The following is a 121,896-nucleotide window of genomic DNA, read 5'->3' as shown; positions in this document are numbered from 1 at the left end:
ACCAGGGCTCCGTCATCCCCCCCCGACTCGGCCCGGCTTTCACTACGGCAGCTCCGTCCTTCCCGATGTCCTCGAGAACTGCCGGGCGTCCCGAGTCTCTCACGAGCCTTTCCCACCCTAGCCATCCCATCTCACACCCTTGCAGCCTGGAGTTCTAGCAGACATCCAACCTCCCCGCGACCAGAAAAGTCCAGAGGAAGCAAAGTCAAGAGCCTCGCACATGCGCAGGACCGGCGCGCCGCCAAAAGAACGGGGCGGAGCCTCCTGACCCGGAAGCCGGGCCGTCCCATTGCGCCCGCGCAGTTCCGCCCTCTCTTCTGGCCGCCAATGGGACCTCAGGCCCCGCCCCTGGAGACTCGGGCCCCGCCCCTGGAGACGCGCCGCGGCGAAGGCCTCGCCCACTAGCGGAGTCTACAGCAAGGGGGCGGCCGGGCCCGCGGCCCCGCGGCCACCATGAAGCTAACGCGAAAAATGGTCCTGTCCCGAGCCAAAGCTTCGGAGCTGCACAGCGTGCGGAAGCTCAACTGCTGGTGAGGCGGCCATGCGCGGGAGGGATGAGAGTCCCGCCTCCGGGGGCGGACGGGGGCGCGGGGGCGCCTGCTACCGCAAAGCTAGCCAGGTTACAGGTCCACCCCGGGGCCTGTGCCTCAGAGGGGGGTGTGGCCCTCGCCTGACATCTAGAATTCCCTCTGGTCTCGCCGAGGGACTTTCACCAACCCTCTGTGACTGGGTCTGGTATCTGAAAAACAAAGGTGCTTGCTTAGTGGCATGTCTACAGGGAGAGAAAACTGGGGTGTAAAGTCATGATTCCATATCACTAGATGCCAGAGAGGGTGACCCGGTTTGAGTGACAGCCCAGAACTTAGATGTTACGGGATGGATGCACTCACAGGTGCATGGTTGGATCCCACACTAAGGCTGAAAGACCAGGGCTGCTGCTTCTGAAAGACCAGGAGTTTGCATTAGTGGGGTGTGAAGAGCTACAGGTTTCTCTGGGGACTCGGGTGGGACACTGTGGCCACAGCATCTAGAAGAAGCACAGCAAGTACAGCCCCTTGCCCCTAGTGGCGTCAACACGCTCCTGGAAGGAGTGAACTTTGTTAATTAAAAGCCTTTCTCTGTCCTAGCACATCTGGTGTTGAACCACAGCCCTCTCTGTCCCGAGTTTTCAATAATGCCTTTCTTTGTTGAGCCAACATGGCAGGGCTCCTTCTCTGTGCAAGCAGAAACAGCAGCTTCATTGCAGGCCTGTGAAGTTTGCTTCCTAAGTTGCATGATCAGCCTTTGAACTTGGCCTCTCATAAAGACCCCTTTGTTCCTGTCTGTGAGAGGAAACAACTTTCTGCTCTGGGCGCCGGAGAGGAGTAGATTGTGTGTCCTGCAGACAGAGTACCCCCATGCACCAAGCGGTGTAGTGTGGTCAGAAATCTACCTAATTGTTTGTGATACCTTTCCTGTTTTCTGGGTAGCCAGCCTTTCTTACTGTGCCTTCAGATCATAGAATCTTTAGATTTATAGGCAATTGTCATTTCTCTGGGGATTTTTGATACTTTCCATTCAAGGAGATTAAAGTATGTCTGTCTTTTCTTCCCCAGGGGCAGCCAGCTCACGGATGTAAGTTCTGCCTTGATTCAACCATCTCCCAGATGCCTCTTCCCCAGAAGAATAGATAAAGTTACAGAACTGTGGCCATCAGTTCAATGCCATGACACTTGCATGTCAAAGCTCTGCTCTTGGAGGAGTCCGGGTGGTGATTTTCCTCAAAGACATCATCAAAACTCTCTGCATGGCCTCCTCTCAGTTGGCCCAGCTTCAGGATACACATACACACACACACACACACACACACACACACACACACACACACACAAATGGCAGGCAGAGACTAGACAGTAGACCAGGCTGGAACTGTGGAGCCCACAGCCCAGGTCTGATCTGCAGATATGACAGTGTGTTGTAGCCAAAACCTACTTGAAGTTCTGTCTGACTTGGACTCAACTCCATTGGCAGGGAAGGTATCTACCCTTTCCTTGTGCCTCAGGAACACCAAGAGAAAAGGTTCTCTATCGCAGCATAAGAAACCAAGATCCCCGGCCCTTTGAGGGCTTTGGATGTAATGATTTCTGTCTCTAGAACTGTCTTAAACTGTCAGGTAGAGGGCTGGAGAGATGGCTCAGCGGTTAAGAGCATGGTCTGTTCTTCCAGAGGTCCTGAGTTCAATTCCCAGCAACCTCTTCTGGCCTGCAGTCACAAATGCTGTACACATAATAAATAAATCTTAAGGACACTTTGAGGGCAAGTTGGGCCACAGAGACCAGCATAGCTGGTTCTTCTGAGTGCCCTGGTTGCACAAGGCTTCACCCCTTGGCCCCATTGGTGCAGGTGATGGGACCCAGGACAGATGTCTCCCCTGACCTGAGAAGTGACAATGGGACGCTGTTGCCCACTCACCAACCCCATTCTTCCCTCCCTAGATTTCCATATGCCGGGAGATGCCCAGCCTGGAAGTGATCACACTCAGGTACTTGACCCCTGTGTCCCTGTAGTCCTGGGGTATGGGAGCTCTGGGGAGCTACGTGTCCTTTCTGTGGGGCCCAGGGAAAACGGGAAAGCTGGAGACTCCCAGCGCAGTCTAAGAAGGCAGCTTCTGGTGACGAACGGATTGGGGAACAGGACTCCAAGAGCCTGGCTCTCCTGCCACTCATTCCTGCTTTCTCGGGGACCTGCCTGGGCCTCCTAAGGGCTCCGCTCTGCCTGCCCTCTCACGTCCACCCCAGGAGATAATCTGTGCACTTGGGGCAGTGTTCACACTTGGGGCAGTGTTCAGTCGGGCCTCCTAATAATGAGCAGTAGTCCACCCAGGCCAGTCCTCCTTGTGGCCACGTCTGTCCCCCGAGACCCTCCCAGTGCCCTACCTCCTCCGCCTTCCTGACTCCATCACTTCTAGGAGATCCTCCATCCCTGAATTCTCCCCTGACCATTCTGGGACCCAAGATAGGGATGACACTTACGGCCCCTGATGCCTGCCAGGTGCTGGCGTGGGAACTTTCTACATGTCAACATGGTGCTGGTGTCCTTCCCCAGAGCATGTTAACATACCAGAGCAGCCTTGCAGGAAGGGGCATGGGTGGGGTTAGCTCAACAGGCCAGGCTCTGGCTACTGTTGAGCGGAACATAGACTGTAAAGATTTGGGGTGTTGGTAGCGACTTTGGGAGTTCCTGAATACTGTTTTTTTTCCCTTCCTGTGTTGCGATCCCTTTCCTACAGGATGGGGGGATCACCCTCAAATCCTGTTTGTCAGAGCTTATTTATGTGTGATGTATGTAGAGCTTGTGGGCATTGATGCTGGGTTTTAGCCAGTTTCTGCTGTAGAGCTAAGTGTGTCCCTTGGGGGCACAAAGGAGGGTGAAGCACCCTGTCTGCCAGAGTGATTCCACGTGAATGCAGAGCTCCACGCCAAGGCGCTGCCCACGTGGTTCTCCAGTTAAAGGGCTCCTCCTAACGCTGCCTCTTCCCCAACCCCGACTTACTTGGTCTCGACCCATGTCTAAGGCTGAGACCTTTTGCTGCAACTCATGGCTGAGGCGGACCCACGGCTAGAGGCCCCTGGCCCGTGGAGGTCCCAGACTGTATGGGTCCCTGACAGCGTGCTGGTCCCACAGCGTCAACAGCGTCTCCACCCTGGAACCTGTACGTGCCTGCCGACGCCTGAGTGAGCTGTACCTGAGGCGGAACCGTATCCCCAGTCTAAATGAGCTGTTCTACCTAAAGGATCTACCACACCTCAGGGTGCTGTGGCTGGCCGAGAACCCGTGCTGCGGCACCAGCCCGCACCTTTACCGCATGACGGTGCTGCGCAACCTACCCCACCTGCAGAAGCTCGACAACCAAGGTAGAGTCCACCTACTGGCAGCTGAGGAGGTCCCCATGGAGGGCCTTCCCAGGCACCCCTCCTCCCTGGCTTCTGCAACTCCTCGCTTGAGGAAATGGGCTTCTGCCCATCACATGGCATCATCAGGAGAGCAAGCCCCTGTGAATGTCCCCATGCAGATACGCCATTGCAGCATGGAGTACCCACAGGGCTCCTGTCTGCTAAGCCCACCTGGACCTGTGCGCCTCGACACTCTCTCCTCCTTTGGCCTCCCTCCGGGAGGAGAATCCATCTGCCGTGGTGAGGGTTTGCAGTGTGGTGACTGGGCAGCATGTGGTGGGCTCAGCTGCGCTGGCAGCCAGGCCTCTGGAGCCACATGGAGGACACCCCCGCTGCCCCTCACACCATGCCCACCTGTGCTGTGCCTGCATGCCCCTCTGTCATGGTGGAGAGCCCTGCTCCAGGTTCTCGGCAGGGTCCAGCTTGCTGACACGAGAGGTTTGTGCTCTCAGCAGCCGGTTTCTGATTCTCATCAGTTGCATGTAATTGTTTTCTCGAAGACACTTACTAAACGGGAGTGAGTGAAGTAAATATGTAAAGCCATTCCTTTTAAAATTTGTCTTAGGGACTGGAAATGTAGTCTCATGGCAGAGAGCCTGGGAGCATATGCAAGCCCAGGCTCAACCCCGGCACCACACAGACTTATCTGAATTTGGGGGTTTGCTCTTAGAAGCCGCTGGGCTTGAGGTTCACAAGCACCCCTTGCTCTTCTACCAAGTGTCATACACATTGTGAGATTGGGGATCAGAAGGGGCGGGACTGACGGTCCCCAGGTACGGCCCGCGTACGCACAGCAGCAGGCATGCTGAATCCCCGAGGAGGCCGGGGCTACGTGGAACTGACAGGCCCCTGACACCCTTACCTTTTCTGTCCCCCCTAAGCTGTGACCGAGGAAGAGTTGACTCGCGCACTGATGGAGGGAGATGAGATCACTGCTGCCCCAGGCAGAGAGGCCGCAGGCAATGGCTGTCCCAAGCCCTCCTGCACCCTCAGCTCTGCCAGCTCTACAACTGAGACCAGCCAGGGCCTGCTGAGCTACACGGAGAATACAGAGTGAGCCTGCAGGGGAGCCAGACCCACTGTCCCAGGGGCATCCTCAGGCCGTGAGAGGGAGGCTTCCTGTCTCCTTCTGGGAGGGGTGTGAGCTCAAGTAACCTGTGCACACAGTGCTGGGCAGCGGGGGAAGGGTGATGCAGAGGCTTCTAGAAGCAGCACGTGACCTGTCGTGCTCCTCCAGTGGCCTTGAATGTGGGCATTCTGCTGCTTGTTGTGACCGCACTTGGCTAGGAAGGGTGTGGGCTCTTTAGAGGGGCCACAGCTGAGTTCCACATGGTGGCTGCAGCCTGCTCTCTCCCGTCTGTGGACAGCCCTGCAGATGAACTTTGTGGGAAGGCCCACAGGCCACTCCTCTGCTCTGACGTCCTCCGGGGCCACTTCTGTGACAGTGCCCTCCCTGAGGCCCTGGGTAGAAAGCATTGCAGGTGGGGAGCCCTGGGCACAGAGAAGTCGCTCCCGATAGCTCTGGGCCCCTACTCTGCGCACTGGGCTCCTGTGCCATTTTTATAAAGTGCCTAGATTGAGGGTGCCTGCCTTCCGTCTCCCGCGGTGGGCTGGGACCGCTTGCCGGTGTGGCTTGGTGTCTTGGTGGGATCTGACATGCAGAAGGAGGTGCCCAGAGCCCTCTGACTGCCGCTCCCTCACCGTCTGCCTCTCCCCAAGAGTCCAGGGCCAGACTGCTGGAGACCAGTCTTCTTCCTTCTCACAGAGGGATGCGTTGAGGAGTCACAAAAATAGGGTGAGTGACCACGGCCCCCTCCCTCCAGACAGCAGAAGGCAGACGCCAGGCGGGTGAAGATAACGGGCCAGGTCTAGGCTCTTAGGAAGAGGGGGGTACATGAGGCTCACTTCCGCTTCCCACTCCAGCATGTTGGAGCCCCCTCAGGATTCCTTCCCTCCACTTGCCGTTGTCCCCCTATCAAATTCAATTCCAAGAGCAGGTCTGTGCCCGCAGACTCCCTTCCTTCCCTCGCCAGGTCCTCCTTTGCTCCCCAGAGAACTGCCCCAGGCATTTGTCTACTGGTGCCCACCAGGCATCCTCCGGCCTGAGCTAGAAGAGGCACACCCACCCCGGAGACAGGCCCACCTCCTGGCTGGTTGCCCTGGGGCCGGCCTCTGTAGAACCAGGACATGCCGGGCGGTGGTGGCGCACGCCTTTAATCCCAGCACTCGGGAGGCAGAGGCAGGCGGATCTCTGTGAGTTCGAGGCCAGCCTGGGCTACCAAGTGAGTCCCAGGAAAGGCGCAAAACTACACAGAGAAACCCTGTCTCGGAAAAAAAAAAAAAAAAAAAAAAAAAGAACCAGGACACAAACCGAGAGGTTTGCAGAAGCCTGGTGTGCTGCAGAGGTCAGGGGTCAGAAGCTGAAGTGACTTATTCACTTCTGGCTTGTTCTCAATGGGCCACAGGTGCTGCCCCTCAGCCATCCGGGTCCTCTTGTCTTTGGTTGGAAACACTCTTTCTCACCGCTTTGTATGAGAGGGTACCACTCTGAGCCGTCCTTGGCCCCCAGCCTCTATGCCCAGTTTCTCCCTCTGAAGCTGGGGCACAGACCCCAGGCTGGCTGGAACTGCGTAGGGAAACCGTGCACCGGTGTCTCTGCCGCGACCTCCCCACGTTGCTGCCTTGGAAGGCCCCACCCTGAGACTGTTCACCCTATAAAGGATGCCACCGGCCAGGCTCTAGGTCATCCTCTCTGTCCACAGAACATCCTGACTGCCATCTTGCTGCTGCTGCGGGAGCTGGACACGGAGGGGCTCGAGGCTGTCCAGCAGACTGTGGGCAGCCGGCTACAGGCGCTGCACAGGCTGGAGCCCCAGGAGGACATGGAGTGACTTCCTGTGCCCCAGTATCTGGACCCTGTTATATCCTGTGGAATCACCGCTCCACCTGGAAAGCCTCCCTCTGGGTTCCCGACACCAGCCCAGTGCAGGAGCAGTGGCCGCCAGCTGGGCAGACCCCTCTCCGGTGCCTAGGGCTGGCAGAGCTGCTGCCCACCAGCATGGTCCCTGAGACTTACCAGCTGAGGCCTGGAGGGTCTGGGCACTACCTGACCCTTCCTCAGGGGAAGACTGTACGAGCCATACCCTCCAATAAAGCACTTTGTTTGGGCTGGAAGCCAGCATCTCTGACAGGCAGGGCCTTGACCACAAGGTCCATGCTGTTTCTCAGCCGCTAGGGGGAGCCCTGGTGTCTCTGTCAGGCCTACTCGTCAGAGGTGCCTGGAATGATGTCTTACAAGGCACCATGTCCCAGGTGTCTTTAGACACCATAGCCTAGGAGAATGGATTTCTCTCAGGACAAGGATGGGCAGGACACTGTCCTTTTTATTTCTTCTTTAGGAGAAGGATGGCACCTAGTTAGAGTAACTGTTGGGGACATCCAGAGTTGCTCATTATTCTGAGGTGCCAGATGCCATCAATAAAGCTGTTTTAAGTCAGGTGGTAGTGGCGCAAGCCTTTAATCCCAGCACTCAGGAGGCAGGGCCAGGCGGATCTCTGTGAGTTCGAGGCCAGCCTGGTCTACAGAGCGAGATCCAGGAAAGGCGCCAAAGCTATACAGAGAAACCCTGTCTCAAAAAACCAAAAAATAAAAAAAAAATAAAGCTGTCTTGTTAGAACAGTTGGGATAGGGTTTATAATTTACCCACCAGGCAGGGGTGCCTTAGGGTAGGCTTATACCTGCCATGAGAAAATAGAGCCAAGAAAGGCATCAAGATTAGCATGTGTAAAACAATGAGCCAAAGTCTGGAACCACCACCACCATGGGACAAATAGACATGGCCCAAGAAGCCTGCATGCAATAGCTAGCCCTGTAGGTAACCTGTATGGGTCTTAATGCTGAGGCTTCAGGGCCACTGGGCCCTTGACCTTGCTCCACCTCTGGTCCACTTCCAATCTTGGGAGTACTTTCTTAATAAACTGTTTCTATCAGTACCTGTGTCCCTGGTCCAATTCCTTGTTCCAGGACATAAGAATCTGGAAATGCTAGCAGGTGTCCTCTGGACCACACCCCATGCCTGTAACATCCTGGCTTTCCTTCCTCCTGTGGCACGGTCATGCATACCTCAGGGATGGACAAACTGTACCAGTTGTGATAAGACCACAATCCCTAAACCCCACCTCTCTGCCCAGACTGGGGACACACTACAGCACCGCCTGTAGCCCTACCTGGAGCTGAGCAAGGGGACCTTGAACCCCTGCTCTGAGTCTTCCGGGTGTAGCCCCTTGAGCAAGACAGGAATTGGCATGGTGATGGGGCACCCTCCCATCCAACTCACAGCACGGAGAGCTGGGGCCAGAGGTGTCCCCCGCCCCCAGAAGGGTGGATGCAGTACAAGAAAGAGCACTCAGAAAGAGGTGGCCGCTCTGTATCCTGGGTGTCACCTAAAGCCATTGCTGTCACCAGACCCAAAGTTGCCACGTAGCTGAACAGATAAACATCGAATCTAGCAGAAGTTCCATACTGAGAGAGAGCTGAGTCCCATCTGATGGAACCAGGGCACAGGACAATGACCTGACCCCACCTGGCAGTGGCCAGAATGAGCCACACAGGTCCTGGGTCTGGATCTCCCACCCTTGATGCCCCTCCATTGCAGAGCCCCCCTGTGTGGCGGATGCCCAGACTGAGCAAGGGACCTAGTGGGTGCTGCTCTGACCTTCAGGTGACCTTCAGCCTGCTGTTGTCCCCAGACCCTGAGCTGCTTTGGATGGAGAACACACTGAACAGCTGTGGATATTCGTGGTGACTCTGGAACCGGCACATGCGTCCCCAGCCTGACCCGGGACGTCTGAGCCTGTCAGGTGAGGAGCTGGAGGACCAGTGAGAGGCCATTTCCAGGATGCCATTACCTCCCGGATGGCATTACCCCTAGCAGGCAGCCCAGATACAAAGTGGTCCACGTAAAAGGGCAATGCTGCCTGCCAGCCCTTCTTGCTGTCACCATCCTCTGCTGACATCAGAATCCAAAAATCTACTTTTCCACCTTCCAATGTGGACTGAAGACCAGAGGCCTCCAAGCACTCAGCACCAGGATCAGGGGACTACTGAGACATGCAGACATGGATTTAGCAGCTACCAGGCTCTCAGCCTCTCCCAAATGCAGATGGTCATTATTGGGCTACCCAGCCCATTGTGTAAACCAGTCTGGCTAATCCACTTTTAAAGTATATATACATCCCACTGGTTCTGTTCCTCTAGAGCCCTAACACAGCCTTGTTGCCATGTGCTCAAGACAAACCCTCCAGGGTCCTGCAATAACACCTTTCACTCCAGGACCCCTCTCCCAGCAGCCTTGAGGACACGGGCTGGTGGAAGCAGTTGGAATGCTGCCTGGGAGAGAGATGGAGGCCCACAGCAGCTTTGCAGTGACCCCTGAGGCTGGCCCTTGGCATCTCAGCTGAGTGCTTGCCCAGCAGCCCCTACATTCATACAGCACTCCTGAGCAGAGCAACATGCCATCCTAGACATCCTGTAAGTTCTCCATATTTGTTGGAAAGTCTGTGAAGTGCACCCCTGAGTTCTGTGGCCAGGCCTGGTCTCAGATGTTCCGTGGAAGGTCCGCTGTTTTTCTGTACTTGAGCCAGCCCATACAACGGCTGCAAAAAAAAAGCACCACCCATTAGGAAGAAAGATCAATCCTTTGCACACAGCAGCAGCTAGGCAGAGCGGGCAGCCATGGACCTTACTTACTTAGCCTTGGGGAAGATGAAGCCCTTACAAATGCTGCCCCCTCCTGGGCCGGGCAAGCTGGTGGGGTTGGAAAGGACCTGCCTGTCTCACCCAAGCCATCGATGTAGCATGCTCCCTTGACCCTGACCCTGTTCAGTCTTCACAAGAGTCAGGGATGGTCTGCTCTGCTCTGTCCCCAAGTACCCCGTCAGACACCCCAATAGGTAGAATCACCCAGTTTATGTGGTGGCTAGACGGCATCAGGATACGAGGCCACGGGACGGTGGGGACGCTGATGGCGGCTGGGGCAATGGCTTAGATGTTTCCTGTGTCCCCCATTTATGCTCCCGAGGGAAGAGTGGCAAGGTGATTTCCTGTTCCTCCTCATGTTGGGTTGTGAGTCCACCTGTGCGGACCAGCGTGACATGATGGTGACTTGGGAACTCTGTGACCTGCCACCAAGCACTGCTGTAGAGGGCTGGTGTCGTCGGGTAAGCCTGCTCATCAGTCATGCTTTGGGAGATGCTTCCCAGGGTTCCCTTATCACCCTAAGATTTATTCAGGGGTCTCAAGATCCAGAAAGCACTAAAACAGTCACACACACACACACACACACACACACACACACACACACACACACACACACACCATGCTTGGAAACAGCCTTCCTTCTGACTGAGCCGAACACAGGGACAACAGGACAGGCCATTGCTGTCCCCAGTATACTGGGCACCAGAGTGAGGGCCGCCCTGCTCCACTGCGGTCTGTCCTCGGCAGGACAATGGCTTCCCAGATCTGTCTCCTGGGGGCCAAGACATGGGAAACAGCGGCATGGGGACCAGAGGCTGAGAAGCAGCGGCCATTTGTACGTCAATGCTCATCCTTGTCTTGGCCTCATTAATTCAGCCAGACCTACTGCCCTTTAGGTTGGGACTAAGGCAGCCAAGGGGAAGCCCTGGCAAGTCACCTGGTCCCTAAAGCCTCAGAAAAGTCCAGGCCCATAGGGAGACCCCTACCCAGGGCAACCACTGCCCCCATGTGGCCAACAGGCCCACAAAGCCAAAACCACAACCCTTGACCTCCATACACTCAGACAGGAAACAGCCTCCGTCTATTGTAAATATCTAGCCATTGCAGGGAATGGACCCAGCAGTGGCTAATGCAGAAACCCTGAGCAGTGGATTGGAGCAAGACCTGGATTGGGGGTAGCCGGGGCTCTGACCTCCACAGACTTCTCTTACATTTTTTTGGTTGTGAGCCTAGCCTTTAACGGCTGAGCCATCTCTCCAGCCCCCACAGACTTCTCTGATGAGCCAGCCTGTAGGCCCCAAGAACTGCCTGGGGGTCAGCAACCAGCCAGGACCACTATCCTGACAGTGTGACAAGTCTCCCCTCCAGACCCAGGGCCCACTGCCCACAGGTTGAGACCCCAGCTATTCAGGGGGCAAGTGTGGGGCCCCGCACCAGGCTCAGGAGCACTCCTCAGGCAGACTGAGGACGCAGGTCTTCCTAATGCCCCCCAGGGTGGGTTTCCCTACCATCTGGTCTTGCAGAATAGCTAAGGGTAAGACTTGTACATGAGTCCTGAAAACCCTCTCCCTGGACTCCTCAGCTCATGCTGTCCAGGTAACCATGCTCCAGTCAGGTGACTTTATTTCTAAAAAAAGGTAAGGCTCTTTTCCGCCATGTGGTGAGGCAGCCAGCTGGCCAGCGAGGGAGAGGCAATGTGGGTCTGCCCAGCCAGGGCCGGAAGGTGAGGTCTCCCCAGGTGCTCCGTCCTGGAGGTGGCTAGGGGAAGAAAGCCCCAGAGCAGCACACTAGACACCCCACCCTCCAGCCATAGGCTCCGAGTTCCATGTGAGTTCCCCTCCATGCTGGGATCTGTGGCTGGCACTGGAAGGGAGAGAGTCCAGGAAAGCTGGAAGGGCGGTGATGGCGGCCTAGAAACCTTTGTCTATGCTCAAGGTGCGGCGTGTGACGTGCTCCAGCTCCCCTGACACGTAGTCTGCCATGCTGATGCGGTAGTGTGCCAGCATCTTCAACATCAGCCGGAGATTCAGCCACCACTGTTCCCGTGGCATGCGGTGCCTGAGTAGATCAAGGTTGGGTAGTTACAGAGGCCGAATCCCGCAGTCCCTTAAACCCCGAATACCTAGCTGTTATTGTGACCCGGTTGATATATGGAGCACATCTGGGCGCCCCATTCCTTTGGCTGCTGCTGAGGTTAATCAGCCTGCTCATTACAAATCTCCCCAGACTGCCCTGTGTTGGCCTTAGAACACCCAGATAAGACCCCTGCTCTTTAAAGCCTGATGAGGACCCTGTCCAGGGACATTCTGGGCCTCCCAGGGTCCTCCCATCTCCATGCAGCCCCAAAAGGACTTACTCAAAATCAGTATCTTTCTTGAGTTCCATGACTGGACTGAAGGCCACCACCTTCTTCCGCAGGCCGATCACACAGGCGGAATCGGGAGCATTGGCGAACACCCGCCCTATGGAGACGGACATGTGCTGGGCAAGGCCAGGCCCCAGAGACCTTCAGAGGGCCAGATTGGGCCAGCTCACCCCACCTACCTTTGCGATAGACATCGCGCAGCTTCTCTGACATCCACAGCATGGCCTTCACCCCCAGTTTGGTCCCATAGTTCCGGTCGAAGGGGGTTGGAGCCCCTCCCTGGATGGAAACACAGGTGAGACCTCATCCCTGGAGCTCGACAAGCCCCAAAGGAGACTAGACACAGGGGTCCTAAGCCAGCACATGAGCCAGGACTGCCTCCTTGTGTCCTTGCAGTAAGCATGACCACTTCGCCACTCCTGACCTCTTGTCATCCCAGCCTCTTCCTATAAGCTGGAGGGCCTCAAAGTGCAGCCTAGAACCATTCCAGAGGTCAGGAATGGCCCCTGCGCCTCAGGATCCATTGGCAGTAGCCCCACCCCAGGCCTCCTGAAAGCCACCATGAGGCAATAGGGTCTAGTTAGTAGGTGAGGGACTAGGCAGAGAGGACATAGCCACAGGATGGCAAGGGCTTGGGCTGCCTCCCAGAAAATGAGGGCTCAGTCCAGGGCCCAAGTGCCAGGTTTGGGTCTCAGCCCCACGGGCGATGGGAACATTCACCACCCGAGTGCTGGAGAATTAAACAGCTTGGCAAGCACCTTCTCGGGGCATGCACGAAGGAGAGTCTCTCCCTCAAGGGTCTTCCTGGGGAAGAAAATGGGGGTGGAGATGGGAGCCCTGGCAAGTTAATACTGCTGGGGCCGGGGAACCACCCTCAGAATAGTACCTGCTGCAGGTGGCCCAGCACGTTGGTCCTGCAGTCGAACACACCCTTGCCTTCCGAGGAGTACAGATTGTACAGGAACTCCGTGGTGTAATGCTCATGGCATTTCTCGTTTCTGTGGAGACACACAAGGCAGTCGAGGCTGCCCCAAGTCTGGGCCCCCCAGGCCAGGCACAGGTAGAGTGGGACAGGAGAGGAGGGGGGCCGCTCCCAGGCCCTGTGCCCTCCCTGCCCAGCACCCGCAGCAGCCTCACCGGAGCACCAGGCCCCTCTGGATGTCGGTCTTCATCTTCTCTGTCATATGCTCCACATTGGCCTGGGAAGAAGAGGAGGTGCGTTAAGAGGTGAGGGAGAAAGCAGGGCAGGTGGGACCCAGCAGCCTCAGTAGGGAGGCGGGGCAAGGATGCTAAGACACCGCACGACTTGAAGAAGGAGACTTGCTGTCCCTCAGGAAGCGACTCCCATCCCGAGCCTTCTGCCTCTGTATGTCTCAGGAGGGGCCTGTCAGATTCGCAGGCAGCTGGACAGCTCAAGATGGAGGCCGGGCTCACCTTTAAGTCGTGGATGTTGAAAGGGTCCTCAAAGACGTAGGCGGCATCGGCACCCACGGCAATGCCTGTCACAGTGGCTAGGTAGCCGCAGTAGCCCCCCATGGTCTCCACGATGAACACACGACGTTTCGTCCCCGAGGCTGACTGCTTGATGCGGTCACAGCTCTGGAGGGATCAAGGGGACGGTCAGAGCCCAGCATGGCAGCTCACTACTATAATCCCAGTAGTCGGGAGGTTTAGGTAGAACTACTGCATGTTCAAGGCCAGCCTGAGCTAGATAGTGAGTTCTAATCTAGCCTAGGCTACAGAATGAGACCCTTTTGCGAAAATAAATGGGCAGGGAGGACAGTTAGAATCCTCTAAGTCCATTCCTCTCACCACCCATGGACCATGGGGACACTGGTACACAGGATCATAAGGCCGCAACAATTGTACCCAGAACCAAGGGCTCCCACAATACCCGTGACCGCTGGGGAGGACAGAGCTTGGGCCACCTCCACTGGGTGTGTGCACAGATCCAGGGGCTCACAGTTGGAGGTGCCTGCCCCCTGGAGGTACAGACCTATCATCCCATCGGCAGGGCCTAGGAGACCCACGAAGCCACCCACACGTGGGCTGCCAGCCCTCCCCAGGACACCTCACCTCCATTGCCGCATTGACGGCGGTGTCTGAGCCCAGGCTGAAGTCAGTGCCGGGCACATTGTTGCTGATGGTGGCTGGAATAACACACATGACAATGCAGAGCTCCTCATAGCGGCCCCGTGCCTCCACCAGCTGCAGCACACCCTCGTAGGCCTGCGGGCCAGAAAGGGAAGGGAGCCAGGAGGGGGTGGGATGAGGCAAGGTTCCACCAGGGCTAGGGAGCCATCGTGCCCTGCCCCTGAAGATGGCTGCGTCTGATACTGGGTTGACATAATCTACTCTCACCCTAGAGCTGTCTAAAGACACTAGTCCTTCCAGAAAATCAGGATCCTAATGAGGACTGGGGGGCTCCAGCTGAGCTCCTAAGTTCGGAGCCACCCGAATGTTCATGTTTATCATTTGGCAAGGACTCACCAAGCACCAGGGCATGGTGTCAGTGCGCCTCGCAGACCTCATTACTCCTCTGCCCTCTACCTCCTTTTTGAGGCCCTCTGTTCCCCTCCTCCCTTTTGATTTCCTAACACCAGGCTAGCTGTACTCTAAGATACTCAGAGGGTTAAGAACCCCAGCCCAAGCCCACACTTGACAGCTCTGACCCTTTGGCTGCCCCAGCCCAAGGTCCGTGTTTGAGGCCACACTTCCAGCTCCGGGGTACAGCAGCACCCACAGTGACCCAAGATGAGAAGCCTCACCTCAAAGCCACCAATAACCAACAGGGCGTGAATGTTGTAGGTACGGAGGTTCTCCACGATGGCCTCCAGGTGGAGCTTGGGCAGCGTCCTGTGGTTGGAGACAGATCAGCCTGGAGAGGGAGCATGCAGCTCACAAAACAAGAGTGCATCTCACCTCAGAAATATGTGACTTGGCCTTTCCCAAAGCCAGAGATCAGTCACCAAAGGGACCCTCAGGGAGGCTCCGTGTGGGTTAGAGATATGGGGGCCAGCATGTGAGAGGCCTGGGTGCTTACTCAACAACCTCACTGGGCATTGGCTAGCAATGGCCAAGCCTCTGCCTGACAGCCTGCCACTCTGGGTGTCCCTTCTGGCTGAGGTGGTAACAGGAAGGGGCACTTTCTCCAGCTTTTGCAGCTCCACAGACTTGGACAGGACAACATCCCACCATCACACAAAGTGACTATCTCACCCCATGACAACTCTGTGGGGGAATCTTGAACCCATCGTAAGACCACCAGGCCTTGAGGTAAAAACCACAGCCACGGGGCTGGAGAGATGGCTCAGAGGTTAAGAGCACTGGCTGCTCTTCCAGAGGTCCTGAGTTCAATTCCCAGCAACCACATGGTGGCTCACAGCCATCTGTAATGAGATCTGGTGCCCTCTTCTGGCCTGTAGTCATACATGCTGTATACATAATAAATAAAAATAAATCTTAAAAAAAAAAAAAAAAAACCCACAGCCACAACCAGAAGGAATAGCCCGTCTCTCATGAGGGACACCTCTGCTCCGGCTGCCTGCCACCGAGTGTCCCCACACTGCAGGGCAGGCATGAGACACTGAGCAGCACCCTCTCTGCCTGGCTCACCCAGGAGTCCAAGGGGCCGGCCCTGGACTTCAGGACTAGTCACTATCTGTCCCATCAGCTAGGCTGTGCACATCCAGCCACCAGCTACTCACCTCTTGGTCCCCAGCATTGAACCACCTCGCCCCAGCCAGCCTGCCACATCATGCCAGCCCACTTCTTGCACCTGCCAGGAAGAACATGGCTTCAGGAAGGTGGCCCAAGGTCTCACCAGTGTGATTCCTCAGGCAAGGGACAGAGACTCTGTCAGTGCTGGCTATCACCCCAAAGCAGGGGCCTGGGTCTCAGGGCTGATTAAGAGGACAGAGTCCCCCAGCCTGGCGGCGGTGGAGCAAGCCTTTAATCCCAGCACTCGGGAGGCAGAGGCAGGTGGATCTCTGTGAGTTCGGGGCCAGCCTGGTCTACAGAGCGAGATCCAGGAAAGGCACCAAAAACTACACAGAGAAACCCTGTTTTGAAAAAAAAAAAAAAAAAGAACAGAGTCCCAGTTTCCACTCCCAGGGCAGCCAGCCCCTCCCCATGGGCTATCACATTTCTTCATGTCCCTGAACAGGACTATTGTGTTTACACATCCAGCACCCTTCAGATCTTTGAATGTAAGGGGTTGAGCTCCCAACCCCAGCCACCGCCTGCATCATCGCCGCGGCACCTACCTGACCCTTGGCCAGGCCTTCGAAACCATCATGCACAACGTACACTGTGTGTCCCTCGGAGATGCCGGTACGCACTGCGGAGCGCACAGCGGCGTTCATGCCGGCGGCGGGGGCTCCCACATTCAGGATGGCCAGGGAGAAATTGGACTTCAGAAAAAAAAGGAGAAGCGACAGAAATATAAGCCACGGGGGCCAGATGGATCCCTAGCCAGCCCGAATGCTATCCAGCATGGGAGTAATATATCTGTCCTATTCATTCCAGAAAGTTCTGGGAAAGACCAAATGAGAGAGAGAGCACAAGTCCTGCGTACATCACAAGGTCACCTGGCATGCTCAGTGGACACCACCTGAGAGCAGGCTCACAGGCACAGCCTGATAGGCTGGGTAAACAGCTGCTTCAAAGCCCTCAGGCATCGGCCATGCTCAGACAGAGGTGGTACAGCCATGGGGGGAGGGGCCACCCAGTCTCACAGCAGCTAACGTTGTACCAAGAACTGGCTTGGTGCTATGTTGATATAAAGTGATAGACCCATAAGCTGTATGATCCAGTGTGCCAGCTCAGAGTATCTGAGTGGGGCCCTGTCCTGGTCCCTGGAGTAGCAGGAACCAGCCCTTACGTTGCTCTTGCCCTGGAGATACCTTCCCCAGGGTCTCAGCTGTCCCCATAGCTCAATGCACTGTCACCTTCCACCAAGTCCCATCAGGGCCACGTTCTTCAACAGTCCTTGAGAAGCCCTAGACTGGGCCCTGTGGCCACAAAGCAAAGCTGAGTCCAGTCCTCAGGGCATGGCTAAGACCTCGGGCAGGAAGGAGGAGTTGCGGCCAGCCACACCCAAGCCCCAAACTCGGAGCTCAGCTCTCCATGAGACAGCAGTGAGGCGGGAGGAAGGGGAAGATGGCAGAACCGTTGCAGCCATGGTCTCTGCCCTCCTCTTTACCTTCTCCTTAGAGATCTTCTGGTGGGCAAGGAGCTTGTAGATTTTCCAGTTGTTCTCGAAGCTCCTGGAAAGGAAGAAGATGGTGAAGCTCACAGCCCCACCTCACCCCTGCAGCCACAGACAGCCGTGAACTCAGGGAGGCAGAGTGACGGCCGCTCAAAAGCCAGAGAAGTGCATGAGCACATGGGACTCTGAAGCTCAGGGCATGCTCAGCACAGGGCCAGAACTCAGATCCCAAGGAGCCAGACCCCCGTGCGGTCAGCTTGTCTTGTGGCTACATCCCACGCAAACATCTTCAACAGACCCCTGAGATCCAACGGGACACAAGCCCATGGCCTGGGCATCCAGCCAGAATATACTAGTCAGGCCTACAGGGCCAGGTGCCTGCAGGAGGTGGCACCCCATGCCACCAAGGGCTAGAGTCCACATACCCGCTGGCCCTCCCTGTCCTTCAGTAGGGCATTACAAAGCTGGCCATGACCTCTGTCCATCCCGCAGCACCACTACCCCCCCACGCACCCTATAGGTCCCTCCCTGGCACGGCAGCCCCACACCTCACAGTTGGCATTGGCATCACAGGGGCTACCTCCCCTCAGCTCCTATAACAGTGGGTACTAGCCCAGAGTGCGGGGGGGGGGGGGGAGTGGGGCCCAGGGCCTGCAGAGCACCGTCAGCGAATGCCGGTCCATGCTCACCCCTTCCTCCCCACTGCCCTAAAGGCTGGCTACCCTTACATGCCACGGAGCTGGATGGCCTCGTCGAACCTCTTCTCATCCATGGCCTTCTGCACCTCCTTTGTCTTAAAGAGAAAAAGAGAGCCGGGTGGTCAAGGAGGCCTCACAGACCCAGCCTCAAGAAGGGACTCTGAGCCAACACCTTCATGTCCTGAGCCCAGTCAGTTTTCAGACATGAGTCCTCCTTTATCTAGGGACAAATCAGCCCTGTGCTTCACATGTTTCACTGTGTCTCAAACCCCCTCAGAGCCTGACCAGAGCCTTGGGAATGGGAGGGCCCCCCCCCCCATCCCTCACCCACATACCTGAAGCAGGGCCTGGGCTGACATTAGTAGATTCCCTAAGGGGGTCAGGACCAAGCCTTCCTCCTGCCTCCAACATTCTGTCTACCCCAGCCACGGAGCATCCTCACCACCACCACACCCTGAGCCAAAGCCAGCAGCTCCTTGCTTGGCCTCACAGCCCTTTTGCCCTCAACTGTACTCCATCCTAGCGCCCCTGCTCTGGCTACCCTAATGACCGCCCCCATACACCTGCCAGAGCCGTACCCAGTAATTCCATCCTTCACCCCAATCCCAAATACCCAGTCACCTACCCAATGCCACGGCCCCCAGGAAGCCGAGACCTTGCTCTCCCAGCTCCCCGACTACACGTGTCCACCTCCAAACTTCCCTCTGGCCAGTTTCTCCCGGCTTTCCGAAGCCCGGGAAGCCCCTTCCTCTCCTACGGCAACCCTCGTTCCCCCACCCAGAAGCCGAGGACTTAAGAGGAAGCTAGGGGGGCGACACCCACCACTTGCACGCACTCCATGAGAGGCAGCCGCACAGACTGATTCCCGGAGAGGCTGACCACGCAGGCCGGTGTGTCGGGCGTGGCCTCCAGCAAGGCCATCACAGCCTCCATGCCCATCTTGCTGCTCTGCACAGGAGAGGGGACAGCGCGGCTCAGGCTGGTACAGCCCACCCCACCGCTCTGCAAACCAACACAGCCCCTCTGCAGACATATGCACACACGCCAGCTTCCTAAGCCTCCTCCACACGGGTCCAGGCTCAGATCACGGTGCCTTGGCACGATCGATCAACAGTCAAAACGGCCAGTCAGGCCCCATTTCCCATCAGAGTCCCCACAGCCCGGCTAGTGGGCCTGGTGAGGACTTGCTCAGGGTCTCTGGGACTGAAAGTGGCAGGGAAGGAAGACAGCCAGGGCCCCAGGGCCCCTTCCACAACACGCTTCTTGGAGCCTCACACGTCACCCTCTCCTGATAGAGAGGAGTGATAAACATGGGCTGACAGGCTGGGACACCTAAAACGCTAAGAACTGTGCTACAGGGGACGGACCACAGCTGTAGGCTCTGGCGCAGCAGAGAGAACAGACAGGCAGACAGACGAAAATGAAGGACTCATGGAAGATCTCCTCGAGCAGGTGTCCCCTGGCATCACCCAGGAGACATTTGGGCTCAGAACTGGCATAAAAATGCTGGCACTCTGGTGACAAACTGCAGTAAGCTGTCCCTTTGTCCTCTGCCTCTGCCTAGGCAGCTTGCACTCCCACCAGCACCCAGGGCATTGGCTGGGCATGGTGATCTCAGGACATTTTAGATCTTGGTGGGGTGGTATTAGCCTTGTGTCCAAGTCTCAAACTCCCCTGGCCTCTTTATAGACTTAAGTTTCACGTAGGGTGTAGAAGAGGCCTAGAAGAGCCAGTGAGGTCCCTTCCATGGGTCTGTCTGTGCCCAGTTCTTCCATAGGGCCAAGGGAGATGGCACACTGGAGTTCTGGGCTCAGCAAAGTGGATGTGGTGGTACACAGGAGCCAAGCCAGCACCATCCGGTCTCACATCTACATAGTCCTGTCTGTCAGGCGGCCTCTGGCCCGGCTCTTCATAGAGTACCAGTCCTCACATACAGAATCTTTGACATGCATGGGCCTTCGTGGCCAAGAATCTGTTCCTTTTGGCTCAGACATGATGTGTATTCTGTAGTGGTCTCAGAAGGGATCTGGGGCAGCCGAGAGACAGCCAGCCCAGCCCCTCAATGCGCACGCGTGCGTTCTCTCTCTCTCTCTCTCTCTCTCTCTCTCTCTCTCTCTCTCACACACACACACACACACACACACACACACACACACACACACACACACACACACAAAGTCCCTGCAGAAGCTTGTACACATACCAGGACTCGGTCAAAGGCTGAGGGCGTCCCTCCTCGCTGCACGTGGCCCAGCACGGTCACTCGTGTGTCAAAGCCCAGCCTCTGAACCACCAGCTATGTGTCAAAAGAGTAGAGGATAAGTAAGGCGGTGTAGTGCACGCCTTTAATCCCAGCACTCAAGAGGCAGAGGCAGGCGGATCTCTGTGAGTTCAAGGCTAGCCTGGTCTACAGAGCGAGTTCTAGGACAGCCAGGGCTACACGGAGAAACCCTGCCTTGTGGGGAGCAAAGAGCAGAGGGTCTGTAGGTTCCTGCACTAGCTGCTGCCCAGCTGTCCCTAGGCCCAGTCTCCGTGGTCCACCCGTGTAGCCTTAAGAAACATGCTCTAGCATCTGAGTGTGGAGTTCATGTGAGTGTGAATACATTTGTGAAGATTGTGTGACCACGTGAGTGTGCATCGAGGGTCCATGTGTGCATTCGTAGGGCAGCATCTTTGTGCACACAGGACTGGTTGTGTTTCATGCCCTTGCAGCCCTGGCTAGTCAACACTGAACACAGTCTCTGGCCCCTCTGCTCAGTGTCCATTGGACGCCAGTGGTTCTGGGGGCCGAGGTACAGTGGGAACAGCAAATAGGTTAGAGTGCCAGCACAGAATCAGACGATATGGGGACACAGTCACTGGCAGAGGGGGTGGGGGCAAAGGCAGGGGCGCCAGGCGGGGGCTGTGTTTCCCTGGGGGATGCCCACCACCACCAGAGGCTAGAGGAGGGCCTTCAGTCCCGGGTGTTAGTTCTGTTTCGCTTTGTTTAGTTTTGAGATAAAGTTTCATTATGAAGCCAAGGCTGGCCTAGAATCTGTGTGGATGCCAGGCTGGCACAGAACTCACATTCCTTCTGCCTCATGGGATTACAGGTGTGCAACACATCTGGCAAATCCACACTGTTGCAGGTGCTGAGTCTGGAGTGGAGGATGGGCACCCCATCACTTGGGGAGCCCACAGAGCTAAGACCTAACACTGGGGTGCCGAGGGGCCCAGCCAGACACTGAATGGAGTCAGGACCCAAAAGGTTGGGGCTCGTGATATGGAGGGGCAGTGCCTGGGACCAGACCTGAGTCCTCAGCTTCTCTGGAGACCCCAGCCAGCCACCCCACAACTGACAGGGTCAGGATGAAGAAGCAAGCATCTCCTAGTGCCAACTTCAGCCCAGGGAGGGGCCAACCCAGGACCAGCAGGACCTATCTGCAGGAGACACAGATGGAGCCGGGGGACCGGAGAGGACCTGTCCTGCCCTGGGAGGCTGCTGTACTCACATCCTTCACGTAGCTGGATGAGATAGGCTTTCCATGCCGGTCAATGGCACCCTCTGCGATGATGATGATGTTTAGTCGCGATCCGCGGCTCCGAGTCTGTCAGAGACACTGGGCTCACTCTCCAGTCATGGACCACTCATGGCACGTGGCCATTAGGGACAGCAAGCCTCACTGAGGTCTAGGACATTGTATCTACAACCCACTTGAGCAAGGACAATACCTTTCCCCACCTCTCAAAGAGGAAAAGGGATCTGGAGTGCACAGTAGTGCTGAGGGCAGCCAACCAGGACCACATTGTCCTCACGGGGTGCAGGAAGCAACAGGCTGAGGAGTGGGGACACGGGATGAGCGGGTACTAGGTAGGGTGTCTGCAGGAGGCAGACCAGAAACAGCCACCATTCCCGCAGGCAGCTAACCAGGGACTTTCAGGTCCCATCTCAGGCTGTTTCTGCATCCTTCAATGGGGGACCCTTCCAATGCCAACCAATAGCCAGGGGTTCTAATACACTCTCTACCCTGGAACTAATGGGAGGGCTACAGTTAGCACAGGGGACCCATAAGACGGAACAACAGTTCTCCCTAGGTTATGTGCCATACGCTAATCTAACCATCACAGAGCACTCTCCCTCCTTGGCTTTTTCCTTCAGTGATCCGACAGACGACAGACCTTCATGAGGTTTGCTGTGTGATACGCAAGTCTACAAGGCTGCAGTGACACCCAGAGCCTCCGTAAGGACAGGGTGGGAGCAGCTCATGAGACAGTCTCATTACACAGCCCAGGCTGGCCGAGAATTTGGATGGAGCGCAGGCTGGCCAAGAACTCTTGCTCCTCCTGCGTCAGGAAGCTGGAAGCAGCTTGTGAGTGGCCTGGGTGTTCGTAGAGGGCATTAGCTTCACAGAGGAGGTGACTCTGGCGAGGAACCAGACCTCCAGGCTAAGGTTGCAGGTTGAGGGTAATAGCCAGGCTCCACCCCTGCCTTGAGCTTGAAAATGGACAAGGAAGGAAACACCTGCCTCTCCAGGAAAACATGGACGCTCACAGAAGCCCATTACCTTACACAGGCAGATGAGAGCCAGGCATGTTCAGGCCCCACCTGGCCTGCAGTCTCTATTTAGGGGCAACAAAGTCTTGCCCACTTTGTTCCACTTCCATCCTGCCTGTAGCTTCAGCTGAGAAGGTTCTAGAAACTCAGGAAGCTCTACTGCCTAGATAGGATGCAGAGCCACAAGGAGGTGGTACTACTTTCCCTGGGGACCTCTGGCTCTGCCTGGGGCCTGGTCACATGGGTCTGCCTCTCCTTCAAAACACAGGCTTCCCAGGATATAGAAACTATATGTGCGTGCGTGCGTGCGTGCGTGCGTGTGTGTGTGTGTGTGTGTGTGTGTATGTATGTATGTATATGTATGTGTATGCATGTGTGTGTATGTGTATGTATGTATGTGTATGTATGTATGTATATGTATGTATGTGTGTGTGTATGTGTATGTATGTATGTGTGTGTATGTGTGTATGTATGTATATGTATGTGTATGCATGTGTGTATGTATATGTATGTGTGTATGTGTATGTATGTATGTGTGTGTATGTGTGTGTATGTATGTATGTATGTGTATGTATGTATATGTATGTATGTGTATGTATGTGTGTGTGTATGTGTATGTATGTATGTGTGTGTATGTGTGTGTGTATGTGTATGTGTGTGTATGTGTGTATGTGTGTTATGTGTGTGTGTAAGAATATACCCCCTTATGCCAGTCACCTCAGCTTCATCTAAAGAGCTATGTCCCAGATAGCCTGCTCTAGACCAAGGGACCAGCAACCTCCCCCAGCTCTTTTAGAGGGGCCTCTCCTACCAGACACCCCATTTCTCTTGCTTCAGGGGCCCCCCAGTTAGGGCCTGGTATACACCACCCACAGACACTTATTTCCTGGATTAGAACCCACCACCCTCAGGGAAGCACAGATCTGGTAGACGAGTAGCTAGCCCCAGGCCCCTCACCTACCCTTTGGGCCTTTACAGGGTTACCGCTCTTACAGGGTCATTGCTCTGGGCCCTGGTGTAAGAGGCTACCTCTCAGAGGCTGAGATCTAGCGCCAGCACTCCAGGAAACAAATTTGCCATGCTTCCTGCACTGGCCACAGAGATGAACCCAGACAGTGGCCTGAACATCTCTGTCCACTCTCTCTGCCTACAATGGGTAGGACCACAGGTGTGTCCAGCGGGCAGCACTAGACCTCACATCGGCACATGTAACAGTCAGCAATGTAGCGCCCCCCCCCCCCGCCAGACGCATCCAGCCATCAGTGCTACGGCCATCCCACACGCACATTCAGGTCAGCACCATGACCCTCACACAGGCATGAGCAATCAATAGTCAGCACCATGACCCTCCCAGCTCCCCAGAGGGTGCCGGCAGGTGCTGCTGAACCAGTGAGTGAATGAACGGAGTTCCAGGGGCACCTGCCTCTTAGATCCTCAAGTGGTCGAAGTAGAAATCCCTGCTGGCCACTCACCTCACCCAGTCTCTCACACATGAAGTTCTCCCAGCCATCCTCAGGGGGTGCTTCAGGGATAAACAGCCAATCAGCCCCTGAGGCCAGCGCAGACACCAGCGCCAGGTATCTGGAGGAGTAAAGGGGCCAAGCCTGCTCAGGACCTTCTCCCTGTCTCTCTCCCTGATGCCCGCAAGGGCTACTTCATACTCATATATAATAGTAAATGACCAGTGGGTGCCAGACACTAGGTGTCCCTACCCCACTGTCCCCCACAGCCCCCGATGCCCCACCTCTCCCTGATGACCAAGACAGTCCTCCTCACCCGCAGTGACGTCCCATCACCTCCAGCACAAAGGTCCTCTGGTGGCTGTGAAGATGAAATGGGTGGAGATATCAGTGCCAGGACTTGTAGGCCACACATCTTAACCCACCAGACTCCAAGAGGATAGGGGTACTGCCCAAGGACAGTGCCCAGCTCCTCATGCCCAGGGCTACCTGCTCCCTGGATGAGAAAACACCCACTATTATTCAAGACTGTTCTCAACCATCTTTTGTTTTTGTTTGAGACAAGGTTTCTCTGTGTAGCTTTGGAGCCTATCCTGGAACTCGCTCTGTAGCCCAGGCTGGCCTCGAACTCACAGAGACCCGCCTGCCTCTGCCTCCCAAGTGCTGGTATTAAAGGCATATGCCGCCGCCGCCGCCGCCGCCACCGCCGCCGCCGCCGCCGCCGCCGCCGCCACCACCACCACCACCACCACCACCACCTGGCTAGTTCTCAACTGTCTTGAGAGCTTGGTACTAATCCAAACCTGGTGATCTGTGGTTGGGAGCCCAAGAACCCCCTTCAGGAGCACCACCAGCCTAGAATGCAGTAAGCCTCTGGTGGCTGGGGTGCACTGCCCATGTCCCACCGACACCTGGAAGGTTGGAAGCTGACCCCAGCATTTCCTTCGGCAGAAGGCACTAGCCTAGAAGCCACCAGTTGAACACACAGCTAAAGTCCACCGGCTACCGGCTACTGCGGCAGCTTGCATAAGGCCAGCTTCACTACCACGAGGGGACAGAGGCTCCCAAGTCAGCCTAGTTAGCATGGGACCCCACTTACCTCTGGGCAGTGGTGGTGATGGCATCGATGACCTCCATAATGCGATGCAGGGCCGAGTCTGTGCCGATGGTCATGTCGGTGCCGCAGAAGTCGTTATCGATGGAGCCCACCAGCCCAGCAATGCTCAGGTGTGCATGTTTCTGAGCCGTGGACTCCGAGATCTTACCTGTGCCAGAGAACCAAAGGCTTGGTGAGGGCCACGACCTGGCCAGCTGCTTTGGCCACCATACCTTTTTCTCCCTCGTTCACCATCGATAAGAAGGGGTATATCCCAGCAGGGCTCCAGGCCTAGCTCAGCCCTTCTCAAATGCCTCATCAGCCAGTAGGCAGCCTCCAGGGGACCACGGGAAGCACAGAATGGCTGATGTCACCTTCCAAGCAGCAACCTTGGGACTTCTAATGTCTAATGTCACCTAAACCATAGCTACACCTCTGCAAACTGAGTGTGTGTCCCACATCAGACTCTTAGGAATCAGTTACAAGCAAGGCCATCACGCAGCGCGCGTGCAGGGGTGGGGGGCAGGGGATGGGAGAAGTAGGGGGGTGGGGGGATAGGGATATGCTATCCTGGAACACGGGGCACCACCCGTGACCTCAAGGAGCTTGGGCTCATGCTGACCTCGCCACCTGCACACCACCCCACTTCAGAAGCTGTCCTGGAGGAGATGACTTCCAGCCATTTCCAGAGTCAGGTAAGAGCCAGCTCTGCACAGACCCACCTTCCTTCACCAGCTCCTCCAGGAGGCTGCCCCACTCATTGCGGAAGATGTTGGCACCCGTGAGGCTGCCGTCTCCACCAATGACACACAGGTTGGTGATGCCGTGTTGGAGTAGATTGTAGGCTGCTGCCCGGCGTCCTTCTCTCGTAGTGAAGGCCTTGCAGCGGGCACTGCCAATAATGGTGCCACCCTGCATGGAAGAGGCAGGAGCCTTTAGGTGGGGTGGCAGAAGATGCCACTGCTGGACGAGGTGGACCCCACAGAATTGGAGCGGGAAGTCTCTAGAACCTTGTGTGGTTCCCTCCACTCTCTGGCCTTTCTCGTTGAGTCCAAAGCCTTGGGCTTGGGGAGTTCCCTCAAGTCTTAGAATGAGAAAGCACACACACACACACACACACACACACACACACACACACACACACAAGACACACAAACACACCACCCACCAGCCAGAAGAGAACCATCTCTGTCTCCACCCACAGCCTCCCTGGTCTAGACTACAGCCTCTTGGTGCGTGTACGTCTGTCTGTCTGTCATTTGGCATGTCTCGATGTGTCTGTGCACCCAGGAGATCTCTGTGTCTGAGGGCCTCTATGTGTGTGCACACCCACACATGCTCACACACTGCCGGGGTGGGGAAGGAGCATCTGTCTTCAAGCCTCACCAGCTGGATGATGTTGGAGACACTGAGCCAGTTGGCTGGCTTGATGTTCTCACCTCCTTCCACGAGGCCCTCGTAGCCCTGAAAGCAAAGACGGACGGATGAGACACCAGCCCGACTGTAGCCAGCAGCACTGTGATCACCGGCAGGGAGCTTGCTCAGGGGGCCCGGCTGCAAGGACTCCTATCTGCAGGCCCAGCAGCCTGTGTGGGACTCCGAGCATGCTCTACACGCCCAGGAGTTTGTTTCACAGAGGAAAACACGCAGTGCATGCTTGTGGTGCCAGCACTCACCTGAGGCCTGTCCCCAAGCTGAGCTCATGTCTTTGCACCCAAACCAGAGGGACAAGGCCAGGACCCCAAAGCCCCTAGGGAAGCCCGATGTCCTTCAGAAGAGATCTGCCCAGTGTGAGTGGTGGAAATGACCTGGCTGTGGTCTGAGGGGACTCTAAGTGCTTCCCGCCATGTGACAACAGAGCGTGACACCCTCCCCTACCCACGGATATATTTAACTAACACCTAGTTTCAAAGGCAGAAGTCAGGGTGCCAGGGACACACACTACACAAGTCTCCCCATGGGAACACGCGTGCATTTTGGGTGGGAAGGCCCGTACCTAAGGGAGGATTCACAAGTCCCATAGATGTGTGGGCAACCACAGAAGACAATGTCCCATGTGTCCCCAGGTACTTGTGGCCAATTCTTCACCCCAGAGCAAAGGGGTGGGAGTACAGGGCAGTGCACCCCACAGTACTAGACAGTACCTATCTTTCACCCTGGATGTTATGGACTGGACCCTCATGGGGATTCAGCATGGCTTCTTCGCTGACCTCTGCTATTGTTCATCAGACAACAAGAACCAAGTACCTCTACCACACAGTAGATCTAGATCTGTCTGTGGGTTTTATACACGATGAACATGGGATAGGGGTGTTTTGCAAATGGATAAGACAAGATGGACAGCCTCTATCGTGCAGCTCCAAACTCCTCAGAGGGCACCACTGGCCTTCCAGCACCAAGGAAAAGTGGGCATGCCATGCTTGGCCCGGGATGTCCAGCTCAGCTCTGGGCTGTGCTCCTCCCTAGCCAAGGGGTAAGGCCCCAGAGAGTGGTCAGTGAACACCACAGTGAAGGGTCAGCTCAGGCCACAGCAGCCACACAAACAACTCTGCTTTCACCCCTGAAGGTTCTCAGGAGCCACAGGTGGACGAGGCACCCCAGTCTGAGGAGTGTAAGTAGCTTTTCCTAGTTCAAGCCAGGTTAACTGTACCTCCTCTGGGCACTCAAGACCTCTGGCCATGAAAGGAAAAGTAAGACCATTAATGTACAAGTTGGAAGACTTCAGACACCACTGGTAAAACAAAATCACCTACTAAGTGTCAAGGATTCCCGAAAAGACACTGTATGTGCAGAGACCGATTGGTTAGAGCTGCAGGGATATGGGCGGTTGCTGGTCCCGAGACTAATCACCATATCTGGCTTTGCCCATCCCGGTGTCAGAACTAACATCCTGCGTCTAGTAGATAAAAACCTTTTAGAATCTATTAGCTTGGCAGACCACCAGCTTCCACCGACCCAAAAGCTAAGACCGTCATCAGAGAGCACCTGAGCCCCGGAGAAAAGCTTCCCTGATATGCTGGACCCGCCTCTCTGATGTCCCCACCAACGTATTTTAAACATGCCTTGATTTACGACCTTCTTTGTTCTGTAAAACAGTTCATGAAACTGCTTCCACATCAGCACATGGAATTTGGGGTAGTTTAAATCCATGTTTCCAGGCCATGATCCCTACATTTAGTTTTTTTTTTTTTTTTAACTCAACAGGATTCAAAACACGTCTGTTGCCTATGAATGTCTCAAAGATGTCAAGGACAGCCGATCAACTGTGCTCACTTAGGGCCAGGATGCTCTACAGCCCTGGGCTTCCAACACCCGCCTCTCATGCCTAACCTCAAACAACATCCCTCATGAACCTCACAGCTTTGTTGAAAGAAGAACACTATTCCACCTTCAAACCTTGTGCATCTCACCCTCAGCGCTGTGACTTGGAAGGGCCCACACAGCCACCGTATTAAAAAAAAAAAAAAAAAAAAAGCCCTTGAGAAGCCCTCATCCATCCTCTCCCATACTCTTGGGGGTGCTTTGTTATGTATAAAATGTCTCTTTATGCCAGGCGGTGGTGGCGCATGCCTTCAATCCCAGCATTCGGGAGGCAGAGGCAGGCAGATCTCTGTGAGTTCGAGGCCAGCAAGTGCGTTCCAGGAAAGGCGCCAAAGCTACACAAAGAAATCCTGTCTCAAAAAACAAAACAAACAAAAGTCTCTTTATAACCCTACCCGCTTCACACTGGCTCTCTCTGAAATCCCTCTCTACTTGGAAGTAAGGAATATTAGTGGTGTCTGTGTGGAGGTCTCTGAGGAGGAAGGCACTCTGCAGGGCCCTGCAGTAGATGGAGAGGAGCATCCTCTCTGTCCTTCCCTTTCTACTGCCGCTGACCACCGTAAAGTCCAGGCACCTCCTTCTCTGCGACTCCAAGCCCAAAGGTCCAAGAGAACAAAGCAGTCCGCACTTACTTGCAGTCATTAGAAGACACCACCCACATGGACACACGGGAGAGCTCATATTCCCTTTCATATTTATTTATTTGGCTATGTAGATCAGGCTGGTCTCTTAACTCGGAGATCCTCCTGCCTCTGGAGCTCCAGTGCTGAGTTTAAAGGCACACACCACCTGGCCCTCTGTATTCCCTCTTAACAGGAGAGGCTAGGATGCTGAGGAAAGAGGCCTTACATATGGCTTGAACCCGGCTCTCCCCATCTGGAGGTCCTATACAGATACACCTGCCAGGCTCCTGTGCCTCAGATCTCTGACACTCCACAGCAGGGTGTGCAGGGATCCCCCATCATCCAAGCCTGAAGCCAGCACTCAGAGAGAGAGCTGCCTGTGTCTTCTACACTGGGGCCCCCCACTATCTCTCCCTCTCCCACATCTGTAGAGCAGAAGACTGGGTATGGCCCTGCCATAACCTGGGGCCAGGGCAAGGGACAAGGACATACCCAGGGGTGAGAGGGAGGGGCAGAGGCCCTATGAAGAGGCAGAGCTGGGGTTGGATACATTGTGTTTAAGAAGTTAAAACAAGATAACCACAAGATATGACAAGGGAATTCGGGAGCCTGTGGGAGAAAGAAGACAAGACACCCAGGGAGTGGGTGGGGAGACTCACAGACTGCTGTGCCCACCTGAAGCAACATCAGGGAGCCCCTCACTCCCACCTGGCCTCCTACGGGCCACAGTGACAGAGCAAACCAGGACAGACAGTGTGGCCCTGGGGGAGGGGGACCCTCTGTCCCTGGGGCTCTAGACTGACAAAGACCTGAGCAGATGGATTGTGCTACTGGCCAGCGAGAGACAAAGCAGGGTTGACGTAGGTAGGGCCTGGACCCTCCCCCACTGGTCCTGTCCTGGCTGGTCTCCTGGTGACCTTCCATCCATCATCTAGGCCTCCAGGACTGAACAATGTCCCGTGGTGGCTATGGAACAAGTATTAGCGGGCACCAACCCCACAATATGTCTCGCTCTATAGATGTCTTGGCTCAACCCCTTTCCCCCAGACAATATACATCCCGTCAGTCCAGGCCCAGGCACCTGAAAGCTTCCAAGGTGACCAGAACAGAAAAATGTATTCCCTGTAGGTTACCTCGGCATAGGCTACCGCCACCACACCCCCACCACACCCCGCTTACCTCGTAGATGAGGAAGACTTTGGCCCCCACATATATGCCCATACGGGTCACAGCCCTGACAGCAGCATTCATACCTGTGAGAGAGTCGGGACACGCCATCAGTCCAGGCAGGGATATTCTCTGGATATTCCCACAGCACCCCCACCCCAGTGGGCTCCGAGCCAGGAAATTAGAGTCTGGCATTCAACTGCTCCCCGGAACACTTAGAAAGAGGTGGAGGGGAGCGGCAGCTGCTCTTGAGTGGCCTGGCTTCCTTCCATGCCTAGTCTCTGGCCTCGGCTGCCCTAGCCACGGCAACAGGAAGGCTCCGGACTCGGTCAGCACAGCCCCCATTCTCTCAGGCCCACAGAATCAGGTGCTAACCACGGGGCCTAGGCATGGAATATAGGGACAGTGGAGCCTAGGGAACGGGGTCCAGACCTCTGCCACAGACTAACATAGTCTATGGGAACGAAGGTGACATGGGCACGGAAGACCTTGTTATCGCCTCTGGCCATACCCCACCCCCTGGGCCTCAGTGCCAAGCACAAAGGGTCACACGATGTACCTAGCTGAGAGGGGTGCCTCCCCCTGTCCTCCAACCCCAGACTGGAAATGCTGGTTCTGCTCCGCCTCACACCTTCCCAGGACCCACAGCAGGAAAGAGCATTGGTCCCGGAAGTAGCAAATGCCTCCCATCCCCTAAACAGATGGAAGTATTATTGCCGAGACGTGGGAGGGAGCCGGGAACATCCCACACACCCAGGGAGCCGAGCACCAAAGCCTAGGAAGTCTGAGGTCCCCACAGCAGAGGCTGGGTATGGGCTGCTGGCTCCCCCTGCTCACTCCTGAGTGGGAACGGTAAGGGAGATCAGCTTAGTCAGTCTACAGCGGCCACCACCATGCTTCCTTCCTGCCCTGAGCCCACGTCAGCAGGCCCAGCAAAGGGGTCCTGGACCCTGGTAGGTAGGAGAGAAGGCCCAACATCTGGGATGGAGTTTGGTGATGTCAGAGGCCAGGGACCCAGAGTGCAGCCCCTGGTCACCTGTGGCTCCAGGGGAAGGCCAGTCTCAGTTGACGAGGCCATCTCATCAAGCTGCTGGGTGGGGGGACAGCTCAGGACTATGTTACATAACAGATACAGTGTAGCCCTGCCTTGTAAATGACTTCAAGACGCTGTCAAAGAAAACCTACATTGAGCCCTAGAAACCACACAGGTGCTAAACCAAGCATCCATGGAGACTGCCCTTCATGTTGGAACATGGCCCTTGAGACGGGATCTGGGAGAGCAGATGATGCCCCTAAGGACCACAAGGAAGCTGCCTTTGCAAAAGGTTTCTATTACTGGTTTTTATTCATTCATTCATTCATTTTATTTATTTGCTTATTTATTTTTGAAGCAGGGTTTCTCTGTGTAGCCTTGGCTGTCCTGGAACTCAGAGATCCTCCTGCTTCTGCCTCCCAAGAGCTGGGATTAAAGGTGTGCACCCACCACAGCCCAGCCGGTTCCTATTATTGTTGAACCACTCTGAAGAGTGCCAATCACTGTGCTGAGGGCCTGGGAGTCTGGGGTTGGAGGACAGGGAGACCCCTAAGCTTGGGCACCCAATGATCCTTTGTGCTATGCACTGAAGCCCGGGGGGCAGGGTATGGCCTGAGGGGACAGCATAATCCTGGGCACCTATATCACCTTCCTGCTCTATATTCTAGACTGTGGCAAAGGTCTGGGCCCCACCCTCTGTGTTCCACTGTCCCCACAATTCATTTTATAGCCCAGGCTAGCCCAGAACTCATAATAAATTCTCCTGCCACAGCCTCCCAATTACTGGGATTACAGGCCTGAGGCACCACACCCAACTAAAAGGCCTTTTCAACTGTCCTTTCATTTGCTTTTCCTTCTCAAAATAAACTGGGCAAAGACCAGGCCCAGTCAGAGAGCCCTCAGCAGAGGGCGGGCAATTGTCTGTCCGCTGGCATTCATAGTGCCTTGTGCAGAGCCAAAGCCTGCTTATGCATTTGCTGCAAAACTGAACCCCAGAGACATAACCTCTGGGAAAACAAGGTATTTTTCAGGCACCAAGAGACGATCCTGGGCCTTCCAGAGTATGGCTTCTAAGCTAACAGGCCTGTGTCCATTCCCACACCCAGCAATGCAGGCACCTCACAACACAAACAGGAAATGAGTGTCTACGCTGACCACAGGGAAGGCAGGGCCCCTGAGTTGTTTAGGTACAGGGAGCCAGAGAACTGAAGTGCCTAGGCTGGGATGTGACTGAGGCCGGGCTGGCTTGTTGGAGCTGTAGTTTGGTTGAGGGATTTTGTTTCCTTTTTTTTTTCTACCTGTAATTACTTTTAAAGAAATTACTCTGGTCACACAGACATTGATGAACACAACAGCCCTCCTCAGCTCCCCAACATGACTCTTGGCCCACAGGAAGGGAGAGACTTGGCCTGAAAAGGATAGGTCTTCCTGCCTGGCTAGGAGGAAAAAAGAAACCTTTTCCTAGGCCAGAGGCAGTGCTTGGGTCAGGCCAAAGGAGCTGGTCACATCTCTAGCCAGGCCAGGACTCCGGGTCTGGGCCCGGGTGGCCTCCACTAGTGAGGAGGCCTGGCGTTCACATGTTCAATGCGTGCAGATGGGGCTCTGTAGGGGCGCACCTCGAGGTGTCCATTCTCCAGCTGTTGTTAGCCAACGCCACCAAGGGCCCATGAGGGCACTGAGGGCACACAGAAGGCACGAGGCACCCAGCAGCTGACTAGCCTAGGGAACACACCCGAAGGCAGCTTCCAGAATTTAGGCAACAGACGGCGACACTCTGCCGTGATGCCAGCTGCTGCTGCCGCTTGCCCACTGATACTGGCCCTACCCAGAGAGGACTCCATGAAGCCTGTGGAGAACATGCCCTGGGGCCCAAGTGAAAATGTAAACAGGTTCTGCCTACCGGGTCACCTACCCAGGAAGGGCCTCCTGCCTCTAGCCCCCTCCACCAGCCTCCAAAAGTACATGTCTGTCACCCTGGTGGCCCTGGCCTGGCAGCTTGAACTTTACACCCACAGAGGCAGCAGGAACTTTACACCCACAGAGACCATTCAGTATTACCATCCCTCAGACACTGGAGCCTCCCTTGCTCAGACAGGAGCCTGGGATGGGTAGCATATGGCTGCCAGAGCCAGGAGCCCTGCAAATGGGATTCAGGACTCCGATGGCCTCACTGAAGTGCCTATCTAATGGGTGAGGTGGGCCCAGCCAGGGCCTCTCTTGTGATCCCTACCATAAATGATTCTTCCTCAGGTCCCCGCCCAATCTCAGTCCCACCACTGAGCTATATTCTCTTGAAGAAGGGTATGCTGACTGGCAGCCATAGCCAGGACCAGGGGACTCAGCAGGGATCTGAGATTTCCAACAGGCCGGGAGTCAGGTGACCTTTTCTGCCTTCCCGGGCTTGCAACCATGCTTGTAAGATGCGTCCATCATCTTCGTTATCCCCCACCTCTCTCTTAGGTAAGGGCTGGGCGGTCAGGAGCCTGCACTGAGGGGCATATGTGTATCTGCATTTCCTGAACTCTCTGGAAGGAAACAGGCAAGCCCAGCTGCAGGGCTCAGGGTAGTGAAGTCCCTCCAAGCCCCACGTGTCTTCCTCAGCCTCTCTTCCCCCTGAGGGTCAACTGGATGGTATCGCTCTTCAGCTGTGCCCAACTGGAGTTAGAGGCTATGGACTTCGGCAATCAGCACGAAACCGGGCCACCAAGTGAGGGGCCGAGAGGAGGCAGTTCCTCCCAAGCTAGGCTGTTCTCTAGCCTTACCAAGCCAGGCAGAGGGTGTGTGGACCCCGCGCAAACAACCACGTGCTGCCTGCCCTGTTACAGGAGTGAGACCAGGACTTCGCTAGGAAATACCCACAAAGTGCCCCCGCCCCCGAAATCCCGCTCCATGTACTCTGTTCTCCACCTAGGCCTCCAGCCAAGGGACAGGAAAAAGCCCAGGCGAAGGCTTGTGGGCAAGCCTGCCCTACCCTCACCCCACCCAGGGCAGACAGGATGGGAATCGAAGGCTGAATGGGGAGGGTACAGGGTCTCTGGTCCTTTCAAATTCCTGGGCTGCAGGATTCGGCCAGGACCATCTCGGTGAGGTCCTGACACGTGTGACCCAGAAAGGAGAAGCGGAGTGCCCTAGGTCTGCGTGCTGCGCGGACACACCCCCAAGTCGGGCGGACTTAGGAAGCGCGAGGGCGGGGCGTGCCAAGGCCCGTGGCCTGCAGCACGTACGCTAGTGACCCGGGGGCGGAGTCTAGGGACAGGGACCTGGAGCCGCGTTGCCCCCGAAGGAGACTGGCGGGACTCGTATCCCCAGGTCCCCCAGGGCGAGGGACGGCGATCGCGCCGAAGGAGCCCGACGACAGGCAGAAACCCTGCCCATCCATAAACACGCCTTCGCGCCCCATCACCTTGCGCATCGCCGCCGCTGGTCAGCACTCCGATGGCCTTGCCAGCCCCCGACATCCGCAACTTCTCCAGGTCCACGGTGGCCATGGTGGCAGCGGAGACCGGGAGCCAGAGCTCCTCTTCCCCGCTCTGCGTTCCGCGCCGCGGTTGCCTGTCCCCGCCCTTTGCCGCCGCCAGTGCGCCCGGTTCGTCCCGCCCCGCTCCGGCTCCGCCCCCAGTGCAACGCTTGACTGACAGGCTCCGGGAACCTAGTCGCCCCTCTGGTGGCTGCCGGGGAGAATGACGCGCTACAGCCCTTAGAAGGGCGGAGCGCACTCCAGTCTCCAGGTAGCAGTTCCCGAACCATTGGTCCCCAGGCACCCAGCAGCTAGGATCAACGTCCCCACCAAGGGAATCCACCACCTGTGCCTGACTGAAGCTTCTGAGCATGTGGAGTTCCTGGTACAGCAAGCTGGTTTGATAACTGTTCAGGTGCTGTTAAAGAAAACCTGGAGCCAAGTCCCACAGGCATTTTCAATCCCACTTGGCCAGGATCCTGGGCCTGCCCGGGGGTGCAGGTGTGGTTCAGGTGAACATTCCTCAGCAGCACCCGGACTCCGAGTTAGGCTTGCCACGTTCTCCTTCGAGCTCAAAACAAAACTGTAGGGCCCTGGGCCCCCCATTCTGGGTAGCTGTTGCCTGCTTGCCCACCTTGACCAGATGGAGGGGAAACCACGTGACATCGCCTCATCCTTACTTCAGAGGGATTTGCTGAACTTGTCTGCCACCCTTAACCCTGGCAGCCCATAGAGAGCTCCTGGTTTGGGGTGTGACCTTTGCCTGGGGCATTGAATAGGGCATCAGTTCCCCAAGATTGGTTAGAGGGATTCAAAGCTGATAGGGGACTGGCCAGATCCAGGACTCTAAGGAAAAGCACCCACAGTCCAGAGCCCTGGATCTGGGGTGTCATGGATAGGAGTGGCCTATGGGTCACTGTGAAGGCACCTGAGGGCATGGGGCATCTATGAAAGTGCCACCATCTGATCCTCATGGTTTATGCTTTTTGCCTGCTTTTGCTGTGTTTGGTTTTGGTTTTTCAAAACAGAGTTTCTCTGTGTTATAATTCTGGCTGTCCTAGAACTCACTTTGTAGACCAGACTGACCTCGAACTCACCGAGATCCGCCTGCCTCTGCCTCTGTGTGCTAGGACTAAAGGTGTGCACTACCACTGCCTGGCTTTGTTTGTTTCTTGTTTTTGTTTTTTTAATTAATTTATTTATTTATTGTGCATTAGTGTTTTGCCTGTGTAAGGGTGTCGGTTCCCTGGAACTGGAGTTACAGGCAGTCATGAGCTGCCATGTGGGTGCTGGGAATTGAACCCGGGCCCTCTGGAAGAACAGTCAGTGCTCTTAACCACTAGGCCATCACTCCAGCCCCCTGTTTTTGTTTTTTTTAAGATTTATTTTTATTACAGGATTGTGGTGGCCCACAACTTTGATCTCAGCATTGAGATGGCAGAGGCAGGCAAATCTCTGAGTTCAAGGCTAACTTGGTCCACAGAGTGAGTTCCAGGACAGCCAGGGCTACACAAAGAAACCTAAGGGCATAAAAGGAAAGAAGGAAGGAAGAGGTGGGCCACTTAACTCAAGTTCTAAGAACACAGCAGGGCCTTTGTGCAGGACGGGGTTGGGGGTGAGGTGGGGGCGTGGTTTACTGGGGTGGAGGGATAAATGTTTCCATAATAGTCATATAAGGTGGGGGAGAGAAAAAGGCGTTAATTCCTTGTTGTAAACCCAAGTTTTACAGTATTTGGTTGAAAACACTAATATTTAGTGTTGCTTGTAATGGGCTAGAAACATCAGGAAAGGAGCATAAAAGATACATATGTTAAGTTTCAAACCCCAGACAAACGGCTGAGGTGCCCTATTTAACACATCAAAGCGGACCTGGCCACTCAGTTCTCCCAGCGTCCCTCAGTCCCCACCTGTGACAGGGTATGGCTGGCACACCCCACCCTCTACCCTGAACTCTCCAGCCCAGGGGCTGGGCTGCCCTTCCCCCAGAAGCTCTTCCCTATGTAATCCAGACATTTTGGTTACCTCCCCGCTTTTGGACCTTTGACCTCCTGGCTTCTGCACCTGGTTTCCTCCCCTCCCCTCCCTTCTCCCCTCCCCTTCTCCCTACAAGGTCCAGCTCAGTCTGGTCATGTTATGTCCACTCTGGACTCGCCCTGTGCCTGCCTCCACCTATGCTTGCCCATATAGCTATAATAAACGTTCTCTTCCACCGTACCTAGAAGCAATCATGTTCTTTCCTTTCCTTTTTATTTCTTTTCTTTCCTTCTTCTTCTTCTTCTTCTTCTTCTTCTTCTTCTTATTATTATTATTATTATTATTATTATTATTATTCAATATGCAAGTTAAAGAGCCCTCACAGTAGCCCCTGGACTGACATTTTTGGTCATTATTTTTTTGTAATCTTAGCACCTACGTGTATATACATGTGTGCCCTTCTGATCTCTTTGTTTTTGAGGCAGAATTTCTCTATGTAGCCTTGGCTGACCTGGAATTCACTATCTATGCCAGGCTGACTTTGAACTCACAGAGAGCCACCTACCTCTGCAAAGGCTAGTGCCACCACTCCTGGCTCCCACTCGTATTCTTAAAAAAAAAAAAATGAGATTCCACACCACACTCATTAGGACAGTCACTAGGTCGTTATTAATCTATAAATGACAAGGACTGACCAGGGATGGTGTAATTGGAGCCCTGAGGCATCGATGACAGAAAGTGAATGGCCTGATGGGTCCTCAAAACCTAAACATAGACTTACCATCTGATTAGGTCTACTGCAGGTCTTGCTCCCTGTTTCCATGCTAGTGGGGCCCCTGCTATCAGACCGTGCCCTGTGAAGCATGTCTGGAGCCCCAGCTGCCCCCATGAGGGCCAGAATCTGCTGGGTTTTACTTGGGGCTTGTGTGTTCTGTCTCACGAACTTGAGAATCAGTAAAACCTGCAGCCCAAAGTTCAAGGGACTAGAGATTGAGCCTCCTATGATTCAGTTGGCACATCGACGCCCATGCTATCCAGAAGGCAGTGGGTGGCCTCCTGGGATTTAGTAATCAGCCAACTTTCCAGCATTCGGGAGCAAGTTACTAAACTCACAAGGGAAAAGAGATCAACTCTGCCTCTTGGAGAGCCCAGAGTGTATGGTCCTGTTTCAAAACCACCAGCAGACCCTTCTGGGGCAGGGACATGCCAGGGCTGCTTAGATCCTAGGACTCAAGCCAAGGTCAAAGGAGCAGGTCCTTACTAAATCCTGGACTGGTCTGCGGGAAGGGAGGGGATGGGGGTGAAGGCAGGGCGTAGTAAAGATGAGGATAGGGTTGAAGTGTGGACAAGGCTTCTGGTGTTTAGTGTTGAGAATCCCTAGAGTCAAGCCTGCTTGTGGTCAGGAAAGCAGTCAGCCTCCTTCTCAACACTAGAAGAATCATCCAACTGTCAGGTCTTGCTCTGAGTAACGCCCACATCCTCACTTCTCAGCAGCACAGGGGCCAAGGAAGAGGAATTTCCTCAGATAATTTTACTCAGGGCAAGTCAGAGACAGATTATTTTCTCAAGTGGACCTGGCCTCAAGGAAGAAAGGGGGCTGAGAGAGGTCTCAATGGTTAAGAGCACTGGCTCTTCTTGCAGAGGACTGGGGCTTGGTTCTCAGCATTCACATGGAGGTTCCCAACCACCTATAACTCCAGTTCCAGGGGATCTGACACCCTCTTCTGACCTCTGAGGGCACCAGGCACACATGTGGTACACAGACGTACATACAGGCAAACACTCACACACGTAAAATAAATTCCTAGAGGAGGAGGAGGGCATGGAACAATGGTGGACCTCAAGCCACCCTCACTGAGAAAGTACCATGCCATAAATGATGGACTGTAACCTGGAATCGGAAGCCAAATAGACCCTAAGTGCTTTTCATCAGGATCTTTTTATTATTATTTCTTTTTTTCATAAGCCAGGCACAATGGCACACACCTTTAATCCCAGCCCTCAGGAGGCAGAGGCAGGTGGATCTCTGTGAGTTTGAGGCTTGAAAGCACTCTGTCAGGGGCAGTCATTCTATTGCTGTTTCTTCAGCAGAATAATATTAGGTTTTCCCTAGGCCGTGACCTAGTAGTCTTAGGTTCTTGGCCACTTTAGCAGTGTCAGGTATGGATTCCATCTCATGGAATAGACCTTAAATCCAATCAAAAAGTAGTTGAAAAAAAAAGAGGCTATGAATTTGAAGGAGAGTGGGGAAGGGGTATATGGAAGGTCTTGGAGAGAAGAAAGGTAAAGGAGAATTTTTTTCCATTTATTTATTTATCTATTTATTTAATTTATTTACTATGTATACAGCATGTATGACTGCAGGCCAGAAGAGGGCACCAGATCTCATTACAGATGGTTGTGAGCCACCATGTGGGTGCTGGGAATTGAACTCAGGACCTCTGGAAGAGCGGGCAGTGCTCTTAACCTCTGAGCCATCTCTCCAGCCCGAGAAATGTTTTTATGAATCATAATCTCAAAAGATTTTGTTGACGTGTTTGGTTACTCCTGTAACAGGTGCACCGCTGTCGCACCAGGATATTTTGCAGGCAGATGGATGTTGGAGAGGGCAGGGTCTGTAGCTGGGCTGAAAATTACCTTTCTCCTCTAGTAGTGTGCAGAGTGCCTTAGTACCATGAATGCTAGACAGGAGGAATAAAACTTCCAGTCAGACTTGATCAGAATCTTACCCACTTTTCCCACAGATCCCTCTCTCTTTCCTGTCCTAGTTTGGGCTCCACGTACCCTCGGCAGTGTTCTGAGGTGAAGTGTTCTCCTGAGACCCTAAAGTGTCTGCCTGGATGCTCCATAGAAACATCCCACGCAGACTTGAGGGCTAAAGCCATTTGCCCACAAGGGTGGGAAGGCTTATCCAAAAACTTCTTGCTCTCAGCCTTGCTGGGAAGTAATTGGTCAGTCATTCTAACCCTGTACCTTTGGCAAACAACAGAAGACTTCCTTTCTAAAAGTTGTAGAATGTCTTCTCCCAGATGTTGAAAACCACACTGGAAGAGGCTGGCAGCGTGGGTCTGCTTCCCACACTCTCCCTGAGCACACAGGCCTTCCGGGTTTCCTTTCCTTCTTAACTGGTAACTTCTCACTTCTGCGCCTTTCCATCTTGTAGTTCTGCCTTGGATTGCCTTGGTCAAGGTTTGACATTTCTTAACATTCTCTCCTATTTCCTAATTCCCTGTTGCTCTACGGTCAGAGAATGTTCCTTACAAGACGTTCTAACCTTGCATAATGGTCTCCCTGTCTGTCATCAAGGCTTTACTGGCTGGAGCTATTTCTGTTACTCTATGAATGATCCTTTTTATTTGGGGAGGAGGAGCTGTGTAGCCCAGACTGGCCTTGAACTCACTATGACTCCCAAGCTGGCCTTGATTTTGTACCCTCCTGCCTCAACCTCCTCAGTGCTAGAATTAGGCCTTAGACAGCACCTGTATCTGGTTTAATTACTCACCCTCCAGTCCCTTGAGACTGGCTGGTCAGGGAGGACCAGGCTCATTCACAGAGGACTCAGGGAATGTGTCCTGGGGATGCATGCTTGGTGGGAGTCTGGAGAGGGCAGGTTAGCTTGTGAATGTGTGGGGAGACCTTCTTGTGTGCTCTTGCCCAATTGGATCATCCGCTTGACTGCAGAAACATCCCAGCTCCCCATCTATCACCCACACATTGTCCACAAAGACCCTTACTTACACTCCCAGCAGAAGCCTGTCTCCACGCTCCTGGCTCAAGACGTGGTTCAGAGTCACCGGGAAACACAGACTCTCCGATGCCAGTGCAGAGCCCAGTGGGGGCAAGGCTCTGCTCAGAAGGCAGGCAGGCACGGTGACCCAGGAGCGCTCTGTCTCCACAGCACAGAAGTCGTGCCTGCCACCAGCCACATCAGGGAGACTTTGACCTTGCCTTGCAATGTGGGCCACCTTTGAGATCACCTAGGTTTGGTTTAGTTCTCACCTGTCTTCCATTTTGCTCTGGGAAATTCAAGCACGGTTATCAGAGCCAGTGGGAAGACAACTTGTGCCCTTCGAGAAGCAACTCTGGGAGCAAGGAGAGGAGCATGGGTGGGTGGGGGTTAGAGGCAGGGTAGCTCGGGTGAAGCGACTGGAGGCTGAGAGGTGTTGCGTGGGCAGTGGTGGTCACTTCAGGAAGCGACAGTGGAGATAAAGAGAAGACAACTGATGTATAAGACATGTAAGAGGGCTATCCGGGGATCAGGGATGCATAAGGGCAGGGTGGCAGATTCACACCATCAAGGACAGCCAGCGCCAGGGCTGGAGGTTTTTACCCCTGGATGCCTGTCACTCAAACGGGGCTGCTCTCTCCAATGCTTTCCAGGCATCTCTAGCCCCTCTGGAGGACAATGAGTCTAGAGACTGTGACAAGAACAGGAGAGTCCGGACTGCCTGCTACCTCCTCACAAAAGGCGATGCTCAGGCCATTCACCAGGCAGAGGTGTGCTGAGGCTGCCCTGTGCTGGACAGGTGGACACATGAGTCTCCAGGCTCAAGCGCAGCCTGGTGGGCATCGCCCGACCCATGTGCAGCAGATAAAGCACTGGTCACAGACCTGGTCATCATTTTTCTATAATCGTATTGTTAAGAGTTGGAGAGATGGTTCCACAGTTAAGAGCACTGCCTGCTCTTGCAGAGAACTCGGGATTAGTGCCCCCCCCCCATGTGGTGGCTCACAACCATCTGGAACTCCAGTTCCAGGGGATCAGATACTCTCTTCTGAATTCCAAGAGCACCAGGCATGAATATGGTACATAGAAAGACTTATACTCAGGCAAAATACTTGTACACATAAAATAAAATGGAATTTTTTAAACTTTAAAACTATTTTTTTTTAATTTTTTATTTATTTATTTTTTGGTTTTTCGAGACAGGGTTTCTCTGTGTAGCTTTGCGTCTTTCCTGGAACTCACTTTGGAGATTAGGCTGGCCTCGAACTCACAGAGATCTGCCTGGCTCTGCCTCCTGAGTGCTGGGATTAAGGGCATGTGCCACCAATTCCCAGCTTACACACACATTTTTATGAGCTTAAAAGTTTCAAGCCTTACCTAGGGTTTCTATTGCTGTGATAAAACACCATGACTAAAAACAAATCGGGGAGGAAAGAGTTAATTTCATCTCACAGGTTACACACTCCATCATTGAAGAAGTCAGAGCAGGAACTGAAGCAGAGGCCATGGAGGAGTGCTGCTTACTGGCTTGCTACAACCTGGGACTACCTGCCCAGAGCTGACACCACCCACAGTGTGCTGGGCCCTTCTACATCGATCATTAAACAAGAAAATGTCCTGCAGACGAGCCCACAGGCCAATCAGGTAGGGGCATTTTCTCAATCGAGGTTCCCACTTCCCAAATGACTCTAGCTTATGTCAAGTTGAGATAAAACCAGCCAGAACACGGGGAAAATGCCCATACACATAACATAAAAATAAATAAATCGTCAACAAAACTCCGTTCCTTTCTGTTTTCCCTACCAAGCTCATGCTTACTTTGTTTTTATTATCTGGATAATGCCGCGGTTTGCGCCCCCTGGTGGCGCTGTGCTCTCACTGCGATCGCTGCAGCCGCACGGCGTGAGCCGACCTTGAACGCTGTTTCCCCAACCCCCAAGCCCAGGCAAAAATAAGGCGCTTACTCCGCGGCTTTCCCCTGTAGTCACTTCTTTGGTAGTGAGGCCAAGGGCGGCTCTCAGCTGGGCTGAATTACTCACACTCAGGGAGCGGCGACTCTGCCACCCTGAGCGAGCTTGGGAAGCTGGGCGTTTGTAGGAAAGCGACAGGTGGGAACCAAGTGTCTGGGGTACTAGGAGGCCGGGACCCAGCTCCCCCTGAAGTGCCCATTATTCCAGGGGACCCTTCAAGTCCTCAAACCGCTGACAATTTCCAAACAGCCTAAGACAGGATCTGGGCACTGCAGTCACAAGGTGGGGACCCTGGCCAGCTGTACTTTTCACCCAGGGACAATTCAGGGGCCAGGTCTACAAGCCCCACTGTGCACCCTGTTTGTGTGTGTGTGGGGGGGACGGTTTCCAGAAGCTTTCACCGAGGTAAGGTTGGCTCAACATCCTCTAGATCCTTTCATCTGCTTCCCCAGTGACCCTCACCTAGACTTGGGGTCCCACACAGATACCTCAGAGGGGACCAGAATTGCTCAGAGCTATTATTAATTCCCAGTCCTGGACAGGCCAGCATAAAGCTTAGTGCAGGGCTTGTTTCCCCACCCCCCTACCCCCCACCCCACCTCCGCACCCACCCACAGAGAGAGAGAGAGAGAGAGAGAGAGAGAGAGAGAGAGAGAGAGAGAAAGAGAGAGAGTCACAGAGAGAGAGAGAGAGAGATCAGACTCCAGGATGAGGACGTTTCAAACTGACTCAGCAGGTTTCTTGCTCAAACTAGTCAGGCAGTGGTGGTGCACGCCTTTAGTTCTCGCACTTGAGAGGCTGAGTCAGGTGTGAGTTTGAGGCCAGCCCGGTCTACAAAGCAAGTTCCAAAACAGCCAGGGCTGTACAGATAAACCTTGTTTCGAAAAAACAAATAAGACTGAGTGGAACAGGGACAGAGGTCAGTCAGGGCTGAAGGCAAAATCTAGAACCAGAGCCTGACTGGAGTTTGGGGAAATCTGTACCCTAAACAAATGAGTGGAAGTCCTAATCTCAACATGGTTGCATTCGGAGACAGTTGTTACTTTGTTGTTTGTTTCTGAGACATTGTCTCCTGTAGCCAAAGTTACCCTTGAAGTCGGAGCCTCCTGTTTCCACCTCCCAAGTGGTAGCTTGTGGTGATACATTGTGTGCCCTAATAAAATTTGCCTGAAGATCAGAGGACAGATTAAAACACTAAATTAAACATAGCGGCCAGTGGACTCTAAACATAGAGGACTCAGGTTAGGTTCCCAGCACCCAGATGGCGTTACAGGCAGTGGTGGCACACACCTTTAATCCTAGCACTCGAGAGGCAGAGATCTGTCTGGATCTCTGTGAGTTCAAAGCCATCCTGAATTACATGAGATTGATCCAGTCTAGGACAGAAACAGCCAGGCAGTGGTGGCACACACCTTTAACCCCAGTACTCGGGAATCACACGCTTTTAATGCCAGCACTAGGAAGTGAGTATGGCTGGGCGGAGAAAGGTATATAAGGCGTGAGGAGACGGGAACTAAAGCCCTTTTTGACTGAAGCCCTTTGGACTAGAGAGCTTTCTGGGTTGTGGACTCAGAGGCTTTCAAACAGAGGATTCGTGGAGTTGGCGAGATGAGACGGGGCAGTGGCTTATTCCTTTGTCTCTCTGACCTTTCAGCATTTACCCCAATATCTGGCTCCGGGTTTTTATTATAAGACCACTTAAGATTCGTTACAGGCATGCATCATCACCCAGCTTAGAGATGAAAGCCTTTTAAACAGTTTACAGTCTAACACATGAGCAGAAAGTCTGCACACATTGTCACTTACAGCAACCTTACATGATACAGTAACTGGTCTTTTTTTTTAAGATTTATTTATTTATTATGTACACAGAAGAAGGCATTAGATCTCATTATAGATGGTTGTGAGCCACCATGTGGTCGCTGGGAATTGAACTCGGGACCTCTGGAAAAGCAGTCAGTGCTCTTAACCTCTGAGCCATCTCTCCAGCCCCAAAATTAACATGCTTTTCTTTTTCTTTTCTTTCTTTCTTTCTTTCTTGTTTGTTTTTTGAGACAGTTTCTCTGTGTAGCTTTGAGCCTTTCCTGGAACTCACTCTGTAGCCCAGGCTGGCCTCGAACTCACAGAGATCCGCCTGCCTCAGTCTCCTGAGTGCTGGGATTAAAGGCGTGCACCACCACCTCCCTTTTTTTTAATGTCTTAAGACCCTCTGCCACCCCAGCTCTCAGAGTGTGACAGACTGACTGTATAAAATGCATTGACATAACAGCTCAGTTAATTCCTAGACCAGAGCATTGCATGAGGGAGAAAAAACCCTACCCTGACATATTAACCAAAGGACAGAGAATAAGTCTACAGACCGACCGCAGGAGCTATGTGACGAGGAGTACTTTGTCAATCACCAGGAAAGAAAAGGAGAGGGCGACTCCGAAGCTAAGAGCACCTGCTGCTCTTGCACGGGACTCAGGTTAGGTTCCCAGAACCCAGATGGCATTACAGTCATCTGTAACTTCAGTTCTGGGGGGCCTGATGCCCTCTCTCGACCTCTGTGGATACCAAACATGCATGTGGTATGCAGACACATATACATGCAGTCAAAACACTCATGTAGCCGGAAGTTTCTCTGGTCTGGCCCTACAGATGCTCATAAATAATTACTCAGAGGGTTAATATTAATTACAAATTGTATGGCCTATGGCTCGGGCTCATTATTAACTAGCTCCTATAACTTAATTCAATTCATTTCTATTAATCTATGTATCGCCACACATTCTGTGGCTTTACATGTGTCCCATTACATGTTGTTCCTTGGACGGTGGTTTAGTGTCTTATTCTATTCTCCTTTCTCCTCTCACTAGCTCTTTTGGATTTTCCCACCTGGCTCCATCCTGTCCTTTATTATTTATTATTATTTATTATCCAATGGGAGCCACACATATTCACAGCATACAGAAAGACATCCCACAGCACACTCATACACATAAAAAAAAAATCAGTATGTTTAAAAACTTTTTTTTCAAGACAGGGTTCCTCTGTGTAGTTTTGGTGCTTGTCCTGGATCTTGCTCTGTAGACCAGGCTGGCCTCGAACTCACAGAGATTCGCCTGCCTCTGCCTCCTGAGTGCTGGGATTAAAGGCGTGCGCCACCACTGCCCAGCTAAAAACATGTTTAAAAGAAATCTGACTCTAGATTGGTCCTGTGAGCATGTGGTTAAACCATGTCAACCCAGTTAACAAGTGGCAGCTGGAAGCCTCAGGTTCTTGTGGAGGGTCTGGAAGCAGTTAAGCAGTGAAGGGTTACAGAGGGTGAAGTTCAATCTCCCCTGGGCTGAGCTCCATTTATAACATAACATACGTGAAACACACTATTCGCAAAATTAAGGCAAGAATAGTAATTCATCAAGAGACCTACCTGTGCAAGAGCAAGACTCAGGACTCCCTGGCTAGTCTCCAGAGCCTAGCAGAGGCAGCTGTTTCTCGGGGTGGCCACCAGGTGGCATATAAGTCATGGACAAGAAGGCTCTCAATGATTCCAGTCTCTCTCTTCCCTCACTTGACAGTGTGTGTGTGTGTGTGTGTGTGTGTGTGTGTGTGTGTGTGTGTGTGTGTGTGTGACTGGCAATGTGGTGACAAGCCAGCATTCACATCAGCATCCTAGGAGCTAGCCTGGGACTCGAGGCTGCTTTCTGTAAATTCTGTCTGTCTGTCTGAAGCCTGCAAATTGTTCTTGAAGATGGCCTCCTCCTAAAACTGGAGGATCTCAGGGACGTAGAGCAGTCTTTTGGAACCTGATTTGCTGCTCCCAAGACCAGCTGGCTGCACTATTTCAATGTGTTGAGAGTCTTGGGATGTCAGCCTGGTGCCCTTGGCAATAACGCTCCTCCCGTCTTATTGGCTCCCCCCTTCCCATTAGACTGCTTCCCTGTCTCTACAGCAACCGTGCTATGGACATCCTTGAATGGGAACACGCCATATTATTGTTTTGGTTCTCCTCTATTCTTGCCATCATTTTGCTAACATTGGCCCTCACTTTGTCTTCTTCACCAGTGCTTGTCCAGGCTGGACATCTAGAATGGACTTAGAGCATCTTGGGGGCAATAAAGCTCTTAGCTTTGGGGTCAGTGGCCAGGTACTCATTCACTTGCCTGTGTCCTCAAGTCTCCTTCCTGTCAGCTCTGTGTGTGTGTCTAAGGATCCATCTGGAAGGGACTGATGGCAGGTCATTGTGGCAAAAGCCATGCCAATGATGGTGGGGGCTCACTCAGTCTTTAGTAAAACAGGAGATTGGGTCCAGAGGCACTGCCTGTAACCTCAGCATTCACGATGCTAAGGCAAGAGGATGGAGAGCTAGCGGCTAGCCTGGGCTACATAGTAAGACCCTGTCTCCAACAATATCAGGAGCAAAAGGTGATCCGGACACATACACGTGGGAGGCGCAGGGAGATGCCACCGCTAAGCCATGGGGAGTAACCACCTGCCCAAACCTTGATCTCCTCCTAGCCACCAGGGTCAGCAGAGCCCGTGTGCGTTACGTAAGCCCTGATCTGCAGTCCTCATCATAGCGGTCCCATTACACTCAGGGGAAGACCGGCTTAACAGCTCTGTAGCCTGGAGCAGCCCTCATACATCAGCTCACCCACCTGCTACTCACTCACTCCGTTAAATTCGGGACTATCGTGGGCAGCCCTTGTTTGGGTTCTGGATGAAGGAGACAAACAACAGACAGACAAGAACAAGAGCTGCCTTGATAATCCCACGGGCTGCCCGTAAGAGAGGAGCCAAAGAAAATGGGGTGAGGGGGCTGGAGAGATGGCTCAGAGATTAAGAGTACTGCTTGCTCTTCCTGAGTTCAATTCCCAGCAACCACATGGTGGCTCACAACCATCTGTAATGAGATCTGGTGCCCTCTTCTGGCCTGCAGGGATATGTGCAGACAGAACACTGTATACGAAAGAAAGAAAGAAAGAAAGAAAGAAAGAAAGAAAGAAAGAAAGAAAGAAAGAAAGAAAGAAGGAAGGAAGGAAGGAAGGAAGGAAGGAAGGAAGGAAGGAAGAAAGAAAGAAAATGGGGTGAGGGTTACAGGGACCAGGATCTACCCCCACCTAAGGTCAGAAAGCCATGTTTCATTACTTTCAAAATACCAGCTAAATGCCGGGTGTGGTGATGCATGCCTTTAATCCCAGCACTTGGGAGGCAGAGGCAGGTGGATCTCTGTGAGTTCGAGGTCAGCCTGGTCTACAGAGTGAGATCTAGGACAGCCAGGGCAACACAGAAAAACCCTGTCTCAAAACAAAAAAACCAAAAAGCTAGACTCACTGACGAAGTGAAGCAGGCATTTCATGGGTAGCGGAGGGCTGACGACACACAGGAAGTCCAAGAGGACGGACAGACGACGGAAGGAAGGAAGGGGTGGCTGGAGACTGTCCTGCTGCACTTCCCTCCCCCACATGAGTCAAAACAGAAGCTTCTGTTTCCTCATCGAACCTGTCTCTGGGTGGCTTCATGGGGCCAGGACCCAGGTAGGAGCAAGCTGAAGGAATAGGGCTCAGTTTCATGGAGGTCCATGGTCCCTGTAAAAGGGGGGTGAACCTAAATTCGGGTCCTTTTTGGACCTGTCCAGAAAAGCGTTCTGGTGATGCTGGACTCTTTATTGTCCTCCAGGATCCCCGAGCTGAGAAACAGGGTACCACTGCTGCCCTATGAGGAGAGACCAGTCCATGGCTGGGAAGGGCTGGAGTTGGTTGCTCCCTCCACTTTTGGGGAGGGGTCATTTGAAGAGGACTCTATGGAACCATGTCAGCATGACCATGGCGGTGTTTGGGATACCCTGGGCAGCTTCTGGGCAAATCCCAGTCCCCACCACCACCACCACCACCACCACCACCAAGGGTGGTAGACCCTAGGGGCTTTAGCTCTTCACTTTGCTGGTGACCTCCCCGACCAGAACATCTCACAAGGACAGCAGCAGCTGTGTGCTGCAGTCCCACCTTCTGGGAATCCCCCTCCCCCACCGTGGTAAACAGGGTGCCCACAGACAGGCACACACATGCTCACACCCACTCAGGCAGAGCCCTGCTCCATGTGTCCAAGTGTCACAATGTACAGTTCTGAGCCGATGCTTCTGAGCCCTCCCTCCTGCACCCACCCCCCACACTGAGACGTCAAGTGTGTCTGTGGCACTCATTCTCCAAGTTAGGATGTTCAGAGTGCGCCTGTGGCACTCAGCTTCTTCGAGAAGTCAAGTGCACCGGTGGTACTCGGCTTTATTAGAAAAGTATACCTGTGACACTCAATCGCCAAGTTAAGTTCAAGTGCATCTGTGACAGTTTCCATGCTGAGTTCAAGTGCAACTGGGTGTAGTGGCGCACACCTTTAATCCCAGCACTTGGGAGGCAGAGGCTGGTGGGTCTCTGTGAGTTTGAGGCCAACCTGGTCTACGTAGTAAGAACGTACAAGTGCATCCATGGGACTGAGACCCCTCCGCCCCCTGCTGTCCCCTGCCTCTGACCCTACATGGCACAAACAGCTGCTCACCCATGTATGTGACAACAGTGTGGACAATGGTCAGGTGCCAGCTACCCTAGGGGCTGCCTTCACGCTCACCTGTAGCCTTTAGGAGTGCTGAGCTGCACTCACCAGGGTGCCCAGGACTAGGCATCATGGTCATTACCTCTAGCTATCCCTACAGGACACACATAGGGACACACAAGCCATATGTCTTAGCTAAGGACACTGGTCTAGCTCTGACCCCCATGCCTGGTGATATCTGCAGCCACCACCTGGCACTTGGGATATTTCAATATGCCATAAAGTTCCCATGGGGGTGGGGGGGCATCTGAGGGCACTATCTGGAGATGAGGGCAGGAGAGAGCTGAAGACTGGGCTTAGCCGTACATCTGGGGAGGGGCTGACAGTCTAGGGAAAGGGTCAGAGAGCCAATCTCTCTGACAACCCAAAACCCCTGCCCTCACTGTGACTGGCCGGGTACCAACCCCATGCCCAGTGTCTGTGCTACAGGAAGGTCAGGTCTTCCCCTCTGCACACAGGCTCCCTGCCCTCCTCCAGGGTCCCAAGCCGTTGCCCAGCACACCGGTCCCCTCTGATCCCTGCGGTTTCCGGCTTCACAGTCATTGCTTTGTCCAAGGTCACACTGTTTGCAGGATCTGCCCCTCCCACAGGGATGTCCCTCTGGAACCTGCCTGGGACGATGCTCAGCAATAGAAGACACACAGCAGAGATTGAATTAAAAAAAAAAAATGAGTAAATGCAGTGACACTGGAGGTGACTGAGGTCTCAAGGATGAGAAGCCAGTTACATGGCATGGCAAGGACAGGGAATTCCGAGTGTCGAGGGCCTGGATAGGACTGGATGACGGAGAAGGGGCTGGCTTGCACAGGGGGACTGATGCAGGGGTAGAGATGGGACAAAGCCCGTCAGCGCCTTGGAGACCATGACAAGGCTTTGCTCCAAGGGCACAGAGTGCTGTTCGCGCCTCCTTGTGCTTCTTCCTCAAGGCATTACTCTTCCAGAACAGTGAACACACCTTCCACTCGGCCACAGCGTCAAGCACCAGGGGTATGGATACCCCCCAAACAAACACCCACTACAGAGCACCTCAAAGCCCACAGAAAAGACTTTTTTTTTTTTAAGATTTTATTTTTTTATTATGTATACAGCATATATGACAGCCGGCCAGAAGAGGGCACCAGATCTCATTACAGATGGTTGGGAGCCACCATGTGGTTGCTGGGAATTGAACTCAGGACCTCTGGAAGAGCAGTCAGTGCTCTTAACCGCTGAGCCATCTCTCCAGCCCCCCAGAAGTGACTTTTAATATTAGGACACAGGATGGCCTTGTGTCCCCACAAGGGACCAGGACCATCTGCAGGCTGAGAGTACTGACAGCTGGAACCTGCCAGCTCTTGGTCCTAACCAGCCCGGCTGCTGGGGGGACAGAGCATGTCCTCTCGGAACAGAGTGGCTGCAGGTGTAAGGCAACTCCGTTTCATCCGATGATGTGGAGTGGGGGCCAGCGCTGTGCTGCCCACCCTCCTGGGCCACCTGGGGTCAGGAGGAGAAGGGTGGTGTCTCGGCCAGCGGCCGTGACATGCTCTGGATGGCCCACTGCAGGATGCCGTCGAAGGAGTGCTGGGAGAGAGAGGCATAGAAGTTCAGACCAGCTGGACCTCCTCGGAGCTGGTGCCCACTCCGCCATGTCTATGGAACTGTGACCATCCGGACATGAAGGTGTCACCCGACCTGACCCTCTAATGCATGGTGCAGGACTGAGACCCGAGGCCCCATGGGACATGCCAGTAAAGGGAGGGCGCCTCATCGGGTGCTTTTCTAGAGCAACATATAATCCCTGGGCTTGGCCCCCAGGCTGCCCCTTCCTCTCTGCTCAGGAGTCAGACATCCTATCAGGACTAGGAAGTCATGGGGGGCGGGTGGTCCTCATGTTTTCAAATGCCCATCCATGCTAGGTGACCCATCTGTCTCTTGCACCTCCATAGATCTGCCTGTGCACGGTGGCCCGCCGCATAGGGCGGTCCCCTGACCAGCTGAGCCTCCCAAAGTGCCAGTGGCTGCCTATAGAGGAGAGCAAGAGGGCCACCCGGGATGTGGGAATGACCGAAGGAGTTTGTGCCCTTACAATAGATGGAGCCCTAAAAAGGTCTGGCTTCTCAGTAATTCTCCCTCCCCCTCCCCTTCCCTTTTAGTTTTTAGAAGAAATGCATTCCTGCTATTTCTAAATGTGTGTATGTGGGGGGGGGGGCAGGTGCCTGAGTAGGCCAGAGGCATTAGATTCCCTGGAATCGAATTATAAACAGCTATAAGCCACTGGACCCTGCTGCTGGGAACCAAACATGGTCCTCTGCAAGAGCAATGAACACTCTTAACCACTGGGCCATTTCTCTAGCCCCTCAGGTTTTGGAGATAGGGTTTCATCATGTAGTCCAGATTAGCATCCACCTCATGTTCTTCCTCCATCTGCCTCCCAAGCGCTGGGAATCAAAGACCTGGGCCACCACACCTGACCCGACCCGTCCATCTTATGGTGCAGGAACCTGAGTTGGGAGAGGTAAGAGAGGGGTCTCTGAAAGACCACCCTACGATCTCTCTCTCAATAGTCAAGGGCTTAAGTCCTCCTGGTTCTGAGGTCCTGAGGACAATAGGACTCCCAGGTGCTGGGCTCTTGGGAGGAGGAGGAAGGCTACAGGTAGGAGGCAGCCAGCTTATCTCACGTAGGGCTGTGCACCCTGGGGCTCCTGCATGGAAATGGTGATACACTGTTCCGGGAAGAGCAGCTTTGGGGGCGGGGTGGCCGGGGACTGCTAAGTGCTGCCTAGCTTGAGGCAGTAAAAGGGTTGAGAGCCCAGCCCAGGCCCGGCGACGTATTACCTCATTCAGGAGGGACTCCAGATCATCCCTTTGCAGAACAGACTCGTGACCAGCGGAGTCGTCCCCCACCTAGAACCAAAGAGTTAACAGTCAACCCAACCTAGCACAGGCTGGGATCCGGAAGCAAGGCTCCAGCTGGCAGAAGCAGCAGCCTGTACCCCACCACAGAACAAACTGACAGGGAGATCCTCATGCTGGTGGTGCAGATAGGTGGGGGAAATCGACCTGTCCTATATACTGCCTGTGGCCTTCAGGGCCCCCCAGAGAGACACAGTGGCCAGGACCCAGCCAGTGTCTCTCTTTGCCTGTCACCAGCTCTCAGTGGTCACATGAGCTGTACTTAGACCCGTGCTCCTAGCCATAGCGACACAGCTCCCAGAGTGCAGGCTCCTATCAGGAGCTCACAGCAAAGCCAGTGGGATGGCCCAGCTGCCCAATCTTCCTTGTTCTAGAAGTGACTTTCACTTGCCCATCTTCTCTGCTTGTGTCTAGACTCTAGAGCAGAGTGGTTCTCAACCTTCCTGATGCTTTAATACAGTTCCTCATGTTGTGATGACCTCCAACCATAAAATTATTTTCATTGCTACTTTATAACTGTAACTTGGTTACTGTTAAGAATCGTAAGTATCTGCCGGGTGGTGGTGGCACAGGCCTTTAATCCCAGCACTTGGGAGGCAGAGACAGGCGGACCTCTGTGAGTTCGAGGCCAGCCTGGGCTACCTAGTGAGTTCCAGGAAAGGCGCAAAGCTACACAGAGAAACCCTGTCTCAAAAAAAAAAAAAAAAGAAAGAAAAGAAAAAAGAATCGTAAGTATCTGGTGTTTCCAATGGTCTTAAGCACCCTCTGTGAATGGTGGTTCAACTCACATATTGAGAAACTACGGCTCTAGATGCTCAGCAAAGCTTGTCCCATGACTTCCTGGTTCCTCCACCACTGGCAGAATCCTAGTATCTGTAGGTTCCTATGCAGCCCCCAGATGTTTCTCAGTCACACAGGGCCAGCCTGCGGCCAGGGGCCTAGATGTACCATGGAGATCTGGAATCTAGCACTGAGTTGTGCATGCACTCTGCAGTCTTGCATAGTACATCTTCCCAAGATCTCTCCCTCCCACTCATGAGCCCGAGGGACAGCTAGGGGCCCGAGCTTGGGGCCCATGTCTGCCTGGACAGTACTATAGAGTGGCAGCTGGTTAGAGGTGGACCCTGCTCTTCCCTCCCTGGGCCTCAGATCTCCAGCCCGAGCTCAGTCCCTGCCGGGCCAGTGAAAATAGGGGTGAAGTGGAGATCCACCCGGGTGAGGACTTGGGCAGGTGGCTCTTGGGGTCGGCAATAGCTAGCAGGCTGTCCTCTCCAACTGGAGTCTCCTCTCTCTCTCCTCCCCCCACCCAGGGCAGTAGTTGGTCATCCCGGAGGTCCAGCCCTTCTAATTCCTATTTTCCAACTTCCGCAGATGATCTGGCCTCTAGATGTCTACTAGCTGTCTTGTTTTGGGTTAAGCCAACTGCTCTGTAGGTCCAGAGCTCCCTAAATACAGCACCAAAGCCCACGGACTCCCAGGTCCATAGGAACCCAGTACCAACAGTGAGTTCAGGGGTATTAAGGGTGTTTCCCTTTAAAATACTTTACTTATTTATTTACTTATTTAGCTTTGCTGAGTTTTGTTTAGAAAGGGTTTCATTGTGTAGCCCTAGCTGACCTGGAACTCACTCTGTAGACCAGGCTGGACTTGAACTTACAGAGAAACCAACTTGTCTCTACTTCTAAGTGCTTGGGGTTAAAGTTCTGATCCACCACACCCAGCCTTTGCCTTTTAAATAGATTCAACTTATCAAAATACTATCTATTTATAGAAAAACACTTTATAAAACTAATGGGGATTGGCTAGGTGGTAGTGATACACGCCTGTAATCCCAGCACCCAGGCAGAGGCAGGCAGATCTCTTTGAGTTCGAGGCCAGCCTAGACTACAGAGTAAGTACCAGGACAGCCACGGCTACACAGAGAAATCCTGTCTTGAAGTAATAGGGAGCTGGGTATGGTGATGCACACCTTTGATCCCAGCACTAATCTTTAAAAAAAAAAAAAAAATGTAGTGGTACACGCCTTTGATTCCAGCATTTGAGAGGCACAGGCAGGATACCTCTGCGAGTTTGAGGCCAGCCTGGTCTATATAGTGAGTTCCAAGACAGCCAGAGATCTGTAGTGATACCCTGCCTCAAAAAGATACAAACAAAAAAATCAATGGGACACAAGGTTAGTGGGTACGGCTTTAAATTCTCCACGCCCACAGGATCCCGCTTCAACTGGCCACACACTGACCTTGGCAAGCCCAGGGGCCGGGCGCGCAGAAGTCGGCCCTGCCTCACCAGGAGTGGGAGCCGGATCTGCAGAGCAGGACTTGCAGCGGGCGTTCGTCCTAGAGGAGTGGGGAAAAGCTTGCTGGGGGGTCCGAGAACCTTCAGGTGGGTGGGGACGTTGGCTGCTCTCCCGCCCACGCCACCTCACTCACCCTGGCCGGGCTTCGGTCATCGGGAAGTGGCAGCGCCAATGGAAGGCCGCAGCACAGTGGGCGCACCGCAGCGTGTCCACGCCATCCCCGCACACACCACACCGTGCGCCGGGTGCCGTACTCTGCAGGAGCATGGTTGAGCAATGTGGACGGCAACTCAGCCTGTGCCATGCCCACCATAAGCCCCGTCAACCCTGGTTAACCGGAAACCTCACGGTTGCAAGTCACGTGAGCGGGACTGTAAGTTCTGATGCCTTGGTGACCCTAGCAACTGTCAGAAAGCGCCTTCAGGGCCAGGGTCAGTCCATCCAGCCATGCTCCTGCCAACCCTGGGCTCCAGAAGAGCTTGTAGGAATGTGGCCGCTGGAAGTGGGCAGGGTTTGGGGGATTCTAATTCTATTGGAGACAGCAAGGAGATTCTGCCTTTGCTGTCCTGCCTCAAGGTGGTGGTGGTGGTGGTGGTGGTTGTGGTGGTGGTGGTGGTGGTGGTGGTGGTGGATTTATTGCCCAGATAACCAAGCTAGGCCTTTCTTTCGTTCTTTTCCTTCCTTCCTTCCTTCCTTCCTTCCTTCCTTCCTTCCTTCCTTCCTTCCTTCCTTTTTTCCTCTCTCCCTCCCTCCCTCTCTCCCTCCTTCCCTTTCTAGTTAATTCACTATTCATCTGTGGGTGAGCATGTGGAGATCAGAGATCACTTGCAGAGTGAGTCTCTCCTTGCACCATGTGAGTCCTGGGGATTGAACTCAGGTCCTCAGGCTTGGCAGCAAGCCCTTTTACCTGCTGGGCCACCTAGAAAGCCCAGCTGGATTTGGGCACATCAGAGCTGAGTGGCGGGGCTGAGAGCTGCGCCTGAGTCCCCTGAGGGGCTCTCCTCACTGCCCCTGTGCCTGCCGGTGTACCCCCCTTCCCTTTGTCAAACAAGTTTTTCCTGGCAGACTCCTCCCTGACTCCTGGAAAGCCTTTCTAATTCCTAGCCCCCAGGGGCCACCAGCTGTTCTGACTTTACAACCACTCTGTAGGTCCAGAGCTCCCAGAAGAGAGCACCCAGGCCCCAGGGGTCCCCCTCGCTCACCTGCTGCCCCTCAGTCCCAGCACTTAGCAGAGGGCGTAGTGCTGAAGGTTCCAGCAGAGGCAGGGGGGCTGCAGAAGGGGGGGCCAGCAGGTTCACGTATGTGATGGCTGCCTCTGAGCTGGCTGGGAGCTCCCTGGACAGGCCCCTGGTCCCCTCTGAAGCTGACCTCAGTCCCAGGAGGATCTGGAATGCAAGGGTCAACGCTCAGGGGCCACAGGGCACTGCTCAGTACCACCGGGGAGTCAGGGCTGGGCTGCTGTGGTGGGTTTGAGGTTGAAAAGGCTTGGTACAGCCCGGAGGGATGGCTCAGTGGTTAAAAGAAGGGCATGGGTTCAATTCCCAGCATCCACATGGCGGCTCACAATTGTCTGTACTTCGAGTTCCAGGAGGTCTGACACCCTCACACGGACATGGATGCAGGCAAAACACCAATGCAAATAAAATACATTTTAAGATAAAGAAAAGAAGATCTGGGTGTGTGGCTCCATGGCTCTCAGCAAATGCTTCCATCCTTGCCATTTTAGACCTGGTGACAGTGGCCTCAGGGCCTGCCACAGCAAACTAGGTTTCGAACAGGATGTAGGGCATAACACAACAGAAAGCTACCAAGGCTTTTTGGAGAATTTTAGTAGCGGTGAGGGTGTACCCCGGGTCGGGTCCACAGAGCAGGAGGAATGGAGCCATTGTAAGAACAAGCACCCGAGGGCCCTCAACCCAGCAGGGAATTCACCAGGAAGGTTGTCCAGGCTGGAATAGAACACGGCACTCCAGCAAGGGCAAGTAGAACTCACAGGAAAAGCCAGGAGGTAGGACTGTAGAGGGAGAGAAGTAGTGGGTGACCCAGCATGGGCATACCGGGGTCTCTGCAGGTGGCTCCAGGGGCCTGGACTCCTCAGGCTGGGACAGGTTCTTCTGGACTCTGCCCTGGAGGCAGCAGGAGCATCTCCAGAGGCCACTATACATGAGGCCACCAGTCACAGGCATGCAGGACAAAGCAGAGACCATAGACACCCCCCTCCAACTGCATGGTGGAGGTGCATGCAGGACAAAGCAGAGACCATAGACACCCCCCCCCCAACTGCATGGTGGGGGCGGCTTGGGGACACTCCCTGTCACCATGCTCGTTCACAGATGGGAAACCAAACCCAGGAACGGTGGAGAAGGTTGCCACAAGGGAAGTTCAGTAAGGTGCAGGTTATTTACCCTGGAGGGTGGCCCTGGCCAGAGCGTCAGAGTCCCTAGACTGTTTCTCAGCTAATCGGTAAGAATTCCCCATGCTTAGTAACCTCAGCGTCTGTGCCTATAGGTCTGGCCCAGGGGTACATTGTTACATTGTTTCCATCCTCAGAACACCCACATTCCCCTAGGGATGGGGGTGGGGCCTCAAGGACAGAATGGGGAGGATTGATGGAAGAGGACCAGAGAGACCTGTGAAACAAGGGGCAGAGCCAAGGCTAGACCCCCACAGGCCGCTGCACTCCCCAGAACAAAGGCCTGTGCAGTCAGTGATGGGGGTAGAGAGCGTAGCTTTGTGGTTTCTGTGTCGTCCTCCCAACCTTACCTGGGAGTGAGATTTAGGGGGGCCTTGGGAAAAGGCCTGTGCCCAAGAGAGTTTGGGCTAGGAATCTAGGGTGGAAAGCATAATATAGCCACCTTTGCCTTGGGGCATCGTGCTGTGGTTACCTTTAGGCCTGTTGGCCTGAGCGAGCCATGGGGCAGGGACGGGGAAAGGTGGCATGGAAGGAAAATCCAACCATGCCCATAGCCAGTGCCCTAAAGCGTGGCTCTTCCTGAAGGACCCTTACTATCCATCTGTGGGGTCAGCAGATAAGGACAGTGATGGGTCAGGGTGGCCGGGGGGCACAAGTGGCAAGCCACAATGGGGAGCTCTGCTCACCTGGGGATCTCCCGCAGAGGTGGGGACAAGCAAGCCAGGTGGAAGGCCCTGGGGCAGCCATCACAGCAGATGAGCTCACCTCCGTCGTGGCACACGGCACATTCGTCCTCGTTCTTCTGACCAGGCGAGAGGGGGCCCCATGCAGACCCAGAAGGGAGCACAGTGCCCGCCTGAGAGACCCACCCTGGAGGGGCGTCTCCTGCAATGCTCACCCCCGGGGGACCAGTTCCCAGGTCCCCCCCCCCTGCTCGCTTGTGGGCCCCTGGCTGACCTCTGCGCTGCCCAGTGTCTTTGCAGTACTAGTTCTTGAACAGGCCTAGGGGATGTTCCTCTCGGGAAGAAATGCAAATGCTAGGTACCAGGCAGTCCCCTAGGTGGACCCCAACTACCTAGTAGGACAGCAGGCGGATGGGTCTGTGGGGTTTCCTGTCAGCCCTGGGTACCTACTGTCACTCCGCTAGTTCCCTACCTTATGCTTGTCAGGATAGAGGTACTTTTGAGTCTGGACACCACCTCCTCAAGAAGCTCCCAGATGCCAGGCTATGCTGGCCCTGCCCAGTGACCATTACATCCATTGGAATGCTTCCACAGGGCCCCAGTACCCAAGGCACTTTTGTGCAGTGGGGCAGAACTGGACCTTTCAACCTTTGATGTCTGGGGCCCGCAGAGTGCCTGGCTCTGAGCTGTTGGGACCTATAATCAATCAATGGTGGCAGGTACAACCAGCCAGTGGTGCTGGAGAGGATGAGCTTCGTGTCCCCAGGAAACCCGCATACTCTATAATAGCAGCATCTCTAACCCCGACCCCAGCTAAGATGCTTTTTGTAGTCTGGAGTGAATGTGTGGTTTTATTTTAATATATATAGTTTTGTTTTTCAAGAAAGGGTTTCTCCGTGTAGTCCTGGCTGTCCTGGAACTCACTTTGTAGAACATCCTCAAACTCAGAGATCCACCTGCCTCCTGCCTCTGCCTTCTGAGTGCTGGGATTAAAGGCATAAACCACATCTGCTCTGACTAATTTGAAATCTCCCAATGTGCATCATTGGAAAGAACACTTCCAAGAAAGAGCAGAGGGGGAGGGGGAGGGAAAGAGGAGGAAGGGAGGAGCCCCTCATGAGTCAGAGCTCAGACCTCTGTGTTCCAGGCAGCCAAATGCCCAGGACTAGGGACAGAAGATCTGGTTGAATGCTGGTGGGGAAGCCAGGCTCTCCTGTTCCTGGGGCTTACCTGGTGAACCTGGGGCTCACTGGGAAGGGCTGGAAGGGCAGGGACCCCACACTGCTGGCCCATTCTCTGATCATCTCTACCCTATGAGAGACACAGGATCAGAATGATGCAGGCAGGGCCAGGGAAGATCCATGTGGCCACCAGAACTAGGTGCCTCTGGGAAGCAACTCCCAACCCCCAGGAAGAACTCCTGGCTGTTTTGTGGGGGCGGGAGGCTATCCAAGGCCCAGCTCCCCAGAGATGGACAAGTTGGGTCATACTTACAGCAATAGTGACCTGGGCTCCCTTGGCTCGGACCACCGGCTTTAGGCTGCTACCACCACGGGTCTTATTCTTTGCATTGCTACTGGGATCTTCAAACTTGCTGGGAGTGTAAAACTCGCCCCCAACCTGGATGCACTTCTTGGATCCTCCTGGGAGGAGAGGCAAACGGCCTGAGCTCACACTAGGCATCTGGCAGAACCATCCCTTCCCACCCCCTAACCACAGCCGAGTCTGAGGCCTGGGTTCTGGGTACAGCGAGGGATTCTTTGCTGGAATTTACTGAGATAAATAGTGTCCACTCATAAGCTCAGAATGGGACCTTCTTGGAAACGGGGGCTTTGGAGATATAATTGGTTAAGATGATGTCATACTAGACCCTAACTATATCCAATGTTCTAACAAGGAAAGGGGAAAACAGAGACACACAGTCAGACTAGAGAGACATTGCCATGGCCCAGAAGCAAGCATCACGACAGCGCTCGGGGGGCTGGAGGTTTGGCTCAGTGGTTAAGAGCACCGACTGCTCTTCCAGAGGTCCTGAGTTCAATTCCCAGCACCTACACGGTGGCTCACAACCATCTGTAATGAGATCTGGCACTCTCTTCTGTATATATAATAAATAAATAAATATTAAAAAAAAGAAAGAAAAACAACAGCACTCGGTGCTAGAGACAGAGAAGGGACCCTCCCTAGCCTCCAGCGGGATGGGTGCCTGCCTATACTTCGACTTTGGAATCTGTTGTGATAAGCCTGGAACTTTTTATTATGATATCCCCAGAACAGTTGGACAAGATTCTTGGGGCTGCTCTGATGGAGATGGACCAGGACTGGCATCAGCCCCCAGGCCATTCTGGCTATCCACAGCATCCAAGTCCAGTGTCCAGGACGGAGGAGATGCTGTGGAGCAGATACTGCAATGGTGAGTGACTCTGCCCCCAGCTCTGTCCTGTCCAGATGACATGGGTAGCTGTATAAGGTGACCTGCTAGCCTACCCAGTAGGTAGGCCATTGTGGGAGGAGCCTGGGTAAATATTGAGAGGACTGGACAGGGCATACATGCCTGAGGCAAGGGCAGTAGGGTGTGGTGGGCTGTCCTCAGTGGGCAGTGTGAGCACTTGAGAGAACTGGAGCACGTGGAAAACCTGTCTAAGGATGTCAGCTGTGACTCCGCAGCGCCCACTGATGAGGAGGTGGGCATTCTGTGCCTGAATGCGACAATGGACCCCTGGCCTGACAGAAGATCTCCCCAGGTAGGGGGCCTTCAGCATCATTGCCGATGCTCCAAAGCCAGCAGAACTTCATGAGGCACACTGGCTGCCTTGTCCTCAGCCTCGGCCACGGTTGCTCAAGAGCCAGCTCCTGAGGGCCTGGGTCTCCCTGGCACCCTGCTTCCCACACATTTACCTGACTCAAACACCTGCTGGATAAGGATTCCTTCCACAGCCCCTCGGGTTCCTGGGACATCCCCGGAGGACACCGTCACAGCTCTCTGGACGGAAGCCGACATGGCCTGGATTCCTGGAGAAGGTAGGCTCAAGTGGCTGCCCACGAGCATGCACAAGCACAGGTCTGTGGGACTGCCGTGTTCGCAGAGTGGAGCACAGTGATAGGTTAATAAGTATCTCATGATGTGGGGACCTCATGATGTGCTAGGGGCACAGGGTTCCTTGGCCATCTTGAGGGGTGCATGGGTCTATGGGAATCCCTGGGCTCGGTGTCGGGGTTGACGGTAACAAGGCGGGGCCCAGCTGAAAAGCAGGAATCGTTTTTGCCGTGGCTATGTTTCTGGACCGCCCGGAAGGTTGGGAGTACTAAAATGGGCAGAGATTTGGACGGAGACACCCAGGGCAGTGTGGGTGGGGTGATGACCGACAACACATTTGGAACCAAGGAGGCCCGGCTTTCTTCAGCTTGGGCATCCAGCTGAGGCCAATGGGATCAGATGCCTGCCAACCTCCACACTCAGCCCCTCGCTCTCTCGGTCTTACTCACCATTCCCCAGGGGGAGGCGCTGTGACTCCAAGCTGCCCTCTGGCTTCTTAGGGGGCTTGGTCTTTGGGTGGGAGCCTGTGAAGTGGGGTGGGGGGGAGTAGAGGCAGCCTGGAGGTATCCTCCTTTCTGGGCTGGGGTGGTGCTGGCGGGTCCCAGGGTATATATACAGTGAGGTGGGGGAGAGCACCTGGTAGGGTCAGATCAAGGGTTCCCTGACTCCCTGAGGGTTCTTAAGCTGCGCTAGGCTGCTTCCTTTTCAATGGGAAACGAAATCAAAACCACCTGCCTGCCTCACCACCCAGGAACGCAGCCTTCAGAACAGGAAGAAGCTGAGAGGCGGTGAGCCTCCTCCAGCGCTCAGAGGTGACTGTGGTTCTTAGCAGAGTGGCCCTGGGCAGGCTCCAGTGAGACAGAAACTCCCGAGAGACAGTTGGAAAGGGCCCTGCAACCTTGGCTAGCTCCTCTCCCTGAGTACCTGGGCTGGCAGAGCTCTTGGGGGTCGGGGCTGCTGGTGGGGTAGCCCGAGGCTCCTCTAGGGCTTTTCTCTTGGTGGGGGGTCTGGGTGGCAGTACTGAGACCTTGGGACCAGCAAGGGGTTTCCTTCCCTTCCGGGGCTGGCTGAGGTCCACATCTGCAGCGGGAACAAGGGCCCTCTGTCTTAGAGCCGTTTCCGCAGGGTAGGCTCTAGAACCAGGACACTCTTGAGGAAGGTGAGCCAGGCCTTTGCTCTTTGCTCTTGGTTCCGTCCCACCAGTTCTAGTGGCTCCCCGAAAACACGTTCCAACTTACACCCACAGCCTCCATGCTACCCGCTAGGCCGAGGTGGCAGGCACCATCGTCAGCACAGGCCCACCTTTTGGGAAGCCCTCCAGGATGGGATGCAGGCGGCTGTAGCGTTCCAGATTGTAGTCCTTAAAGAGAACCCTCCAGAAGTCCAGGATGGCCCCACTGTCCTGGGTCAGGAGCCAGGACAGCAGGGCATGGAAGGCCTGGGGGCAGCCCTCCTTCTCCTTCAGCCGGAGTGTCTCCTGGAGTGACAGTATCAGGCTGCCTGTGCACACCCTACCTCCAATCCCTGCTGCCTCTTTTGGAAGGGAGACCATCCTATTCCTGCCAGAACCCTGGACCCTGGGGGTGGGGGGTGGGGAGGTGGGAGTGCACAGGATGTGAGGTTAGGGGACTCACCTGAAATTTGCCCTGGAAAGGTCTCCTGAGGAGGGCTGGGGCCACCCCTAGGCTGGTGTGTGTGTGTCGGGGGTTGGGGGTTGGGGCATGGGGGTTGGGAAGGGTGGGGATGGGTAGAGCATGGGTATTGGAAGGCTTGGGAGGGATCTAGGTTGTGGGGAGAGGAGTGGGGAAACTGAGAGGCGCTGAGGGGCTAGGAGCCCACCTGGAACTTGTCCTCTGGGACCACGTCGTGGTCGGCCAGAGCGTGCAGCAGCGGAAAGGCGCTGTCTACCGCCACCGCGATCTCGGTGCGGTGCAGCCTCAGCAGGCGGCGCAGCGTCCCATCCCCGCCGGCCATCGTCCCGACACGGACTGCGCGTCAGCGCCCCCTGCTGGTCCGTGCGCGCTCGCGTCTCCTTCCCGCTACCTGGGGTGTCTTGGCGCGATCCCCGAGAGGCTCCTGTGAGCGTGTATACCTACTCCCCGGCTGGGGAAAGGCGACGCTGGCCTTGCTCCACGTCTCTGTTATACTTTCAACCAGAAAAGAGCAGAGGCTGCTGTTCACCCTGGAGCCAATCAGGGCCCGGCTTCTGCAGGCTCGGGACAGAGACTGTCCTACCGCTGGTTCATTTCTTGTGGAATCCAGCTGTCTGGGCTAGGAGTAGAGCCCTGGATTGGGGTAGAGGAAACAGGAAGAAGGAAACTGGGGTAGAGGAAACAGAGGGTCCTGTCTGTGGGTAAAAACTAGGACGGGCTGGGAAGATGGCCCAGTGGATAATTTGCCTGTCCGGCAAGCCTGAGGACCTGAGTTATCCCAGTGCTGAGGAGGCAGAGGCAGGAGCCTGGGTAGAGCTCACTGCCCAGACTGAACGGATAAGTTCCAGGTTCCATAAGAGAACCTGCCTCAAAAACTTGGGTGGAGAGTAACTGAAGAAAACACCCTATGCTCACCTCTAGTTCCATACACACAAACATGTGCAAGCATGCACACACACACACACACACACACACACACACACACACACACACACACACTGAATTAAAAAAGAAAGGGGACTGGAGAGAAGGCTCAGCACTTAAGAGCACTTGGTGCTCTTGCAGAGGACTGGGTTTGGGTCTCAGCACCCACATGATGGCTCACCACTGATTCATAAGTCCAGTTCCAAAGGATCCCGACACCCTTTTTGGCTTCTACTGGTATTACATGCATGTGCTGACCAAAAACATGTAAGCAAGACACTCATAGGCATAGAAAAAAATAACTGGGGGGAGGGGGGAGGGGAGGCAAAACTGTGCTTCTTGCCACACCCTGGCTTCCCAGATAGGCTAGTGCCTTTGAGAGCGGCCACAAGAAGAAACCTCTGCAAAGGGCTAGACAGTGGAGCTGGCTGGGAAGCCCTAGCTGTTCCAGACCTGGGGCCCGAGGAATGGAATGAAAGATTCCAGCAGGGCAGAGGAGACGGTCCATCCTGTGTGCCAATGGGTAGAAACAACACATGGCGTCTCTCCGAGCTCAGAGGTGGCCAGCACATTGAGCTGGGGGTCTGTCGGGGTACAACAGTACAACAGCAAGGGGCAAGAGAGAGCCCTCGACAAATGCCCCTGGGCCACTCCTGTCTCCTTCCCCTCACAGTCCGAGCGGCACCCTCAGGACTCACGACAGAGACCACAGGGCAGTGTAACCTGAAGGACAGGAGCCCCAAGAAAATCAGGGAGGTGTCCTGGAGGCAAATGGAATGGGATGTCAGGGTGGATGTCACTGGAAATGGTGCCCCCGGCAAAGTGAGAGCCTACAGCTGGAAGTGGCCCTTTTGGAGCAAAGTTAAATGGTCAAGTTTGTGCTGGGGCCCTAGCCACTGTGGGTGTTGATAGTTGAACAGAAGCAAATGCTAAGACCAGTTAGCACACCCCCGGGCTGGGGCTGTGTGGTTCAGCAGGAGGAGAGCCCAGGCTGTGCAGGAGACAGATGCAGTGAGTAGTGTCATCCAGCATCCTCACAAGGGTGGCCACCAGGGGGGTCTGGGCAGAAAACCATGTGTGGCTAGTGCTGGCCTTGGCCTCTGTTAGGTTCTCCTACCTCCTAACTCAGGGCCCCCCTAAGAGTTCTGCGTATGCCGAGATTGCTCTCCAGCAAGTGTGTGTGCGCGTGCGTACGTGTGTCTGTGTGCGTGCATGTGTGCGTGTCAGGAAACTAGGAAGGAAGGGAGAAGGTGGAGTATCAGTGCTGAAAGTGGGTGAGACAGTCAGCATGAGAACCAGGTGCTGGGGGAAGAGAGAGCTTCATTGTGAAGGATCAGTCACCTCAGAGCCGGGGTGTGGATGTACCCCAAGATAGGCAGAGGTGGAGAATGTCCTAGAGGCTGGGTGCAGGGAGCAGGGCCCTCTCACTGTCCATCACAAGGCTCCAAGCCGTCACCGCAGCGCCTTTGGAGGTGGCTATGGAGCTGATATCCCCTGCACTATGCCTCCCACAGGTACTGAGAAGGAAGCCTTGGGTGATGTCAAGATGGGCTTGCCCCCCCTGAGAGGCACCACCTGTCCCTCGGCCCTAGAGGAGACTGCTGCTCACAGAGCTCTCCTGCTGTCTCCTGCAAGTATGTATGTACTACAGAAACATCAGTCCCCAGGCCCCTGTCAACCCAGATGTGGTTTCTGCTGTCCAGAACACAGAGCATCCTCACTGACATGGTGGAGTGGACACAGGCCCCGGTTCCTTGCACCCTGCTCACCCCTTGCCAAGGTCTCAAGAGCACAAAGGGCAATGATGGAGATTCTGGGTCCACAAGCTCCAGAATATGCACATTAAGCCCCCTGGATCCAGAGACAGTGTGTGTACCTTTGGGTGATCAGGTGCTGATCCTATAGTAGTTCAGCCAGCCCCTTGCTTGGCAGGGTTACCATCCTCCTCATGTCATGCCTGCAGCCTGGGGGTTTCTCCCCAGCTAGGGGCTTCTCCCTATGTGGAGGCTTCTCCTCAGATGGGGATTACTCTGCCGAAGGCAACGGACAAAGAAGAACTAGAAACCGCATCATAGACCAAAGTCTACACTTTGCTATTTTTATAAAAAGCCTGAAGCTGTCCCAGAACACCCACCATTGGCTGAGCACTGACTGTTGCAGGCAGGCATCCCCCAGCCTCTTGTGGGAGCTCAACAGAAAGACTCCTGTAGAGTTTTGGACTTTCCATCACATGTGGGGGTTTCCGTGGCAGTTCACACCTGCAGGTGATCTGGAGCAGCTGAACTTAGAAGGGGTGGTCTGGGTGACCCGTCTCCACACAGGGGTCTAGTGCTTCAATAGGGCAATGCCTGGGGTCTTCAGCGGCCCCAGCATGCGGGCTGCATCCATGATCCTCAATGTCCTTATCCCAAAGAGGTTGACTACAGCATGGGGGCTAGCCCAGGGCAACTGGTCCATCCCACAGAGGTGCAGAGAACAGAGGAGAAAGGTGGCCTGGGTCAGGGCTGGAAGGCTCTGATGGTTAACAGCAAACGGATGGAAAGTACCAAGCCGTCCTTAGCAGAGGTGGGCTGGAGCCAGGTGCTGGGGATGCAGCTTGGGGTGGAGACCTGATGGGGGGCTGCTACAGGCCTGCCAGATCTGGACACCCAGTGTGCTTTGAATCCCGAAAGCCTGTGTGTTCATTTTAGGTTAAAATGGGTAACGTAATAGAAAATATTCCCAATACCAACACAAATATCAAATAGCGAGAAAAAATTTAAAAGAACTCTGCGCTTCTCAGAACTGGGGAATTTCTTGTTCATTTTTTGTTGCTGTTATTTGATTAGGTTTTTTTTTTGGGGGGGGGTCCTCAAATAGCCCAGGTTTGGAAATCACTATGTAGCCAAGAATGACCTTGAACTTCTGATCCTCCTGCCTCCATGCGCCATCACACCTGGCTTATGCAGTCCCGGCTGCCTGCTAGAGCAGGACATCTCCAGCTGAGCTGCGTCCGCAGGCCTATTGTTTCAGATGGAATCCCACTGTGTAGTCCAGGCTGGCCTGGACTCCTGAGCCCCAGCCATGACCTTGCTTCAGCTCCCTAAGTAGCTGGACTAGAGGGGCTGACCAAGAGCTTAGCCAGAACTCACAGTTCTCACATTTTCACAAAAGAAGAAAGAAATGGAAAGGCATGCCACTGTCTGGATTTAGCATCTAAACTCAGCTTCAGCTTTTGCTTCCTTCCTTCCTTTTTTTGTTTTGTTTTGTTTTTTGAGACAGGGTTTCTCTGTGTAGCCCTGGATGTCTTGGAACTTACTTTGTAGACCAGGCTGGCTTCGAACTCACAGAGATCCGCCTGCCTCTGCCTCCCACGTGCTGAAATTAAAGGCATACAAACGCCAAACACTGCTGTTTCTTAACCTAGAAGCATAAAAGGGTTGTAGTCAAATTCAGACTGAACTCTAGCCCTCTGCAAGAGCATTAAGTGCTTTTAACTGCCGAACCGTCTCTCCAGCCTTAACACAGAGTTTAAAAAAAAAAATCGTGTGTGTGTGTGTGTGTGTGTGTGTGTGTGTGTGTGTGTGTGTTCAGAGGTCAGAGGACAACAAGTGCCAGTTGGTTCTCGTCTGCCATGTGGGGTCCATGGACTGAACTCAGAACTCAGGTCCCCAGGCTTGGCGGCAAGTACCTTTCCCCACAGCGCCATCTTGCTGGACCTTTTGTTTGTCGGTCTGTTTTTCTTTTTCAGAACTTGACTTCTAGATACACCATGCCAGGCAAGGGCACATGTTCATGTGTACACACAAATAAATATAATAACTTTAGAAAGAGCAATAGGTCTGTCTTCACACAAGATGTTTCTATGTAAAATATCACAAAACACTCAAATGCATTAATGTTATTGGGTGTGGTGGCTTATGCCTGTAATCCTCATCACCCAGGAGGCAGAGGCAGGAAGATTGCCGTGAGATCAGCCTAGGCTACATAGGAAGTTAGGGGACAGCTTGGGCTACAGAGTGAGACCCAGTCTTAAAAACAAACAAGGCTGTGGGTGTGGCGGTGCATTCCTTTAATTCCAGCGCCTGGGATGCAAAGGCAGGCAGATCTCTGTGAATTCCAGGCCAGCCTGGCCTACACAATGAGAACTGTCTCAAAAGAGTGGGGGAGGGGGGTAATACAATGAATAAAATATTTCTAACATTTACAAGAGAATGTCTTAGTACCTTCAAATCAGTAAGAAAAAGACAGTGGAGAGGACTTGCCGACAACCTTTTGCAGGGTCTTTAAAAAAAAAAAATTCCAGTTTCCCAGCAGAGTCAGAGACAGGCGGATCTCCGAGTTTGAGGCCAGCCTGTTGTCTCAAATAAATAAATAAATAAATAAATAAATAAATAAATAAATATAAACAAAAAAACAAACAAAAAACCCAACGAAACAAAGCAAGCAAAGAAACAAAACTCTCAGATGTAAAAATAATGAGACAGAAGTCTGGAGAGGTTGATGGAAGCTGATTGCACAGAGCACAAAACCCTGGTCCAATCCCCGGCGCCACACCCCTGGGTGCCGCGGCCTAACTCCTAATCTCAGCAATAAAAAGGCGGAGGCAGGGAGATGAGAAAATCAAGATGGACCTTGATTACATAGTGAATTCCAGCCCAGCCTGGGATATGTGAGACTCTAACAAAAAAGAGATAAAAAGAGAAAAGTAGCAGATCAGGAAGGACCAGGGCAGAGAGATTTAACCAGTTTATTCCACAGCCTGCAGCTGCAGGTTGGCGGCCACGCTGGCTCCTCTACTGAAGATTGATCTGTGGAAATGTGTCGCTTGGGCCAAAAATCGCAACAGATGTTTTCCCCAGGCTCATAAACAGTGTTCACCAGTGTACAGTGAGTTTAGGCAGCTGTGGGGGGACAGGAGGGGCCATTTGGCAAGTTGGGCAAATGTGATGTCTCAGGGCCCCCATTCCTTAGCCCTGAGATGCAGACATGGGAACTGGCTGCTGTCCCCTATAACATGCCCGTGACACAGGACTGGTCACAGCAGTGCTGGGCTGGATCACTGGGCTGTGAGCGGCCAGGTGTCTCACTGTAGGTGACCTCCATACTGAACCCTGTCTAAGTTACCGGCCTTGCCCTTCAAAGCCTGGAGTCAGCAGCCATGTTCCCAGGGGCTCCCCACAGCTTTTGCCCTCCCTTATAACTCCTAGTAGATTAGGCCAGCCGCTGTGGTATCCTGGGAAGGGACAGGTGGCCATGAATGGATTCACTCTTTAAGCCAGGTAGGAAGAATAATCCACTAAGCACTCTGCAAAGAGGTTGGTGGGTCTTCCCTTCACATTAACCACAGGGACAGTCACAACATCACCCTTGTGGTCCTAGAAGTCCTACTCTGACTTATCCCAACCCAAGGCTCTCTACCTCCCCCTCCCCCACTCATCAACACTTTGTCATCCTTACGCCCCACCCATCCCCCCTCCACACAATCAGGAACCCTACCTCCCAGCTCCCTAACCTCAATGTGTGTGTGAGGCCTAGCACCTCCTTTCCCCCACCCCCACCCCATTCCAGCCCTGAGTCGCTCTCCTACAGTATTCCATAACCCCCTCCTCTGAACTCTTTCCCTCCCCCACCCCTACCCTGAACCCCTCTCCCATTCACAAGGTTCCCTGAGCCCCTTCAGCCCCGCCCCCACCCACCCCGCCCCACTTCTTCCTTGAATCCACCCCCCCCACGTGCTGGTCTCCTTAAGCCCCGCCCCTGAGTACCTGCCCCCACGCCCTCAACCCCACCGTCCCGGGCCCTTAATAGGCTCCATCCAGCACTTAGCTCTTATCCGTACTTGCCTTAAGGTCCCTTTTAACCTTCCCTCTCTCTTCCTCTCCATAATTCCCCACCAGACCCCAAGAGAACCCACCCGAGCACCTTACACCCCCCTCCCATCATCTCCCATTGCATTGCAGGGTTCTGACGACTCTGTTGACACACCTCCTGAAATCTCCAGCCACCCGCCATCCCTCCGACACAGATCCTTCTCGCAGACAACCTTCATGGGTTCCCAGGAGAATTCTTCTTGCCCCAAGGCTCTTGGAACCTGGGACCTGGAGACTCTGGACAGTTCTAGCCCGGACTCTGCCAGCCACCTGGAAGAGCAGTGGCCGAAACCCTGTAAGATCCTCAGGTTTCTTTCTTCCTTTCCCTCTCCCTTCTTCTTCTTCCCTTTCCTCCTCTTACTCCACAGGGTCCTTAGCAGGGACTCTGGATCTTCACTAGAAGGTGGGAATGAGTCCTGGAGGGGTCTACCAGGTACAGAGGGAGGCAGGGCCACACGGACGCTGGGGTATCCACATATATGCCCCACCTGAAAACACACGGTGGCTGGGATTGGATGGGTGAAGGGTAGCTCATAGGGGACCCACTCTCGTCTACCAAGTCCTTCAAAGCTGATGTTGCAGTTTTTCTTGTCCCTGATTCCCAGATGGGTGGGTGGATGTCACCATGGCTTGGCTGGGCAGTCTAGTGGGTCCCCGACCCCTGTATTGACTACAGGTAGCTGACTGTTTTTCCTGCATGTGTTTTGTGTCCCTATGTGGCCTCCCTGGGATGACGCTGTCTCCATCTCCAGCCCCGAGCCTGAATGATGAGGATAGCATGGATGTTGTACTGGAAGACTCCAGGGAGATACGGTCCTTAGCCTCACCTCCACCAGGCAGAGGTAAGGCCCCACCCAAGTAATGAACTTATCTCTTGGATGAGAACCTCAGGGTCAGGCAATGCACGGAATGTTCCTGTATCATTCAGGATGCCCCCACCCCAGACAAAGGCAGGCATTCAATGGGGGGGGGGATTCTTTGTGTCTCAGTCACCTCAGAAGACAAGTTTACCATGCATGTTTTAATGAAGAGCCAGAGGAAGGAGGCTACTTATTTTTTTCTCTTCCAGAGATCATCAGGTATGAAGTCACTGTGAACCGACGGAACATCGAAGGTAAGTTTGCATACTTGCTTGTGACCGGACAAAACTGGGTGTCAGCCGCACTAGAAAGGCTTGCTTCAGCCTTACTTAGCCATCCCAGAAGGTGGAGAACAATCCTCGTACCCATGGGGTGTTCTCTCCCCATCCCCCTTACCCCAGCCCCAGATTTGTTTCAAGCATGTGGTTGAAATTTTTTGTGTATCTGGGCTGGGCATGGTGGTGCACACCATTAATCCCAGCACTCAGGAGGCGGAAGCAAAAGGATCTCTGAGTCTGAGGCTAGCCTGGGCTACAGAGTGAGTTCCAGGACAGCCAGGGCCACGCAGGGAAACCCTGTCTTGAATCCCACTCCACCCTCACAAAAAAATTGTGTCTTTACATCATCCACGACTACAGTCCAATTTGAGACTATGCTGAGTTTTCAGTAGAGTGTCTACTCATCTTGCAGGAAGCCCTGGGTTCCATCAGCACCCTGTGAAATGGGTGTGGCAGCACACCCTGTAACCCAACATTCAGGAGATAAAGATGGGAGAACCAGAAATTCAAGGTCACCTTTAGTGAAGTTGAAGCCAGCTTGAGATATATGTGACCCTGTCAGAAAGAGAAAGGGGAAAAAAGGAAAATAAAAATGTGTGTGTGTCTGGGGGCCGGAGAAATGGCTCAGTGGTTAAGAGCACTGGCTGCTCTTCTAGAGGTCCTGAGTTCAATTCCCAGCACCCACGTGGTGGCTCACGACTATCTATAGTGGGCTCTGATGCCCTCTCCTGGCATAAAGGCATACATGCAGGAAGAGCACTCGTATACATAAAATAAATAATTTTTTTTAAAATGTGTATCCATTCAAAGGAACTCCAAGTTCCTCAGTCAGTGATCTATTTCTCTGGATTGGCCGATATGGGAGCCCTTGGGTCTCCACAGGCATTTTAGGACCAACAAGTCAGGTCTGCAAAAAGCCATCTGTGGTTTGGAGATGTCTGCCCTTCATTTGGGGTGTTTTGTTTTCCTATCAAGTCTTCAGATCTATAACCCCGACACACACTTCTAGGGTCTTCCCTGATCTCTCTCAGGGTCCTTGGGCCGCTTTGGTTGAGTCTTTCCCCTGATTTTCCCTCTTCGTTCTCTCTAGACATCTGCCTCTGTTGTGGAAGTCTCCAGGTGCATACGCAGCACCCCTTATTTGAGGGGGGCATATGTGCCTCGTGTAAGGTAAGCAGGGAGGCAGTGGGACGTACTTGGCACTGGAGGGGGAGATCACACACACAGCCTTTGCTCCCTGCTCAGGACACGTTCCTGGAGACCATCTTCCTGTATGATGAGGATGGGCATCAGAGCTACTGCTCCATCTGCTGCTCAGGGCACACCTTGTTCATCTGTGAGAGCCCCGACTGTACCAGGTGAGGGGGGGGCACAACCCCCCATTGCTCCTCCCAAAAGAACCACCCCCAAAATGAGAAACAGGTGCTGAAGATCTATCTCATGTGCCATGACTGGGACTGTTCAGGACACGGGTGGCACATTCACCTTCAGGTGTTGAAACACCATCCTGAGCTCCATCCATGCTCGTCCCTGCCCTGTCCTGGACATCTCCCTCTTTATATCCCTGACTTCAAGTGTCCCCTTCCCAGCCAGCTGCTCCTGTATAACGTTTTCCTCATAAAAAAAACATGTGTACAGGCTTCAGAGTTGTGGGAAGGCTTAAGGTAGTGAGGTCCGCTGTTTTGGGGATACCTACCTCACATCTTCTGTTGTTGAGTTCCCCTCCCCAGCCTGCATCCAGACTCACCCACCCAGCACTGAGAGCAACATTAGGTCCTCCTCTGATGAACCCAGAGAGAAATATATGGCTCCCTCCCGGACGACGTGCCGGCCTGTCTTGCGGTCCCCATGGCAGTATGACTCAGCTCACCGTGGTTCTCGGTTTGACTCTAGATGTTACTGTTTTGAGTGTGTGGATATCCTGGTGGGCCCCGGGACTTCAGAGCGAATCAACGCCATGGCGTGCTGGGTTTGCTTCCTGTGCCTGCCTTTCACTCGGAGCGGGCTGCTGCAGAGGCGAAAGAGGTGGCGTCACCAGCTGAAGGCCTTCCATGATCTAGAGGGGGTAAGGACCAACCAGTGCTGGATACACATACTCCATCACCGGATAAGGATTTTGCCATAATGCCGCTTCTCGGTTGGAGAGCAGGTATTGTCGCTGCTATTTTGTTGTGAGGGTCTCAGGCAGCCCAGGCTGGCCTCCAACTCACTTTGTAGCTGAGGGTGACCTTGAACTCAACGATCCTCTGCTCCTGAGTCCTGGGATTACAGGCACCACATTTACAAAGACTGAACCCAGGGCCATAGGCTCCACAAGCTCTTTACCAACTGAGCTGCATCCTTGGTCATCATTTTGTTTCTTACAAGCCTAGGGATGATTACCGGTCACAAGTAGGACAGGAGCCCCCTCCGCAGACATACTATAAGTCCATCACATTGGCTTCAATGCTTAGCCAACAGGGCATCCCGTGGGCAGCCATGGCTGCCGTCTCAAGGGTGAAGCCCAGAGGGGTCAAAACAGTCAAAGGTGCAGAAGACTGGACTGTGTGTCTTCTCTCCCTGAAACATCTGTCAAGGTCATAAACCAGGGACCTGAAAACACAACTTGATTTGGAAGGGGGGTCTTGGTGGTGTCGCTCGGCTGAGCTTGAGATAAGAGCAGTTTGGAAGGAGGTGGTCTCTGCATGTATGTAGGGGGGCCATGCTTGTAAAGAAGGGAGTTGTAGGACCTTGAGACATGCAGGAAAAATCTAGTGAGGAAGGCAGAGGCAGCACACAGCCAGTCAGAGCCACAGTGTGCTGAGCCCAGCTGCTGGGAGAGGCCTGGGATGGTTCCCTGAAGCCTCAGGCCGCCAGCGCTGGTGGCACCTGGGTTTCAGGCTGCTGGCCTATGGGAATGGTTTTGCTCTCCTCGAGTCTCGGAGCCTGAGACCTACAGACAGAGCTCTCCTCTGCTAGGATCTATTACCCTCTGACTTCAGAGAAACCATACCCTGCTTCCCAAAATGTGGGGGTCCAGGCAAGAGACCTAGACTTGGGGAGTGGGTGGAGTTGGCCTCCAGGGAGGGATGGACAGCGCTGGTCCCTCCAGGGTCACCCAGGCCTTGGCAAGTGAGTCCCAGGTAGCTCTCAGTTGAGTCCTGTCTGTCCATCCGGGGAAAGACCTACTGTAGGAGCCACTTTATAACTCACCAGCTCTCACTGAGCAACCAGCATCATCCTCTCACCTTTTTCTCTATGTTTTTTTTCAATTTCCTTTCCAGGCAAGCCCTCTGGAGATGTATAAGCCAGTGTCTGCTTGGAAGAGACAGCCAGTGCAGGTACTGAGCCTCTTTGGGAATATTGAGAAAGGTGAGTGTCCTCTCGTCAAATGACTCTCAAGAAGCCTGTCGTGCAGGAGGGTCAGGCGGAGGGGGGCGGGGACAGGAGGAGCTCAGAGTGTTCTGGGGTCCTCTGCCTGGCTGTCAGGCTACCCCTGGGCATCCGAGATGTGGAGCAGGGATTGAGAATAGAATGCCTGTCGAACTTCTTCCTCAGACACCTTGAGCTGAGAGAACTGACTATCTCAGAAAGGGTATGATATCCAAAGAAATGCCCCAACTGTGTGCCCAACCAGGAGAGAAGGTGAAAAATGGCAGAGAGCTGGAACCCAGACAAGAACCCAGTTCCCCAACAGGAGGAGGCAGCATTGAATGGGGAAGGGGCAAGCCTGCCAGGGTGGATGGGAACTACTGTTGATACTGAGGCTGGGTTCTGGCAGCCCTGTCCCAATCATGCACTGGCTCCCCAGTCTCCACACCTTCCTGTCTTCTCTTTCTGTACCTGAATCTCCCTCCCAACCTGGCTATTCTTCTCCCTGAGTCCTGTCCCTTAGACTGCTCTGACCTCCATGTGCCTAGCAAGCTCAGAGCCCGAAAGGTACTCTGTTCTCTGGCTAAATCATATCCCACTCAGGATACCAGGAGAGTGTCCAAGTGACCCCACAGTGTGTCACAAGGGCCCCGTGTGGTATACAAGGGTATAATTGTATCACTATACCTTAAGGACGCCCAGCAAGGGCTCAACTTGCCCAAGCTCTAATTCTTGGGGTCTGAAGGAAATGCACCTGCTCTGTATGTCACCACTTTGATTCAAAGAGGACATAAATGTCACAGCCCACTGGTTGTCTGAGCCAGCAAGTGAGAGCATGGTTCAGAAATGCAGAGTTTTGCAATACATTTCTTGACTTTCATAAACCAACACGCAGGACGTTTGCCCTAGGCTCTTGATAACTGGAAAAGATCAAGCTGCTGCTCCATGACAGGAAAGTTGCACTGTCATGGATCCATCCCCGACTCTGCGGGGACAGAGCCCATGTCTGCTCTCTATCCATCTTTGTCTGTCCTCCCTCCAGAGCTAGAGAGTTTGGGCTTTCTGGAAAGAGGTTCTGGTTCTGAAGGAGGAAGGCTGAAGTACTTGGAAGATGTCACGAATGTTGTGAGGAGAGATGTAAGTTGGGGGGTGGCGTGGGGCTGCCAAGGCCAGGTGTGCAAGTGGCCTTATGGGGCCTGGAGGGGGGAGGAGCAAGAATGAGGAGAGAGGGGGAATGGGAGGGAGGGGGGAGGGTGGGAGGAAGGGAGCTTTGGAGGGACAGGAAGGAGCATGCAGGGTGCGATGTCCTGCTTGGACCAGCATGGGGTTCTGGTATGGGGTTCTGGCGGGGCCAGCCCCAGGAAGGTCACCACTGTTATGCCTCACAGAGGGAGGTAGGAGTGGAATGCTTTTCTGACCTCTGCTTGGCCCTCGGCCCTGATCAGGGCCAGCAGCCAGCCGTCTGGAAAGCCACATGGCTAGTCTCTGCTGCCTATGATGGGGGATATGCATGGGTGGGGAGGTTCAACCCCACCCCACCCTCCCATTGTTACAAGTCTGGAGCTGAGCTGCAGACCACAACTGTCTGAAAACATCTTCCAAATGCAAATCTGGTGTTGTCTTGTCCCTGTGTGGGACCCTCTTCCGCTCCTCCTGGGGGCACTGGAGGGGGGAGGGGCCGGGTTGCATTTGGACCTCCTTACTGTAGACAGTTGGGGTGCTGGTCTTTAACCCAGAACCCTGACCACTCCCTCTGGCCAGATCCCAACCAGTCATTGCCCCTGTAGGATCCCAGGTAGAGAAGTTGGGGACATAGAGAACACAAGAGCCAAGAAGCTGGGGCCTAATTTAGAAGTCAGGCCACTACTGAGAGAAATTCCAAGAAAATGGGGGCCTATTCTAGATTGGGGAAATCATGCTTGGATATCTTAGGAACTCCTTTTTTTTTTTTCTTTCTTCCTTTTCTTTTTTCTTTTTAAAGATTTATTATGTTTACAGTGTTCTGTTTGCATGTGTGCCTGTACTCCAGAAGAGGGTATCAGTTCTCATTATAGATGGTTGTGAACCACCGTGTGGGTGCTGGGAATTGAACTCAGGACTTCTGGAGGAGCAGCCAGTGCTCCTAACCTCTGAGCTGTCTCTCTAAATAATTCTTCTTTTTTTGGTTTTTCAAGACAGGATTTCTCTGTAGCCCTGGCTGTCCCGGAATTTGCTCTGCACACCAGGCTGGCCTTAGAGAGACCCACCTGCCTCTCCCTCCCAAGGGCTGAGATTAAAGGGGTGCACCCCTGCCAGGCAGAACTTTTTCTTAAAAGAATACCCAGGGCTAGATAGGCAGTTGATGAAGCAGGAGTTCTCTGGGCTCTGGAGAGGGACCTTGGGCCACTTGGGTAAATGGAAGAATCCTTATTGGTCTGCACTTGGGGCAGAGTTGGGGCTGACTGTTTCATTTTCTTCCTAACTGACCAGCTAGTGACCCCATCTGCTTATTAAGTGGGAACTGTTTATGGTCATCAGATAATGTCCCCCCTGCTGCCTGCTGCTCCCAGCTACCGACCCCAGCACAATCCCGTTTCCCAGAAGGATATGGAATCTCGCAGGCTGAAATAGCATGTCTTCTCCCTCCAGGACTGCCCGCCCCCCTTTAAAGGCAACAGTTATCTGAGGAAGAATCTCAGATATGGAATGTTCTCAGGCTACCACTGTTTGGGCTTCTCCTGAGAGCCACTGGTGTCTGGGTATCTCTGCCTAAGTGGGCCCCAAGGCTTAGTTAGGAGGTCTGTTTGGGTCACCCACAAGGTACATCATTGGGGAGATGAGTGGGGTGCAGAGGCCCTAATACTGGCCACCGGTGGGAGAGCACTTAGCTTTGAGCCATCCTTATCCCATAAATAACCATGTGTGTGTTCCTTAGGTGGAGAGATGGGGCCCCTTTGACCTCGTGTATGGCTCAACACAGCCTCTAGGTCGCTCTTGTGACCGCTGCCCTGGTAAGTTTCAAGAAATGGCCTGTTTTCAGCTCCAATCACCTGAGAATCTTGTCTTCAACCCTGTCTCCTCTACCCTGTCCTCTCTTCTGTCTCCGCATCACCTCATGCCCCCTCAGCCTTCAGACAGGGCAGAAATCTCACACCCTGCATTTTAGAACTAGCTTCCCTGGGCTATAACTGACAGGTGAACTTGCACATGCTCAGTGTGCGGATGGGTGAGTTCTAGACTAAACGGACACTCATGTTCCCATCTCCACAATGGGAGAGCAGAGGTGCCCAGCATCTGCAAAGGTTTATAGTCCTGGCCCTCGCCATCTGAACTGGCCCTCCCCCTGGTTCATGACAGGCTGGTACATGTTCCAGTTCCACCGGATCCTGCAGTATGCTCGCCCACACCCAGGGAGTCAGCGGCCTTTCTTCTGGCTGTTTGTGGACAGTCTGCTGCTGACTGAGGATGACCAAGTCACCACAACCCGCTTCCTCCAGGTGAGTGCGCCTGGGGGTAGGAGCTTAGCCTGTATCCAGCTCTGGGACTCTCCCTCCTGAGGCCTCTGCTGCCCTCGTGTGTGCGGGGGCCACAAGGACATTGGGCACCTGAGACACTAGACTGCAGATTTTCAGGACACTGGCCCCTACAGGGGCAACCCCCTCCTCCTACACTACTTCTGTGCATGCAAGTCACAGCCAGATCCATGTCCCCTCCTCCCCTGCCCTCTCAGCCTGCACACATCCACTTCCACCCACCACACATGCCGCATGACATGCATGTCCACTGCATGCACTCCCATGAGTTTGTGTGCCCTCATTCTGGACAGACTGCGCCCCTTTTTACCTGAACTCTCACCCATCAGTGTGGCCACCCCGCGGGGCCCAGGGCTCAGTTCCCTTCCGAGCTGACTCGGGCCAGTGTGTCAGGGATAGCTGTGGAGGGTGAGGAGGAATGACTGATAGTCTTGAATATAGGAGATGAGAGGCAGTGAGGAAGGAAGAAGCTTGTTGTGTCCTCACCTCCCAGGAGGAGATACAACGGCAGGCTGGGGAGCTTGGCCTACTGCGGGAGTTGAGAGGGTGGGGATCCATAGGCACCAGACAATTTCCCTGGGTACTCAGACAGAAAAATCAATCAGGAATGAGAAGCTCTGCTTGTCAAGTGCTGGGATTAAAGGTGCAGCATCCTATGTTCTTTTTAATATTTGAGATGACCAGATCACCTCTCCCCACCCCCACCTCCCCACATCCATTAATGGGCTCTAGCATATGGTTAGAGCTGCTGGGAATGAACTATCCTTGCATTCCTAGGAAAATCCACTTGACCATGGTACGTTATTTTAGCCCGTGGCTGAAGCCTGCGGAAAGTGTTTTATAGGTAGGACTTTTTGAGTCGACAAGTGCGAGAGGAGGTTGGTCTGTGGTTTTCTCTTTTGTGGGATCCTTGTCAGGTTTTTGTTTCTGTGTTGAATCTGGTTCATAGAAATATTTTACGTGGTGAAAGGATTCTATGAAATTGTATTGCTCGGTACAGCTTTAAAAAACAAAACAAAACAAAATTGTGAGCTGGACGCAATGGCACATGATTTTACTTTTAATCCTATCAGAAGAGGAGGATCTCTGAATCCGAGGCCTGTCTGGTCTATATAGTAAGTGCCAGGCCAGCCAGGGCTATATGGTAAGTGAGACTCTGTCTTCACTCCTGCCTCCCTGAAAAGAAAAAAGAAAAAAAAAATGGAGAAGAGGAGGAGGAAGAAGAAAAGAAGAAGAAGAAGATCTATGAAGATTTAATTTTTTTTTATTTTTTATTTTTATTTTTGTTGTTTTGAAACTGGGTTTCTCTGTGTAGCTTTGAAGTCTGTCCTAGATCTCGCTTTGTAGACCAGGCTGGACTCGAACTCACAGAGATTCGCCTGGCACTGCCTCCCGAGTGTTGGGATTAAAGGCGTGCGCCACCACCGCCTGGCTTTTTTTTTTTAAATTTTTTGAGACAGAGTTTCTCTGTGTAGCGCTGGCTGTCCTGGAACTCACTCTGTAGATCAGGCTGGCCTTGAACTCAGAGATCCATCTGCCTCTGCCTCCCAAGAGTTGAGATTAAAGGCATGTGCTACCACTGCCCAGAGATTTTCTGTCTTTTCAGAGGTCAGTGTTTTGGAAAGTTACCCATTTCAGTGAAGCAATAGAAAGTGTTTTTTATAGAGTTGATCAAGGAGGTCTCCAGGTTTTAGTTCTCCGTAGTCTTGTAAGGAAAATTGAGTGCCCTGTGAGCAGTGCCACAGAGGAGGCATGGCCAGCCTAGATGGTCTTCTGACTATGTGTGTCCCACGGGGAGGAGACTGCATTTGTGTCACGCTGACCCACAGCCCCCTCTTCTCCCACAGATGGAGCCTGTGACCCTCCAGAATATTCGCGGCAGAGTCCTCCAGAATGCTGTGCGGGTGTGGAGCAACATCCCAGGGTTGAAGAGGTACCTCTCAGGGCAGGGGATGGTAAAGACTCAGAGGCAGAGGAAACCGTGCATTCTGGTAGAACCAGGCCTACGCAGTTCCATGCTCCAACCGGAAGTGTCTGAGCAACCTCTTGTCCACCACAACCCTGGACACAATGGGACTCAGCATGTCCCCATGCACTAAGGGACTCTCCCTTCCTCCTGATCTTGCTTCAGGACTGAACAAGAGTTCTCTCACCCTCAGGGGGAAGTCCAGACTCCTAACCATGGGCCTCAGGACACATTCTCAAACTGTGCAGGCCAGTTACCCCCACCCAGCTTTCTGAAGCTCCTGCCCTGCACACACTCATGCTCACACCCACACACTCATTCATATATACTGACGCAACCCCCTAACGCATTCAGACACCCACACACAGACACCCACTTGCTCACAGACCTGTGTGTAGATTGAGCCAGTTTGTGTCTTCCGAGACTGCTAAGTCGTGTCCTTTCCTGCCCTATAGTGAGTTTCTGGAAACTTCCCACCCACCCCTGCATCCCAGCATTCTCCTGACTCCTAGTCACTATGCCAGTCAGGTATCACCGGGTTCCCTCACCTGGATGCTTTCAGGACTTGGGTTGAGGTAGAACTGAGGAGACATAACGCTCCCAAACATTCTTTTTGGATGCTTCTAAGTAAGGTACGGTCTCCTGCCTGCCGTCCCTTCCCAATAGATACTGTGGGATAGGCCAGGAGAGGGACAGTGAATGAGCTAGACAATGGGCAAAAGGAGCCAGGCTCTACTGCTAGCTATGAGCCTGTCACACACAGACATGTCACACATCAGGTATATCACACACAGGCCTTCTATTCCCAAACAACAAACATGCTTTAGAAGTAATCCCTGGCCAGGCAGTGGTGGTGCACGCCTCTAATCCCAGCACTCGGGAGGCAGAGGCAGGTGGATCTCTGTGATTTGAGGCCAGCCTGGGCTACAGAGCGAGATCCAGGAAAGGCGCAAAGCTACACAGAGAAACCCTGTCTCAAAAAAAACCAAAAAAGAAAAGAAAAAAGTAATCACAGATAGTCCAGCCAATCCTAGTATATGTGACTTGCAAGAGAGGCACCTGGCCCCCTATGGGGTCCTGCCAGGTTTGGAGCATGGAGGGACAGCTTCTTTCTTCCTGGGCCCCCGTCCCACCTCTTTTCTGATTGAGGTACCTCCTTTCTGATTTAGGGCCCCCAAAGGAAGTTGAAGGCTGGGTGCACCTGCACCTAATACGTAGGGTCCCTTGGCTCCTGGAGGACACAGGGTGGCTTCACAGTGGGGTGAAGGATTCATGCCCACTGGAGTAGGAATTATCTGGCTAAGTTCACAGACAGCTTGTGTATTGGCTGCCTCCACATGACCACCGTCCACATGAAGACAGGGTAGGATGGAGGGAAAGAAGAGGACATGTTTACTACCATGCTCTTCATTGCTTCTGTCTGCCCCAGAAAGATGGAGATGGTCCTTAACTGTACGGGGGTGGGGTGGGGCTGGGCACACAGAAAGGGGGTGCTAGGTGTCATATATTAGGGGGACTCCGGGACGAAGCTCACATGCTCTAGGAGCCCCTGGGGCATGGGCGTCCCACTTGTGCAAGCTGGGTTTGTCTTGTCAGGCCTCCTGGGAACAGTGCCTGTGCATCCTTGAAGCGTCTCATTGATCTTTACCCTTGCTCTGTGTGCGTCACTGCCTGGGACGGCTCACATCCACTCCTGGCAGCTTCTAGGCTCCCACTTCACACCAAAAAGGGGATATGCAGGGCTGAATCAAAGGTCAGAGGTCTCAGCTGGGGTGTAGTGGGAAGTAGGACACATGCTTGCTTTTTTTTTTTTTTTGGTTTTTCAAGACAGGATTTCTCTACGTAACAGCCCTGGCTGTCCTGGAACTCACTCTGTAGACCAGGCTGGCTTTGAACTCACAGAAATCCACCGGCCTTGGCCTCCCAAGTGCTGGGATCAAAGGCGTGCGCCACCACCGCCCGGCTCATGCCTTTGCTTTTAATCCCAGCAAAAGCAGATGGATTTCACTGGTCTACATAGTAAGTTCCCAGACATCCAGAGCCACATAGTGAGATACTGTCTTGAAAGGGAGATATTAGAGGTTTGGTTTTTGAGAACCCTGCCTGTTCCCACTCCATCCATTCACTTCCTACTCTGCTTTAAGATGTGGAGACACTGGTAGGTCCTCCTGAGGGCACTCACCCTAGAGGCTACAGGCAACCTTTACCTTGTGGGGATCTTGTCTCCCCACCCCACCCCACCCCATCCCCAGCCCAGGCTGCATTTCTAACAGGTGACTCTTTCCTTGCTAGCAAACACTTGGCCCTGACGCCAAAGGAGCAACAGTCCTTGGAAGGCCAAGTCAGAACCAGAGCCAAGATGGCCTCCCAGAAAGACGACCCCCTGGTGAAGAACTGCCTTCTCCCCCTGAGAGAGTATTTCAAGTATTTTTCTCAGAACCCACTTCCTCTTTACAAATGAATCATGATACAATGAAAGAAGAGGTTTTCCTAGAACCACAGCAGCCTTCCTCCTATGGCCTTTTCTCTGGGCAGGTTGTTTTTTTCTGCTTGCTTGCCTGTTTCTCCTGTTCAGTTCCCACGATGCCTCCCACGCAGCCCACTGTGGGGATGGGAGGCTCCCACTTCTGTGGACAAGATCCTGGTGGGATAGCCCGCCATGTATCTCCAAAAAAGTGTGTGTGTGTGTACCTGTTGTGAAGTTTTTTCAAATATAGGCTTGTTACTGGTGGAGTTTTGGTGTGGTGTGTGAGAGTGAGGCCTTTATTCTGCCACAGAATAAATGTCACAGTGGTAAGACAATGCATGCCTGATGTCCTGCCGTGGTCATATAGCACCTTCATCACCTGCCATTTGCTTTGATGGCTGAAATCACTCACCCTCCTGTTGCTACCCAAAGTGACCCAAACCATCGCTTAAAGCTCACATCTAGTGAGCCAACCATTCGATTTCTGGGTCCTCCTAACACAGTGGGAACTTGCAGAAGTGGGTTCCCAACAGCTCTCGGCTGTTGGTGTTCCGATGAGGCTGAATCCACTGGGAAATGTGGACTGGCCAGTTTGTGAAATGTGTGGTGAATCCTGATTGGCTGGAACCATTCCCCCACATACCCCGGATGTAGACTTCAGACGCCGAAGAGACTCAAACTGCCTGAGCACTGCAGCTGGGCTCAGGACCCACCGGGTCCGTACTGGCACTGTCCTTGCTCTGGGCAGTGCTCTGAAAGGAGACTGGACCGGTGTTGGACGCTGAAGTAGGAGAGGAGCTGTCTTGGGTCAGTAGATAGGACATCTCCATGTCTCGGGCAATTCTGGGGCCAGTAAGGTGGTTCGGTTCAAGGATACAGATGCTTGCTCCCAAGCCTAATGACATGAGTTCGAGTCTCAAGACCCCACTCCTGTAAGTCATCTTCTGTGGCCTGTGTGTATGTGAGCACAGGTTACAGGAATTCCTGCTTAGGCCAGGGGTCTACCCACCCAGGTCACCTGATCAAGCAGTAGAAGCAGAAAGCATAAATCCATGACCACTACCAACCAGATAAATGTGGCAAGAGCTCTGGAGAGAATGTCAGCCACTCCTACCCAAGCTTACAGTACCATGGATCTCCACAAATTCATGCTTTTTTTAAATTTACTTATTATTGGATTGATTGGTTGATTTTTCGAGGCAGGGTTTCTCTGTGTAACAGTCCTAGCTATCCTGGAACTCACTCTGTAGATCAGGCTGTCCTCAAACTCACAGAGATCTGTCTGGCTCTGACTCCCAAGTGCTGGGATTAAAGGCATTTCTTTTTTTTAAAAAAAAAAAGTGAGGTGGCCGGGCAGTGGTGAACCATCTCTCTAGCTCCCAGAGCTGTTGTGTGTGTGAGTGAGAAAGAGACACAGATGATTAGCTGTAGCTGCCCCTAGGAAGTGGACAGACCCTAAGAGAAAAGAGTGACTTCCTCCAGCCAGGAATCACTCTCAGTATCCACAAATGTCTGTGATGTTAAAGGCAGTTGTTGTCGTGGTCTCCAGGGATGTGGCAAGGCCAAGCTGCCCTGCTAGAAGGTTCATTGGTCTCTGAGTACCCAGCAGACACTTGAGGCTACACACTTCCCACATTTTGTTCCATCATATTTGGAAACCTTGAGAGCCCCAAGTCTAAAGGGGTTGAGGATTTAGCTCAGTGGTAGAGTGCAAGGCCCTGGGTTTGGTCCTCAGCCATGAAATTAAAAAAAAAAAAAAAAAAAAAAAAAAAAAAAGAGAGAGAGAGCCCCAAGTCTGCATGAATATACGATGTCTACTGGAACTCACATCCGACCGCCAGCCTTCCCACATCTGCTTGCCAGGAACAGACACCTTTAAAGGCAAAGCCAAAACTATGCCCCAGCCACAGTCTCCCAGCTCTGTTTGCCTTAAAATAATGTGTGTGAGCAGGGTATGGTGGTGTATGCCTATAATCCCAGCACCAGGGAGGCAGAAGCAGGAGGACTGAGAACTGGGGGCCAGCCTGGAGTGATCCTTTCTCAAAACCAAATCAAAGCAGAAGTCTATCTGCATGGGACCCATGTAGTAGTGTCAGGGTGTGCACTAACTCAGGATTGACTACTCAGTGTCTTACAGCAGTGGTTCCCACCCTTGCTAGTGCTGTGACCCTTTAATACAGTTCCTCATGGTGTGGTGAATTTTATGTGTTGCTACTTCATAACTGTAACTTCGCTACTACTATGGATCATAATGTAAATATCTGTGTTTTCTGATGGTCTTAGGTGATCCCTGTGAAAGGATCATTTGACCCTCAAGTTGGTCGTGACCACAGCTTGAGGCCCTCTGTCTTACAGGCTCACAGTGTCCCTGTGTTGCCAGCACTAAGTAATTTACTTGATGGTGCACAACGGCCAGGAAGCAAAGGTGGGATTTGAGCCCAGCCACATACTTGCCACTGTCTCCTGCCTTGGCGTCTCGTCCCCTTCTCCCGGGGGCTCCTCCTCTGCCCAGCTCTGCCTAGTGTCCACTTCTGAGGTTCAGTTCACTTCCTTGCTCTGCTAAGATCCCTCTGCCTAGAGAACGGCATTTGGCTTTCTGAGATCCCAGATGTGGAGGGGGGCGGGGCACCCATTTCTGAAGACCTCCAGTCCCTGCCACTTTGCTAGCCATCGCATGGTCCAACTTTGCCACGAAAGCCCCTCCAACCATAGCTTCCCACTGTCTGCCAGGAAGAACTGTTGGGTATGGGGTTGAGGGTTGGTCACCCAGGTGGACACAAGACAAAGAGTGCCCTAAGTGTCAGCCAGTTGGGGGTGCTGTTCGGGTCCCAGGGCATCAGTGATGGGCCCAGAGGTTGATGTCAAGTCAGGTCTATCCAATCAGAGAGAGTCTTGAGATTAGCGACAGGGCTGTACTTCTGGAGTGGAACTGGGGAGCCTCTGGCCAGGAGAGGGCATGGTACTACCCCTCAGCAGTACCCATCCTCTTCATCTGCCCAGTGATGCCAGGGCAACTCCTCAACACCGTCTTCTGATGAAGCCTCCCTCACTCAGCTGCTGCCAACCTAGTGTGGGGAGATGGGGACACAACTCAGGCCACCAACCCAAGGCAGTACCCAGCAAGACTCCTGGATTGTCTCTCCCAGAGCCCAGGGGTCAAGTTCGGATACTTCTGTTTCTCCTAGCACAAAAAGAAGGCAGCCCCTCCCTTCAGGAGGGCCTCCAAACCTCCCTCCCAGGCTGCTTCCCTCAGCAGCTCTGGTTACCACCTCCCTTTCGCCTCTTCTGTTCCCTGGAGCTTGCCTCAGCCTGCCTGCTTGCTCCCTGATGGTGACTGCCAAGAGCCAAGGATTTCGGTCTCTTTTCCTTCTCTCTAGTTTTTTGAGACTGGGTTTCTCTGTGTAGCCCAGGTTGTCCTGGGACTCACTCTGTAGACCACGGTGGACTCGAACTCAAGAGATACCTGCCTGCCTCTGCCTCCCGTGTACTGGGATTAAAGGTGTGTGCCCTCGCCGCCGCCACCAACCAGCCGAGATCTGTGGTGCTTACCTAGGACTCTAACAGTGTCCACTAAAGCTCTGCTGACCTTACGACATCCTTCCAAGAGGCATGGAGTCAAGGGAGTATGCCTCCTGTACCTTAGGGCTTGGGTCAGATGGCTCGTTGCTCCTTCCTGATCAGTAGCTGGCGAGATAAAACGGTGACAGTGCACATCCCTCCTGCCTGGTGAGGAACACATCAGCAGACCTCAAGTGGTAAGCAGTGTGTGTGTGTGTGTGTGTGTGTGTGTGTGTGTGTGTGTGTGTGTGTTGAGGGTGGGGTGGGCTGCCATAGCATCCTCTCTATCAGTCTTGTGCCCAGGCCCTTTCCATGAGTCGGGGTGGGTGGGATTGGGAGGGAACCTGCCCCCTCCTGGCCTCCACATTCTCAACTCACTGGCAGCTGGAGCAGGGGAGAAAGCATGGAATGGAGTGATGTGGGGAGTCCTTAGACTCAGGCCTAGGGGTCGGCACCTGTGACCCCCTTAGGCCGCTCCCGGATTGAGTGCCAGGCAACATAAGGCTGGGAACAGGATTGCCAGGTCTGCCTGGCTTTTGAGGTTAAAAAACGAAACACCAACCCAGGCTCTTCAACGTCTTCCTGGGCAAATGTTTGGCTTCACCAAACCTTCGAAGACTGGGAAATAGTTGGGTGACAGGAGGGCTGGACTAGAGAGGAGCCCCTGCTTCCCCTCCCTTCCTCCCTCCCGCTGGCCCTCACTCCTCTGCCACCTGCCTGCCTTCCACTCATTAATTCCTAGTCTTTAGGTTCTCCACTTATCTCCGGTGCTTAGTCGGGGATCTGGGACTCTGAACCCAGGTTCATCCTGTGCAAGACACAGAGTTCTAGAGGAAGGATGCAGCGGCCTGACCCGGCATGTTCTGGGCAATGTCGGGGGGCCAGCAGCTGAGTGCTGTGTCTTCCCACCGGTACCCTCGGTGCCGCCCGTCCTTTGGAGCTGGACGGGATCTGCAAACCATCCTATGCCCTCACACCTGTAACTCAGGCCCTTGTCTCCTCCCCGCCGACAAGCGGGATCTGTCCCTGCCCAGTCAGAGGCTCTCGGGGAGCCTGAGCGAGTGAGACCTTCCGCTCCCGCCTCCTCCCGCCCCCTCGAGGCTGTGGCGGGAGGGACGGGCCGAGGGCGGGGATCTGGGGCTGTACCCAACCGGGCCAGACGCGTAGCGCTAGCGAGCGCAGTTACAGCGGTTCCTGCGCCCCAAGTCTCGGCAGCCCCAGATCTCCGCGCCCCGAGTCCTGGCAGTCCCAGCTCTCCGTGGCCCCCGAGGACTCCGGGACTCCGGCAGCTGCAGCTCTACGCGCCCCGAGGGTCCAGCAGCCCGGAGTCTGCGCGCGCACCATGTTGCCGAAGTGAGTCCTTTCGCGATCGTGTCCCGTGAGTGGAGTGGGGTGGTGGTGGATGGGGGAGCCGTGGGCTGGAGCCGGGGACCCACCCGGAGTCGGGGCTCAGAGCGCCCGACGGTAGCGCAGCGGCCCAATCGAGGCGCGGATGTCCCCTGTTCCCCAGTCTCACCTGGACCTGCCTGCATGAACGGCAGGGGGCGGCGCGGGGCCAACCGGCTTGTACCGCCGACCAGCCGGGGCGCGTGGGCGGGCCGCTCGCTCGTGGGAGGAGGCTGGAGAGCAAAATCCGAGGCTGAAGGTGAAGACTCACACCAGTCTCCGGCACAGGCTTACTCGCCGCCGCCCTTCTCCCTGCTGACTTCCCAGAAGGAAGGATGTGTGCTACCTCAAAGACTGGCTGATACCCACCACTTGGGGACAGGGCGCCTCCTCGCTACACTTGGCATACTTCACAGTTCCAGCTGGGCAGGGGGAAGTGGGAAGGGTGTGTGCGTGGTAGTTTTTGCACTCCGGCTTTTTGCTACAATATCCCCTCGGCACTTGTGCAAGTGGATACCCCGTTTCTCTTGGCTACTTGGTGAGACCCTCTGTCCACAGGTGTCCTACCTACAGAGTCTCCAGGGAGAGAAAAGGGAAGCACGTGCAGGCTGTGGAGTCCCTGATGGGCAGTGACTGGCTTGAGTTTGTGTGTGTGTGTGGGGGATCCCTAGGACGGAGGCACAATGGCTTGCCCGCCACTGACGAAGAAGGGGTTCTCTTGCGACAATCTCCGGAGCAGTTTCAGGACTGCTGTTGAGGGAGGGTGACATTTCAGATGTCGAAGGTGCATGGACACCCGAAAAGCGGCTATGCCGCACTGTAAGGTCTTAACTCCAAGCAGCGCCTGCATAGAGCAGACAGTCTTGCGAGACTGGGCAAGTGCTAGCTAAAGTATTCAAGGTTGCTTTAGAGTAGGGTGAGGGGCCTCCCCTTCCCCACCCCCTACTCACTCTCCCACCCCCTCATGTCCGTCCCCCCCCCCCCACACACACACTGGCAAGGCTTTCTGTGTGGCTTGTAAGAGGAGAGGACAAGGCTGAGTCTCCCAGGACACGAAGTCTCTCGAGAGTCTGGGGAGAAGCATCCCAGCCACCAAGGGTCTGAAACGTGGAATCCCACCCAGTTTGGCTTTAGATGGTTCTGCCCCTCACCTGGAGGATGCCTCCCTTGGGGCCACCAGGTGTCTCCATGTCATCATCACCTCAGATGCAGTTTCCTACAGTCTTGTGTTCCTCCTCTTCAGGAAAGTTAGGTCACGGGGAGGAGACACGGCTCAGCAGTGGTTCTCAGTGTCCTTTTTCATCACACAAATCAACTGTCTTTCAGCGTGTGGGGGCCTGTCAGGCTCTGGGGACTTGCTGTGGGTGGGGGGAAGGGAGGTGTATGGTCCTGGTTGGATTCTCTGGGGTCTCTGTGGAACACCAGCCAAGGGTCCTTCTACAGGGAGTTCACATCTCTGACAGGTGTCGCCGTTTCCTGCCCTTGGGAACCAGCCGGCCGGTTTGGAAGAAGCAGCGTCTCATTTGTCTCTCAGGAGGGTTCTTTTCCAGTCCTGGTCTGCTATTGCTGCTCTTCAGCAGCCTGCGGGCTGGTAAGTTGGGACGCTTCATGCTGGGCAAGGCATAGATGCAGGGCATTAGGGAAGCCCTCGTCACAGCCCATTGGAGAGAGCGGGGACCACACCTAGGTTGATATACAGGGTAGGAGATCATAAAGGGAAGTGCTTTTCCAAACTCTATACTTCCCATTGCATTCCTTGCTTGGGGTCAATAGAATGTCCCTTTTGGTCTCTTTGCACGGTGAACCATAAAAGCCACCTCTGGGAAGAGCTGGGGGCTTCTTGCAAAGCCTGGGAGGGACCAGCGTTGGCACTAGGTGGAAGCTTGTACCTTACACCTGAGTTGATACAAGACCCTCACCCACCCTCCTAATGAAGCTGAGTCATAAATTCCTTTCTTGCCTTGTTGGGTTGGGATAGGATTAGTGTTTGGATTGTGAGTGAGTAATAAATTGTGCTATTTTGTAATCTCTGCAGAGAGTGAAGTCGAGGAAATCCACGCGATGGTGGGCAGCGATGTGGAGCTCAGCTGTGTTTATCCCCACGGAATCCATTTCAATTTGAGTGATCTGTATGTCTATTGGCAAATCGAGAATCACCACCCCAAAACTGTGGTGACTTACTACCTGCCTAATGCGTCTACAGGGATGTATGCAGACAACCACTACAAGAACCGGGCCAATCTGTCACTGGAAAACATGAAGAAGGGTGACTTCTCTCTGTACCTGCAGAACGTCACCCCCCAGGACACCCAGGAGTTCACGTGCCAAGTGTTTAGGGAGTCTACAGAGTTAGGAAATACCTTAACAAAGATGGTCAGGCTGCATGTGGCAGGTAAGACCCTCCAAGCAGAGAACGGGCTTTACTCAGGCTGATGCTCTTGAACATTCCTGAGGAAACCCCAGGCCAGCCTGTCTCTGTGGTGGGCTTCTGTTTACCTGCACAGCTCTGATCTGAGCAGAGTCCAAAACTCAAAGACCCCCTGATTTCAGAGAACTGCCTATCTAGCCATCTCTGTCTTCAACGGCCCAACTCAGCTCAAAGTAGATACTAAAAACTGAGGTAATGGGGAGTGGGGCGATGGCTCATTCAGTAGCGTGCTTATCATACTGACCTGAGGCCCTTAGTTCAGTCCCAGCACCCATCTAAAGTCAGGCACAGTGGCATTCATTCGGTCCTAGCACCGGGGAGGCAGAGATAGGTGGATCCTTGGCTCACTGGCTAGCCAGCCTAGCCCACTGAGCTTTGGGCCAGTGAGCGCCTTTGCCCCCTGAAAAAACAAAGTAGACAGCTGCTGTGGAATAGTAGAGGCTGTCCTCCGGCTTCTACGTGCGCTCCTACATGTGTGCACCCCTACACATGTGCACATGCAGCCCCCTCACACCCCCAGCATGTTCTCAAATGTGTACCTACACAAGAAGTAAAGAGTGCTGGACATCTAAATAAGGTCGGCTTTAAGGGAAAGCCTAACTCCACCAAGGATTTGGTGGGGAGGCAGTATGTCCCCAGTGAGGAAACTAGGCCCACCTGAGGGATCAGAGGTTTGGCGTGGGAGCCGTCACAGCCCGCCACGCTCAGTGTTATTCTTCACACCCCTCCTCCCCCCACACCATGACTAGCTGCATTAATGACATTAAGTCTTGCAGCACTGTGACCAAAACGCCTGACACAGACAACAAAGGAACAGAGACATCCCATAGTTTCAGATTTCAGGCCATCCATCCTGGAGGGAGAGGCACGGAGGCAGGGCAGCGCAGGGGACGTCAGGAGCGTGTGGCAGCGGCGGCTGGCTCTTCAGCACACGGCAGACCAGGATGCAAAGAGAAGGGCAGGCTGGCTATCAGCTCTTTTTCCCCTTCTTTTCAAATGTTTATGTGAATGGGTGTTTTGTCTGCATGCGTGTCTGTGTACTATGTGCATGCCTGGTGGCCACAGAGGGGATCAGATCATGTGGGGCTGGAGTTACAGATGGGTGGTTGTGAGCGTCTGTGCAGGTGCTAGGAATCCAACCCAAGTCCTCTGGAAGAGTAGCCGGTGCTCTGGACCATCCCTTCTAGCGCCCCCTCTTCTCTTCTTATCTGTTCTCCCAGTGCATCATGGGAGTTAATTCAGTCAATCCTCTGGACCCCCTCATAGACATACCTAGGGGTTTGTCTAAGAGCAGGTGGGTTTCGTCCAGTCAAATTGGCAGCGAAGATTTAGCTGTCCGTATCTGTGGGGCATCCGGCCCCGCAGGCAGCATGAGCTTCCTTGGCTTTGCTTTGGTGATGCTTCCCCACTGGTCTGAGCCTCCCTCACCACTGCCTCCTTTTCCCTGCAGCAAACTTCAGCACACCCATCATCAGCACCTCCAGCAACCCCACCGAAGGCCAGGGACTCACCTTCACCTGCATGTCCACCAATGGCTACCCAAAGCCCAACCTGTACTGGATCAACAGGACGGACAACAGCCTGATAGACCAGGCTCTGCAGAATAACACTGTCTACGTGAATGAGCGGGGCCTATATGATGTGGTCAGCACCTTGAGGATCCCATGGCTGACCCATGTGAATGTTAGCTGCTGGGTAGAGAATGTGGTTCTCCACCAGAACCTCACCAGCATCAGCCAGGCAGGTGAGGCCTAGGCCGGGGTACAGGGATTCAGGGAGCATCCAGGTTGTGGGATAGGAGAGGCCCAGTCATGAATAGATTCCTTTCAGATGATCAGTATCGTAAATTAGCAAGGAGCGCTCTTGGTTTCTGAAGGCAGGGATAGAGATTCCTACTCAGGCTTATCACAGTAACCTGTACTCACTGTCCAGACAAATGGTTAGCGTGGCTGTCATCCACAGCAGCTGTTTCTTGGGCTCTTTAACCAGTGATGACTGAGGCTATGCAGGGCCTGGTACACCTCAGGAGCCACAGAACTTAACACTGCCTGTGGGGGAGGGGGAGGGGGGGCAGCCTCCAAGCAGCATGAGGGTATGCAAAAAAAAAAAAAAATCCATGAATGTGGCAAGGGCTAGACTTTTCTGTCTGAGGAGAAAATAAGGAAACACACACTTTCTGATGGTAACTTTCTCTTTTACTTCATCTTGAAAAATCCTCTTTCTGAAAATCTCTCTGTCTCTATATAACTACATTCTTATTCTTTTTTTTATTATTTTTTATTTTTCAAGACAAGGTTTCTCTGTGTAACAGTCCTAATTGTCCTGGAACTCGCTCTGTAGCCCAGGCTGGCCTCAGACTCACAGAGATCCACCTGCCTCTGCTTCCTGAGTGCTGGGATTAAAGGTGTGCACCACCACCTCCCGGCTTAAAGCTACATTCTTTATATACATCTGCATATCTCTCTTTATATACATACATCTCTCTCCTGCACAGCCATACATCTCTACACAGTCAAATCTCTTTTCACGGAGCTATGTCTCTCTTCTACACACATCTCTCTCTCACATGCATCTTTACATAGCTATTACTCCATCTCTCTACACAGCTCTTTCTCCTCCATAGCTACTCTGCTTCTTTCCACATCTCTCTCTTTTCCCATACCTCTCTCCTACACATATACATCTCTATCCTATAGACACACATCTCTTTTCTCTCTCCCACACACTTCTTTCTCTATGCATTCAGTCACATGTCCCACTACAGCAAAAAACTCTGGACAAATATGAATCCTATTTTCAGGGTCACACAACATTTCTTGAGTAAACAATAAGAAACAAAGCCATTCTGACCACATAGTTTCTCTCAGGCTAGGGATGTCACATTGACTGGCCAGTGAGTAACACTTGGCCATGCACATAGCCTGGGAGTCATCACAGAAAGTGACATTGAAATTCAGTACTGAAACAATAAACAGTTGGCTGAACCTTGAGGTTAGGAGTATGTGCAGAAAGTCAATTGCTGCAGGGGCTTATGTCTTTATGTTATCAGCCTGGCTTTGGTTTAACAAACAGACACCTTGTACGGTTCATCTCCATGGGCAATTAGTCTATTTTGGATTTGCTCTAAAGTCTAAAATTAGCTGTTTCCATGACTGAGAATACTGTTACTTTCCTATGTCAGTCTGAATAATAAAAAAAACCTATTATTACTTCTATTCATCAAAATTATACAGCTTAAGCAGACATCATCTTCCTGACCATCCACAGCTATATGCGTGCCCAAAAAAGATGGAATATATTCATGAGATAGGCACACAATCAATGGGGAAACTACCATAGCTGTTTTTAGGGAAGAAATGTAATGGCCCATGAGAAAAATTAGAGACAGAAGCAACAGTGTTCAGAGTCAATGGCCCCATAAGCTTTGCTTGAATGGGGTTCCTCCATCAGAGAATTATTCATCTGGTGGGCCAACACCTAAATTATTAATTGCCATCTGCTGTATTCTCCCATGTCCTCCAGAAAGGATGGAGGGCCATACCAGGGCACTCCCCAGACATTTTCTGCCTTTGAACATGTGCCCACCTCAGGGCATTCAGCTGGGCGTGGCTGCTGGCTAGGTCCTCTATGGACCACAAAGACAAGACCCTCCCCAGAGGTCATAGCTCTCCCAGTCCAGGTGAGGAACCAAACCAGGCCCCAGAAATCAGAAGGGTGATTCTGTGAATAGGAAGTGTCCCATATAGGTAGGTGGTCTACAGAAGGAGAAGGCAGGTGAGAAGAGGCCAGGAACTGGGGTGCAGTGGCATAAGGAGGGGCTACCTTCTTTGGGGTCAGTGATGCCACTGTATTGGCATACTCAGTGCTACAGAATTGCCACACAGTGGGTACCCGTGTATTGTACAAACATCAAAGAGTGTCACCCCAAGAAGAGTATATTTCTTTCATACCCTTCCCTTGCAAGCCCAGGGACTGACCGAGGCTCCAAGTTTCATAGTAGGACAGGGACCCTTGCCTGAAAGAGCACCCCTATACCAGCCTGAGATTTTAAAACTCACACAGTGATGAGAAGGAAGTTTTTTAAAAATCTGCTGTCCACTTCTTTCCATGGAAAAGACCTCCCATCAAGGTCTTTAAGTCTTGGGCATGTTCCCATTTCCTTTTTTTCTTTTTGGGGTGGAGGAATGGGGATTTGAAACAGGGTTTTTCTTTGTAGCCCTGTCTTAGAACTCGCTCTCTAGGCCAGGCTGGCCTGTGCCTCCCAGTGCTGGGATTAAAGGTGTGAGCCACCACCGCATGGCCACCTTTCTTTTCCTTAGACAGGGTCTCCTGTAGCCTAGGCTGGCCTCAAACTCACAGTGTAACCAAGGTGACCCTGAACTGATCCTCTGCCTTCACCTCTGGAGTGCTGGGATTATAGGTGTGTTTCGCCACACCCAGTTTACGTGGTGCTGGGATTGAACCCAGAGCTTAATGTAAGCTCAGCGAGCCCTGTACCCACTGAGCCACATCCCCAGCCCATTTCCCCTTTCCTGCAGAAAATTCCACTGGAAACAATGACAGGAGCACAGAGAACCCACCGGAAAACGACAAGCAGAGGAACTACGCGGTCGTTTTCAGCATCCTCGCTGTAGTACTGGTGGTGCTGGCTTTCGCCTGGGGTTACAGAAGCAGGTGTCTGCACAGACGCTATGAAGGTTCGCATGAGACTCATTGACACGTCTACTCTGTTGCTCTAAATGCTTTGGTTCTTACAGCTTCCTACACTCTTTGAGATTTCATGTAAGGGCCGCTTTTAAAAGCATAAGCATGCTCAGCAAGAGCCCGAAGCCTCCCAGAAGAGGCTTAGACCCTCTGTTTCCAATAGAGCCACTCTAGTGACAAGAAGCTCATTTCCCAGGCTCTAGGGCATGCTGGAGTCTAGATTCAGAGGTGGCATGGATGGGCTGGAGAGTACTCAGCCTTTGAAGGCTCATACTCACACTTATGTTCTAAAGGATACAAGTTCAGTTCCCAGAGAAGGGATATGCTTCATTTCTGTGGAAGCCAACTGATGCTGCTCTAAGTCATGGGCAAGACCATGTGCCTGGAGTTTTGTGTACTCCAAGGACAGGCCCAGAAAGTAGTGAAGTCACCACATCCTGCACATGGGCTACAGTGCAGAGTCTATGGCCAGGAAGTTTAGAAATATTGGAAGGACTCAGGAAGTGGATGAAGCTAAGTGGAGCCTGTGCCAGCTCACAGCCTGGCTCAGCCCCTGACGAAAACCTTCTTCCCTTCCCTACAAGCCGCCCTTATGTTCTCAGTTTGTGGCCAATACCAGCGATGTCTGAACTGCTCCCCCTGGCCCATGGCCCCACTGATCTGGCCAGACTGTGCCAGGATCCCTGAGCTGGAGACACAATGCACCACTATAGAAAAAAAAAAAAAAAAAAAAAAAATATATATATATATATATATATGTATATAAAATTTTACTTGTATGTGTGTGTGCCTGAGTATATATGTGTACTACCTATGTGCAGAAGCCCAAAGAGGTCAGAAAAGAGAATGGATCCCCTAGAACTAAAGTTATAGGTGGTTGTGAGCCACCATGTGGGTGTTGGGAGCTGAACCCAGGTCCTCTGCAAGAGCAGCATATGCTTTTTTTTAATTAAGAAATTTTTTTATTCATTTTACATTCCAACCCCAGATCCCTCTTTTCCCTCCTCCCACTCGCCCCCCCCCCCCACAGCAAGTGCTCTTAACCACTGAGCCACCTCTCCAGCCCTGACATAAAGTAACTGTAGGTGGAAGTTTTTCTGTGTTCCACAGCCACTCTCAAATACCCAACAGCTGCTTCCCAAATAATTGACTCAGAGGCTTAATATTAATTATAGATACTTGGCCAGTAGCTCAGGCTTATTACTAACTAGCTCTTACACTTAAATTAACCCATAATTCTTATCTATGTTTAACCACATGGCTTGGTACCTTTTCTCAGTGTGGCATTCTCATCTTGCTTCCTCTGCATCTGGCTGGTGACTGCTGACTCCACCCTTCCTCTTCCCAGCATTCTTAGTTTGGTTGCCCCACCTACACTTCCTGCCTGGCTCCTGGCCAGTCAGCATTTTATTAAACCAATTCAAGTGACGCATCTTTACAGTGTACAAGAGAATTTATTCCACAGCATTTCCCCCTTTTTGTCTAATTAAAAAGGAGGGTTTTAACCTTAACATAGCAAGATTATATACAACAAAACAGTTATTAAGTAAGAATTACGACAACACTATCTAACCCATTTGCATCTGGCAAAATTGGAGAAAATATCTATCTTGGTAAGTCTAAAGTTTTGTATCTAATTTATCTTTTATTATAACTAAAGAAAACTATAACTGTTCCCTGTACACTTGCTCCTTAAAATTCATCTTCCCTTAAAAGCAAGGTTGTCTGGAAAGCCCCTGTGGGAGCCCTTGCCTGCCCAGAGCAGAAGCTTTGGGGAGATGGTGGACAGTAGGGGTGACACCACGGTGAGCTTACCCTCCAACAAAGCCTGAACCTCTCTGCTTTGACCCGCAGGTCCCCGGACTGCAGAGCAGGAACTCACAGGTGAGTGTGCCTTGGGGGCAGCAGGTTGGCTGAGGTGTCGTGGCCCTTCACACCTTCAGTTGGTAGTTTTAAATAGCTGATGATTCCATAGATGTAGAAACCCTGCCCTGTGGTGGAAACTTCTGGACCCTGCACAGTAGGGTCCCCAGGGCCCCCCTGCCTCTGCTCTGTGGGACCCATCGACTCTGTGACTCTGGCAGCTCCGTCTCGCTTGGTGGAAGTGTGCTCTATAGTCTTGAGAACAGGGCAGATGGACCTTCCATAGTCTCCAGAGGTGTGGATTCATAGCCCAGTATTAGAAAGACATCCAATGAGGTGTTGGTCGACCACCACAAGATATCCCTGGCTTTTTTTTGTTTTTTTGTTTTTGTTTTGTTTTGTTTGTTTTTTCTCGAGACAGGGTTTCTCTGTGTAGTTTTGGAGCCTGTCCTGGATCTTGCTCTGTAGACTAGGCTGGCCTCGAACTCACAGAGATCCGCCTGGCTCTGCCTCCCAAGTGCTGGGGTCAAAGGCGTTTGCCACCACAGCCTGGCGATATCCCTGACTTTAAGGATTTTTGCCACCTCAAAGTGATTGTACCTCCCTGAACTTGGCTTTTCCCTCTTAGAGGTGACAGGATGTGTGGTCCCCTCAGTGTGTGTGTGGGTGTAGCGGGGAGGGCCTGTTTGCTTACCTAGGTGAGCAGGCTTCGATGGCTTACACCTCCCACTCCAGGCTGGACAAGCTAGTGTCAGGCCACTTTGGGACAAACTTGAAGAGCTCTGGGCCTCTTGATCCTAACCCAATCATGTGGCTCCTCTAGCCAGCTGCTTCTAGTTTTTAGTCCCTTTCCCTTCCCCAGTCTGCGTCCTGGGAAGAATCATTTCATTGTCTCCAAAATGAAAATATGAAGGATGGCTCAGTAGTAAATGCTTGCCTGGCAGGCATGAGTAGGCAGGGCCTGCCTTTACTTTCCTGTCTCTTCTTCCTTCAGACCATGCCTGACAGGACTCTGCCCAGGATGTAGACTGGGCTTCTGTGAGATGCCACCCGGTGCATGTTGGATACAGCTTCAGAACCGACTTCCACAGGCCTGGTGGCAGAGCGGGACAATGAGCTGTCTGCTTATGTGCTGTGGTGGAAGACAGGAGTCCCCAGCCTTGAGAGATGCAGAGGGTTAATACCGGAAACCTCGAGGGAGACCTTTCCAGTGGGTCGCAGCAACATCAGAATATGGAGCCTCCAGTGAATAGCCCCTGCCCAGCCATCGGCACAGAGAGGAGGAGCTTGTGGGGAGGTCCTTCCCCAGCAGGGGCCCGCAGGGCGAGCACGTGACTCAGTCCCAGGTTCTTTGAAAAAGGGCATTTGAGCCACTTTGAAAGCACCTACAAAATCCACTGGAGACTGTTTCCCTACAGGACTTTCAGAAGGGGAGAAAGCCTGACCTTATTTATTCTGGTCTCAACCTACTGGGGCCTGCTAGAGGGATATGTGGAGTTTTGTCTACAGAAAACCTGCTGTCGGCAATAATGGCTGGACTCAGAGGTTTGCGGTCCTTGGCTTTGCAACATCAAAGGGACATGCCTTAAGGCAAAATACAGCCCATGTGCCACCCATGGGCGCTTCTCACTCATCTTTGGAGGGTCTGATCATCCTGTGGCTATGGAAGCCTTCCTGCAAACCTCTAGGTCTTTCAGACTGAACACAAAGAACAGTTGCACTTACCCGGCCGGCCTCAGCAGCCTATGAGGACCTAGGAAGACCTCTGCCATTCTTGGAGGCACCAGACCCGCTAGGTGGCCACAGCCTCCAGGGTCTCTCTGTTGTTGGCCACACTAGAGCTAGCCATTTGGCTTCTAGATGGTTCTGCAAAGTTGGCCGCTTGGTAACTCCATCCAGGGAGATGGAGTAGGGGCGTGGGACTCCCCAGTGAGACGCAGCCTCTGACCCTACTTGTGGGCAAGCACCTTCCCTGTTTCCCACCCAGAGGCCTGAAAGTCCTGGACAGTAAGGGCCTGCTTGCTATATGGCCACTGCTCGGTGCTGACAGGCCCAGATGGAGCAGGACTGAGGAGTGAGGACCCTGGTCAGGCTCAAGGGGATCAGCATTGTGAGGACCGGTCTACTTTTCTGCTCCGACTCTTCACACGGACGTATTTATTTAATGAGTGTAAAGACGCACTTCATCCTGCAAAGCATTACGTATCTGTAAAACAGCAATTTTCATTCATTTCATTTCATTCATTTCATCGAGTTGGCAGCTACAGCAAGGAAGCACAAGGAGCCACTGGGGTGCAAGAAGCTGGGGCGCAGTGCCCCAGGAGAGGGGTTTAGGAATTAGTGCCTCCCCAAGTTCCAGGACGCAGCTATGTCCCAGGGGTCTCAGGTGGGTCTGTGGTAGCCCAGCAGGGAGATCCAGTCTACTTCCACTTTTCGGTCAGGAGGGAGTTGGGGTCAGAAAGAGGTCAACCCTGCAGCCCAGCTGCCTAGGGGCACCAAAACCACTGTTCCCACTGCTTATGTAGACAGTGGAGCCCTCATCCACCGAGCCCCGGTGGGCTCTGCCTAGACCCTGGGCTGCTTGTTCTACAGTCATATTATCGCCTGCTGATCCCAGCAGGCCCCCACCTTCCCATGGACCCCTGGGAGTCCTCCCCCCACCCCCACCCCCACCCCCACCCCTGCACATCAGCATTTTTGAGACCTGCCCTGTAACCTCTGCCCCTCCTTCAGCCCAGAATCTTGCTGTCACTCTTTATCTGGGTTGTAGACTGGGCTGGATTTCAATGTTCTCATCGCGATTCCCAGAACTCTGACAAAGGGAATAAATACAAGATGTGCTTTCTGCCTCGTGTCCGGTGGATCGTGTCAGGGTGGTGAGTCCGGCTCCATCAAGCCCAGCTGTCGCTCTTGCAGAGCTACCACTACATTCTCTATTCCTCAGGAGACATGGGCAGTCACCCTTGGGGCTTGTTTCAACCCTGGTGCAGAAGCCAGAGGTACCTCTCAGCATCCCATAGAGCCCAGAAAGGTCCCAAGGGGGAAAGGCCTGACCTCAGTGGTCACCTTCCGATAAGTGGACAGGGCAGGTGGCCCCTTGAGCTCCTCATCTCTTCATTGTGTTCTGTGGAGATGGCGTCCGTCTACTGGTCTGTCCAGTTCAGACATTCCTGATAGAGACCAGCCTGGGATGACAGATGTGGTTCTGGAATGTCCAGCCTCAAGAGAAGTTGGCTCCTCTCTGTTACTGCCTGGTCTGCTCCGAGGTGGGTCTGAGGATGCTTCAGCTTGCGGTCTTACGGAGTACACATCCTGGGTCAGCACCAGCTTGACTGATGGATCTCCCTCCCAGGCGATCTTTTAAACAGAGGCCAAGCCTGTGCAGCTAAGGGGGAGGCAGCTGCTCCTGCAATGTGGGGTGATTTCATCCAATGCAGCCCTTCGTCCCATCCACAGCTCGGGGGGAGCCAGGAGCCCAAGGAGGTATAGACTTGTGGAGGCTCTGACTAAAGCCTCCTTACCCACCCTGAGGCTCCCAAAGTTAGAAATCCCCAAAGTCCCCACCCTGTGGCTGATCATTGGTAGGAAGTCCCTCTTGCCCCAGAAAGTAGAGAAGAGGCCTTCATGCTGACCCCCTTGCTAGACAGTCCCCTCCCCAAGATCCCTGACAGTCCCTTCAGACGTTCCCACGAAGTCCTCCTGGGGACTGGTGGATTCTTGGCTCTAATCAGCACAGCCCAAGCCCAGAACAGAGCAGGCTCCTGACTTCACCACCAGCCCCCCCCCCCCTTTCCAATAGGCCTTTAGTCACATGTGGTCACCACACACTGCTTGTCCCCACCTCCCCTTGACAAACACCCGCTCCCCTGCTCTCCCTTTCCAGGCCCCTGACCTTGGAGCTCTTCCCAAGGGCTCCTCCCATCCTCTGAGGGTGTGATTCCAGCATGCTGTGTAGTCGGAGGGCCTGTTCCAAAGTAAGCTGTTGTGGGTAGGAAGCAGGCTATGGGAACTGGTTTCCCAAAGAACTAGGGACCCCCCCTCCCTCCCCCAGTGCTCTGAGGCAGCCGTTGCGTTGGGAAGCTGCAGGCTGGGATAAGGACATAACTTCACTTTTAGCAATGGGGCTGGATAGTCACTCATGCATACAGACCCCAGGGCTCTACACTCAGCATCATTCCCAGCCTCTCTCAGTGCTGTGCACAGCAAAAGCCCGGGCGCTTCGTTATCCAGCTGCCCTGTACTCAGTCCCCGGGCTTCATCTGCCCTGTGATGCCCCCTTAGCCAGTCCCTAACACTAGGAGGGAAATGTGGTCTTGAGGAACACACACAGGCTCAGACTCCTTCAAGGCGCATTCAGCAGCCCCATCTACAGATGGGCACCGCAGACATGGTCAGGTCCCCACGGCCCCCATAAAGGCGTGGCATCCGTCCTCTGGGGGAAGCCATAGGGAGAAAGACAACCCTTGATAGAGCGGGCAGACTGTGGGAGCTGTTTGCGACACCACGGTGTGACACAGAAGATGCCTGTGGCATGGGAGGAGGGACATGTTGTCATGATTTCCCAGGGCCCAGAGGGAAAATTTGCCAGCTAAGACTTTAGACACAGTGTGGGGAGCCCACAGAAGTTTCCTAGTGAGATCTGGGCTTGCTTTACCCAGCAGAGCTGCATAAGGGGATGGCTGGACCACATGCATGGTTGCTAGGTGTTTGGAAGGATCTGCACTTGGCTATGCAGTATGCTTCTGCCCAGCCCCTTGGCATCGTTATAAAAAGCCCTTTTGAAGAAACAGAAGGGGCCATTGGGTATTGACCCAGGTCCTCCTGAAGCTATCTGCTTCTGTCTGTCTTATTTCCACTATTTTTCTATCTACAAATTCCTTATTCTCCTCTCCTCCTCATAGGAACCCTGTAAAATTAGGTGGGAGGGGCCTCTCTCAACACAGACACCAAGACAATCCACCACACCACTTATAATTGAGAGGAGGAAAGTTAGTTTAAAAAGGTCACTTTGTAACCATGCTGCTGAGCCTGAGAGTTGCTAGCAACAAAGGACTAAACTAAACATCTGCGAAAGACAGTGGATGAACAGCAAGTAACAAAGTAACAGCTTTATCCCTTTGGGATGGGAGGAGCCCTAAGGCTGGGAGTGAGCAAAAGGACTCTTTCTGGGGCTTGGGTATTTTATCCCGCCCCTAGGTCCTCCTCTTTCCCCTGGTGGTTCTGTTTGGATACCTACCCCGTGCCTTCCCGCTGTTTCTAATGTCTTCTGGGAAAAAGAAGCCACCACCTCAGGCAGCCTGCTTTTGCTCTCCCTGTCTATCTATGTCCCTCTAACTTGCCTTCAGCCCCGCCCCTCCCCCCGCCCCAAGAGATAGACACCAAAGACTTTGGGGGAATGGGGAATGACCGCTCTAGCTGCTTCATGCTGAGAGGGAGCAGAGTCTAGCGCATGTCTGTCCAAGAGAGAGGGGACTCTTATGAGGTAAGCTCCTAAGGCCAGTCCAGGGGTCCACAGTCCTAGATCCTGAAGGGCATTCTAAGGTCCCCCACTGGGTCCGTTCAGAGTTTAGGCTGTGCCTTTCTCTCCCCAGCCTCATCCCAAAGTATGTGACTCAAGATTGGCATGGAGTGGCTAGAATCACACTGTGAGGTTCCCTCCCAGATAGCTTCTTGTAACTTGATGAAGTTTTCTGTCTTTTTTCATTCTTGAAAAACACCCAGACACCATGGGAGACATCAACCATCAACAGGCCTAGCTCTGACGATCGTTTGCACGTGGGCATAGCAGATGTCCTGGCAGTTGTTTGCCTGGAAGACAGTGCTGTGTGATGTCATCTTAATAAAAGAATGTTGAATCCAAACTATACACATAGTAAATTAACACTGCTTGTGTACATACTATTCAATGATGGGGCTCCATAAGTTCCTGGATAAACCGTATAGAAAACACAGACCATAGAGTAAGCTACCATAACCGTGCTTTGGGTTTTGAATGGATGTAGAAAACTCTGGTGCTGGGATTCCCCCCCACACACACACTACTTGCTTTTCTTTATATCATGAGATAAGTAACAGCCACAATGTCTTTACTCTTTGGCCACTTCCTCATTCTCCTCCTTGCTGTTGCAGAATTGGGGGCCAGCCGAACTCAGGAAAGGGGCTCACCTGAGACCCTCCCTAGCTAGACTTGGGGTGATCAACTGCTTGGAAGCCTGTAGCCACAATCCAGTTAGTGGATGCCTGCAAATGGAGGCAGACAGCCTGAAAAACCAACACTCTCTGTGTTCTGCTTTAACAAGGCGGCTCTGTGAATGTAGGTGGATCAGAATTCTCCCACCATCCCCTCCAAGGAAAACATCCCAGCGGATACTAGAGCCATGCTTCCTGACAAAAGAAAATCAGTTTGTTTGTTTTTTTTATTTAAATGTCTAAAAGTCTAATTCTGCCTAGTGTTTAAGAAAACAGCTAAGTGGTCACTTTGGAGGAATCTTGGAACCAGTTTGTTCCATCTACAATGAAATGGAGGAGGAAAGAGAGAGACTCTGGTCAGGGTTACGGTTTCTCTACCCACATTCCCTGGTCCATCTGGGGTCATCGAGTGGAGTCTGTGCTGGGATGGCTGAGACCCAGCTAGCTGCCTTTCATACTGGCCAGCCAGGTTCCAGAGCTAACACGTTAGCACTGGCCTAACATTCAGGCCACCGCCATTTGCTCACCACTCTGCCCAGTTTTCAATAGGAACTGGCTCTTCATATCCACCTGCCTTGTGGTCAGTTTTGCAACATCAATGCTAACCTCTGAGTCACCAGCAATGTATCAGTGTTGCATCAAAGCACTTCCCCATGGTGTCATTTAACCAAGAGCGGGTCCAGATTTGGATTCTCGACTCCATTCGCCCCGTGTCTCACATCCTCCGTCTGGTGTACGAGTTTGAATCTGTAGCCGTGGCCGTCTCTCCCCAAGAACTTTATTATTTATTTGTTCTGTATCTTTTAAAGATTTGTTTGTTTTATGTGCATTGATGTTTGGGCTGCATGTATGTCTGTTTGAGGGTGTTGTAACTGGAGTTATAGACAGTGGTGAGCTGCCATGTGGGTGCTGGAAATTGAATCGGGGTCCTCTGGAAGAGCAGCCAGTGCTCTTAACCGCTGAGCCATCTCTCCAGCCCCTTGCTCTGTGTTTATTAAACAGCACAGAAAGTATCACACGGGGAAGGAGTGAGGGACACTTTACAGACATCTTTAACAGAACTTTACAAGGGAAGTCACTGGCTCTAACTGACCCTGAATGACCCAGACAACAAACAGTACTACAAACATCATTCTTTTTGTGAACAAATATCCAAATGTTGTAGGCAACATCTATGGTGGATGTTGATTCTATAAAATTGTTTTCAACCTCTGTTTTTGATGCTTTCAACAAATGATTCACATGCATTGCTCTCTGGGTCAGGGGCATTGAGGGGGAACATAATACAAGATTACAGGTATGCATTAGCTTAGGTTGTAAAGGTAGATTACGTGGGAAACCCTAGGCAAGGAAGGTTGGTTGTTACATTGTTCTCTTAAAAGTTAAACCTCAGACTGAGCGCACAGTAGGAGAACCATCTTAGGTGACCTCAAGGTATACTATTAACTTTGGCTATAAAGTCCAGCAAAAAGTCCAGGCTCTTAGAATATGAGATATCAGCTGGGCGGTGGTGGAACACACCTATAATGCCAGCACTCAGGAGGCAGACACAGATGGATTTCCGAGTTTGGGGCCAGCCTGATCTACAGAGCAAGTTCCAGGACAGCTGGGCTACACAGAGAAACTCTGCCAGGGGCCATGTCAGAGGAGCAGCAGGTGGCAGCTGAGGTTCGGGAAGCTGGCCCACCAGGAAGCAAAGCTCTGGTGAGTGAATGAATCTCGGACAGGCAAGGACCCAAGAGCCTCAGCCTCAGAATGTCTCTTACAACTGCTGTGTCTGTGCATGTTTGCCTCTGCTGTTTTTCTTTGGAATCTGGCATGGTGTGAATGGGCAGGGGAGATCCCCACTGCCTGTAATGTAGTGTGATTACCTCGTGAGAACATCCCGTTCCACTGGGCATTTTTACCTGTGGATTATTATGAAGAGGACTTCCTCCCACGATGTACTGTTTAACTGAAGCAATGATACAATAATAGTGTTAGCTTAAATAGGATTTTGGTGATTGAGGGTCTTTAATAAATATAGTAAGGGATTATGATAGAGGCCAGTTTAGTGGGAGAACTAATATAGGTAAAAGCAAGCTATGGTGTTGCCCCCACCTCTGATAATGCAGATGCTGCAGAGGATAGAAAATAAGAATGAGGAAATGTCACACAGCTAGTTTCTCTTGAGGAGCTGAAGAGACTGTGGCTTAGGTTAATGATTAAGAAAAACAATTGTGTTCCGGAAGTTAAGTTAGCTCAAGTTCTTTTTTAATCTTAATGTCGAGAGATGTGTTCATGGGTTTTGGTGTACATCATAGCTAAAACAAAGCTCTAAATAGTGACTTTAGGTTAGGTGAAGATGTTTTTGTGAATGACTTGGAGGTAAAAAAAAAATCTTGGGGCACAATTTAAAGGCACACTTTTAGTAGCTGAGCAAGGGACTTGTTGAGGTCAGGGAACAAGAACAATGATAGCCTGGCTACTGCTGGCTGATGTGGCTTTCTTGCTAGGATGTGTTGGTGATCAAGGGTGATTATTAATTCCTTAGGATGTGTTGGTGATCAAGGGTGATTATTAATTCCTTAGGATGTGTTGGTGATCAAGGGTGATGATTAATTCCTTGCACCCATTTCTACCTTTAACTTCCTGATATAAAAGAACTGTTGATGAGTGGGTATGCACCCTGAGGCTTTAAAATAGAGATGACTGATTGTTTTTCATATATAAAAGTTCAGATTTGTGATTCTTCTAAGATTTCTTATAAGATTACCTTTTAAGATAAGTAATAAAGTGGTTGATCCTTTCTCTGTAACTGCAAAATGTGGCCTGCCGAGGAAAATGCTGTGCTTGCTTGTACTCTGATCATCTATAATAAGTTGCTTGGATATGAATGTATGTGAGTTCCAGGGAGAATTTGTTTTTCACCCGTAATATATAAAAATGTCTAATCATGTAACAGATATGGAAAACGTTGTTTTTTTTAAAAACTTGTATTCATTGTAATCATTCACATAACCACACTGTAATTTTTATACTGTTTGAAAGATGTTGCTGGGGTATATAAGCTGTAAGGGGAAAAAATAAAGTTAGAAGGAAGACATCAAGAGAGACAGAGGAGATACACTTGGATAGAGGTGAGAAAAGAAAGAACAGAGAAAAATGATGATGGTAAGACCCTAAAGGGGGGTGTGTGTGTTTTCCCTTTTTTGACAGCCCCAGAGAGTTAAGTTTTACTCCCTCAGATAGAAAAGTCAAGTCGAGTGATTAGTTCACTGACTCAGTGGATCCCCCTCAGCCCTGAGCTGCTGAAGGCTGCTCCTCACAGCAGCGGTAAAGCCCTATCTATCTCCAAACAAACAGACAGACAGACAGACAGACAGACAGACAGAATCTGAGATATTTTCACCAATGCAATGCCGCTCTTTCCTATTCCATCTCATCACGCAACCATGAGGTCAAGGTTTAAGGTAGAAAGCAGTCACAGAGAAGGCTCATCCTTAACAAAGCGGTCTACAGCCATCCCTAATGGGGAAGGGTATCTAATTAGGAGGAATGTTGGGTAATAGTTGCAGGTCATGAGAAATTGAGTCAGGCTATACTGAGTGATGAAGAATTGCTTAATCTTGGCTTGATCATTCAGCTCAAAAACAATATGCCGGTATCAAAAACAATTCACCCTACTCCCAGTCAAACCATAAAAGAACAGCTGTAACTTTCTGGTAGCTACCTATGTGTTGTTCAAATCTTAGTAAATAATAAAAAACCCAGAGCCAGATATCAGGGTGAAAGCTGAAAGATCAGAGAAGCAGAACAGCCAGCCACTAGTTCTGACCTCTACAAAATCCTCAGCCTAAAGAGAGAGAGTTCCTGTTTCCTCACGCCTTATATACCTTTCTCTGCCCTGCCACATTCCTTCCTAGGATTAAAGGCCTGTGTGCTTCCCAAGCAAAGGCATGAGATCTCATGTGCTGGGATTAAAGATGTGGGCCACCACCATCTGGCCCTGTTTCTCTCCTATACTGGCTCAATCTCATGTAGCCCAGGGTGGCCTTGAACACACAGATATCCAGACAGATCTCTGCCTCCTGAGTAACAGGATTAAAGGTGTGTGCCACCACTGCCTGACCTCTACGTCTAATCTAGTGGCTGGCTCTGTCCTCTGATCCTCAGGCAAGTTTATTAGGGCAAACAATGTATCACCGCACCTATATGCATATGCGTATATGTGTGTTCCTCAGTCCCCTTACAAGTGCACAGCCTTTGTTCCTCAGAAAGGCTGGGCCCCTTGCTGTTCCAATAACTGGTCTTAGCCCACTGAGCTCCAGAGCCTGTCTCCTGTGTGCCTTGCTTTCCTACAGAGATCATCAGGACAGAAGGGTCCACGGCACCAATGCTAGACATCCACAAGGACTCTCTTGGTCACTAGGGTAACAATATCCTCTGACCTATGGAGGTCTCCTGGCCATAATGGCCAAGCCAGGGGCATGCCAAGGGGGTGATATCTGAGGTCATAAAGCAATGCTGAGAATAGGGTAGCAATGATACTGAGACTCCCTGTTCACCATGGGAAGCTAGAATCTGAAGAAAGAATCACCCCTAGGTGCTCCAAACATGGCAGTCTGACTTCAGAGCCCCAGCGTGGAACCTCTTCCTGTTCTCCTGACCCTGTAGGAGTGAGTGGTTTTTGTGATATCTAATGTGCCCCTCTGTTGCTTCCAGAGGCTTCTCTGAAGGCGCTTCCTTTATTGCCAACATTTTGCAGACACTGTGAGGCGCCTAGGAAACACAAGGGGCATGCTACCGCCTCTTAAGCTTCACCCGGCAGGAAACCAGTCCATTTGGCTCTCAGCCCACACCAGGACCTGCTCAAGAATAAAGAGACATTCTATCCTGTTGTTTTTTACATACTAATATTTCCCATGCAAGGCCACTTTTTAAATCCTCCAGTTTACATTTAGGACAGGCCCGGGTACATAAGATATCAAGCGTTCCTTTCATAAGGCCTGTGGGTCGAAGAGATCCCAGTGAGTAAGGATAGAATCTAGGGGAGTCTCTGCATATGACTGCCCTTCTGTACAGCAAAAGAGATCCCAAAAGTCTTCCAGGGCTGTCTCCCTGGGAGAGCATCCTCTGGAGACTTAGTCACTTCTTTATTGACATGGGTGTGAGTGTCTGCATCCTTTCCTTCCTCATTAGCAGCCATGAAAGACAGGAAGCCTGTTTGGATTGCTTGAAGTCTCCCCTCCCCCCCAGGCAGGGTTTCTCTGTGTAGCCCGACTGTCCTGGAAGTCTCTCTGTAGACCAGGCTGGCCTCGAACTCAGATCCGCCTGCCTCTGCCTCCCAAGTGCTGGGATTAAAGGTGTGTGCCACCACTGCCCAGTGCTTGAAGCCTTTAATATCTTGTGGCAGAGGCAGGTGGATCACTGAGTTCAAGTCCAGCCTGGTCTACAGACCGAGTTCCAAAACAGCCAGGGCTACACAGAGAAACCCTGTCTTGAAAACAAAACAAAAAACCTCTGGAGTAAATGCTCCCTTTGATCCTCACCACCCCACCCACCCCGAAATCTGCTCTTTTCCCTCAACCTGTCTGTGTCACAGTGAGGGGAACGTGAAAAGAAAGGCCGTGGGGTTCTCAGAGTATGATGAGGCAGAAACAAGGGCAGGCAGGTAGGAGGTCGAGAAAATCAGGCTCGGGCTGCTGGACAGAGAGCAGGCGTGAAGACCTGCGGCGCCCTCATCTCCAGCCGCCACCATCCCAGGCTGCTCCTCTTCTGCTTCCCGTTGTTATTGGCAGCAGCTGGCTGGCCTAGCATCTGGCACAAGCTTTCCAGGTCCCCCCTTCTTAGTGCTGGAGGCACATGGGTGGAAAAAGTCTTGTCTTCTCTAGAAACCAGTAAACATCCAAACGTAGGAAGCTGCAGCTGAGAGCTCTCTCTCTCTTCTCCATGGATTGATAGTTGCCACGCTAGTAGACGGAGGGCCTAGAGCTTACACAGACCTTCCACAACTGAGCCCATGGCAGCTCCGCCCACAAACACCCCGCCCCCACCGCCCACCCTGCTCTTCCATTTTCCTCCCAAATCCCGCATCAGTTTGGGGGATTCTCCAGAACCCAGTATCTTTTCCAAGGCCAGCAGAAAGCTTTGCAGGGACACAGGGGAACCTCAGCTGGAGAAGGTGTGTGTTTGTGTGTCTGTCTGTCTGTGTGTCTGTGTGTAGGGAGCATTTTTAAGGTCAGAGCAGTCATTTGCCCTACAGCCCAGGTTCCTGCCACCTCAGCACCTCCCCCAGAGTTCACACAAGATGAGGGCATTTTGAGGCACGACATTCTTACCTCTCCTCTTGAGCACTCCAAGGTAGAGCCTCCAGCAGCCGCATGGGGTCCTGAAAAACAGCCAAAGCCCCTTGGGGGTAGGGGGGCAGCACCCAAGGAAGCTTTCCTACATGGAGACAGACATTTCCCACCTAGTATGCTCAATGTGAATATCAGGCTTGGGGTGACGTTTACTCTCATGACTACGGCAGGTTTTGCCCACGTGCTAAGAATGAAATGGCTCGGGGGCTGGAGAGGTGGCTCAGAGGTTAAGAGGACTGACTGCTCTTCCAGAGGTCCTGAGTTCAATTCCCAGCAACCACATGGTGGCTCACACCCATCTGCAATGAGATCTGGTACCCTCTTCTGGCCTGCAATCACATATGCTGTATACATACATAATAAATAAATAAATCTTAAAAAAAAAAAAAAAAAAGGGAATGGAGACCTCGATTTAAAAAAAAAAAAAGAATGAAATGGCTCAAGAAATGAGATACAGCTGACTAGGTCCTCTCACCCCCAGGTGCCCACATTTAGCTAATCAGAATTTAAGGGCCCGTGAGTGGGGGAGGGGTGAAGAGGACACAGAGCCGAGTGACCCCCTGTGCACCTTTCCCAGCAGCACTGAGTGGGAAACCTGGCCCTAACCACCTTCCTCCCCAGGAGACGATTGGTTCCCTGAGGTCCAGTTTGCCATGTCTCTTGGCTCAGCGTGTCTGTTCTGGTTCTTACGGTGATATCTCCAGCCAGCCAGCAGATCAAAGCCGCCCACTCCATCAGACCCTGCACCTCTACTCTCCTTATTCTTGGTGGGGGGTGGGTGCTGGTTGGGGGCTTCACGGTAGGAGTTTGGGGGGTCCCCTCTCTGAGAAGGGACCCCTGGAGGGCCAGAAGGTCCCAGTCACTTCTAAGTCTTTCTGCTTTTCAGTCAAGTATACAAACTTGAGTAGAAGTCATCTCAAATCCCAGATAGATGACGGTCCCCAAGAAATACAACAGGAATACTGGTGTAGATCATCTAGGGGATCTAAGGTTGTTCTCTGAGATGGAAAAGAAGTTGACCCTCTAGAAAAGACAAAATCCTAGCCTGGAGCTTGAGAAAGGAACTGCTTTATCCCCTGGGGTGGAAGGGGCCCAGGAAGCCGCTAAATGGACACTGGCTTGGGAGTTTTTATGTCCTCCCCCTTCTCCCCTCTCCCTTCTCCCCCCTCCTCCCCCTCCCCCTCCTCCTATAGGTCCTGCTTAGATGCCCACCCACCGCCATGCCTTCCTGCAGTTTCTCCTCACAATGTCTCCAGGAATAAGAAGCCGCCATCTTGGGGAGCCTGCCTTAGCTTTCCTTGCCTGCCTATGTCTCTAACTCTCCGTCAACTTCCCAGTGGCCATGTGCATTTGTTGACTCTCGAGGTCTTGAGTTTAAACAGTCCCTTCTGTGTCTTGGAAGGGAACTGGAACCAGGCTAGGAAAGTATAGCCATTGGATGTTGAGGGGCTCTGAGGGCTGTGGGCAGATGTATTGAGGCTCTTTGCTTGTTTGTTTTCTAGACAGGGTTTCTTTGCATAGCCCTGGCTGTCCTGGAACTAGCTAGCTCTGTAGAGCAGGCTAGCCCTGAACTCACAGAGATCCGCCTGCCTCTGCCTCCTGAGTGTTGGGATTAGAGGCGTGTGGCACCACTGCCTACCTGGACTGAGGCTTAAGGCAGTGCAGCCAGGAGTGAGAGCATCCCCCCCCCACACACACAGGCTTTGAGACACTTCATACACTATGAGGAACTGGGCTGAGTGTGACAGTCTCATGGGAGCCCAGATTTGATGGCACCCCTGGTATGAACTTCCAGGGTCCAACTGACACGGGTCAACTGTGATCCACCTCCCCATTCCACACCAGGGGCTGCAGCCACCTCCATGAGGCTGGACTCGAGGACTCTGGGCCTGGGCTGTGGTTCAGAAAGGCCCAGGTGGGCTGTCACATCCTTGCTGGGTGATGGCCTGAAACCAGAATCAGAGACCGGGAGGGACTTTCCGAGCTGCTGAATGGCGGAGGGACTGTGTGGCTGAAGGAACTGAGCATTTCACACTTTCAGAGAGAGTTCAGTTTAGACCTGGGTGCCTGTCCTGATCAGGATGCGTGGCTTCTGTTTCATAACTGGTTGGCTTCTCCATTCATATACTGATTTGAAAGAGAGAGAGAGAGGAAAAAACAGCTTCCTCTGAGTCAGTGTGACCTGTTCAGGAAGGGTTTATGTCACAATCTTCAGTTTTAGGGCACTTCAGAATCTGCTCTGCAGAGATCGGGAGGAAGCAGTCAGGCTGGGCTCCTGCAGGCCGGGATGGTCCCCTTAGACAGGACAAACCGGACATCAACTAGCACCCATTACACATTAAGGTCTCCAGTAAAGACAAGGGGTATATGACGCAGTAAGGGCACACTGAAGAACTGCTGTGTACAGAACACGCGCTGGGTAAGCCTCTGGCTACAGGCCGGAGAGCAGCCTCTTAGCACAGTGGAACCAGATGGCTGGAACTGTCTTCTTTGAAAACTGGGGACAAGCAATCAGAACCAGCAAGCTTGGGGTCCACGAGGCACCTCACTAGGGACCTCACTCAGAGAGGAGAGCTGGGCCTGTCACTCAGGAGTGAGCGCGGTAGATGTTGAGAGTTCCTGTCTGCTTCTAGGGCCTGAAAGAGGAAGTGGCACTTTCACCAAGCCAGGATCCGTGGAGGGCAGGATCTTTCTACAGCGTTCTCAGAGCCTGCCCAGTGTCGTTGGAGTGGGGGCAGTTTCCTGAGTTTCGTTTCCTGCAGAAGTCTGAAGGCTCTGAACACAGTGAGGAGCTAGGTATTCCAGCAGACAGGCCTTCTGTGAACAGGCAGGTGGGGCCATTTGCCTAGCTGGGGAGGGGGGTCCCTGTGAGGTTGTCTGGGAAGTGACCAAATGCTCAGTTTATGTTAGAGCACAGGGCCAGCCTGGGCTAGAAAGTTCATTCTCTGTGGGAAGTCATGAGGAAAAATCTACACATGTAGTTAGATGTTTCTTTCTTACCCACCAGTTCCCATATAACCTACTCAGAGGCTGAATATGAATTACAAATGCTTGGCCAATAGCTCAGGCTTATTACTAACTGGTTCTTACATTTTAAGTTAACCCATATTCCTATTTATGCTCTGCCACATGGTGGTGGTACCTTTATTAGCATGGCACGCTCATCTCCTGCTCCCTCTGCATCTGGCTGGCAATGCCTCTGACTCGACCCTTTTCCTTCCCAGCATTCCCAGCTTGGATTTCCTGCCTAGCTTTGTCCTTTCAATTGGCCAGTCAGCTTGTTTATTAACCAATGAGAATAATACATATTCAGGTGTACAGAAGGATTATTCCACAGCATACAGATAAGGGACCACTCCTGGATGAGAACTTCAAGTGCTTTTCCTCTGCTATATGGGCTGGAATAAGACAGCCTCCACCTTGGGCCCTGGGGCCCTAGGGAAGGTCTACAGAATAGAAATTCCCTCAGAGTCCTGGGAACGTTGGTACCTGTTGCCAGCTGGGACCAACTCCTTTCCATAGGGCTCAAGGTGAGTCTTGGAGAGGTTCTGAAAGTGTTTGGCATGTGGAGATGGATGAACATTGGTTCTTGTCATATACCATTCTTGCATCCACTGAACTGAGCCCTCAGGTGATAAAGAGGAGACAAGATGTCCAACTTGGAAATGAGAGACATGAATCAGGAAAGTACCCAGGCTTTTCCAGGCCCTCACAGATCACAGATGCTTGGAACCAAAGGCTACCTGTCCAGGGCATCCAGGGGTGCTCTGGAATAGGGGAACACACCATGCCTTAGGTGTGCCAGCATGAGTGGGCTTATCCAGGAGCAGAGCATCAGAAGGCTTATACTCACTCTGTTCCCCGGCAGCTACAGGAGGTCTTGGGAGGGACCAGGCATTAGAATGAAGGTTCTCATGAGTACGGGCCAGATATCCTCCCAGGAACCCAAATCCCAGGAAACCACACTATACTGGATCCTGCAGGATCCCAAGGACAGTGACAGCACAGACTGGCTTTTCCTGAGTGGTCCCACCTTGATGTGACAGAGAAGGGAGGAAGTTGTTCTGACCAAATTCATAATCACCAACGGTTACCCAGGCAGAAGTCAGCAGGGCTGGATGTAGGGGAACCTTGACCTTAGCACTTGACCCCAATGCAGATACACCTGTTCTTAGAGGATGCAATGGCAGCCACTGCCCAGGACCAAGTCACAGTGCATTGCTCACTGGCACAGTGGTCCTTAAGCAGGGCTGAGCAGTGAGACTAGACTCATCCAGGGCACAGTGAGTGCACAGCACAGTGGTGTTCAGGGGGGCCGAGGCTTTGGACTGAACCGTTTTTAAAAACTCATTCATGGATGTCAGCTACAGTCCTAAGTAGAGGGTTGTGACTTAGGAAGATGCCCTGGCCAACTGTATAGGGGACCTGACCGATGAAGCTTCACAGGCAAGTGAATGCCAACACCTAGATACAATGTTGGGGAGGTTCCTGGGCCCTGATGGACCTCAGAGACTGATGCAGGCCACAAAGATATATGAAGTAGGAAGGAATTCAGCTGGTTATGACAAAGCAATACCTGGAGGAGTTAAGAATTCTTCCAGAGGCTGAGGCCAAGACTCAAGAAGTCTTGGTGATATTAGCTTTTGATTATTAGCTATGTCCTGCTATGAATTTCTCGTGTGCTATTGTAGCTTTTCCATCATTCATTGGGCACAATTTCCCCTCTGCTACAGGAATATTTAGATAACCTTCTGAGCAGCAACGCAGCCAGGATCCCTAATTTCAGGCCTTTCTGTAATTATCGTCATTAGCAGCATCCAGCCAGGACCATCCCGGGATGGACAAAAGTATCTTATCTGAGATAACTTCACAGATTCTCTAAGAACAGACATAAGCATCCAGACTATCTGTTTGAGAAGGCCTGGCGGATGTGCTAATTAAGATTAACTTTCTCCTTTCCAAAGTCTTATCTCTTGTTTTAGATCCACCCTTAACAATTAACTCAGACCTAAAGGGTTCCTTCTTTTTCTTTTTCTTTTCTTTCTTTCTTTTTTTTTTTTTTTTTTTTTTGGTTTTTCGAGACAGGGTTTCTCTGTGTAGCTTTGCGCCTTTCCTGGAACTCACTTGGTAGCCCAGGCTGGCCTTGAACTCACAGAGATCCGCCTGCCTCTGCCTCCCGAGTGCTGGGATTAAAGGCGTGCGCCACCACCGCCCGGCTAAAGGGTTCTTTCTTACAGGTACATCTAGCTGTGAGGGAAGTTGCTTGTCCCCACTCCCCACACCCCAAAATAGCAGGAGCGGGGATAGCTTGAAGAGACAAGGGCCAAAGGGATAAAAGGCAGTTTTATTTTCAGAGCAGGGACAGAGAAGAAAAAAGAGAATGGAAGAACTAGGTGGGTAAGAGCTGGAGGGGACGAACTGATTGGAAGAGAACTAGATTGGAGGAGAACCAGATTGGAGGACTAGAAGACAGATTTAGAAGAACAAGATGGAAGGTGAGGAAGAGCCAGATGGGGAAGAACTAGGTGGGTAAAGACGAAATGAGAAAGACCGAGATGGGGCAGAACTAAGATGAAGGAATTAAGGTAGCACTTGAAGGGAACATAGAGCAGAAAGATGTAGAGAGAATCAGGCAAGAAAGGAGCAGTTTATGAGCGCAGAAAAGACGCTGTGTAGAGAGAGAGCTGACTCAGAAGAATAAAGTGTATGGACTAAAGAGTTTTGTGTACATAGATTTATTAGAGAATCCCTCAGATTAATCCGCCTCTGGTAGCGTTCCTTCTGAAACTCTGACAGAAGGGGCTGGACCCTGATGACTTCCAGTAAGAGACCATAGAGCGGGGTGAACTGGGAAATCTGCTCTCTAAACCAAACCGAAGAGAACACAGCCTGGTTTGCTATGTCTGCCAACTGTTGTGGTAGAACTTGGCACACTCTTGGAGGGCACCTGAGAGCTGCCAGCCAGGCCCTAAGTCCTGTAGTCACTATTGCCAGGAGGTGCTGGGCAGGGGATGGACTGATGCAGGCAGGCACAGGGCCGGTGTTCTTTTGTAAGTGGCCACTTGCTTGGACCAAGCCCCAAACCCTATTGTTTTCTCAGGAAACAGCCCTAGGCTCTGGACATGCAGAGTCTGCGGCTTGGATGACACCCCACTTGATAAAGAAACTTTTCATCATTTTGGTTGAAAAGCAAAACAAAACAAAACAAAAATCAAACAAACTTTTTTGTAGGGCTGGAGACGGCTCAGCAGTTAAGAGCACTGGCTGCTCTTCCGGAGGACCTGGGTTTGATTCCTGCACCCACATGGCAGCTCACAGCCATCTATAACTCCAGTTTCTACACATACATACACTCAGACAAGACATCCACACATAAAATAAAATAATTAAAAAAAAAACAAAACAAACAAAAAAGCCCAAGACCTTCTTGGTTTTGACAGTTTCTATTGACATTCCACTGAGGGCCCCAAGTTTGTTCTTAGGAAGCCCAAGATCCAGGATCTTTCTCTTCTATCCATTTATTCACCCCTCCAGCACTCATTCACACCACACTCATTAACTAGTGAGTTATTAGTTCATCCAGCAGTCACTCATTCATGTAATATTCATTCACCTCCCATCCATTCATCACTCATCACAATTCATTTGCTCATTCAGCACTTCCACCTACATCATCCATTCAGCATTCTTTCATGCCCAACCATTCATTTATTCATTCATTCATTCATTCAGTATTGTTCTAGATATTGGAGATGTAGGACAAATACAAGTGTCAGACCAGTCAGAAAATATCAGGTAAGCCAGGGGACACCAGCCCTAGAGAACATAATAGGTGACAGGCTAAGCTGCAGCATTACTGCTTCCTGCAGCGGTTTCTGAGAGGTGATGTGGGTGAAAACTTCCTTCATCAGCTCCTGTCCTGGGGATGAGAACCGCTAGGAGTCTGACATTCATACCCTGTGCTTTGGAGGGATGCCTGACTAGAGATCTGGGAAGAGACTCGCCAACAGACAGACTCCCAGAGCGCTGGCCAGGCACGATGGAGAGGCAAGAGTTCATGCGGGGAGCTGTGGAGACACGCTGCCATGGGGCAGGGCTACCTGGGCTGAAGTCTCAGCCTTGCAGATGGAGCTGCTCCATCAACCACACCCTGGGCTTGGCACAGGACTCTCCTGCCGAAGGGACACTAAAATGCCTACTACTCCTAACTTGATAGGGATGCTGCCCACCAAGGACTCCTCGCTCTTTTCCTGTCCACGTCCCTGGAACAGGTGTTATTTTGCTAACTCCTCAGCCACAGTGGTGTGAGCTCCTTGACTGTGGGTGTGCTGTACCCACCTCATCCCTATTTTTTTTTAATTTATTTTTATTTATTTATTTATTTATTTATTTATTTATTTATTTATTTATTTATTTTTTATTTTACAATACCATTCAGTTCTACATATCAGCCACGGATTCCCCTATTCTCCCCCCTCCCACCCCCTCCTTCACCCCCAGCCCACCCCCATTCCCACCTCCTCCAGGGCAAGTCCTCCCCCGAGGACTGCGATCAACCTGGTAGACTCAGTCCAGGCAGGTCCAGTCCCTTCCTCCCAGACTGAGCCATGTGTCCCTGCATAAGCCCCGGGTTTCAAACAGCCAACTCATGCAATGAGCACAGGACTTGGTCCCACTGCCTATTTGCCTCCCCAACAGATCAAGCCAATCAACTGTCTCACCTATTCAGAGGGCCTGATCCTTTAATGACTGGTGCTTCTCTGCGGCTTTGCCACCAACACAGGCTCCAGATTCTTAAGCATTCTGGAACGGGCACTGTGCTCTGGAAGGGCAGTGGTCAGGTACTGTGCTGGGGGCAGCAGGCCCTGGGTTCCTTTCTGAAGTCACCATATCCAGCTGGTGGAAAGGTCAAAGTCTCAGATTACTCATAGCCTCAGGTCTACCCACCTGAGGGCTGTACTGAACTGCACCATGGTGGGTGGTGGTGGGCTCTAAGCCGACTACTGTGTTCCCCTGGAGAACAGATGGGCAGCCAGAGCCTGTAGCTCAGCAGGGGCCCGGGAATTTCCTCAAATCTGTTGACTCTTGATGATGTGACAAGGCTTGGAAACTACCTGCTAGTGTCTCAGGTATGAGGCTATGTGCCTGAGCAGGTAGGTATCTGTGCAGGTGGGCATCTGTGCAGATGGGTGTCTATACAGGTGGGCACCTGTGCATGTAGGCATCTATGCAGGTGGGCATCTGTGCAGGAGGGCATCCATGCATATGGGTGTCTATGCAGGTAGGTATCTGTGCAGGTGGGCATCTGTGCAGGAGGGCATCTGTGCATGTGGGTGTCTATGCAGGTAGGTATCTGTGCAGGTGGGCATCTGTGCAGGAGGGCATCCATGCATATGGATGTCTAAGCAGGTGGGCATCTGTGCAGGTGGGCATCTGTACAGGAGGGCTTCCATGCATATGGGTGTCTATGCAGGTGGGCGTCTGTGCAGTTGGGCATCTGTGCATATGGGCATCTGTGTAGATGGGTATTCTGCAGGTGGGCATCTGTGCAGGTGGGTGTCTGTGCAGGTGGGCATCCTGTAGGTGGGCATCTGTGCAAGTGGGCATCTGTGCAGGTGGGCATCTGTGTAGATGGGTATTCTGCAGGTGGGCATCTGTGCAGGTGGGTGTCTGTGCAAGAGGATGTCTGTGCAGGTGGGCATCCTGCAGGTAGGCATCTGTATGAAGTGGGCATCCTGCAGATGAGCAACTGTGTAAGTGGGCACCATGCAGGTAGGCAACTGTGTAAATGGTCACCTTTCAGGTGGGCACCTGTGCATGGGTATCCTGCAGGTGGGCACCTGTGAGGTCAGCATCCATGTAGGTTGGCACGTCAAGGTATGGAAGTAGGTATTCTGCAGGAGGGCATGTCTACAAGAGGGCATTCTTCATGTGACCACCCTTGTACCACACATCCCTGCCCTGAGGAGCCACATTTTCTGTCTGCCACTGCCACTGCCACCTCAGGTCCTCACATCCTGCCTCTATCAAGCTCCCATGCTAAATTCACAGTAGCCAGTCCCCCGCAGGGCAAGGCCAGCCTGTCAGGACGCTGCAGCTAATCGGTGTCCACCACTCCTTCCCCTGCTATCAGAGAGACCTTCTCCTTAACTTCTAGATGTCTCTTCCCTTCATCCGCTCTGAGAGTCCCCTCCAGCAGGGACCCACCCAGCTCCTTCAGGCCTGAAGGCCCCTGGGAAACCTTCACTGAGGCTCCAGCTTTATTTCACAGAGAGTGAGGTGACAGATCTGACTCGCTGGAGGCTCAGGCCCAGTGAGTCACCCAGGCATGGTATTCTTCATGGCCTTAGGGACGAGACACTAGTCAACGTAGAGCTGGGCCAGCTGGCCCTGCAGACACGGTATTTTATGATCTACGGCTCCTGGAGCAGACCTGAGTTTCAGGAGAAGAGCAGGAAGATGGGGCGTGGAGCGGACAGCAAAGAACTTCTGCTTTGGGGAGGGGGAAGAGCCTTCCACCCTGACTCAGTCACCCAGTCACGCTGCAGGTGTGGCTGCTCTATGTGTGGGCCAGCTGCCCTGTCTCCCCTGAAGCCCGGGTGGTGTTGGGATGAGCGCAGGAATGAAAAAGTACAGGAGTGATGAGTGTCGCCAGGTGGCAGGTTCCTTGAGGACAAAGGCTGAATCTGTCTCAGGCTCCCCACCCCAGAGGTCTCCCACCTTGAGGCAAGGGTCCGTGTGGCGTCGGTGCCATCAAGCACTCAAGAGGAAATAGAAAACAGCTGTGGCGTGTCTGTGTGTGGGTGGCCAGGAAGATATGGGGGCAACAGCCCAAGGGATGCTGGGCTCATAGCTCAAAGAGCAGGGTAGCTGGGTGGTCAGTCCATTTCTGCCCAAGGCTCTAGGAGGCTTGGCGAAAGGGAGTGGCCTTCCCAGGGAGTGTCTGTGGAGGTGAGGCGATGCGGCAAGTTAGAAGGCCTGGAACAAAGTGAGCCTCCAGAGAGAAAAGGGCAGGGTTCCGAACATCCGAGGACAGAGGGCTGCCAGTCAGCTATGAACATACGGCAAAGGCCTATTGTGAGGGCCCCAGTGGCCAGAGCCTCTGCTGGTCACCGCCCAGGGCCACCAACCAATGGGGAGGCCTGGGCAGGGTGTGGTGAACCTGATGGGTTACCTGTAGGGGCACAGACCCATCCACATGAAGAGTGACCCTGTCTGTCCAGGCTGACACCTGGTCATGCCTGTCACCGCTGTTTCCTGAGTTTACCCGTGCGTGTCTCCTCCGAAGCCGCACATCCGGGGGCTTCCCCAGACCCGAACCAACTTGCTCACAGGACCGTGTCCCTTTCGGTTTGAATGTCGCTGCGTCCTGTGGGAGCCACACCTCCCGTGAGCACACTGGTTTCGCTTTCTTACGTCGTGCCTGGGTAGGTCAGGGTGATGTATTCGTTACTGATGGAAGCAAGCAAGAAAGGTGGCTTTGTTGTTTTTTTTTTTTGTTTGGTTGTTTCGTTGTTTGGTTTGGTTTAGAAAGGGGCTTTTTGGTTTACAGCTCAAATTCATGGCAGGGAAAAGACAGCAGCCGGAGCGTGAGGCAGCCGGTCAGCCGCAGCCACAGTCAGGAAGCAGAGAGAGGGAAATGCGGGTGCGCAGCTCTCTCTCCTTTTTATTCAGTCCAGGACCCTAGCCCGTGGGATGGTGCCCCCCCACATTCAGAGTCTGTCCTCCCATCAAAACTAACCCAGTCTAGAAAGTTCCCAACAGACATGCGCAGAAGCGTGTCTCCTAGGTGTAGCTAGAGCCTACATAATCAATATTAACCATGACGTGTGGACCCAGGAGTTCCCACTTAACCACCTCTCAGTTATTTGCACTAAAAGATAACCTTTGAAGAGAGTGGATCATGCCTGTCATACACACAGACTAGGGGTGCTTCGGTGGTAGAGACTTCATTTGGCTCATTTTTAGGGAGGAACCTGGTCAGAGATGTGAAAAGATCAGTTTACAAGGAATACAGGAATATGAGTATTGCTTAGAGCAGTGGTTCTCAACCCATGGGTCACGACCCCCACAAGGTCGCATATTAGGCATCCGGTATCCTGCATACCAAATATTTACATTACAATTGCTAACAGTATCAAAATTACAGTTATGACGTAGCCATGGAATAATTTTATGATTGGGGGGTCACCACGACATGAGGAACTGTATTAAAGGGTCGCAGCATTAGGAAGGTTGAGAACCACTGCCTTAGAGCCAGGTAGAGATGCTTTCCTCCTGCTGGACATCTCCTTCTGCCTCGGCTGGGAAGGCTCCTGGTTCTCTGGGGACATTCCCAGCCACCATGTCCTGTGCTTGCTGGGACTCTGCCCCATTTACCCTACACCCTCCTGCAGCCAGTGCTGTGGTGGATGGGCCACTCTCCCCCAAGCCTACCTTGTCCCTGAAGGAAGACCTACTGGTCTCACCCCTGCTAGGCTAACCCATTTTTAGGGACCTGTGGTTGAAAGAGTCTGGAGCCCAGAGTCAGCCTCTGGGCTGATGGAAGGATACCTGATGATGATGAGGAGGAGGAGGAGGAGGAAGAGGAAGAGGAGGAGGGAATGAAGTGGTCCCCAAGCTTGAATAGCTCAAAGTGGAAGAGGCTAGACAGGCATCACTGTGTGATTGAGAGAGGCCTGGCAGAAGAGACAGCATGGGTGGGTGGGGTGGGGTGGGGTGGGCAGTGCTGCAGCAGCTACCCAGCAGACGTGGGCAGCGGGGCTGGGCTGGCCCACTGGCCCTGGGTCTGTGTGACAACCATGCTGATTGTCACTTGACAGATGAGGAGTCTTTGGGAAGGTCTGTGAGGGATTTTCTAGATTAGGTTAAGAGAGGTAGGAAGACCTGCCCTAACTGTAGGCAGTACCATTCTATTTGCAGTGGTGGGAATGTGGGGGTGTGAGGGTGTGGGGTGGTGTCCTGGACTTCATAAGAAGGAGAAAGCAAGCCAAGAGCCAGCATTCATCTCTCTCCGCTGCCTGACTGCAGCTGCAGTGTGGCCAGGGGCGTTCAGCTCCCGCCGCTGTGCCCTTCCCGCCATGATGGACTTTATCCCCGCAAACCGCGAGCTGGAATAAACCCTTCCTGCTTTAAGTCTCTTCTTGTCAGGGATGTTGCCATAGCAATGAGAAAAGCAACTAATCCAGGCACCCTCTGTCCTGCAGGGTGGGAAACCAGAGCCCACTCTCCATGGCCACCTGCGGGCCATGCGGGTGACAGTCCCTGGGGGCTGGGACTCCTGACTATAGCTGGCCTGTGTCAGGAAGCAGGTGTAGCCTGGAAGCACTCACTCTTGGGCTGGTTGGACAGCAGACAGCATCTGGATCCTTTTTTCTGAGGCTCCCACCTTAAGCCCCTATTGCGGTCAAGGGCTAGGCAAGCGCTTGATCAGCACGGGTGTGACCCAAGGTGCTGGGTGGTTTTACTTGGCCAATTGGAGCAGCAGACTGAAGTGGGCCAGCAGCTCAGAGGACATCCTAGGATGTACGGGTTGTGAAAGCAATGGACCTTCCCCTAAACTCAGAAGCCGTTGTACTGGAGCCAAGGATTTATTCCCCAGAGGAAGACATTCCAAGTTTGCACTCTTGATTTTTTTTTCCCCATTAAGGCCTTGTGACCATGGCTCCCAACAAAGAAAACAAAAAACCCTCCCCCCACCCCACACAGCTTGGTTTCCACCAAGCCCAAATCTCTCCTAGCAGAGATCTGTTTGGCCATCCATCCACAAGCATTTGTTGAGCGTCTGCTACATGCTAGGCAGAAAGACCAAGAGGCAGGTGTTTATAATCTCTGGTTCAGGGAGGCCACGACTAGCCCAAAGCCCTGAAAGGAAGTCCAGTGCCAGCATAAGCAGAAGTCCCAGCCTCCTCACACTGTGCCACGGCAGTCCAGATGCCCAAAGGGACAGCTTGCGTCATGGAGGACTCATCGGCCTGTGTGGTTATGCAAGGGCCAGAGGGCCTGAGAGCAGGGCTCCTCATCTCTGCTCCCTGGAGACTAGCGGCCTGTTAGTGGAAAAGGGCAGACTAAGGAGGGAGACTGGCGGCCCAGACTGGAGCAGGAGCCACCAGGCTGGGGCACAGTGAAGACAGTAGGGAGTGTGTGTGTGTGGGGGGAGAGTACTTCTGGGAAAGAAGTAGGGAGCTGGCTCCAGGAGAAGAGCAGGCTTCTCTGCCCTCATATTGACAAGTGTCCCTGTGCAGAGGAAGCACCTGTGTGGGGAGGCGTCATGCATCTGCTCTCTCGTCCTGAGGGTCCTTCCTAGAGTTCCGAGGGCTCCAACTGTGCTCTGGCCTCTGGTCATGACAAGGGGTTTGATGGGACCAGAACTCTCGGTGGATCTTGGTACAGCCTCTGTAACGGGTGCTGTGAAACAGGGACTTGCCTGCTCATCACTCAGGGAGTGGCTGTCTGGACACCCCTGACATCATGTCATCCCGTTCAAGGCTGAAGGATCTGAGTCCCTTACAGTCATGGGTCAGTGTCCCATTCCAGATCTCCCAAAGGCACCCGAGAGTCTCCAGGCATTGTTTCTAGCTAAGTAGACACCTCACGGAGACTGAGACCCTGTTGAAGCCTCAGGCACTCTCAGAATCTCCTCATAGAGACAGGACTGAGGTAGTGATGGAGCCAGCCACACAGGACCAAGCCATCTCTGGCCCCTTCCCCACCCATTCCTCTGTCAAACATGCAGCTTATGTGGTGCCTGAAGTTAAAAAGCTAATGCCGTGTGTGTGTGTGTGTGTGTGTGTGTGTGTGTGTGTGTGTGTGTGCGCTCTCCACTTCTGACAGAGCCACGATGGTTAGAATCCTTTCCTGCCTTCTCACAGACACTCGCATTTGCTTTCCTTGGGGTAGGTGGCTGGACCTGAAGTGTTGGAAGTCCCAGCGTGCATCGGGTGCTGAACCAAAACTCTGGTTCCCTCCACGCTCATCAGAATCTCCATTCATGGATCCCTACTCTGCCATGCTTCCAAGGTTGCTGAAGAGGTGACAGTCCTCACCTAGCCACCGGGGTCTCCATCCACACAGACTGGGGTGCAAACATCAGGAATGCAAACATCCTGCACCTCTGGAGGCTGGAAGGTCAAGGCCAAGCCAAACGTCTGGCAAGGGTTGCCCCCTGTGAAATTGTGTCCTACAGACTCCAGAGTCCAACAGAGAAACAAATGCCCTAGATCTTTGATCAGCTCACTAACTCTCTATCAAGAGGGCTTCTCCCTTCTGACCTCATCAATCACGAGGCCCTCACCTACAAATACTATCCCATTGGGGCAAGGATTTCAACATAT

At 52.9% G+C, this 121,896-nt stretch overlaps 5 protein-coding genes across 6 annotated transcripts; 3 read left to right on the top strand and 2 right to left on the bottom strand.

Moving 5' to 3' along the window:
- Positions 1-361: 361 nt before the first annotated feature.
- Cfap410 (cilia and flagella associated protein 410) lies at positions 362-7,106 on the top strand. The gene is made up of 7 exons (XM_028860431.2): positions 362-530; positions 1,596-1,614; positions 2,475-2,521; positions 3,664-3,893; positions 4,814-4,985; positions 5,652-5,727; positions 6,695-7,106. The coding sequence occupies exons 1-7, from the start codon at positions 454-456 to the stop codon at positions 6,821-6,823; spliced, it is 750 nt and encodes a 249-aa protein (XP_028716264.1). The 5' UTR covers positions 362-453; the 3' UTR covers positions 6,824-7,106.
- A 4,189-nt stretch (positions 7,107-11,295) lies between these two features.
- Positions 11,296-34,794, bottom strand: Pfkl (phosphofructokinase, liver type). 2 transcript variants are annotated; one of them, XM_028860422.2, is made up of 22 exons: positions 34,599-34,794; positions 30,175-30,248; positions 26,438-26,515; positions 25,774-25,963; positions 25,055-25,220; positions 24,272-24,316; positions 23,968-24,076; positions 21,453-21,548; positions 20,165-20,257; positions 18,784-18,909; positions 17,992-18,056; positions 17,258-17,321; positions 16,320-16,466; positions 15,762-15,832; positions 14,823-14,910; positions 14,131-14,283; positions 13,489-13,653; positions 13,192-13,253; positions 12,941-13,052; positions 12,234-12,333; positions 12,046-12,151; positions 11,296-11,747 (listed from the first exon to the last, which is right to left on the bottom strand). In XM_028860422.2, the coding sequence occupies exons 1-22, from the start codon at positions 34,681-34,683 to the stop codon at positions 11,600-11,602; spliced, it is 2,343 nt and encodes a 780-aa protein (XP_028716255.1). In that variant the 5' UTR covers positions 34,684-34,794; the 3' UTR covers positions 11,296-11,599. The 2 variants fall into 2 exon arrangements, with proteins under 2 accessions (XP_028716255.1, XP_037056158.1); XM_037200263.1 differs by lacking the exons at positions 21,453-21,548; positions 23,968-24,076; positions 24,272-24,316; ... (3 more) ...; positions 30,175-30,248; positions 34,599-34,794 and adding an exon at positions 21,028-21,292.
- A 15,292-nt stretch (positions 34,795-50,086) lies between these two features.
- On the bottom strand, positions 50,087-62,287 carry Aire (autoimmune regulator). Its single transcript, XM_028860446.2, has 14 exons — positions 62,072-62,287; positions 61,535-61,709; positions 61,157-61,312; positions 60,682-60,756; positions 60,094-60,207; positions 58,690-58,838; positions 58,426-58,506; positions 57,199-57,314; positions 56,157-56,256; positions 55,302-55,484; positions 54,233-54,354; positions 54,043-54,139; positions 51,726-51,794; positions 50,087-50,471 (listed from the first exon to the last, which is right to left on the bottom strand). The coding sequence occupies exons 1-14, from the start codon at positions 62,204-62,206 to the stop codon at positions 50,391-50,393; spliced, it is 1,653 nt and encodes a 550-aa protein (XP_028716279.1). The 5' UTR covers positions 62,207-62,287; the 3' UTR covers positions 50,087-50,390.
- A 6,520-nt stretch (positions 62,288-68,807) lies between these two features.
- On the top strand, positions 68,808-82,263 carry Dnmt3l (DNA methyltransferase 3 like). The gene is made up of 12 exons (XM_028860416.2): positions 68,808-68,955; positions 69,413-69,502; positions 69,730-69,774; positions 70,889-70,968; positions 71,044-71,156; positions 71,692-71,863; positions 73,062-73,149; positions 74,192-74,286; positions 76,064-76,139; positions 76,486-76,625; positions 78,509-78,594; positions 80,920-82,263. The coding sequence occupies exons 1-12, from the start codon at positions 68,838-68,840 to the stop codon at positions 81,086-81,088; spliced, it is 1,272 nt and encodes a 423-aa protein (XP_028716249.1). The 5' UTR covers positions 68,808-68,837; the 3' UTR covers positions 81,089-82,263.
- A 3,518-nt stretch (positions 82,264-85,781) lies between these two features.
- Positions 85,782-97,878, top strand: Icoslg (inducible T cell costimulator ligand). The gene is made up of 7 exons (XM_028860432.2): positions 85,782-86,005; positions 87,502-87,629; positions 88,074-88,430; positions 89,917-90,210; positions 93,005-93,163; positions 95,025-95,054; positions 96,028-97,878. Exons 1-7 carry the CDS (start codon positions 85,995-85,997, stop codon positions 96,036-96,038), a joined length of 990 nt encoding a protein of 329 aa, XP_028716265.2. The 5' UTR covers positions 85,782-85,994; the 3' UTR covers positions 96,039-97,878.
- Positions 97,879-121,896: the final 24,018 nt, after the last annotated feature.

The sequence above is a fragment of the Peromyscus leucopus genome, chromosome 16_21, assembly GCF_004664715.2.
Source record: "Peromyscus leucopus breed LL Stock chromosome 16_21, UCI_PerLeu_2.1, whole genome shotgun sequence".
NCBI lineage: Eukaryota > Metazoa > Chordata > Mammalia > Rodentia > Cricetidae > Peromyscus > Peromyscus leucopus.
The sequence above is the reverse complement of the archived record's forward strand: the minus strand, read 5'-3'. Positions and strand labels throughout refer to the sequence as shown.

What these genes read in the sequence shown, in the direction of transcription:
- Aire (XM_028860446.2), bottom strand. Translation starts at nt 62,206, where the DNA reads ATGGCCGGCGGGGATGGGACGCTGCGCCGCCTGCTGAGGCTGCACCGC. An exon ending in CAAGAGCTCTGCCAGCCCAG is followed by an intron (nt 60,757 to 61,156) that starts GTACTCAGGGAG and finishes CCCACTTCACAG; the next exon opens with GCTCCCACCCAAAGACCAAG. An exon ending in ATGACCGAAGCCCGGCCAGG is followed by an intron (nt 54,140 to 54,232) that starts GTGAGTGAGGTG and finishes CCACTCCTCTAG; the next exon opens with GACGAACGCCCGCTGCAAGT.
- Cfap410 (XM_028860431.2), top strand. Translation starts at nt 454, where the DNA reads ATGAAGCTAACGCGAAAAATGGTCCTGTCCCGAGCCAAAGCTTCGGAG. An exon ending in AGCTACACGGAGAATACAGA is followed by an intron (nt 4,986 to 5,651) that starts GTGAGCCTGCAG and finishes CCTCTCCCCAAG; the next exon opens with AGTCCAGGGCCAGACTGCTG. An exon ending in TGAGGAGTCACAAAAATAGG is followed by an intron (nt 5,728 to 6,694) that starts GTGAGTGACCAC and finishes CTCTGTCCACAG; the next exon opens with AACATCCTGACTGCCATCTT.
- Icoslg (XM_028860432.2), top strand. An exon ending in GGTCAGGCTGCATGTGGCAG is followed by an intron (nt 88,431 to 89,916) that starts GTAAGACCCTCC and finishes TTTTCCCTGCAG; the next exon opens with CAAACTTCAGCACACCCATC. An exon ending in CACCAGCATCAGCCAGGCAG is followed by an intron (nt 90,211 to 93,004) that starts GTGAGGCCTAGG and finishes CCTTTCCTGCAG; the next exon opens with AAAATTCCACTGGAAACAAT.
- Dnmt3l (XM_028860416.2), top strand. Translation starts at nt 68,838, where the DNA reads ATGGGTTCCCAGGAGAATTCTTCTTGCCCCAAGGCTCTTGGAACCTGG. An exon ending in CCACAACCCGCTTCCTCCAG is followed by an intron (nt 76,626 to 78,508) that starts GTGAGTGCGCCT and finishes CTTCTCCCACAG; the next exon opens with ATGGAGCCTGTGACCCTCCA. An exon ending in AACATCCCAGGGTTGAAGAG is followed by an intron (nt 78,595 to 80,919) that starts GTACCTCTCAGG and finishes TTTCCTTGCTAG; the next exon opens with CAAACACTTGGCCCTGACGC.
- Pfkl (XM_028860422.2), bottom strand. Translation starts at nt 34,683, where the DNA reads ATGGCCACCGTGGACCTGGAGAAGTTGCGGATGTCGGGGGCTGGCAAG. An exon ending in TGTGTGAGAGACTGGGTGAG is followed by an intron (nt 21,549 to 23,967) that starts GTGAGTGGCCAG and finishes TGTCTCTGACAG; the next exon opens with ACTCGGAGCCGCGGATCGCG. An exon ending in AGAAGATCTCTAAGGAGAAG is followed by an intron (nt 16,467 to 17,257) that starts GTAAAGAGGAGG and finishes TTTTTTCTGAAG; the next exon opens with TCCAATTTCTCCCTGGCCAT.